This window comes from Pholcus phalangioides, unplaced genomic scaffold (genome assembly GCF_987345545.1).
Source record: "Pholcus phalangioides strain wild (caught in Gottingen) unplaced genomic scaffold, Ppha-v1.0 ptg000008l_1, whole genome shotgun sequence".
Classification (NCBI taxonomy): domain Eukaryota; kingdom Metazoa; phylum Arthropoda; class Arachnida; order Araneae; family Pholcidae; genus Pholcus; species Pholcus phalangioides.
In genome coordinates this window covers 61,802,829-61,924,724 of record NW_028301601.1, presented here as the reverse complement: position 1 = coordinate 61,924,724, position 121,896 = coordinate 61,802,829, and the positions used below count along the sequence as shown (strand labels likewise).

Here is a 121,896-nt window from a genome sequence, read left to right as displayed (position 1 = left end):
CCCCTAAGTTTAAAAAAAATTCCAAATTTATCAGGCTTTCCAACTTTATGTAAAAACATTATTCGTAATCCTGTGTGTAAAAATGTTAAATGCAGTAGTGATACATTTTTAACTTTGAAACAGTGCCGTCTTAACGCATGGGACCACCCGGGGGCCTCAAGAGAAGAGGGGCCTCACAAAAATGAGATCCGGTTGAAATTTTCTAGGCTTTACCAGATAGGGCCTCCGAAAAACCACTTGGCCCGGGGGCCCATGATGTTCTTAAGACGGCCCTGCTTTAAAATATAAAGATAAAGCGATTGCGCCCGAAGCCAAACGTCGTATAAGCATGAAAGTCATATAAACGTGGTTCCACTGTATATCGTACCTGCCCATTAGCGGACAAAATTTTTTTGTCCCATGGGTGTCCGTTATCGAGAGGTTCGACTGTAATTTCAGACCTGAATTTTATCATTTTGGTTTGATTTATTTTTAAATGATTTTCATCACTTCGGTCCCGGAAAATTTATTTCATTTATTATTCTAATAAATTAAGGAAATAAAGTTCAGACCTGATGAAATTTGGGAATAAACGGAAAGAAATACTTCCATACAGTTATACAATTTGGAAATTCCAAAAGAATCATCATTACCGTAAGTGCGGTGCCCTCAGAAACGCGGAACCCGTGCAACTGCACCTACTACTTCACCAAACACCAACTCTAGCCAGTATCGCTATATTGCAATTTACTGCCATTAGTGAGATGGGTTGGAAGTGAAGGCGCTGTCTATCGGTGGTCGCCTCGAATTCGTTAGGGAAAATATCTTATCGATATCCTCCCTTGGGTTCGAACCCGGGACCCTGACAACAACCTTCACGATGGCAGACGAGCATCTTACCACCATGCCACTCGGGCACTGCAACCGCACCTGTCGCCGACCCCTAAGGGCGGCTGTGATTCACTACAATTTGCAGTAGTGCTTCATTTCCCGCTATTGGTGATTTTTTCAGTGAATTTAGCACCAGTTGGTAACTTTGCTCCCTTCTGGCATAGTTTTTGGAGATGATCCAAATATTCCGCATTTTTCTCGACAAAATATGGTCAGACAAAAAATCACTTACTGGTCTAGTAAAATATTGGTCATATGTAGGCTGACCATATTTCCTCGAGAGAAATACGGGACATTGGGATTCCAAATACGGGAAAATACGGGACATCGCCAATTATCGCCAAAAATGACGCCAAATCCAAAAAAAGTTGCCAAATATTGTTGAAATTACGGAAAATCAAAATGGTGGGAAATGAACCATTACTGCAAATTGAAGTGAATTAAAATGAATTCCACGAAGAAAAACGTTCACCAAGACGAATGTGGGAGATTAATATTCTCTTTTATAGTTGTAATTATCATAAAATAACTTATGAGTTGAAAAATAATGTGAATCTTTGACTTCAATAAAAAGTAAATATTCAAGTAGGCTTCGTGTAAAATACGGGAAAAACCGGGACACTTTTGCCAAAAAGTCGGGACGACCATAAAAACAGAAAATACCGGGACTGTCCCGGGAAATACGGGACGTATGGTCACCCTAGTCATATGGTCAATCACAAAAGCAGATGATAACATTGAAGTCAAAACCGTTCAAATCAATTTATTTACATCATGGATAACGCAATTTTGCCATTGTTTATCATTTTTTAGTTTCGGCATATTTGGCGAAATAAATTAGCAGCCAAAACATGTTTCACAAGCGACTCGCTGCTTCGTTTTACCGTTCGCTGATAAAGCCAAGGCATAATAATGGCAGGTCTTCGTTTCCTAGAAATGCAGCCACATTGGTACATATATCAATTTGAAAATTTAGTTTATTTTGCTGTGGCATTCCTTTATTTAAGCTGCACTCCTGATTATTATTAAACCGCCAAATATCGCCAAGATTGATTGCCAGTTGCATTAATTCCTTATTTAATTTATACTGTAACTGAAACAAATGTCAATCATGTTATTGGTAATGTCCTGAATGTTAAAAAATAGGTGTCATGTCCAGCCTGACAAATCGCCAAATTTGGCTCTAGTCTAAGTATGAATTGGGTTAAAATGAAGTTTAACTATCCTTATAGACGCCAAATTTGTGCTAAGACCTCGGGTTGCAACCCCAGTGCACCCCGAGGCCCATATCCCCAAGCAGGGCTCCTAGGCTGGGATCTTTTGTGCAGCCCCCCGACCAGACTTTTACGGGCCCCTTTGTGAGGAATTTATTTCGTGAAAAAGCAAAAAAAAATTTGAAAGTCATCCCGGGCCCCAGGGCTATTTCACCAAACACCAACTCTGGCCATATCACTATATTACAATTTACTGCCATTAGTGAGATGGGTTGGAAGTGAAGGCGCTGTCTATCGGTGGTCGCCTCGAGTTCGTTAGGGAAAATATCTTATCTATATCCTCCCTTGGGTTTGAACCGGGACCCTGACAGCAACCTTCACGATGGTAGACGAGCATCTTACCACCATGCCACTCGGGCACGGGCCCCAGGGCTGGAGCCTTGTCAGCCCACTCTTTGTGGGGGCCATGCCCGAGGTATAACCTACGGAAATAAAAAAAGTTTTTTCATTTACCGCTCACCTGGTTTTTTTAGTTCCTCCACGGCAGTTTGATATCCAAGTTAAAAATCGGAATAGTCTTTGCTCCATACACTACACGCATGTAATAATCCACTTGATAAAGCAAAATCTGCATATGCATCAATGGAATTGAATGGACTTGTAGTACACTGGTACTACCAAATTTTTAAAAAATCATGTGAAAATACGAAATTAAAATTTACTGAAAAAATAAATTTCTCTGGGTTTGAAGTTGCTGGACCTCAGCCCAAAATAAGCAGTTAAACGCTGTCAACAATGGGGGGAAAATCTGTGCTGAAACGTGACTGTGAGCAGAAAATACAGCAACATGCAATGAAGGTGAAATGACACAAAATTCAACAATATAACAGTGCAGAAAACATTTCGTCAAATTGCTAACATATGTGCATGTGAATATGCAAATAAGACATAAGAGGGAGCGTAGTAAAATTGCCATAGCTATAGCCATGGATGTGATTCCTTGCACCCTAAGTACAAATAAGAAAAAATGCTACGGCTTTTTTACCGCAATGCAAATATATTGAAATATTTGTGAATCAGTAAAGACTCAATTACATTGGGCGAGTTTACTAGCTACTCGCTTGCGGTTTTACTCGCTGCTACTAAACTTGCTCTGTGTAATAACGTTAGCAAGTAAAATCGCCGCTCGCTTTGCTAGTGCGAGAAAAGTTGAAGGGTGGGCTACTTTTCTCGCTACTATATTTTTGTTATCTCTCGGGTCCAATATGGGCGTGGCTACATTTTTTCCTTTTGCTTTGGCTCGCAACAAAAGAGAAAGACGACAATACGCAAAAAGGAAGGGAAAGAAAAAGAGTTGCTCGCTCATCTAGTGAGAGATTTTACTAGTCCCGTGTAATTGAAATTCGCTGTGCTAGTTGAAACCGGTTCGCTCGCCAGCTACTTTACTTGCCGGAAAATAGCTAGTAAACTCACTAAATGTAATTAAGCCTTAAATGATAGCAGGGCCCAGCTTTGCAAGCTGTTATTATTGTCAACTTGATGCACCTGAACTGCACTTGATCGAATCAGAAAGAAAATGTATTTTTTTTTATAGCACCCCAGTACTAATATTATTTCACTAAGCAGGTTTAAAACCCTAATAGACAAACGAGACAGTAAAATGGTGACATGCTTTGGCGTAGTCGGAAACTTGATGAAGAAGGAATGATATACCTTGTATTGGGAACTCAACTATCTGGAAAGAGGGGACATCTATACTGTGGTTCCCATAATGTTCTGAAGATTGCAATCAGTCTATCATTCATTCATCAATTTTTAAAGTCTCTCTAGTTTTCATTTCCGATTTTAAATTATGTTTCCACTTTTCCTTTCATTTTAGCATAGAAATCGTCATCAGTTGATGAAGAATCTGCAAGTTACCGTCCACAGGTGTTATGGACAATCTACACACCAACAGGAGTCTGTGAAGTTGATGTCCGATGATAGCTTGGGGAGCCATGATGAGTGTGTTATCGCCAAATCTGTACCCCACGCAACTTTGATTTCTGCTCTTCAAGAATGCAATTCGGTAATAGAAGCTCTTATTTCATTATGTAGGCCTATACCTATGTTACTTTTAACGTCTGATGTACTGGCCTACCAGTTCCTGTCCACTTTGCAAACTGGCCTACGTGATCATGATCTCAACCGTTTAATCATTACAGGTTGAAGAACAGATGATGAGGTTGTGTTCCACATTACGCCTGTCACCTGAGGATATTAAAGAACGGTCAGCCATATGCGATATGGTGGCAGATATGATAAGGCCTTTCTTCACAAACTTCAGAATTGTGTTGTTCGGATCATCTGTCAATAGTTTCGGTTTCAAGGGCTGTGATATCGATATGAATTTCGACACTGACGTGAAATATGCTGATAAAGTTAGTACTGAGATGAATTTTGTTAAAAATGTCAATGTTTTTTTTGTTTTCCAACTAGTACTTACCCGGGGACTTGTTTATCAATAGAAAAACGGATCGGAACTATTCCTAGAAAGACGGCAAAGGTCTGTGTGACCCCAGAACTTTTTACAGCAGTCATTTTTACACTCAATATTTTAAAAAGTGCACTATAATATTTTTTGGGACATAATAGAGTCATAATACAATTGATCTATTAATGTATTTTTATTATTGTTAAGTTCCTGAAGCATTCTGCGATAATGACCTCTCTTGATGTGCGTCAGTGTGAAGAGAAATTGGAACCAGAGGGTTTTATTTTCTTCCTGATTGGATTCCCATAGTACATCTCTTCTAGGTTTTGAATAGGATCAACTTTTGCTTTATTTTTTCGCATTTGCAAACACCTGACGATGATCTTTCCAAAGAATCAGGCTGCTCGATTTTGATTTTAAAGAAAATTCACACATAATTCCAGTTATGTGAAATCGGCCCAGCATCTACCAACCCACATGGGTGAAGGGCTTACATCCTGGAAGGAACGGAGCCCGGGGTTGTGTCTGGTTCGACAGTTATGTGACATCAGTATCTGTAAGCAATTATTTTTCTTGTGGAACATTTTTGGTGTCGCTCGCGTTTCCTCATCTATAGTAGTTTCTTCGCAACCCTTTCATCTGCATAATTAAATGTTTTTTGAAAGTTCGTAACTCAAAATTTCTCTTGAAGAAACTCTTTGTGCCCAAAAAGTTTGACCCTGTGTATGCCCTAACAGGCACAACCCGTTAGCCTGGTGATCAAACCCATGGTCCGCGGAATTCTAGAGATAAATGATGAGTTATACTTCCAAAATTATCTTAAGAAGTCCCGAGATATTGGGTCTGGGCATCTCATTTTGATCATTTTCGTCGCACCACGGTCATTTTTCTGCACACGAGGGCTAATTAGACCGGGACCTACAATTTATTGCCAATTCCGAACGGCAGGCTTGTTTTTTATAACTGGGCATCTCATCAAAAATGTTTCTGGGATTTTTAAGTTTAAATGCCTGTATAGTTATATACAGGTCTATAAATGTATCAGTAGTCATAAGCCGATACAGGCAGCAGGTGGGGGGAGGGCATGAATCACAAAGGGTGCTTTTTTTCAAACTGAGCACAACTCAGGTCTATCGCCATGAGCAGTTTGATACCAAGTAAGCTAGCTGTGTTGGAAGTGTGAATACCTGACAGTCTGAGCTGAGTGCGAATCTAGTCTGGTTTTTTTTAGTACTGCCATCTATATTTCAGAAGTGAAGTGCGATGATTGAATTACTTTTGTACTGTTTGTAGGTCTGTTGCTCTCTCTGGCGAGACTTTTGTGGGGGAGATCGGCTCGCATTTGTGCCTCGAAGTTGAGAACTACAGGAAACCAACTTTAGCCAACCACTAATGTGGCGCTGGTGAGGTCTTCGCAACCCGATAGACAGAATAGCATTGAGATCTTGGATACTTATCAAAATAAATTGATGTTTGGGTGTAGGTCTAGGGATAATTTCATTGGTGGATTCAATGTGTGGTTTGCGTTCATCATTTCTAATAGCATTTCATTTTGCATCAGCTGAAGCACCCTTGGAGGTATAATTCTGATTCACACATATATCATCAATGTTATTGCTTATTCAGAGCTGCCAACGTTCCGAATTTAACCTGGCAATGCTGGGTTTCATGATGTTCTCAGGGCTTCCAGATTTTGAATTCACGTTGCCGGTTTCATAAATTACAGTAAAACTTTGATTAACCATCAGTTTCTGTTACCCGTCATAGTCTAAAAAAATAGGAAGAAAAGTGCCCAGATTTTAAGGTCCAAAAATATCGGATCACTGCTATGGTAAATGCCACTGGCAATCATAGACTACCCCTGCTTGTAATTGGCAAATCCAGAAAACCCTGTGATTTCAAAAACTTAAATTTGAATGCATTGCCTGTGAACTGTTATGCCCAAAAAAATTTTTATTTTATTTTCATTTTCTTCCCAAGCCCACAGTGAAATCACGTTACTGTACATGTGCATTAAGAGATTTCCATTATCTTTCTGTTCGGTTATCCATCACTGCCCTGGTCCGGACGGTGATGGTTAATCGAAGTTTCGCTGTATTGCCTTCAACTTAAAAATAAAAACTTGGAAAAAAAAGAAGAAAAGAAATATCGAGTTTGCAGTTATTTTTTTTTAGAAAGTGACCCCCTTTCCCCCATTACACGACAATCTCTTGCGATATCACAACTTCGAGACTCCAGGGGGTCAAAGCCATCCAAATCCATGAATGTAAACAAGCATGGTGGGCCGGTTGACATTGAAAGTGTTTGTTTTTTTACATGCATGTTTATTTGTAAAATGGCGGATAAAGATTCGATCACCATATTTTCTCTATGTATCACTATGCTGGCCATATTTTATTTAGGAAATTACAAAAAATCGAGAAATAGGGGAAAGTTGTGGGCAGTTCTTATGGCTGAAAATTGATTGTCGAATGTTGGTAAATTCAAAGCTTCTACGAATCTCAGTCAACTATAATGATTTTATGGGGGAAAAACATTTAGCATAACGAAAATGTTCAGTAAATTATCGGAAATTCATTATTGAAATAATTGGGCATTTCTTCAGAATGGTGATTGGACACCAAATGATAATGAAAAATATGACTGTATTTCATAAATTTTAGATTATATAGTCAGTGGCTATTAGTCATAAGGTGACCATTACCACTAATAAACCACACATGCATCCCGTCTACATTCCTCTGCAGAACTTCTAACGAATTGGTACATGTAGGAATATGTGTGTGCATGTGTGAACCTAATGTAAAGTTTGTTTCTGTGTAATGCTTGTTATTAGTAGCACTGCCATCTATTATCGGTCACCTTATGCATTACTTCTTATTCTGATTCTTATTATTGCCCATAAAAAATTGTAAACGTTCAGAGGTACGTTTGCTGGATTTTTGTAAGAAAGTTACAGGATTGTTTTCTTCTGAAGGTTGGCAGTTTACTTCACGAAAGTTTTCTGTGGGTTAGTTTCATTTTCCTCTGAATTTTCATCGTCACCACCACTGCCTTCTGGGCTTCTCTCACACAATCTTTGTCAACTTCTGAACATTCCTTCTTTTATGAATCTGTGTCTTGTTGCCATTTCTACAGCAACCACAATCTCGTGGATATTTCTACTTTGCAGAACAAACAAGTTGTTGGACAAAATGACGAAAATATTTTTGACAACAAAAGCCAAGACACTTGCTGATCAACATCTGCGGATACGAATGAAGGTAGAGAAAGTCTCACGATTGGGGATTATACTGTATTGGATATATGGACTATCAGAAGAGTTTAGACCTTATAAAATCAACTGTGACAATGTTGGCAGTATTATATGACAAATGCATTCCAAAATATATGGGAGGGTCAGTGTGACCCCCTTCCGTCTTTCTAGGTACATCGGTTCATATCGCCCTTGCAACAAGCTCTCACTAACTTGTTACAAAATGGGTCGAACTATTAATTAACATTTAAAATTCACTTTAACCACTTAATTTTAATAGAAGCCTTTTACAATATTTTTTTTTGTATTTTTGATGCCGGACTGTCTTGGAAATAAGGCCTTCCATTTAGAAATGAGCAAATTCTTAGTTAATAGGTGAGGCACCTATGTGCAGGTTATTTTGAACACCTTATGTAGGTTCTCAGAATTGACCCTGCCCCATCAGGTAGTGGTATCTGAGAAGGCATGTCAGGCAGATTTGCTCATAAAATTGTATGCATTGGGATAGCAGCAAGATGTCATTAAGAAATTCTGGAATGGGACCCAAAGGAGGGAGGTGTGATGTTTTGGAATCCAGAGCGAGGGAAGAGGGAACGAAGGGTTGGTTTTAAGTGGACCGAGAGGGACAAGAAAGGACGGGAGTGAGCGGTAACTGGGTTTTGGAGGGGAGTGGTGGTTTTTGGAGGACTGGACTTGTGGAGACCTTAAGATGGCCGAGGTAAAGGGGTAAGTCTTGCATTATTGCCCTCACTCACTCACAGATTAATACCATCAACGTGCATGTATTAGTTTTTTATGTATGTATTTTTTAATATATAGGTTCTCGTATATATATTCGTTATAATATATTCGTTACCCATGTAAATATCTGTTAACTTAAGCTGAGTAATTTATGATTAATCAATTGATATTCATGTGTATATATGATCAGGAGCCAGTTCCAGATGCTGAGAGCAGCTCTGGGACGCCGTTGTTAAGAAAGATTATGAGGAAAAGCTTTGGTGTACGATAAGAACAGGATAATATCAGAAAAAGGCATGGACTTTTTAAGCTTTAGGTTCATTCTTACTTGAGATATGGGAGCAGAAAGAGTGGGCAAGGTCACACAGACTTCCATCCGTCCTTCTAGTGTCAAGTGTGCCAAATGAACTGTGGACCCTGTGTGGCTATTGACTGTCATGTGAGTAGCCAGGGGAGTATATTTTTCTGATTGCACAGAATTTTTTTTTTTGCCCTATATCGCAAATTTACAAAAAGCCATTCAACCGGGTGCCATGCTCATCGTCTATTCCCAATATAGCACTTCAAGGGTTAATAAGTTTTGATTTTACTGCCATATCGAGACATTTCCCTTGATCGTGAAGATTTACCTTATAAAATAGATTTGTATTGTGACGATACATTAAGCAGTATTTGTTCTGCATAATTTTCCAATCAGGTTTCATTTGTTTATCTAATTGTTCCATTTTTAACTGTTGGTTTTATTTTTCTTCTACGCATCTAGATGGCGGTAGCTACAGATGACAGTTATATTCCTAGCATTCAAGACATACTTCGTGGGAATTTCAGTCCCGAATACATGAGCAAATTATCATCTAAAGACCAACTCATCTTCATGCACACGGTTTTTCTTGATTACTACAAAGAATCAACTACCGCTCCGCTATTTATAAGTGCTTATGTACCAATCATAAGGTTTCTGCACGACAGATATGAACTAAAGTGTGATCTTTCTGCCAGTAACTGGTGAGTATTCCCTTTTGACTATTGTCACTTGTTGGACATGCTTTGTGATTCTAGGTGGTAAATTTCAATCTCTGTAATGGAGATGCAAGTCATCGAATGACATGTTTTGGATTGGTTGGAAAGTAGTTTGTCGATTATGAAGATGGAAATGTGTAGGGGGTCAACAAGGTCCAAAAACTTGGTGACCAATGTGCTAGCATTAGAAAAACATGATTTCTTATGCAAATTGTTGGGACACAAGCATGATGATATGAGGAAATGGTATTTGACGATGAGATATTTGCAGAAACTGCGCAAAAGAGTGAACCTTGTGGTGCATGCTTTACATCTTTGATGAAATTAATCATGTACATGTTGTAAGATATGGAACATCTTGCACACAACTACAACACTGATTCTGATTCCTCGTGAATTTCAGTGTAGGAATCTCATAAATGCTGTTCATAAGTTCAACAAAGAATTAGTGATACACAAGTTTTTAACCTTAATAGGAAAGCACCGTGCACCATCCAAAAGGGGGAGGGATTACCCATCTTAAGAGCCAAGTAATATGGGAAACGTTAGTCCGTCCCAGAAGATATTGGATGCAATGACTATTCAACAAACCTACACAATAAGTACTCATAAGTGCTCAGTAATACTTGAAGTACTTGTAACATGAACTGAAACACGTCAGCACAGTAGCGAATGTAATTATTTATTTACTTACAGTAAGAACGTGAAACACATCTGCATGGATGGCATGTGTTAAAGAACATCAATAGCTGAAGATATCTGACCCAAAATGAAAGAAAAGCTTTTTCCTTTTTTTATTGTTCATCAGCCAGCACCCATGCTGCCATCAGACTCTGCAGTACTCCCCCCACCAGTGACTTCAGTCGTGATTGATATCAATCGGGGAATCAAGCTTTCCTCCCACTAAACTCATAGTGGGATGAAAGCTTGTAGTGTGTAGTCATCGTCACTGGTTGAGGGTTTTCTGGTACCAGCACATTTTATTGCAGCAAAAATGCTGGATTTAGTTGATCTATGGACATAGTTTTATATATACCTTTTATTAGGACGACAAAGTATTTGGGTGTCCCCTGCAACAAGCCATCATAGGTGCACTGGAGCAGAGGCTTCACGGCACCTATAAACACATGAGCCTATGTCTGTAGTACAGGATGAATCAAGATCTTCAGTTTTTCGTGGTATACATTACGAGGAGTCCTTCATGTTAGAGGGCTCCATAAGGAATATTAACATGGGTATCTGTCTGGTATTTCAAGTTTTTTTTGTTTTTTTTTTGTGGTTAGCAGTAGGAACAGGCGCAATATTATGCATTGTGTTCATTAGTTGTGCTGTTAATGTTAGTGGATCTGCTGGTGGCTCGATACCTGAAACCAAGAACTCCACAGGCAACCGGAGTGTGATACAGTAGAGCAATTCTGCGCATGTGGTCTTGAGTTTGGGTCAATTGAATGGAGGCCAAGAAGAACCATTGGCAGGTGTGACTTGGCACTTCATAGCTGTCTCTAGTGGCTGATGGAAGTTTTTGACTATTGAGGATGAAATGTTGTTTGTAGTTTTTGTATCTTAACACAATGACTTTTAAGAATAAGTTTGGTGATTGTAGGCAGTCGCTTCGATCTAGATAGATGTCCAGAACATAATTTTATTCGAAGGCTCCATGGACCACCATTGGTGTGGGTGGAGACTGCTCAAGTTGCCTGAAACTCTTAGAAACTCATAGACATACTTGAAAACAGTGCCATACTGGATTTTTGATGATTAGAATCTGTTTTCGAACACTTGTTCTATCTAAGATTTAGAAATAATTACTAATGTATTTTTAGGCAAAAGAAAGAACATGAGAAATCAACACAAATGCCCAGCGTCCTTTTATAGGGCAGCAAATATATATTCCTTGTTTTCCACCACATAATAATTGGAATTTATAATAAATTTGATTCAGCAATACTTTTTGATAAATAAAATAATAGAATATGCCATAATTAAAAAAGTTCATGGCAATTTGCGGTCTCAGGAGCCAAAAATCCAGAGTGTTTACCAAACACTGAAAAATGTCCGAGTTCTCTGTCCAACACACAGGCTATAAAAATTCATACAAGTGGTCGAAAACAGAATGGAGACAGTGTAAGGAATATTGAGACAAAAATGCAAGAAAAAAACAACAATCATACACGTTTTCTAAATAAATATGGTCGTAAAAATCTTGCTGTCCTATGTGTAGGATACTGGCATTAACGGGTTAACAGAAAACGAAAACTGTACAGCTTCTATACATTCTATGAAGTCTGCAGATAGTGAATACGTAATTGTAAACATCCGATCAGATCCTTAAACAGGGATTTTGTCATCTCTTAAGTCTCATTGATATTCAATATACTATTCTCTAAATATGTTTCGATTCAAACATTTGGTATTGATCTCAGCTATTATTATTATTATATACTTGTACCACTGCTTTATGAGAGTATAGCCATCCTCAATCATAATTTTTCTTTCTCACACAGGAGTGCCCTAGTTAATTCCAAGCTTTTGTATGCATTCAACGAGTTGGATGAGAGGGTGGCTCCTCTCGTGATGGCCATTCGATACTGGGGAAAACATAGTGGCCTCATAGGTGGGGGACTGATGTTCAACACTTATTGCATCACTCTCATTATGATATATTTCTTGCAGACACGTTCACCTCCTGTACTTCCTACGGTTGATTATCTTCTTTCTCAAGCAGGTGCGTTGAGATTCTTTATGTTTTAATTTTTTAAGTTCTTGTAACTTTGACTTGGGTCATTCACCAAAAATTCACATATTAGTATACATAATGTCTTCACATCGCCAGGGCTGCAACCACGCCAGGGCAATGAGTGAGCTAATTGCATGTAGAAACATTAATGCTTGGGCATCAGCTTATTTTTGCTGGACCAATGATACAGTGCTACTTGTGATGAGCATGAAATTACTGTACTTATATGAATCTGTTGATTTATTTTCGTGGACTTGAAGTTTGTGGTTTTTGGCTTAACTAATTGAGAAAATTTCTATAGGTGCTTGCCTCTCTTCTAAGGGGCGAAACCATTTTTGAGGGGAGGGGGAATTCTCCAAAACAATCTTTCTTTACAACTTTTATCTTTTGTTATTCTAGTGGACGCAGGGTGTCACTGTGCAGTCATCATATATGCAGTTCTGTGACCATCGTGTCGGCCTCTCATCACTAGGGTCCAGGTTCGAACCCCCATTGACTGCACATTGTTTTGTCAGCTGAAGTGGGTTTACCAACTCTGAGGAGCAAATGCGAGCCGGTATCTCATTTGGAAAAGTCTTTCTGAGGAAAGACTTTTCCAAATGAGATGAGGAAAGACTTTTTTGGAAAAGTCTTTTAGAGCTGGCAGACCCTTAACACTATACTTACAGAACATGAACATTCAGCCATTTATACTTCAAAATATGGAAGAGAGATGACAGTACCAGTATAACAAGAAATAATCATAACACCAATAATGTAAACACATCAAGGCCATGTACACACAAAAACTATGTTATAGTGAATGTGATAAATCCAGGTATCTACATAATAACCAGCTATTATGCCTAATCACTGGGCATTTTGGTGATTTTGATAAATTTCTTTAAATGTATCACTTTTACTAGCGATTATGCATAGTACCCAATTGTTGGTGAATTTGATAAATTCCTCTAAATTAATCACTTACTGGTGATTGTGCATAATACCCAAGCATCTCATCATTGGTAAACATGATAAATTGTACTATATGGTATATATACTATAAATGATAATTAATACATGTATCATTATATTGGGGTACAATCGTAAAATTTGTTATCATTATATCGGGGTCTGACTATATTCATCACACATACTAGGCTCATTTTGAATACTTTTCATTTTTATCAAGTTCACCAATTGCACTTGGGTATTATGCATAATCATGGATATAGGTGATTTCAAGTATTTGTCAAATTTATCAATAACGCTTGGGTACTATGCATAGTCACCAGTAAAAGTGATAAGTTCATCAAACCAAGGCGATTGGTGAGGTATGTGTAATAACCGATTTATCACATCTACCATAACATATACATATTCCTACATGTACCAATTCATTAGAAGTTGTAAGAATGTATACGAGGTGCATCTGCACAATTGAGTAGAAGTAGATATAGTGACATGAATTTGGAAAGGTTAGTGTTTTGGCATGGAATTTCAATTCAATCATCACACATAGAAAATTTTTGATGCCAGCGATTTCACACCCTGTTTTCGAAATACATAATTTGTGTACTTTTGTTTAAAACTAAGCATATTTGGCATAAAATTGTTACTTCGCTATAACCGAGGAATATCCTTTGTAATGTTTCAGAAAGTTTGAAATCAAATTCAATTTTGGACGAAGATACCATTGCCCAAGTACGAAAAATACCACGATCGAAGAACACTCAAACAGTGGGTCAGTAGGGTAATTTTTTTCCTTAAAGTTATAGTGTATTCTTAAGTGTTGCTTGTATATTACTCATAGTTTACTGAAATTATATGAGGGATTACCACACACAGGTTGTAAATATTCATGTTAAACTGGTCTTAAAAATTATCTGTACTTTTCATATTTTTTCCCAATGTTCACAGTGAATCCAAGGACTCCTCGCGGGTCCTTAGAGAGATTTCAAGGAGCAGCTTGGATGAGAAAACTTATTGTTTTTGCGTTATGTTGACTGTGTAAGAGGAATGTTATTTTGTAAAGGAGTCTGTGTACTTCATCTTATTGGCACAAAAGGTTAAGAACCCCTGATAAAAAAAACAACTAAACATGGTTTAAAATTTTCATGCACATTTACCTTTGACACTGATGTCAACGAGCATGATCTCTGGCTTTATCCCGAGCATAATAACACACATTTCTTTCACATGGAATAACAGATTTTTATGCACAAGGAAATCGATTTGATGCTTCTTTTATTTTTTCTCGCATCCTTGCTATGATGACTACATCTATTATGCATGTTCAGGAAATATATGAATCTCTCTCTCTCTCAAGGAAATAAAAAAGAAGTGACGCGTGATTAGTCTGTAAACAACTTGCATATTTTAGAATCGGTCATTAATGTTAAGGCTGTGATGAGAATCAAGCATAACTTTTTCAGGGACCCCCAACTAAATCAGCTGTTTTAACAAAGCCCTAGATTAAAATCCTACCAATTATATTAATGTCCTGACAGTATTCAGACGAGGCAGCAGGTGTTTGGTTTAAAAAAGAAGAAAGTGGAACTTGAATAACTTGAACCCCTTTCGAGTAGAGTTGAGCAGGAGGTGGGCACATAAAATATATCTGACTGTATGCGGAGCGAGAGAGATCGTAAATACTAGAGTTGTGTAGTACTAAGGCCTTATTGACAAAAACCATGCACAAAGTTTCCCCTAAGCTTAGCTGTTCTCAACATATCATGCTTCAAGTACTCCTCTCGAAATATGTAGAAGGGAATATCAATGTGGTGAATAGTTTTTAAGTTAACTAGTTTAAAAATTATGTGTACTTTTTCCAATGTTCACATCAAGGGTTCTTTACCAGCAGTTCATGGAGAGCTTTCAGTGGAGCACAAGTTTGGATAAGAAAACAATTACACATTATTTTACGTTACTATATACTGAATAATATTTTGTAAATTATTTTGGTCCTTAACATTCATTTTATTGGCATGGGGAGGTCTGCAGACTTCATGTTATTGGTGTAACAGGTCTGTGGAACATTAAACCTTTAGAACCCCTGGTTTAGACAAAATGGTAATTGTTTTTTCAGTATTTTTTCTATGTGCAGATTACATATATCAGCATAACAGAAGCCTCTCATTTGCATATTATGTGCATTTCATTTGAATTGGTGCTAAAAACTGCATTAGAACCAAGATAAAGATGTTAATCATATTGCACTTTCAATGTATCACTTTTTCCGTTGACTATCAACATTGTTGATATGAACTAAGAGTATCTGTAAGCTCTTTCAATGCCTTGTTACCATTTGATACTTGAATGGTTTTGAATTTTACACTTCGATAACACTTTTTTTTTTCTCCTTTCACAGAGGAGCTATTCCGAGAATTCTTCTTCTTCTACTTATATTTTGATTTCTCTCAAGTTATATGTACAAAAACCGCCACAACTGTGCCTAGAGACAATTTTGCTGGTGATAAAAGGTTCAGGGTAGGTTGTACAAGATGTTCTTAAAATCAGTTTTATAATTATAAAGCAAGTACATACATATCTTAATCATTTCGTTTTATGAGCAGGTGATGTTTTATGTCTTCAACTCACAAATTTTATGGTCAAGAAAACTGTAAAATAGGGGAAGGAAGTCTATTTCAAGCACTTTCTTTCCCTGGGGAGAAAGTGAAGTTGTTGCAGAGGATGTGACTGTATAGACAGATTCTTATACTTGGAATGTACTACAAGCTTTGAGAAAGTAGGCAATACAATACCTTTAGGAATAATTGTCAGCGGGGAAACAAGATATTTTCTCCTTCACATGCTAGAAGCACAAATGTGCAATGTCTTTGTGGGTAGAATGTGGGAAATGGCATTTGAATTTTTATTCTACCTATAGAAGCTATTTTCCTAAAATGTGTTTTGTAACACCTGTTTCAATAGGGTTCACGTTTCAAGCAATATTTAGATAAAATCAGGTATCCAACCAGCTGATAAAAAAGGGAAAATTTGCACATTCTGGCATGAGGGCCAATATGTTTCTTTCATAAAGTAATAATTAAAAACATTTTTTCACAACTTTAATTTTTCCCCTCCATGTTTTTTTTTTTTACTATAAATATTATATATTTTTTTCATAGCTTGTAATGAACGCTTGTGTTCATTCAAGGTAGTGGTTTCTTTCAGAAAGTTTCTGGTACAGCAGCAATATTTTATAAAGATATTACTCCAGAATATTTAAATTGAATAAATTAATTGGTGCATAGTCATTAATGTCAGTTGCATGCATGATTATGCACCTTTTGATTCCTTTTTTATCAAGTATAAATTTCAATACTCTTGAACGTGTGCTTAGATGCCATTGGTATGCTGAATGGGATTGTTATTCATTCATTATGCTACAAGATTTTTTAAAGGCAAGCTAATTAAAGCTCAATATTGTATGTAAGTCAAAGAGCGAGAATTATAAGTGTTATAAAAACTATTTAACATCCCTAGTAAGTTAACATTTCGGACTCATAATTTAAAAAAATTAAATATTGAATTTAAATTTAAAAAATCTGATTTGAACCAAAAAATTGATTTGATTTTTTGTATCAACCCTGCTGTCACAATGGAAAAGAACATGTATTGAAATAAGTTTGACAAAAGTTGCCTTCCTGAGTTGCTACAACAGCAAAAATTTTCGATATCTTACATATATAGCAGAAATTAATTTATTGTCGCACACAATATAGGGAAATGAAAAATTATGTAAAGTTTGTAGTCTACGCAATATTAGTCTTTAAAAGTGGAGAAATAAAACCCAACAGGAACAACTTTCAAAGAAATACAATCTATACAAAATTTGAGTGCATGTTCATAACAGTAAATAACAGTTATGTATCTTCTTAGAATGGAAGTGATCACATGAGAATAGCTTCCTTTGTCGATCAAGATTTTATTTTTTGCTTTAAACTGCGTTCTAAAAATTTATACTATTATAAAAGAACTTTCACAATCTTCAAAGGTTTCTAAAATCTTCATTACAAAAACTTAGATGAACCAACTGAAACCTCTCACCACGATCAAGAGAATATTCTTGAACTGAAAGTTGTCATCAGGAGGTGGTTGTGCGAAAAATTGTTTTGTCTTAAATGTTTCAGGCAATAAAAACTGAATTATATTTCACAGTATAAACACAAAAAAACACTAATTAAGAGAAAGATCATCCTTGATCATTCTCCAGTTTTTATGTGCAGGAGAATGCTATCGTTCTCCGAGAATATTCTCACCTCGCATCTCTACCTCTTCTGAAGTAAAAATGGAAAAAGTTATTCAAGCTGATTTTTTTTTTTTAGTGTAATGACACAGGTAACTGTTTTTTTACTGTTTACTTTATTTTGATTGGTTCACTTTTCCTCGTAGAAGCCAAGTACAATTTCAATATTAGCTATCTCATTGTCAGGTGTTGACTTTTGTCTGATAAAGGGACAGGTTTGATATAATAAAAACTGTCAACATAATGCAATTTCATAATGTTACTTATATAAATGTGTGTTATCTAGAGATTAAATGCTACATTTAAAAAATGATGGCTAACTATCAATTTTTCCCTCTAGTTGAACACGATATGCGTTCAGGATCCAATCAAACTGACTCACAATGTGTCTAATTTGGTAGATTACAGAAACTGCAGGAAATTCGCCAAAGAAATGCTATACGCATCAAAACTCTTTCAAGATAAGACTGTCTGGACTCCAAAATCTTCACCCTGGGGTCTTGTTGCTTTGTTCGACAAGCCATTCAACTTGAACTCTATGATCGAAGATAAGGATTCGTGGACATTCAATATACCAGTCAAATCAGCTAGTCATGCAACTTCAGAAAAGTTTCTCAGCGCTGCAGAAACCGTGGTCAAGGTTTTGGAACAGGGCCTTCTGTTCAAATGTAAAGTTATTCGCTTGGAGGACAGGCCTGGAGATGCACAACCGAGTGAAAAATATGGCAAGTTCCTGTTGAGAGCATTGTGCTTAGGAGAATATAATACATGGTTAGGGAGGAACAGTGTAGATCTCAAAGATCTTCCATTGGATTCTGTCGATGACCTTTTAGCAATCGAACGTTTCGTGTCTATGAAACTCGCAAAAAGAACAAAGGAGGAGAAAAAAACAGTTTTCAGGTTTGTTTGTAGCTTTTATGCTTCAGAAATTGGAAACGAGCCTTATTTATTTGTTAGTTTGTCGTCTGATAACACACAAAACTTAAACCCAATTTTAGGCATATTTTTAAAAGAGTATTTATTAGAAACTGTGATGAAGTTACTTTGATTTTTTTCCCACAATGAATCAATTGTTCGTTGTTTGCATTCGTGTACATATGTTTGTTCACATAAAAAGAAATTCAAATATTTGTTCCATCACATCATTTCTTGTTTGAATTCACGGTTTTTGTCATTCATACTTATTAGAGTTGTTCTTTGAGGCATGGCAATCATTTCTTGTATATGAGCTTTATATCACAGCAGCGTTATGTGGCGTGGAGTCTCATGATGTGTATCAGATGATATGCTTTACATCGCACAGTCAGGTGTTATACGAAACGTATGTCCCATTTATACCATTCACCGATTTTTTATCTTTTTTTTCTTCATTCTCTTCTGTATCAGAGGTGCCCCAACTTTGGGGTTTAAGGTCCCCGAAAATCACAAAAATCAGCGTACTGAGACACGTTATTGCAATCGTTGTGTAAAATACATTTTTCCATTTCTCAAAGGATTTCTGGAAAGAAGAGAAATTGAACTTGAATAAGACATGCATGTAAATCACATGATGTCATGCAAACATTGTTGTTCTAAAAGGTGAAAAACATTATACACAGTAGTAATAGTAGTAATTGCCAGTAGAATGTAACATCATAGGGCTGTATAATATGTGGAAGGATTGGTGATATAGTGTCCTGCCAATATATCATAGCAGGGAGACATGTGGTGCTTAGATCAGAACAAAACAAAAGACAAAACGACAAATACAATGCCACAACAGGCAAAATGCCAACGAGGTGGCTGATAACAGCACATCAAACTTTATGTAGGTATTCAGAGTTCTAGTTTATAATTCATTTATAAATACAGATACAATGTCACAATTTTCCCTGCAAAATTCCCTGCGACACCATAACCTAGAATTGTCTCTTACCAATCAATATTTTTTACTTCTAAACCGTACACCACCCAGGCTCTGTTGACATCCCTTGTGAAAGCAGTCGATTGACGGTTTACAAATAATTCATGGTCCATCCTATCCATTCCGTTGAAAATTTTGAGCACTTTGATCATATCTCCCCGACACCTGCGTTCATTCAATTTAAACATATTCAAAAAATGAAGTCTCTGTGCATAAGTCAAGCCCCGTGTGCCAATAAGGACATGCTTAGCTCTTCTCTGCACCCCTTCAACCAAGTCTATGTCCCTCTGTAGGTATGGTCTCCAAAACCTTACAGCATATTCCAGTCCAGGACGAACCAGGCCTCGGAAAAATTACTTTTGGAGAACGTGAAGAGACCTTTTCAAAAATGAAACCAAGCATTCTATTCACTTTTTTGACCACCGCTGAACAATGTTCAGAAAACCTAAGCCGCTCGTCAATGAGCATTCTCAAATCAGTGACCCTAGTTGCATCCGGGATAGTGACACCATTCAACTCTTAAGAGAAACGTGGGTTGTTCGAACCAAAATGAGCGACCCTGCACTTGTCAACATTAAACTTCATGCTCGATTCATTTGCCCATGCTGCAATCCTGTTTGAGTTGGTCTGGAGCAACTTCCTATCACGTTTATTCCCAACTACCCCCCATTAGCTCCACGTCATCTGCAAATTTGCTAACAATTCCATCGATACCCTGAATTGATTTAAAAATTGACAGATAACCATTTTTAAGGAAAAACAAAAGTTGTTATAATATTACCTCATAATTAGTCAACCATCCAACTAAAGATGGTACAATGAAAAATGGGAAGACTCCTACGATATTGATTATCCCGCTTACAGTACCTAATAGAAAAAAGGAAAATTTTTGAATTTAGCAAAATCAAGCTCTAAAATATGTTTACTAGCATAGGCGTGTAAAATATTAATACGTACCCGTAATAAATGGAAATAAATATGAAATAGAACAGGGGTAGTCAAGCATGCCATGGTATCAGGAGTGGCACGCGAACCCTTTTCAAAAATTAAAAAGAAATTCCATTTTTCAATCAAAAATAAATTCTCTCCAACTCTTTTAAACAATCCTTTTTCTTGTGAATGATGATCTGATAGGTTGATAGACCTGTATATTCAGTATGTGGAAGGTACTCCAAAAAATAATTATATGATGACTTGCTATTCGATAGGTTTCGGTTTTTCATCTTTGGGCATAGTTGCCGGGCGATCCCCGTATGAAATTCGGGATCGTCAGCATGGGGGACATGCATAATGCAATTTTCATTCAATATTCTTCTGGGGTGTGTGTGTGTGAGAGGGGGAAACTAAGCCCTCTTATAAAGTTTATTTGCGGGGAGGGGGTCCCCACAGCACGTCTTCTAGTTCCGGCATCTATGCCCAACATGGTGCAGGTGAGAGGCATTTCTATCGACATGCGTACGCACATATATGCAATCTGCTTTGCGATAATCAAATCCATGACTCAAAAGAGTGACAAATGGAACGTTTTTATGGTAATAAGAGGACAGCCGAACATTTTATAGGAATGGAGTCAATGCTCATATCCCTTAAAAACGGGACGTTTGGTCTGTGTATTGAAATTTGTATAGTGTCACGGCTTGGAAAAAGATTGGCCACCCCTGGGACAGAACTTTGATGTTTGAATACAGCCCGAAATTCTGACATTGGCAGGATCAATTAGCCGATTTTGTTCTTTTGTTGTAACATGTATAATGTTATATGTTTATGAAATTCTTACCTGAAAGATTTGGCGCTATATCGATGCAGGCCATACAAACGCCAAATGTAACAAACTCTCCGAAAATCCCTCCTGCAATAAATAACAGCGTAGTTGCCAGCGTGTCCTTACCGACGAGGGTGATGCCCAAGAAAGCTGCACAAGAGACTACGGTATCTGTGAGGAAACAAGATGGCAAGAAAAAATTATTCATATAGTTTTGGAATAGAAAATCATTGTTGAAAAAGGAATGTTAACCCTTTCGGAGGCTTTTATAATTTCACTGATCCGTATTGTAACTGGCGCAGTGGAAATCAGAGGCGTCCTTGGGGCTGTGCGACACGTGCGGTCACACCGGCCCTGCATTTTGAAGGGCCTCGGTAATGATAATTTCTTTCATAAATTCTGGATTTTCTCATCCGTTCTGGAATCACTTTTCATTTATTCTGAGTTTTCACCAATTCCAGAAGTATTTCACTTTCCATGAGTGCCGCAATCACCTCCGTCAACTATTTTTTCTTATTTTCGATTCACGAATTATGAATTTTCATTAGTTCTCAGACAATTTCGCTCATTAAGTCCTAATTTCAATTTTTTTCGGAATTATTTCTCTCATCAATTCAAAAATTTTATTAATTTTTATCGTTAATTTACATTGAATTGTATCTATATTTTTTTGCATAAATATTTTTCAGCATTCCTACATATGTTCTAATAATGAATGTACACTCATTGTCATAAAAATTTGCGCACCCAGAACAAGGCATCAAAATGAAACAAAATTTTACACATGTAAGTACTACGTTGATTAGAAAATCCAAGAAAAAGGATCATTTATTGCAGAAAAAAGTACAGATGAACAGAAGTTTTAGTACTCTGTTGGACCCCCTCTAGCGCGAATGCACGATACGATACGAGCGGGCATTGAGGCATACAAGTTCCGTATGATGTCCTGAGACATCTCGTTCCACAGTTGCTGTAAATGCGCCTCTAGTTCGACCAACCTCGTAGGGTGTCCAACTTGCCGTCCCAAATGATCCCAGATATGCTCGATTGGTGACAAATCTGGGGATAGAGCAGGCCAGGGAAGGGTGGTAATGTGGCGGAGGCAGTCTTGTGACATCCTTGCTGTGTGCAGCCTAGCATTGTCTTGTTGAAAAATGGCTCCTGGGAGCCCTGCCATGAGTGGCAACACATGTGGCTGAAGGATGTTATGGACGTACCGCTGGGCTGTCATTGTGCCATGGATCAATATTAGGGGTGACCGTGTATCGTAAGCAATGGCACCCCATACCATGACACCAGCTGTGGGAGCGGTGTGTCGCTGTAAAGCGAAGGCAGGATTGAAGCGTTCGCCACGGGGCCTCCACACACGAGCACGATTGTCATCACTGCTCAAGTTGAATCTCGATTCGTCGCTGAAGACGACCTGGTTCCATTCCGTTGCAGTCCAATCCCGTCGTGCTCGACACCACTCCAAACGGAGGCGTTGGTGGGTGGGTGTCATTGGCAGCACACGTAATGGGCGCCGCGATACCAGATGTCCTTCAGCCAGGCGCCTTGCGATGGTTCGGGAAGACACAGGGGCCCGTAGTGAAGCTGCTGCCTGTGTCTGGATAGCGGCCAATGAGGCAGTTGGCTATACGCGTGCGTTTCGGATGATGTGACGGTCTTCTCGACGACTGGTCTGGCGAGGGCGTCCTGAACCTGATCGCCGTGTAAATGACGTCTCTTCTGTCCACTGGTCCCAACACCTCCTCACAGTAAAATCAGAACGGCCTAGTTGACGAGCTACTCGCCGAGATGACCACCCAGCTTCCATCATCCCGATGATTCTTCCCCTATCGAACTCTGACAACTGCTCATATGATCTTCGACGGCGGCGTAACGGCATGTCTACCTCAGCATTTCCTTTGCAAACGATTAAATACACTCCAGCAAGCTCTGCTTACCTGTTTTATACTCCAAGGAGAACGAAGTTCAACGCCCTCTAGTGGCAATGCGCAATCACGCTGCATTTCTAATCATTTGCATATCTGCCCGACATGTACCTTCAGGCCACCTTTCGTTTCGATCCCACAATTATTTCTTGGTACGCAAATTTTTATGGCAATGAGTGTATTTTTGAATGCTAAAATTATTAAGATGTCTCTGGCCCCGCTATTATTTTAACACGGGGCCTGCATCTGGTAAATGCGGCCCTGATGTGAATCACTGAAGCCTCTGTAAAATTCCACACTTTTTGTGAAGAAGAATATTCCCTATTTGCGCAGGTGACAGTACTAACGGCAGGGGTATGACAGAAATGGCGACATGGCCACAGAGACAGATTGCTACCGTAGAGAATGCCATATCGAAGGGTTAGCGCACCCACCTGTCGGTCAATTTAAAAAAAAAAGGCAGCCGTTCGATAGCCCTCGAGTACAGAAAATGATCGGGATGCGACGAAAATGATCAGTTGATCAAACCGAAATGCAAAGAATCAAGTTCAGAGATATCTCGCAATTGCCAAAATGCAAAGCATCAAGTTCAGAGATATCTCGTAAATGCGATTGAAAGGGTTAACTCAAATAATGAAGGTGGATTTTTGCGCCAACTCCACTGAAACTGATTCGTTTCGGTCTGCAGCAGAACTGCGATATAACCATGCGAATATACTGTACACTGATGAATTGAACAAAAGTGGAACATTAATTACTGATGACGGTGGCCATTTTTCTGACGAACGCCACGCTGACCTTTTTCTTCTGCAGCAAGAGATCCACAGGGTAGCTCGCAAGGCAGGTGGTTATCGCTCGCAATAGATGAGGTAGACATGATAGCTCCCCGTTCTGGAAAAAAGGAGGATAAAAATGAATTATCCAAATTATATTATTGTTGTTTTAAAGTACGGGGTGTCCGATAAATACGTGAATAGTTTTAAAAATTCGTAAAAATTAAGAAAGTGGTACAGCGGTTGGCGAAAAAGTTATTCACTCGAAGGAGGCGGGCACTGTAGCTCAGGTCGATGAAGTACTCGCCTAATGTCCAAAAGGATGTTTAGAGGTGTCGCGAGTTCGATATCCGCTTCGTCCTTGTGAGAAACTTTCCTGGTGCGGGGTACCACAGAAACGGAGACATGACCACAGAAAAAGTTTACTACCGCAGGGAGTCCCACATCGAGGGGGTTAGCGCATCAACCTCTTGATAAGCATTAAAAAAAGGCTGCCGTTCGGAATCGGCAATAAATTGTAGATCCCGGTCTAATTAGCCCTCGTGTGCAGAAAATGACCGTGGTGCGACAAAAATAATCAAATGAAGGATTTTTTTTTTTTTTTTTTTGGTACAGGAAAAGAAATTAGTAAAAAGTTCTGTCGATGGAGGGTATTGTGCACTGTAGCAAATCACAGAACTTTGGACTTGAACCTTACTTCAATCTCTGGTATGTCTGAAACGTTCGTAAAGCTTCAGCCGGTGATTCGTGGCTGAGGTTGAACAACTTCACTGACAGCGCTTTATCCATCAGTACCAACATCAAAATGAAAACTTTATGAAAGCACCAGTGACAGAAGACTCAGAAATTAGATGTTGGGGTGGATTCACATCTTCAGACGCTCGCCATGTCATATCAAACACGGCAAACATTCTTTAACGTAAAACCAATGAGCATATTTACCGTATCGGGGCGGCGCATTCGCAGACTGGCATTTTTATGTTAAAGATCGTATGCCGTGTCTGACGTGACACGACGAGTGTCTAGATGTGAATCCACCCTTAATCGTCACCCTGTGTTTGCTTACCAATGATTGCGCGCCCTATGATTCGCACATTTCTAGTTATTTGCTTCCGCGCAACGTCCTCTATCGACAAAAATTTAAACTAATTTTTTTTTCAGTACCAAAAAAAAAATCCTTCGTGAGAATATTTTTTTTTTTTCCACAAACGGCATTATATACCGACTCCTATAATTTTAGTTTCTGCCCTGCGTAAGTCTATAGTATTGCGGCGGCTCACCAAAGACTGTGGCCAACGGTCGCCAAGTGCGGGGACTGCGCGAGAGAATTTTTGTGACCAGACAGACCTGAAGATAACGCTGATTCAACATGTTATGTTCTCGATGATACAATAAAAGTAGACAGTAACAGTATCCATATACCACTCGTTCATGGCGAGTGAGCAGTAATTAGGCGCCGTTCATGTATTACGTCTTCATCGATGGGGGAGGGGGGTTTCCGATTTGATGACAAGGGGGGAAGGAGGGGTTTGGATGCTTACGCCATCAATCACCCTTTATGAAAATATGATTTAGGATTCAGAGGGGCAGAGCTGATGATGAAATTTTGCTGACAAGGGGGGGGGGGGTGTCAGCGTTCTGCTGACTTCTGCTGACAGGGGGGGGGTCAAAATGGCTAAAAATTTGCTTACGTAATACTTGAATGGCCCCTTATACATCTAAATACGGCCTTGAAGCTACCTTGAACCTTGACTCGTATATCGGGGTGCCGTAGATGAGACTTTAGCCAGCTAGAGATGGAAGGCCTCTGCACTGTTTGCCATAAACGTCAGACTACCTAGCAAGTGTGCTACATTTGGAAACACACCGTCCTATTTCGTTTCTTCTTATTTTGGCGTAGAATCTTCCTGATTGGCTCACAAATACCGCATAGTGATTGAATGTGGGGCATAGAAATCGCCAATTCTGAGCCCGAGACCATTTCATTTCCTCACAACGATGAGACTGGCACGAGCAGGGAATTTTTTTTCCCCTGAATATTCTGAGGGAAAATGGACTACTTACTGACGTCACAAGTAGACTCCGGAGGATTTCTATCTCTAGGAGATGCTGGGCCAATTCGTGATTCAAGGGACAGTCCCGGTTTTCTCTGTTTTTTCTAGCCCATAGTGCGTCCGTATTTCAGATTCTGGGAACCCGCATTTCAACTTTTTTATAATTTGAAATTCAATTTTTTTAACTAATCGGAGACGACGCTGGTTTCCAGAATCTGAAACACGGACGCACTATGTAACCATCCCGACTTTTTATGCAAAAATGTCCCTTTTTTTTGTGCGTGGAGTTTCCTTGAATTGGAACAATGCCATTTGACATGAGTTGACATTATTTTTAGAGATACAGTATGTATTTGTATTTTCTCTGTATATTACATGCATTGAAACACTTCGAGTGTCTTACTACTAACGCACCAGACAGATTTTATTCGACAGAGCGTATATTAATTTCGAAATTTCCACTGATTTGCTTCTGTGCAGAGCCCTCTGTCAGCAAAAATTTGAACCAACTTCTTTTTTCTCTTCAAAGGAAACCCCGTCCTTTGTAGCAAAATAACTTTTTCGATAAATCCCACATACAAATTTCCTCATTCCTTGAATTTTTACGAATTTTTAAAGTATTTACGAATTTATTTGACACCTTATACAACAAGGAGATAGACCAGGGTTGAAATTCACCCTCTCCCTCTCATATTTAATAGGAAATGTCATCAACTTACCTGAGTGATGGGAAGTTCCAGGACGGTCCCCATGTAAATAGCGTGCGCAGTCGAAAAAAAACCCAGTAGCCAGAATTGCCCGAAGAATCCGAAAGCAAGGGCCCATAAGGGGACCGAGAGAGCCATCTTCTTCCAGGGTATGTTCTCGATCTGGAATATTAAATATGTTAAATCGGTTATTATGCATAACCACCAAATGTTCTCGGCAAGTGAGATGAATTTAATACTTTTACCGGCGATTACGCGTAATACCGAAGTCTCGTTGGTAAATTATATAAATACTAAAAACATTATCACTTTTACCGGCGATTATGCATAACAGCCAAGTGTCGTTGGTTTAATTTGATAAATGCTAAAAAAATTATACATAACGATGATTTGATAAAATGATACGTAATATCAGGGGAGTGCCGTCTTACCGCATAGGCAAGGCCCGGGGGCCTCAAGAGAAGAGGGGAAAAAAATTAGATCTGCTTGTAATTTCCTAGGATTGACCAGGTGGGGCATCAAAAAAATCACTTGGCCCGGGGGTCCCATGATGCTCTAAGGACGGCCCTGTATCGGGGTACGATCGTGAAATTTGTTATATAGGAGTTAGCTATCGAGGTCCGATTGTAGAATTCGTTAAATGGGAGTTTGTTATAATGGAGGTCTGGTTGCATACGCACAAATACACGTAAAAATTCGTTAAATCAAAGAATTTTTTGTGAATGACAGTTGGTTATATCGGGGTACTATCGTGAAATTTGATGGGGGGGGGGGGGGGGTCCATCAGGGTGCGGAAATTGTGAAATGGGAATTCATTATACCGGGGTAAATCTTAAAATCTGTTAAATAGGAGTTCGTTACATCGGGGTCAGATTTCAGAATTTGTCGAATAGGAATTATTTCGGGGTGTTGGAGAAAACACGCTACACCAGAGTTCATTATATCCGGTTCAGACTCTGGCTCACAAGTACGGCCATCTAAATAACAAATCTTATCACGGCAATAGGACAGATTTATCATATTCATCAATGCAAAATGGCGATTATGCACAATAACCAGCAAATGTGATTCGATTGGGTATAATGCATAATCACCAATAAAAGCGTGTGCGTAGTGTGTGATAATTTTTTTCGTATTTATTAAATTTGTTTACGCTTGGGTATTATGCATCTTTCCAGCATAGTTCGGATCTTTGACAACTTGCTTCGTTGAGGCAGAGCTGCGGGCCATGTCATGTTCCGATTAGCAGGTATTATTCATAATCGCCGGTAAAAGTGATATTTAAGGAAATTTATCAAACTTACCAAAATGGTTGGTGGTAACGCATAATTACCGGATTTATCACATTTACCGTTACATTTATACTGTTCAATCATCATCAAATAACTGATCATACACTGCAATCCTAGATGAGCATATAGTGCAAAATTAACAATGTAAAAGCGATACCTTCGTCTTGTTCCTCTCCAAACCATTATCTATGTATAAAAGTTCAGCATGACTGATACGTGGATCATGTTCGGGAGATTCAAACATTAAGAAGAATGCCAAAATGCACCAGACCGCCCCGCAGACACCTGCCGTAAAGAAGCATCGTATATCAAATTTTTAAAGGAACTTATAGCATAACTGCCAACTTCGGGGAATGAGAATTAGGACTGGATTACACTCTATAAAAGTTTGATAAAAGTTCTTTTATAGAACTTGAGAAAAATGCAACCAATAATCGTACCGGTTACATTCGCGCAAATGCAACCAATAGTCTTATTGTGGCTGCATTTCTTAAGTTTTGTAAAAGTCCTTTTATAAAATTTGAAAAATTCTACCAATAATATCATCGGTTGCATTTTCTAGAATGTAACCAATAATCTTATTGGTGGCATTTTTCAAGTTTTATAAAAGCACTTTCATCAAACTTTTATAGTGTAATCCCGGCCTTAGGCAGATTTTCATGTGGATTCAAATTCCGTACAAAAATAATTGTGAGGGATTTTTAAAAAGCAATATGGGATTTTTCATTGTTTAAAGTAAAATTGTAAGGATTTTTCCCTTCGCAAATTGTGCGACCCATCTCCGATTAATGCCAAGTCGCCAATTATCACCAACCAGTTGGTCAAAATTACTCAACTCCTATATCAAACCTCGCCAACCAAAAAATCGCCATCGGGCCTGAAACGGGACATGCAGACTTAACGGAACATATGGCCAAAGCAGATACGAGTCATCTCTCCAATTCTGGTTGTCGAAAGGCCAAACTGACGTTGGCTGTTTGGCGAGTTTTGTCTTTTTGCCCCCGAAAATTAAATATTGTTTTGTAATTTGGCGCAATGACGACAATCTGCATCATGTGTGCGACGTCATTTTGGGGAATTCAAAACGAAAGTCTTTTTTTGTTTTCCGAGTAAATTGTTTAAGTAATAATTTTTTTCGCCTAAAAGAGAGTTGAAATTCTGGAGGTACGAGACCATCTTCCGGGAGAGGGAGTAGAAATTCGGGAACACTTGGCAGCTATGCTATAGAGAAGTAAAGCAAAAGGCGAGAAAAGAATATCTCTGGCCCAGAAAATGAATATGGCTAATTATATACAGGGTGTTTCAAAAACGGATAACTAAATTTGAAATGGCGGCAGAGGGCGGGTTATTTTTGTCAAATAATGCGACTGAAATGGCAAGATTCACGTTTTTCGATGTCCGCTATCTCTGTGAATGGAATGGATGCATTTCTTCGTCATGTAAAATCCTCGATGAGATAACTTGACTTAGATTCAGGTTACGCCCTGTTAGCGCTATTGCTTGCGACAGGATTCAACTTAATACACGTATGACCAGAGTGTCCGTTTCTCATTATTTCTGGGCCAGTTTATATGAGAGGTGGTTCAGAACTCCATCGATAGAAACTTCTAGGAGTGAAAGTAAACGTCAAGGCAAATAATTTTTGCAATGGAACCTTGTTGGATCCAAACACGATTATTTAGTCGGAAACGGGGTGAAAACCGGGAAGCAAGCAGCAACATATCCAGGGTGGTGGACCTGTGGCATGACCTGTACGATCCGCAGACTACTTCTTCTGGGCCACCTGAAATCATCAGTCGACGAGCGACGACACACCAGTGAACTCAGCGGGAGAACTTGTTGCCGAGATGTGCTTGTTGCTGCTGACAAGATTAGCCTTTGGCCTGTCGTAGACGGAATAAGGCGGTTGACGACAAATAATTCCTTCTACGATTCAAAGATATAATTAAACACAAATAAACAGTACCTACAGGAACGAGTGTACCGCGTGACTGTCTCGTTTGAGCGGCAAAAACCAAGTCAAGTTCCACCATCGCACAGGCACGCTCTTTTCCCTATTAAGCGGACAGCACCATCCAGTGGTGGACGCTGTCGCCACAGACCTTTGAAGACCGGACACGCCCCGCTTCCCATCTCATAGATATATTGAAGCGTTCCCGGAGGGTGGGTATATCCGGAAAGTTTTACCACCTTTGTAAGTAATCCGGAAGATTAGCCACTTCCCGTACAAGTTGTTTGGCAAAAATTTTTTATTTTTTTCTCTATTTGACGAATTGGCGATAAATCTGGTAGCCTTATCCTAACCTAATTGCACGTTAAAAAAAAGAAGGGGGAAGGAAAAATACATAAAAGGAAAAATCATAATACACATAAGGTAGGTTAAGTTTCTCTTTTCAGTGTCTGTGTTTTCTTCCGCTCTTATGTACATGCACTGTATATATTGGAAAGATACTTTATATGTAGGGGAAAAAAATCACTAACAGGTATATAGAAAAAAAGGGGAGGAAAAAAACTACTTGATTCATAGGATTACAACGAAGCTTCGCAACTAAATTGAATTTATTCCACTGGTGTTCGGACACCACATGTATCGTAAAGCGGATTAAAAGACGTATTCTAAGACAAAAATGTTAATTTAAGGGCCACCTTTTGCCAGTCTATAAAATTCTGCCATTCATTTTCGAAATACCCTATGCATAAATATATTACCTCCAGTGTAAAAGACGGAAGGCCATCCTCCAAAGACGTCTGATCCGCATAATGCTCCGGATATTATGACTGCTAAGAATGATCCGACTCCGTAGCCAGAGATGATGATGGAGGCGTGCAAACTTCTTTCTGCGAATGGTATCCATTGAGACAACATGAAGAAGATGATCGGTATGATTGGACCCTGGGGGCGAAACATACTCATGTTATGTTGGGTTTTCATTTCGATTATCATTTTGATGCAATTTGTTTAAATCAATTTTATCATTTCGATGAGATTTATTTATTTCGATTACTATTTCGATCCTAAATATTTTTTCCGATTGTCATTTCGATGCGACTAATTTATTTCAATTATCATTTCGTTACGAATTGTTTACTTCGATTATATCATTTCGATGCGATTTATTTCGATTATTTTTTCGATGCGATTTATTTCGATTATTTCTTCGATGCGATTTATTTCGATTATTTCTTCGATGCGATTTATTTCGATTATTTCTTCGATGCGATTTGTTTATTTCGATAATTTTTTCGATGCAATTATTTCTGATAGGGTCTACAGTAGATGCGATGTATTTATTTCGATTATCATTTAGGTGCGATTTGTTCATTTAGATTGTCATTTCGATGCGATTTAATTTTTCCGATTACTATTTCGATGCGACTTAATTATTTCGATTTATCCTCAAATTTATTTTCATCTCCAAATATTGACAATACAGTTTTGAAAAAGTTGTCGAAACTAGAAAAGTGTCACCTTAATAATATACAGAATATATTACGAAGAGATCAGTACAATGATTCACAGATTATACAATGAGTTCGGAAGGGGGCCCTAAGAGCACCCTTAGACAATATGCATTAAAATACGAGATACTAACGGTCCGGGTCTCTACACGCCCCTTCCAATTCCAACCTGAAAAATTCACAAAAATTCCAAACGAAAATTCATAGCCTCGTAAAGCTGCACACATGTCTAACATATCTAAATACGGCCCTGCCACAGAGTGCCGAGACGTCCCGGTTCTGGTCGATATTCGAGTTCTACGGGGAAAATGTAACTTAATTTGGTTAAAAAATTAATATGAGAATTTCGAGCGATGGAAATGAAACTTCTAGATTTGACACATGACTAGATTCACATCAATTAAAATTCAATTTTAATTATATAAAATTGAACTTCGAAATATTAAATTTAATTTAAAATTTCTTGTTTTTATTTAATTTTAAATAATATTGATCTTGTTGACCCCCTTAACTTTCTTAAACTTGAGCCACTTGATCTAATTAATTCCTTAAACCCCAAGACACCATCCGCCCCGTATAATTTTAACGAATTTGGCGTCATATGGAATCATAATTGAACCCGCCGTAAATCTCATGTATATTCATAATCTGTGTTCCCATATTCGGGAGATTCGCTGTAATCCCATATTTATTCTCAAAAAATTCTGGCGATTGGGGGTCTTTAGTGTAGGAGTGGAGAGTAAGGAGAAAAAGAAAAAAGTAAAGCGCTCTGGATGCATTCTGCATTATGACAGCGCAGTCAATTAGGAGCTGGCAATGTGACGTCACAAAACTTGCGTTCACGTGTGAAATATACTCTCCTTTAACCCGGGGTGCGATGTCACGAGGGAGTAGGGGAAGGTAGCAAACTGTCTTTGTCCGACACAACCCGTCCAAACCACTCCCCCCCCCCCCCCACAACTTCATTTTCTTACCCGGCCGAATGTCCATTGACACGACCACCACAACCCATCTGCTTCTTGGAACTTTATCACATAACTGGTTATTTTACGGGAAGAGTTTTGAGGAAAAAGAAAGCGTTTCACTTTTTTGTGATGAATTTCCTTTCCCCCCCCTCACAAAAATTCACTTCCCCCTGGATAATTTTTCCTTTCCCTTTCCTAAACTTCAAAAGTAGGGAAATATTTCGCAAGAAATTAGCTATATTTGGCGAGGATTGGATAGAATGTTGCTGCTCCAATTGCACATCTAGTTGAATGGCCCTTTGTTGATTTTGAACTTGCTACTAACCTTCCCTCTAATTTTTTTTTCACCTGCGCGGAGCTGTTTTTTCTGGGCGCGGCAAGGCAAGTTTTCATATACACCAATATTGCAATTTTGGATAAATTTTGCACCAATATTGCAGGATTTTGCGTGAGTAGCCACATACTCAGCTTAGAGGGAACAATGCTTGCGATGAACCCCCCCACCTTCCCGGGGCCGTCTTAAGAGTTTCATGGGCCCTACCCAAAATTTCGAACAAGTCTCATTTTTGTGAGGCTCCCCGTTCTATTGAGGGGCCCCGGAACGTGCCACACCAAATAGCAATTTTTTTAACTGGAAGATATGACTTACGGTTCCCAATCCGACTATGAACCTGGCAGCGGCGAAAGCGTAAACACCAATGTAGGCCGCAACGGGCGACACGGCAGTGAATAACGTAGATAGCGTCATGAAAATGATGAGCATCCTCTTCCCGCCGTACAGTTCAGCCATCCGACCACCGGGTATTAGTGAAAGCAGCTGACCGTAATACACGGCTGCGACGGCTATACTCTGCTCTTGAGCTGTCCAGTTGAACTGCACTGCCTGCAAATAGGAAAAAAAAAAATGATTATGGTAAATATTTCATAAATATTTTACACTCCGAATATCGTATCAACCATGTCAAGTGATTGTGTAACATCCCTCAAGTATGAGGTCAATACTTCAATATGGGCTATAGATCAGGGATGTTCCCCGCGGCCCACGAAAGCTATTTCTGTAGAAAAGTATAAATGTACCCAATGCGATGAATAGCTAGGCTGACCATATTTCCTTAATTAAAAAACGGAATATTGTCAATAAAACAGTCAAATTCAAGTTGCCAATTAGTCATACAAAAATTGTCGAAGGCGAGTAAAGCTGCCCAGTTAGAGTAAAAAAAGTAAAAAAAAAACTATCAAAAGCTAGTAAAGTTGTCAATTACAGCCATAAAATTTGTCAAAGAGAAATAAATATTTGTGTAATTTACAGCTGAAAAAATTGTCAAAACGAGCGAAGTTGTCGATCGCCGCCGAAAAATGTCAAACGCAAGTAAAGTAACCATTTACAGCCATAAAAAATTGCTAAAGGCAATTGAAATGGGATCCGGAACTTTCGCCCCCGACATTTCGTCCCCGACATCTCGCCCCTGGAACGTTTCGTCCCCGTTACATTTGGCCCCCGGAAATTTCGCCCCTGACATTTCGCCCCGGTACATTTTGCCCCTGGTGCGTTTGGCCCCCGAAAAATTCACACCTGACATTTCACCTGCCCTGAACGTGTGATTGACCGTATGAGTGACCCTATGAGTGATTGACTGTATGAGTGATTGACTGTATGAGTGACAGTATGAGGGATCGAGTGACAGTATGAGTGATTGACTGTATGAGTGACCGTGTGAATGATCGAGTGACCGTATGAGTGACCGTGTGAATGATCGAGTGACCGTATGAGTGACCAAGTGAGTGTGAAATGAACTGTAGGAGTGCGTTAGTGACCGTACAAATGACTGAGCGAGTGGCAGAATGACTCATCACGTGAGTGACCGTATCAACTAGTGTGCAATTGACTTTATGAGTGAATGACCACATGAGTGACCACGTGACTGACCGAATGGCCGTATGAGTGAGCAAATGAATGACCGCATGAGCGACAAAGTGATTAACTGTATGAGTGATCAAGTGAGTGATAGTGGGATTGACCGTGTCAGTGACAAAGGGAGGAATTGAGCGATGGAACGTTTGAGTGAATAAGTGACTGACCGAATGAGTGACCAAGTGAGTGGCTAATTAAATACTGGTGTAAGTTTCCTAGTGAATGATTGAGCGTATGAGTGACCGAGTGGCTGACGGAATGAAAGACAGAGTGAATGCTTGAATAAATTTGCGAGTGACTGAGTGATTGAGCATATGAGTGATCAAGGGAGAGACTGAGTGATTAACCGTATGAGTGACCGAGTGACTGACCGCATGAGTGACCGAGTGGTTAACTGCATGAGTGACTAAGTGAGTGACTGTATATGTGACCAGGTGAGTGACGGTACGAGTGTTCAAGTGAGTGATCAAGGGACTGGCCGTGTGAGTGACCAAGGGAGTTACTGAGTGATGGAACGCATGAGTGAATGTGTGACCAAGTGAGTGACTGCATGAGTGACCGAAAGATTGATAAAGTGAATGACTGCATGAGTGACCGAAAGATTGATAAAGTGAATGACCGTATGATTGACCCAGTGAGCGACTGAGTGATTGACAAAGTGAACGATTGAGTGACAGAGTGAGCAAGTGAGTGATTGGCAAAGGGTGGAGTTGTCTGCAAAGATGATCCTCCTCATCCCCTCCCTTTTTATAGGTGGTTACGTAGCACTGAGTGACCAAGTGACTCACAACTTGATACTCACAACAAATGAATTCTAAGAATTTAGAATTTTCAGTTTAAGCATAAAATATTTTTCCCAAATTTACGACTCACACCGGTGTGGTCACTCACACTATCATTCATATATTCACTCATACGGTCACGCGTACGGTCAAGGTAGGCAAAATGACAGGGGATCAATTTCCGATTCACTTGATTACTCACTGAGTCACTCATATGGTCAGGGCAGGTGAAATGTCCGGGGATAAATTTTCAATTCACTCGATCACTCATGTATTCATTCACTTGGTCACTCATGCGATCAGGGGAAGCAAAATGTCACGAGTAAATGTCCAACTCACTTGATCACTCATGTGGTCACTCACTTGGTCACTTGTACCATCATTCATATGTTCACTCATAGAGCCACGCGTACGATAAGGGCTGGCGAAATATCAGATAAATTTCCGATTTACTTGATTACTTACTGAGTCACTCATATGGTCACTCACTGGGTCACTGATATGGTCAGGGCAGGCGAAAGGTCAGGGCGAAATTCCCGGTGTGAAATGTCCGGGGCGAAATTTCCAGGGACCAAATGTACTGGGGACGAAACGTGCCAGGGGCGAGATGTCGGAGGCGAAATATCGGGGGCAAAGGTTCCGTGAACCATTGAAATTGCCTTTAAAAATATTTTTGCTTTAAATAGCGAGTAAAGCTGCCCAATTACCGCCAAAAAAAACCTGTCAGAAGCGAATAAAGTTGTCGATTACAGCCAGAAAATTTGTCAAAGAGAAATAAGTGAACATGTAATTTACAGCTGAAAAAATTGTCGAATGCGAGTAAAATTGCCAATTACAGCAAAAAAAATTATCACAGGTGAGCAAAGTTGTCAATTGCAGTCAAAAAATTTCGAATGCACGTAAATATTTGTCAACTATCACTAAAATTGCTGAAAAAGATCACCAATCGTGGAAAATTATGCAAGTCAAAGTTGCATACTGACAAAGCACGAACTGGCCGATTTCGGGCTTTGTCAGTAACATATTCATCCAGCCATAGTCCGGCGGGATTTAATCATCCCCGTGATGATCACTCAGAATCATAGTTATCGATATATAGGGGTCGGCGAAAGCCTGAAATTCGGACATTAGTCTAGTTAACTGGGCCGAGCAGTTCGCTAACTGGACGATTCCGGGCTTTGCCAGTTACAAATATGACTATAATTATGAATCATAATTTATAAGACATGAAAAGTAATCTGAGTTTCTTTATTTTTTAAAAGTCACTTAAGCCTTCTTAAAAATGGTGGAAAAAAACGGGACATTTTATAAGAAAAAGGGTTGGGTCGGCCAAAATTACGAGAATCTCCAGAAAAATGCAGGTCGTGCATGGCCACTCTTTGCGTAAAAGTTTCTGGTCGCAGGTGGCGAAAATACCGCATATCTAGCCCGAGGGCGGAAAAAAATTGTACGCCCTCTGCGCTAGATATTCTCTTTCGTCGACGTAGAAAACTAAACCGAGAAAAATAATGCAATAGCTTATATATTATTTCTCCGATAAAATAACTTATTAAAAAGAAGTGGCGACCATGTTACGTAACTCGATAGCGAGCGAAAGAACAGGTAACTCCATAACTAGGTTCGGTGACAGAGAGTTTGTCACTCGACAGCAAAGAGGATACGGTCAAAGAAAACTCGAGATGACCTATCGGATGGCACTGAACACGACCTGCAAACAAAATACATATTACATGAATACTGTAGGCTTTTTTGAACTAATAAATAATTTGATAATATCGGTACAAAAATTTGCAATTTTGGTTGCAGTTTTGTGTTGAAATTTTCGGAAAAGAGATTGTGCGAATCAATCGCGGGGCCGGCGGGCCGCATGTAGCCCTCGGATAATTTTTTTTTTCAGTGGCCCCACGAATGAATGAACGAACGCCAGAACTTTGCCGCTGGACTTATCCCGTTGCCGAGATAGTGGCCCAACGACAGAGAAGCTTTAGGGAATTTATAGAAATGCTCTGAAAAAACAAACCTCGATGAAGTGAGAAATTATTTCAAAATCACTGAGAGAAAGAAGCCATTTCAGAACCAATAAAGAATAATTTCAGAATACAATTGAAAGAATTATTGAATTGTAAGAATTACGGAGAAAATTAATTAAGAATGGCAAATAATTTGAGAATGGATAAGAAATTATTTCAGAATTATTGAAAGAAGTCATTTTAGAGTAATTGAAAGAAATCATTTTAGAATTAGTGCGAAAAATAATTTCAAAATTAATGAGAAAGATAACTTCAGAATAAATGAGTAATAATTTCAGAATGGATAAGAAATAATTTCAGAATTACTGAAAGAAGTCATTTTTTAGAGTAATTGAAAGAAGTCATTTTTTAGAGTAATTGAAAGAAGTCATTTTTTAGAGTAATTGAGAGAAGTCATTTTTTAGAGTAATTGAAAGAAGTCATTTTTTAGAGTAATTGAGAGAAGTCATTTTTTAGAGTAATTGAGAGAAGTCATTTTTTAGAGTAATTGAGAGAAGTCATTTTTTAGAGTAATTGAAAGAAGTCATTTTTTAGAGTAATTGAAAGAAGTCATTTTTTAGAGTAATTGAAAGAAGTCATTTTTTAGAGTAATTGAAAGAAGTCATTTTTTAGAGTAATTGAAAGAAGTCATTTTTTAGAGTAATTGAAAGAAGTCATTTTTTAGAGTAATTGAAAGAAGTCATTTTTTAGAGTAATTGAAAGAAATCATTTTAGAATTAGTGAGAAAAAATAATTTCAAAATTAATGAGAAAGATAATTTCAAAATTAATGAGAAAGGTAATTTCAAAATTAATGAGAAAGATAATTTCAGAATTAATGAGTAATAATACCAGAATGAATAAGAAAATTTCAGAATGAATAAGAAAATTCCAGAATGAATAAGAAAATTCCAGAATGAATAAGAAATAATTTAAAAATTATTGAAAGAAGTCATTTTAGAATAGATGAGAAACGATTTCAGGATTTTTGGAAGAAGCTTTAGAACTAATTAGAAAAATTATTTGAAGAATTAATGTGTGTGAGAAATAATTGCAGAATAATTGAAAGAAGAAATTTTAGAATAAGTGGGAGAAATAATTTCAAAATTGACAAGATATAATTTCGAATTGGATGACAAATAATTTTAGAATTGATAAGGAAATACAAGAAATACATAAAATTATTGAAAGAAGTTATTTCAGAATTACTGAGAAAAATAATTTCATAATTACTTAAAAAAATGATTTCAAAACTGATAGAATAAATTATTTCACAATTCATGAAAATTCATAAGTTTTTCCAGAATTAAAGAAATATTTCGGAATTAATGAGGATTCAGGTTTACAATGAAAAAGTAGCTTCAGAATTAATGAGAATTCATATCCAATGAAAGCATTTTCAGAATAAGTAAATCTCTCCAATTATATAGAGCCGCCTCCCCCCTCCCCCCGGTTGGCTCGAGCCAGGGACCTCGTAGGACCCCACCCTTCCCATTTAACCCTTTAAGCGCTAATGACGAGATATCTCGCCTCCATAAATGCCTCTTATTTTAGCTTTTTATTCATGCCCCCAGATATTTTCTAAAAATAATTTCTCAATGGAATATTCTTCTCTATACCCCCCCCCCCCTCCTTACAAGAAAACTGAAAGAAAGCCTACTTCTTTGAAAAGATAATATGCCATCTTGAAGGGGGAGGTTTGTGATTTCTGATTGCCGCTCTTAAAGGGTTAAGACTGTACTGTTTGAATCCAGATATCGCCAGAGGCACATTTATAATTTTTTCCGCCTGTGGGTTACACGAATTTAGTCACCCTTCTCTCATGTTGGTCTACTTTTCTTGACAACTCATTCTTCAGATTTGCCATGGGCCATAGCCTGCTTAGCCTAAGCCCTTGTAAATAAAATACGCCTCTGTCTCCGAGTCACTGTCGCTCATATGCTTGCTTACTCTTTCAGTCACTCCGATGCTCGAACACTCTTTAGGTCAATCGTTTGTACCTGGTTTTGGGCAATCGCATTATTCTTTCTACCTGATTTGGCAACTTCACTCGAATGCTCACGCACTCTGTAGGTCACTCGTTTGGCCATTCACGTACTTATTCAATCTTTTGGCACTCCCATGGTCACACACTCTCTAGGTCACGTTTTGGGTCACCCCCCTACTATGCTCCCACACGCTTCAGGTCAGTCTTTTCCCCACTCTCATGCTCTCACTCTCTCTAGGTCACTTTTTTGGTTTTGGTCACTCACTGACCTGGTCCTTCGCATTTTGTTAACTGACTCTTATTTTGTTAACTGTTACCACTATCATGCCTAGGCCACTCACTCACCCGATATCGCTAGGCACGCTTTTGGTCATCCGTGTGCTTCTGCACGCTTGCACGTCACTCTTTTGGTCATCCGTATGCCTCTGCACGCTTGCACGTCACTCTTTTGGTCACTTACGAGGTTGCACACTCTTTTGTCCACTCACATGCTTGCAAATTCTCTAGGTCACTCACTGACCTAGTTCTTCGCTGTATAGGCAAAGGTGGATCTTCTGCGTGCTGTCTCACAACATGGGGTGCTATACAAATTTTGCGACCACTCGTTCCTCAAATTAGCCGCCCCCTCCGAACTTTCCGCCCGGGCTATAGCCCACTAAGTCCCCCCCACGTAAATACGCCACTGGATATCCCAGCATGGCTTGTTGGCCCTCGGGCTTCATGAAATTTTTTTTTAGCCTGAAAGATTGAAGACCCCCCCCCCCCCCCGGTGAAAAAAATGTATAGATGGAATTTTCTTCTTACCTGGGAATCCATCGAGGACTGATTACGAGTTTCGTTCCTGTCGACCATGGATACTATGGCAATGCTGATGTTCATGTTGAACGAGACGGCGAGAGAACCTGCTACGAAGGCCACGAAAGAGAAGACGAATCTCCTAGGGATGCAATTATTAACTGCAGCCAAATAGAAAAATAACCATTAAATTATCGTTGTGAATTTCCATTTCGAAATACGGTAGGAGCCCGATTATCCGGGTGATGTCCCGAGTAAACGTGGACTGGACCTCCTACCTCAGATACAAGTACGGACCCTACATAATTTTGAGATTAAATGAATTAACAAAAGAAGCTCGTGAATGATGAAAAATTACGTTAAAAACAGTTACTGTATAGCTAGAAACTGTACAATACTCGTGGAAAAAAATACTTACTTGTTAAGGTCAAATAGGTACAGGGTGTCCCAAAAACTCACAAATGGTTTAAAAAATTCATAAGAATCGGAGGAATTGGTGTAATTGAATGCGGTTTGCAAAAAAAGGGGATTTTTTTTTTAACAGGAAAAAAAATTACTTTAGATTTTTGTCGATATAGGGCGCTAAGTAAAAGTCATGCTGGAGTGATCGGACCCAGAGCCTTTCTTGAATCTCTTCTGTGTCCGAAACGTTCATAAATCATCGGCTGACGATTCGTGGCTAAGGTAAAACAACTACACCAATAGTGCTTTGTCTGGCCAACAACACAATGAAAACCTTATGCCGGTAACATGAGAATTCAGAAATGGTCTGTTAATCCTACACCCTGCTTTTTATAGGATTCCGATTTGCATATTTCCAGTTATTTGCTCTCGTGCAGTGCCCTCTGTCGACGGAAATTTTAACTATTACTTTTCAGTACCAAACCCCTTTTCTGGGAATAATTTTTTCACAAGACGTATTCAAAAATATACCGATTCCTACAATTCTTTGTTATGAATTCTTAAACTATTTAGGAATTTATGGGATACCGTGTATTTCGAAGCAACAAGTGCGCTTTTGACGGAATGACTACATGCATTTGAACATTTTTAGACATTGTAAAGTGAATTTTTTTTAAGGGGTGTCGCGACTCTTGAAGTCAAATTTTCAAAAACAACTAAAAAAAAAATATATTTCATTCGATTGCAAATAAAATACAGGGTGGGGGAAAAAGTCCGTAGAAACTTTAGAAACCAGAAAAACCGGAAAAATAACCGAAATAAAAAACGGTTTGCAGGGATAGCATCGCTAGGTCACGGGAATTGTTTTGACGGGAAAAAAAAACCTAAAGAAACAGCTGATAGGTGGCGCTGAAGTACACAATTCTAAGGAAAGATACGCAAACAAGGAATAAAATGTCTCCAAATCGTTTATTACAGCAGTTTGTGTTCCACATGACCACCACAGGAGGTAACACATTGCAGGCGAGTCACAAATCCAGCAACGGCAGAGTGCAGCAGGTCCATATACACGGTTTATAACGGTGAACTGGTTGTGGATTAGGAGCGTAAGTTCTTATAACCGTCTCATTTGCATATCTCCACCGAAGTCGCTCGTACCAGCGCCACATATCTGCTGTTTTTTGAGTTATTTTTTTTCCTGTCTTAAAAACATTCTCGTGACCTAGCGATGCTAACCCTGCAAACAGTTTTTTTATTTCAGTTATTTTTCAGGATTTTATTCATTTATAAAAATTTTCTACGGACTTTTTGCGCACCCTGTAGTAAAAATTTCGTGTCAATCGGTTAATTTGTTTTTTCATAATTAAAAAATGAAATACTGAATTATAGTGTAAACGTATACTAGAAAAAAACACTTTCAACGTGATTTTCTCAGATTGCAGTTTCTGAGCTCATCCATAAGGGGCCGTTCAAGTATTACGTCATCATCGATGGGGGGGGGGGGGGTTTGGATAATGCTTACGTCATCAACCACCCTTTATGAAAATACGAGTTAACGAGTTAGGATTCAGAGGGGCAGAGCTGATGACGAAATTTTGCTAACGGGGGGGGGGGGGGGGTCAAAAATGGCTAAAAATTTGCTTGCGTAATACTTGAACGGCCCCTAAGATTTAAAGAAAACTAGTGCCCCAAAAATTCTGAATTTTCAAGAAAGTTGTTGGCAAAATAGACCTCGGACTTTGATATCTGACCATTCTTTAGAATTTCATGAATTTTTAAAGTTTGAAAAAAAATCTGCATAAATTTCAAAAATCTATATAAATTTAACTTTTAAAAAATACTTCCCACCAGTCAATTGCTAAATCCGACGCTTATTTTATTAACACATATCGACTAAACTTTTCTGCGAAAATTCAGAATTTTTGGGGCAATAGTTCTTTAAATCTTACGGATGAGCTCAGAAACTGCAATCTGAGAAAATCGCTTTCAAAGTGTTTTTTCTAGTATAATCCGTTTACACTACAATTCGGTATTTCTTTCTTTAATTATGAAACAACAAATTAACCGATTGACACGAAATGTTTTAGTATTTTATTTGCAATCGAATGAAATATTTTTTGAAGTCATTTCTGAAAATTCGACGTCAAGGGTCGCGACACCCCTTAACACATCACTTCCCAGTGACACCCAGTATGCATAGTCTTTAGCTGTGCTAGTCTTTTTTTTTTTTTTCTATTGAAGACAGCATATCCTTAATAATGAAAGGTACCTGACTCACCTTGCTCTACCTGGCACATGAAACTCTCGCAATCATCGAGCCTGACCCCCCCCCCCCCGGGTGGTCCTGTGCGTAGGGGTTGTTTAAGGTGGAGCACCAACGCTTTGCTTGTGAGCCCATTTCCAGGCGTAGGCGAATCACGAGGTGTAGTATTACCCGAGCAATGTTCCAGTAGGCGCCGAGTTTAGCTAGGGGGTGGGTTGGACCCCTTAGGTGTATTGCTGGAAAGCAGACTTTCATTGGCTAAGCTTTACACTTGAGCCAACTTTAAGAGGCACACCCCAGTATTGCAGTATAAAATTCGCTTACAATCTCTTTAAAAAAAATTTTAAATGCACGTACATTCATTTGACATGCATATGCATTTGATATAATGACTACATAGTCATTCCATCAAAAGCGCATTTGTTGCTTCGAAATACACGGTGTCCCATAAATTCGACTTCAAGGGTCGTGACACTCTTTAATCCAAATTTTATTTATAATAACGTTTAACGAAATTTTTGTGATTAAAATCAATTTTTTTTCAATGAATTTTTAAAAAAATCAAGTTTTACTTTAACGATAAAAATATTATTAAATCAATTATATTAAAAATCGATTGTGAAATAAGGGAACAAAAGAAATGATGATAATGTTGAAAACATAGGCCTATGTTAAAAATAGTTTAAGAAAGTTAAAAATAAAATAATTTAAGAAACTGTTAAAAACGAGTTAAGAAATTCTTAAATGAATTCTAAAAACTTAAGCAAATACATTTAAAAAATAATTTAATTCTAAAAAAAAAATGTAAATAAATTTATCTGAATTTAAATTATAAATTATCATAAATTTATCTGAATTTAAATTATAAATTATCATAAATTTATCTGAATTTAAATTATAAATTATCATAAATTTATCTGAATTTAAATTATAAATTATCATAAATTTATCTGAATTTAAATTATAAATTATCATAAATTTATCCGAATTTAAATTATAAATTATCATAAATTTATCCGAATTTAAATTATAAATTATCATAAATTTATCCGAATTTAAATTATAAATTATCATAAATTTATCCGAATTTAAATTATAAATTATCATAAATTTATCCGAATTTAAATTATAAATTATCATAAATTTATCTGAATTATCAATTATCATAAATTTATCTGAATTATCAATTATCATAAATTTATCTAAATTATCAATTATCATAAATTATCTATTTTTATATTTTTATTAATTATAAATTATCTGAATATTTAAATAAATTTGAATCGTTGATTAAAAATGAAAACCTTAAGAAAAAAATTGCTATAAATTTTTGAATTTTTTTCAATATCAAAATAATTTAAATTTAATTATTTTAGGTGGATTATTTTGAAAATTTCGAAATGTTTTTTTTTAAATAAATTGTCAAATTTTTAGGAGAAAAAAAAAACTTCAAAAGTTCTGCGAGATGTTGCAATTTTAAAAAAATCCTAAATCTATTTAAAAATCGAATTTTTAGTAAAATTTTGGAAAAATTCAATTACTTGATAAATTTTGCTTTTTTTTCCAACGGTAAAATTTCTCAAACGGATAAAAACAAAAAAGTCTTTAGATAATTTTGGTACTTCCCTGGGCTTCGTACAATAGCGCGAAATTTTTTAATTGTTTTTACAGAAACAAGTTATAAAAAAAGCCTCAATAAATTGTAAAATTATGACAAAATATTTCAATACATTTCTGAAAATGAAAAATATTAAGTTTTTTGTTATTTCTGCAAATTTGTGTGTAAAAAAAATCTAAACAGTATTTTGACTGAACCATAAACCGAAACATTTTCTTATCATAGTACATAGATGGCATAATATAAAAACAGGACCTCGGTATAACGTCTACCCGCTTATAGCAAGTGTTTTTGATGGTCCTTGCCATCATAATTAGCCAAATGACACGAATTCATTCTCAATTCAATACACAAGAGTGACGTTATATCGAGGTCTGACCGTATAATAATAATAATTAATATAGAAACAAATTTGTAAATTCTCTCACCATATTTATTGAGCAGCACTAAATTTTCACGGCTCTGGGTAGAATACGAGAAAACGCGCATCCTCCTCTCGTTCGTAGATGAATTCTCAGCACCTATAGACATGGCGGCAAATTCATGCACAAATTGAGGAATTTTGCTTGCAAAAAAATTCTCCGTTTTTTCTCTTATAAATAAATCAAAATACTTTTATCCATGGTACATACGTGAAAAACGTTTACATATATGTGTGTGTCATTCACCTTAGGTTTCAGAAATGAAATCATGTTGCAAATCGTTATGTCCGCTCTCGCGAAAACGAGAGGTAAATAATCCCGCGAAATTTGAGATTTTCAAGGGCGGGCTTACGATTTACATATTCTCTGGTACATTTGCTCTCACTCACGATATCGTCTTACGGTTCAACGTTATCTGGTCACACGACAGGTGGATACAAGTCGTCACGCCTTTCTCTAGTTATCCACATAAACGCTTCTAAATGTGGATTTTATCCGGAAACATAGGCTCTCATGTACAGTGACCGTATTTTCGGTTGACATGTCAATAAACACTGTTCAAAATAATGGAACTATGATCGTTAATATTCTCACACACGTTTCTTAATTCACTTGCGGATAGCTTTGCAATGGGCAAAATTTGCCTAAGCTTTTCCCAATTGGGACACCAAAGATATGATGATGATGCGGATATAGCTTTCCTGTGTTTACATTCACTCACTGGTAATCGGGGAAAAAATAACAGATGGCAGCACCTACTAACACTTATCTTTACGCTTTTAAATGCCGATTACATTCCGGCACAACTCACCCGTTCGAGATGAAACGGTGCTAAGCCGCTCTGGGACGACAGACCGCGGTTGTGCAGGGTCCATACACATGCCCATATATACAGTTTTCGGCTGAAGTGATCCGAACTGTCCAAGGTTATAGAATATATATACGAAGGATTATTATTATTATTACTTCAATTATGTTTTGACGTCATTGATACGTATCATTATTTCTAAATCGGTGCCGATGTCCCTCCTCGATGAGGAGTTGGCTATTCATCATGTAAAACGTATCAGAGACGACTATTGCTGGCTCATTGCAAGCTGTCATTATCAAACACTTTTTGCATGTTCATTGACACAAAAGACCATTTATAGCCTGTTTCGCTCTAAATACACGTACTTTCGAAATGTATTTTCGCTGAATCATTTCGGTTTGGCAAATATCAATGGATTATTAATATTTCACCACTTGAATATAACATAGTACTCCATGAATCAACCTTGTTTCAATTGCAACGCCTTGAACAAACGACTACGATGAAATACCTCGGTATTCAGGTCGACCAGAATTTAAAATGATTTTCCATATCAATCAATTACACCAGCCATCTTCAGCCTGTTGCTCGCGAGCACCGTGACACTCAGAGCTGGACCAACACCACCTACAGAACCAGGCCTCCGCACGAAGCTTGTGACGTCAATGAAGGCGGCCATTTCTTCTATTGCCATTGGATATACTGCAAAAAAAGGTAAAGATATAGCCATGGCCCCCACAAGGGGTGGGCTGACAAGGCTCCAGCCCTGGGGCCCGGGAGGATTTTTTTTTTGTTTTTTCACGCTATAAATTCATCATAAAGGGCGCCCAGTGAAAGTCTGGTCGGGGGGCCCGTAAAAAATCCCAGCCTGGGGGCCATGGATATAGCATGCGTCGGCCTGCTATATCCAATAGCAATAGGAGAAATGATCTCCTTCAGTGGCGTCACGAGCTTCGTGCGGAGGCCTTGTTCTATAGGTGGTGTTGGCAGATGTGAAGGGTGCAGCCGCACCGGGCAGCTAGAGTTCAGGGAGCTATGGAAGTTTGAAGACCAGACACACCCCGCTTCTCATCTCGAAGAGATATCGAGCTGCAAAACAGGATAAAAATACTTTGATCAGATTCTTACTTTAGCGTTCTTAGCGTTAGACTTAACGTTAACAAAGCAGATAGCTTAAAATTCTATCCAAGACCCATGGCCCTCACAAGGGTGGGGCTGCAGCCCGGGACTATTTTTATCAATTTCCGTTTTATTCATTATATAAATTCACTACGGTGGGGTACACATAAAATCCTAGTCTAGAGGCCTACTGCACGATGTGAAGGCCATGCCAAGACCTCTAAAATGCAGGCATTGAACCCTGTGGCCTAGGGTTTTTCACAGAACCCCGCCCCTCCCCCCACAACCCAGGAGAAGAACGCATTTGGATCTAGTAATACGAGCGCTGCACTCGAGGGGTGCTAAATTGCCCTTTTAGAATTATTCAAAATTACACGGAGTCATAATGTATGCTTGCCCTCCTTAAGTGCCCGGGGGCAGACACACTTGCAATTTTTTTTAGCCGAGCAGCGGGCACTTATCGTCCAAAAATTTATCGTCGATTTTTTTTTTTCTTCTTATGACCATGAAATGCATACGGTAGTAGTTTGATATTCATTCTCGGGTGCCACAATATGTGAACCTGGCGTGCACCAGGGTGTTCGTAGACACTGGGGTAATTAAAAAAATCCGTTTTAGAGGACCGCAAAATACTTAAGCCCGTCCCCTGATGGCGCTCCACGGAGCACCGAGAGTGCTCATTTCTCGTGTCTGATTTCGTGCTCGCGAGCCGCTTGATCAAAGCTTCAATCAAACATCCTATAAAAATTACATTCAAGGGTAACAATTAAAATGCAGATTTTTCAGGTACAAGTATGTCAATGTTGTCGTAAGGGGGTGCATATTGATAATGGGTGCTCGTGACTAGAGAAAGGGTGAAGACGCGTGCGTTACATTGATTTATGGCTCCCCTGAACTTCCCAGGGAAGGGTTAGAATGCCGATATATATTGGAATGGGCGCAATTAAATTATTTTTCATTTCAAAAATGTATATGTTGGAAATAACTTAATGAAAAAATAACAAGTTTCAAAAAAATGCATGTACAGTAAAGTGCATAAATACAGTCGAATCCCGTTATAACGAACTCCTAGAGATCGGTGAAATCACTTCGTAATAACGAAATTTCGTTATAAAGTAATTTCTGGTTTTCGCGTTGTTCCTATCAGACTGATTAGAAAAGTGTTCGTTAAAACGAGATTTTCGCTATAACGATATTCGTTAAAACGGGATTTGACTTAATATTAAAAATGAAGAATTATAATAAATACAATAAAAATGAAATAAAAAGTTTTAAAAATAAACCAAAATAGTACATAAACAGTATTATACGTTACTGGCAAAGCTCGAAAACGGCCAATTCGCGATGGGACCGGCCAGTTCAGTGACCCGTGATCCCGGCCAAAGTCTGATAAAAAAAAAGACATGGTGCGGGATCATCGTCATGTCTGCGTATTTTTTAGTGATAAATATGTTTATTTTAGCTATGGCAACCCATCAAACCGCAGTCACGATGCGGTAATCATTTTTTTTCTCCAAAATTTGGCAGGAAAACTTTTATATAATTATTTTTATAGTTTTTCACTGAAATTTGACTTTTTTTTACTCTCGTCACCCAGAGCTAATCCAATATAGCGGCTATATATTGACACGTATCACACATTGGCGATTAAATCAAATGGATTTGGCTCCTACCTAGCTGTCTTACATCAGCACTTCGGGATTCGCGGCGGTAACATTATATGTATATTGCAAAAAAAATTATAATGTTTTTTAAATTTTAATTTAAAATATAATAAAGTCAAATCCCCCGTTACAACGAACTCCAAGAGACCAGAGAAATCACTTAGTTATAACGAAATTTCTTTATAAAGTAATTCCAGGTTTTTGCATTTTCTTCTTACGTAAACTTATCTAAGGGATTAGAAACGTGTTCGTTAAAACGAGATTTTCGCTATAACGGTATTCGTTGAAACGGGATTCGACTGTGTATATATATATATATGTGTTACTGCCAAAGTCCGAAGTGCGGACAATCCTCAACGGGGCCGGCTATTCCTCGAAGTGGCCGGAGGTCCCTGGCCAAAGCTCGATGTGCTGATGTAAGATGGCCAGGTAGGAGCCAAATCCATTTTATTTAATTGCCAACGTGTGATGCGTGTCTATATGTATAGCAACTATATTGTAGTAACTCCATGTGACGAGAAGAAAAAAAGTGAAATGCGAGAGAAAAAACGACTAATGAGTTAAACTAACTAATAATTGTTTAAACAAACACTTTTCTTGCTAAATTTTGGAGAGAAAAAATAATTACCGCATCGTGACTGCGGTTTCGTAGGTTTCCATAGCTAACGTGGATGTAATTATCACGAAAAAAATACTACTACTCCAGACATGCACCTCGTCCATATTCCTCTGACGAATTGGTACATCTTGGAATGTGGATGTAGGTATGTATAGTGAACCTTCCGTGAAGAAGTCTGTTTCGGTGTAATGCTTGTTATGTGTAGTGTTGCCATCTACAATCAATTTTTTAAACTATGAGTTTTTTCCCTTCAACTCATAGAGCGTGAAGTGAATGTAAAGTAAATGAAGTGAGCGTAATGAATGAATAATTATAACGTTGTATAGAGAGAGGCCGGTTGCTCTCTGCGGCGAGACTTTTTAACGGGGAGATCGGCTCGCATTTGCGCCTCGAAGTTGGGAACCGCAGGAAACCAACTTCAGCCGATCACCACTGTAGCGACGGTGGGGTTTGAACCCGGAAATCACGAAAAAAAATACGCCAACTTGACGCGACGATGATCCCGAATCATATCTTTTGTCGTCCGACTTTGGCGAGGGATCACTGACCGCTTCGCGAACTGGCCGGCCCCCGTCGCGAATTAGCCGATTTCGGGTTTGGCAGTAACATTATGTATACATAGATACACACATACACACATCGTAACACACATACACACATCGTATGTACGTACGCACATAGACACATACACACATCGTATGTACGTACGCACATAGACACATACACACATCGTATGTACACACATACATACATACATCGTAACACACATCGTATGTACGTACGTGCATGCACACATCGTACGTACGTACGTACGTGCATACACACACATAGTATTTACGTGCATACATACACACATCGTACTTACGTACACACATACACACATCGTATTTACGTACATACACACATCGTATATACATACATACACACATACATCGTATGTACACACACACACATACATACATACACACATACATCGTATGTACACACACACACATACATACATACATCGTATGTACGCGCACACACACAGCAAATAGTGGGTATGGCGTTTTACTAAGGAACCGTTGATCCTAGAGGTATGCTTCCAATTTAAAAAAGCTTCCAAAAATAACGTGTAGTACTCAGATATATCTTTCATGTTGCAATGGGTTATATAGGTATTAAAATTTTAAAAATTAACTTTTTATACAGTCCCCGTGGGCTCCAAAACCAGATTAGAAAGTTGTCCCCGTCTCTCCTGATGCCGACAAAAAAAAGTCCACGTTTCTAATTGCAATATTTCAAATTTCCTTTATTTAAGATTTTTAAACACAGTTACAAAACATTTAGGGGCTAAGCAAGCTTGTGAGCCCACAAAACAATATCCAATACATATCTGCCGGCATAAATAATAACTTGAGAAAAAAAAACACACACATATATAAATACACCAAAAAATAAGTGGCAACAGGAATGGAATTGATAAACAAAAAAAATTTGGCATTTAGCGGCGTATGCAAGATAAAAGAAGATTACATTACAATATCAAACAGATAATTTAAATCTTCTTGAGTTAACAACCAAGAGAGATTTTAAATTGATAAAAAAAAATTTTTTTTTGAGGTTCATTTATTCATTAAGATATTACGAAAAATGAAGGAAATTTGGGGGGAAACCAGCGTTAAATGCGGATAAAACGGTTTTTCCGCACACAATTGGAGCTTTTTTTCCTAACCCTCCTCCGTTTTTTCGAATATCTCAGTGAATATTGCAATTAGAAACATGGACTTTTTTTTGTTCCTGTTGTATGTATCCGGGGCCTACTCCACCACTGCGAATGAAGTCTTATATGTCGCCACAGGGAATCCGTTGCTGAGCAGTTATATTGAATATGAAGCCCGCAAGACCAACATTCTTCATTTGGATGAAGACGTTGTCATTAGTACTCAATCACTGCAAGCGCAGGCTTTTGAAAAGCAACACAAGCTATGGCTCATGCATCCCAGCGTGGACATTGACGCAAATCAGGTCGTGCTGTCTGGTGCTGAATGCATTAAGCTGGCTCCTGGAACAGTAAAGATCTATACAGACGGCTCGAAGTCTTCTGACGGTACAGGGTGCGCTTATGTAGTTATAAAAGAAGATGGATCCATCGAGGAACAATGGAGCAGGCGGCTTGCAAAAGAAAACAGTGTTTTTCAAGCTGAAATATATGCGATTCTGAATGCCGTTTCAAGGGCACACGCCTTATCGAAACCAGTGCCGATCCTCTCAGACAGCGCTTCGGGCCTGTTATCAATCAAAAACCCACGTTCTGTGCATCATAATGTACGGGAGATTCGCCGAATTTTATGCGCCAACACGAGAATCCGATTGGCCTGGGTTAAAGCCCACGCAGGCATCTTTGGCAATGAAATAGCCGACAAACTTGCCAAGGAGGCCACAAACCTTCCATCTCAAGACGACCACCTTTGGCCAAGGAGTTTGGTCCATCGGGTGCTTAAAGAGGACGTGTTGCAGGAGTGGCAGACCAATTGGAATACGTGCGCAGCAAAGGATGCATACAAGATACAACGACGAGTTCATTGGCGTTTGAACGTATGGCCTAGAGAGAAAACAATCGCTATCACTGAGATTGGCCCTTTTCCTGTGTATCTTCTGCGTTTTAAACGTTCTAGTAACAGCGTATGCATCTGCGGTTCAAATGGTTCCCTATGGCACTATATAACCACGTGTCCCCAGACGAGAGATTTCCACTTTGGCCAACTGCCAGAGTCCAGAATGCTTGCTTGGAAGATGAGAATTCTAGACAGCCCTCTGAACTTTCAACGTTTGCAGAGGTTGATTCGATTCCTGGACCGCAACCTACATCTACTCCACAATAAGAGACGAGCTGCGGGATCAAGGGGACGGCATTCGCACTCGGAGGACCCGTCTTACGAGCCAACAAGAGAGGTAACACGGTTACCTATTAAAAAGTATAATTTACGGCCAAGAAGACATGCATCGGTTGTTTCACCGACATCTAATAATCGATACAATTTACGCCCAAGAAGACAAGTGTCAACTGTTTCATCCTTTTCCGGCGGGTGTGAATGAAATGGAGATGCCGGATATATAGACGTCAATTTATATCTTATTACAGCTTGATTGCTGAGATTGGTATATTCTATAAGGTAGATTGGATAAACTCACTTCCAGATTCTATCACATACAAGACAAAAATTATTCTTTGATTATTTATATAAGGACTATTACGATTACTGACTGATTATCTGTGGATGATGCTATATGATCACAATTTGTACGATTATTTATTCCAGATTATTTATTGTATATATGTATATCATTGTTATTTTCACATAAATTAATAAATTTCCGGATACACCCATCCCCCGGGAAAGCTTCGATATCTCTCTGAGATGGGAAGCGGGGTGTGTCCGGTCCTTCAATGTTCAATGGTGACACGGGAAGAAACAACTTTCTAAGTGGATTTTAGGGCACACGCGGGGACTGTATATAAAAATTAAATTGCATTAATTTTTTTTTTTAATTTTTAATAACTATACAAAACCCCCTTGCAGCATCAATGACATTTATATCTGAGTTCTACACGTTATTTCGTTATTTTTTCTAATTAGTATAACTCTAGGATCAAAGGTTCGCCACCATACGCGAGCGCTAATTAGACCGGGATGTACAATTTATTGCCGATTCCGCGAACGGCAGCTTTTTTTAATACTCACCAGCCCCGTTTACATTGGAAATAGGAAAAAGCGGGTTCAAAACCCGTTGCAAGAATTTTCACACACATCACACACACGTCCAGCTGGTGCTAGAACTCCCAATGCTACCGCATATAAAGTGCATCGTGCTCCCCCCCCCCCCTCATACTATCAAAAATTAATTTTTTTATATAATGCAAAAAATATTTTTAGAAAAATTCAAATTTTTCTTAAGAAAATATCTATATATGCTATTGTAATCAATTTCTGTTAATTTCAATGCTATTTGAAGGGTAAGAACTCAAAATTTATCTTTGAGAAATTCATTGCGACCTACTCTTTAAGCCATACAATGGTAAACCTTTATTAGGCCGCGGACAAATTGTGGCCCTCGGGATTATCTGATCAGACCTTCTCCCTCAAACATAATTTTGTAAAAATGAAATAAGCGGAACATTTTTTACAGGTCGCTTAGGTGAACCGTGGCACAATTCCAGAGCATTTAAGCGGCCTGTGGCACATTTTCATATCACTCAAGTAGGCCCGTGGCACATTCACTCGAACGACCCGCAACACAGTTCCAGAACACTTAAGCGATCCGTGGCACATTTAGAGATCCCGCTGAGTGACATGTGGTGCAGTTTTAGAGCACTTAAGTGGCCCTTACCAACAGAAAGTGGGAAGTGCGGCTTATACGGTGAAAATTACATTTTCAAAATTTATTTAATCCCAATTTATCATCTAGGTGTGCTCCCCCCAACACCCTTCGCTGCGAGAAATGGAAATCCTGACAGGAAGCGGGAGGTGCGGCTTATACGGTGAAAATTAAATAGTAATTTAATTGAAATATGAATTAATTAAATATTTCAGGTTCATTATGGAGATACTGTGTGATACTTGAGTGAGATGTAGAAAGCCGCGGACACATTGCCCACATTACTTAGTGATCCGCAGCATAATTATGGATCACTTGAGTGATGCGTGGCACAGTTCCAGAACACTTAAACGCCCCGGACACATTTCCAGATCACTTGGATCCGCGGAACCTTTATATATATATATATATATATATATATATATATATATATATATATATATATATATATATAGAGAGAGAGAGAGAGAGAGAGAGAGAGAGATCACTGAAAATACTCTGTGGAGAACACACATCAATAGGGAGAATGTTAGTTCAGGTGTGTGCCCACAAACAATCGAAAGGTTTTCCTCGATTTTGGCGCACCGAATTTTTTTTTTTTTTTTTTTTTTTGCAATTTCGAAAATTGTGTCTCGGAATTTTAATAGCTTTGAAATTGTTTTTGGATTTTTAACAATTTTGAAATATATTATATATTGCTCGATTTTTAAAATCATTTTGAATTTTTTTTCTGAATTTACATTGATTGAAATTACAGCCAATTGATAGCGAACAAAAATTTCATAAGTATGGCCAACCCCTGATGCAGTGAGTTCTTGGAGGGGGGGGGGGGTTCTATGCAGCGCCAATGGCCCTCAAAATCCTGCAGCAGGGAGCCCCCAAGCACGAAACATTTCTCGTACCATTATATCGAGAATTTACTGAGAAAAAACAGAAAATTATATGAAACATCGTGGACACCCAGACTAGAACACTCTGACAAATCAAGGTATTGCATCTCATCATATAGACCAGGAGCCATCAATCTATTGCCCGCGGGTCAAATGTGGCTCTCCGAGCTTTTCGCTGTGTCCCGCTGACCATTTTTAGAAAATGGCAAAATTTACAAGAAATGTTAAAAAGCACATTAATGAAAGAAATAGTTTTAGAGCTATTTTGAAAAATAATAATTTCAGAATTAATGAAAATCTACAATTAATAAAAAATAATTTCAGAATTACTGATAGAAATAATTTCGGAATTGTTACAAATAATAAATAACTCATGAAAAAATAAGAATTTTTGAAAAAAAAAATGATTTCATAATTAATGAAAATTTTAAATTAGTGAAAAAATAATTCCAGAATTACCCCCGGGACGAATTTCAGATTTAATAATAGAAATAATCAAAAAGAGTAAATTAACCAAGTTATTTAAAAATGAATCAAAATTCAAATTTAATGAAAGAAATAAATTCGGAGTGAGAATAAAAGAGTGCTCAATGAATTCGGAGAACCATGTTTAATAACCGAAAATACTACCGCGGTATGACTTGGTGGCCCGCGGGATTCGTTGGAAGTTTAATTTAGCCCGCAATGTGTGTCTGAAAAGTTGAAGACCCTGGATGTAGAACTTTCCTAGTAACATCAGGTGAAGGTCCATGCCTGGATGTGTTATACGCAGAGCCATTTTAGCTGCATTAGCGGCTTCCTACCTGGCTGGGAGTATCTGATACCAATTTACATAGGTGTAAGTATGTAAATTGGTATGAGGTACTCTCTCTTCCAGCGAGGTATTAAATCATATTTTCGACAACGTAGTATCAGATCTAATCATCGTGAGACCCTCGTAAGCACTCAGGGCACCCGGGCTGCGTCCGGGTCGGCTCACGCATCAAAACGGTTCTGCTTAATTCTGAAAGAACTGCCACACACTTTTTTCTACACCATATTTAACTTGAAAGTTTCATTTCTTTGCATCTGAATTTTTTTCCGCTGTTTGTAGCCCCCCTTAGCCAGCCTATCATGTCTACCCCTCAATTTGATTTTAACCTATGGTCTCCTTAAACGATTTTAATATCTTAGGACTACAAGGAGGGCCACGTGCATCCCCCCCCCCTCCTCATCCAGGTTAAGAAACGCCATTTAAGACGATGCGGCAATTTTTAAGTTATAGAAATTACGAACTCAAAATACAAAAAAAACAAGTGAAACGGAAATATTAAATGCAAATTACCGGAGACTTTTAGAGCCGATACAGCGTTTCCTCGACAAAAACGTGAAGAGGTACCTTTTTTTATGAGCGATTGCGTCCCCGTCAGGATGGCGATCCCACAAAAGTTGTAACTGATTATTTTGAAACGCCGCTTCTATTTTCAAGGTTGCGATCATAAATTTTATTCTGATGGTCACATAAAAACAATTTTTTACCCCTACCAGACGCCCAATACCGATCCTTAAAAAATACGTTCTTTAACATTGAGACTTCTAATTTGTATTCACATGAAAATTTTGGCCGGTAATAAAATGTGAGCACGTTTTCTTCCGTCATTCGGAACGTAAGGAAATTGCCTTAATTAAAAAAAATCTTTAATTGATAAGCGAAGTGAAAAGCGTCACCTTTTTGCGTTGGGTGGAACGAGAGAGTCCTTGCTGAGTGTAGGCTCATCTGATAGAATCTTTATCATATCTACGCCGATTCTCGAAAACATTAGCGCGCTTAGCAAGTGACTTTTTTAATAGTTTATAATAGAAAATACTTTAAATTTTCTGGCGCCCTTTTTGGGCTAGAAAAACACAATGGATCCAGCAAAATCAAGTTGGACGGTGAGTGAGGACCATGCTCCCTACCAGATATAATATTATCATCGATCTTGCTCAAGATAAGAGGTGTGAAGATTATGATTATCAAGGTGAATAATATTGAAAATATTGTGAAAATAAGGTATCGATTAGAAAAAAAACAAATATATATACACACACATACTAAAATATTATCATGATGAATATTCCACATGCGAAACACTTTATCATCCTTTATTATTGGTATTATGGTGTTATTGTGAACAATATCAAATGAATATATGAATTATTTACACATTATAATCCTTTCTGAGCAAATCTGAGTCTTTGTATACAGGGATATGGAGCGATTTCCCTTAAATTTTGAATCTCTGATTCATCCCATGATTGGTAAAAATTTCCAGCAAGTTTTTTGGCGCTTATATCTCTTCGTTGAGACAGAGCAGCACCTCCTAGAGATAGAAGGCCTCCGCACGCTGCTCGTGACGTCAGCAAGTGGTCCATTTTCCCCGAGAATATTCAGGGAAAAATTTTTTCCTACGGATTTTATATTAGCGGACAGTAAAATCTCTCAGGCAAACTCTTTTTTTTTTCTTCCAGACTCTGCGAATTTTTGTATCGGGAATTCATCATACTCAACGGTGATTATGTATAATCCCACGCTCGTATTGGTAAATATGATAATCCGTCGATTAACTACCTGATTAACTGAACATAACTATGGTCCAGGATGCTGATTCCGAATGGTAATGTTGGTTTTGTTCAAAATATGCGTAGTGTGCGTATCGTGTGCGTTTAAAAATAATTGGTTTAATGAAGAGAAAAAGAAAGGTAAAATTTTTACTATATTTTTGTCAAATTTTCCAACTTTATTTGGGAATTATGCGTGATCGCCGATAAAAGTGATGAATGTAGTGAAATTTAATCAAACGTTCTTTATCGATACGATTGATGCATAGGCACCGTTGCATCACTTTTCACACAGCAACATATAGCAACCAATTGCGACCGAGGCCGAATGTCGTATAAATGTGAAAGTCGTATAAACGAGGTTCTACTGTACATCATACCTCCCCAATAGCGGACACTCCCCGTTAGCGGTCAAAAGTTTTGTTTCCATGGGTGTCCGTTATCGGAATGTTTTACCGTATATGCAAAATTTTACTGAAATCGGTACACACAGACACACAATACACCAATTTTATACATATGTAGATGGCGTACACTCGAATTCAAATCATTGAGATATTTAATTTAGGTATCGATCAATAGGTATTAAATATTTCGCAAGAGCTTTCTGGTGCTTCGATGAGCACAGCGGTGCTCGCTGGCAACAAGTTGAAAATGCCTGCTTCTCATGTCAGTAAAAAAAAATTCCATATGGCTTCACCAAAAATAGGTCAAAATATAAACATATCAATTTATAATACGAACACCAATAATGAAAGAGTTTTTTGATGAAGGCGCTTTGGCGTGTGTGAGCTCGGTATCTTAACCAGCGGTCACCGAACTTTCGAACCCCACGGACCACTGAAATCACGTGTGTGTGTGAACCATTAAAGCCACAATTTCAAATCCGTGAACCATTGAAGTCACAATTTCAAATCCCATGAACCACCAAAGTCACAGTTCTGGAACGCACGAGCAACTATAGTCCTAATTTTGAATGCTGTTCACCACTAAAGTAACAATTTCATATCAAAGTCACAATTCTGGAACGCGCAAACCACTGGTCACTATTATGAAACGCGCGAGCCACTAAAGTCTTAATTTTGAATCCTGTGGATCACTAAGGTTCCACTAAACCACACATGCACCTCATCCATATTCCTCTGCGGAACTTTACCACTAGGTCCTGCAACCTGTCGACAACAGACACTCATGGGACCGAAAAATTTGTCCGCTAACGAAGTGTCCGTTTTATTGGGTAGTAAAATAGAAACCGGTTGCCATTTTTCGTAAAAAAGTATCCGTCAACACGGTACCGCCTCAAGGCATGAGCCCCAAGAGAAGAAGAGGTGAGGGCCTCTCACGAAAGTGAGATTTCGTTAAAATTTTAGAGAATTTGCCTAGTAGGGCCTCAGAAAAAATCCACTTGACCCGGGAGCCTCTGATGCTCTTAAGACGGCCCTGAGTCAACAGAAGGCGTCCGCTAATGTAACAAGAATTTTTGCCGCCCCCACAACTTTAAAACTAAACAATTTTGTAACGGTGCTCTTTGTTCCCAACAAAAACTTCCTGCCCGTAAATTTGGCAGCCCGGGGCAGTTGTCCCCCCGTCCCCAGTTTCTACCGTGCCCACTAACGTTATGGGAGGTTCCACCTTCTACTGTAATAATTCCGTGGACCACCAATTTCACGATTTCTAATATCACGGACCACGACCTGATTTTTTGTGTACCAATACCTATTGAATTACAAAAAAATGACACTTGCTCTATTCCATCCTGTGTTGCAAACACCAAAACGAATATGATAAAAGAGTACTATGAACATAAAAATTGCAAATAATACCCAAATTTCTCAACGAATACCCAAGGCAGGGCCAACGTACTGCATGGGCACCACCTAGGCACAGTCCAGTCCGGGAGCCTGATTCATTGAGGGAAGAATTCAAAACAGCAAGATATGGCACTATGTACTAAAGTAATGCAAATTGGTACGTGGTACCGTAGGCGTACGTAGATTTTCTCGGGGTGGGTTCAATTATTTTTTCCTTCGGAGGAGGGGTTACGTTTTTTCCCTGCAAAATAACACCATAATTTCTGCTTGGGGTGGGGGGGGGGGAAGGGTTGGAACCCCAAAACCCATCCTTTGCAGCTTTCTTTGCGTACGCCAATGGATGGTACTTTCAGTCAGGTAGGTGGAAGGGACCATACTTTGCCTGGTGCCCATGATGCTGTAATGACAGCCCCTTTGACCATCACAATTTTTTTATGGGCCGTCGAATCAATATGAGAGAGACTTTCATCATTAGTCATCATTAGTTTTACTTAGTGTATATCAGTTTTTTTGCGATAATTGCTCTTATTGTTGGTTTCTGTGTTTTTTGTTGCTTTCGCGACATCCATATTTTTTATGGAAATATTTTTTTTTCAGAGATCTCGTTGGGCATTTTGCCTACCCTTTGTGTTTTATTCATTGCAACCGCTGCTATGTACAACGGTTATAACGCAATGAGACAAATTTACGGGAGGGTCGAGGGGGGGGGGGGTTGGATATTTCCTAAAGTGGCAAATTTTGTTAATCGGTGGTCAAGAACATTAAGTTGGATCTGAAGAAAGGAGGAAAATTTTGATTAATTATTATTTATTTATTTTTAGAAAATACGCAAATGCACATGAAATTGAGCGCGCGCGCACACAATAGTGACATCTATGTGGCTCCAAGCGACAATTGTCCTTCCAGGAAGCCTATAAGATTGATATCTTCTCTGTTTACACAAGCAAGAAAGAGAGAGAAAATAAAATAATAATAATAATAATATAAAAAGTGATACATATATATATATATATATATACATATTTTTTTCCTTTCTTTTGAATATTTCTATTTTTTCTTAGCCACCAATTTGAACCAAAGTACATTACAATGTTATAAGGTTTTCTATTTACATAAAGACATAAGGTAATGGGATAAAATTGATCAGAAAAAATATATTAACAGGCGATTGTAATTTTAAAATTGTGAATGCTTTGCAAAAAGTTCAAAAATTGCAGGTGATTCAGTTTGCAAGATATAATTTATATCATAGTGTCTAGGTACACTGGTTGCATGCAATAAAGTTGTTATGGTTCAAGAAGCTAATTAGTTGCCCATTCATATGTTTTTCAATGACTTTTGAAAATATTGGAAAAACTGAGGTTGGTCTGTAGTAAGCCACATTGTTAGGATCTCCCCTTTTTTGTACTGGATTGGATGTACGAGGAAAAACTTGAGTTCATCGTAATAATGACTTTTACTTATTACCATTGAATTTAAAACACAGACATTGTCATCTTCATACTTGTGTACATTATCTTCTCTATCCAGGTTTCTTGTTACAAAGTCTATATATGTTGAATTCATTAGCTAACATTTTTGAATCTTGGTGATTTGGAAGAATTTTATTGGCATTATTTTTGTCGAGTACAAAGCTGTTTATATATTTCCATTGTTTTCTTTCGTCTTTATGGCAATCAAAAAATTTGTTTCTTTGATATTCACATTTTAATTTGGTTTTTCAGTGTCTTTTCATAGTTTTTGTATTCCATTTCATACGTAAGTATACCTGGATACTTTCTTGTATTTTTATATAATTTTTCTTTGATGTTTATGTTTTTTTATGAGCTCTTTTGTTATTCATTTATTTTTACCTGTTGATTTGTTTGCCTTTTTTCCAGTCCACAGGTTTGAGTTAAGTGTTATTATACCTAGAAAACGTTTATATTTTTGATGGATTACCTTCTCATCACAAACGTTTTCAAAAGAAGTACAGTAGAGCTCCGTTTATCCGAACATCAATTTTTCGAACTACTCGGTTAACCGTACACCTTTCAAACCTAAGTCATTTTCAGTTTTCCATAGTCAATGATGCTCAACAGTTGGTATTTTCTTGGAACTTGAATCCTCTTTTCTCCCGACTCGATAGCTATTGTACAATAATTCACTTCCAAACAATTATACATACCGTACCTGTGAGCTGTAGATGTAAGTAGGGCAGATCCGTGTAGAGTGTATGCAATTATAAATGACCGGCAAGCAAAAAAAAACCGTATGAATAGGAGTAGATTTAGATTGCTGTCGTCATTTTACTTTTCGTCTGACGAATCCATCTTGAATTCAATTTATTCCTTTGCGTTGTCGAATTAGTTTCGAAATCGATTTTCCGAACTTTTCACTTTTCCGAACACCCTTCGGTTCCAATTTGTTCGGATAATGGAGGCCTTGCTGTATTTGATATATATAGATATTTGTTTTCCAATTTATTATAATCAATTAAGCTATTAGTACATTCAATATCATTTTTTACTTTTTTATATATGTTGAAAATCAATATATCCTAGTATTGGATAATTGTCTGTTAGTTGAGTTTTAAACACATTAAATTTTTGTGTAGTATTTTTACTCGTTTTATAAAAAACATGATCAATTTGAGTAGCCCACAGGCGGCAAATTTATATTCCACGTCTGTACTTACGTCATTTGATAAGCGTTCATGTGAAAACAACTACAAAAATATTATTTTATGGGTTTTTTTATGACTTTTTTACTGAAATGAAAAAGAGGAAAAAGGTCACTTTTTCCAAAACATCATGAAAACCATGCCTCCAGGCGCATATTACATAACAAGCAGCTGACCTTGGACGTGTGTCTGTTGGGTGACTTCAAGTTTCGATAATACTATTTGTTTACGAGAGAGATTTCCTAGTAAATTTTTTTTAAATAGTCACTGTAATACCATTATTTTGGAATCAATTGACAACTTTCCTGATTGGTTTTTAATTTTTTTTTTCTGCACAAGAAAAAATGTCACGTTTTTGTTTATTTTTAAATATTTTTCATTCTATTCATATTGCTATGACCAGGAATAACACAATAACAGAAAATTATAGAAAATCGCATCAATCAATTTTCTAATTTAAAAATACCAAATTTTGATTCACTTATTAACTTTTTTTTTTGAAAAATTAATTTTTTTCCAAAAAGCTCTCATTTAAATTTTTTGGCATGGAATTTTAATGATCTTGTTCTTACTCAGATTATGTGTAACTGAACTAGACAATATATCTGTGTTATCAGTATTATGTAACCATCATTATGACTGCTGCCTTCTTCTTACTAAATTTATATTACGTTACCGGCTCACAGGACTGAAAAAATGCCGACCAATAGGCTTCCAAAACAATGCCAAGAAACATCGTGATAGATACGAAAAGAGTAAAAGCGAAAAGGTTAATTAGCTTGCAAATTTTTTTTAAATAATTGATAACAGTGGTTATTGTTTTTTGAAGAACTCAGGAGACCCGGCTACCATCCAATATTATATTCCCGTCATTCTAAACTCAACTAACATCCAAAACATTCCAACTGCAACTTGAAAGAAATTTTGGCCTTGAAAGCTACCTCACTGACTACAATGTTCCGCTTAAATTTAAAAGAACTCTCATGTAAATTCGTTTTGGTGCAAACAGGTTGTTCATAAACGGGAGAATCCTTGATATTTTGAAAAGTTGATTCCTCAACAGAAACTTTTCCCTATATCCCCCCCCCCCACTCCAGTTTACACTTGCTGAAAATCGGAAGAACTCTTATTTCATTTAAAAAATATATGGCATTTTGAAACGAGGGTATAGTGATTTCTAATTTCCGCTTAAAGGGTTAATATTAGGGTGTTTAATGTGTTCGTCAGGGGGTTTCAACTAAACACTCCGATCGGTAAAGATCTGACTCCACGCAAGCTGTTTCTAAATGCTAACGTTAAGTTTAATGTTTTTAACAAAAAAAAAATTGATAAAAATTTTAAACTCCTCGAAAAAAAAATCATCTTGTGTGAATTCAGATCTTTACCGATCGGGGGGTGTTTAGTTCAAACTCCCATAAAATGATGACTAGGACTTGATGGAAAGGGGACTATTGAATTTAACTTTAAAAATATATAAGAAAGGAAATTGTGTAATTTTTCTCTTTAAAATCAGTTTTTTTACACTCTCTTTGAACAAATATTCCAGTGTTTAGTATTTTTTTTTCCACCAATAATCGTCGAAAATTTGGAATATCACATCCAAGAGAGAGGAAGCGCGCAACTGAGGAGGAACCGGATATTTTTTCGGTGTTAGGTACGTGTCTCTCATCAGCTTCCTTCATGCAAATGTGGTGAGCGACGTCAGAGGTTGGAGCGGTGCCATGTATTCATATTTTTACGCAGATATTCTTCAGCATTTTCCTGTGCATTTTGTAATGATATTATACCCTTTTGAATGTCTTTTCCCCCACAACTACTATGTATAAAATCATTGCTCGTGGACGGTCCCAAAAATATCTGGGTCCTATCTCAAGCCGCGGAAATCGTTAAGACGCCACTGATCCCAGTGAAGCAACAAATGAGTTTATAGCCGGATTGTAAATGGATAAGCGCGGCTCATCTTAGGAGCCCTCTGCTACTCAAGTTTGGGTCGCGACCCATAGGTTAAGAACCCCTACATTAAGGGGATCTAGTGTTTTCGGAATTCATCAAAAAAATATATCTTGTAACAATTGTATAATGAAATTTAAAAATCGGAATTTAATGTAACGAAAATGTAATAGCGGAAACACAAAAAAAAAAGTGTCTTACCGGATTTGAGTGATTCGATGATGTAACTCGTCACCCCAAAATTGTGAACCGAGCCCGAAGCTATAAATTTCAGATCGGAATGATGTAATGTCATCACGTATTTATGATAAAAAATAAGGCTAATTGGTCATAAAGTTGTTATCATCGGTGGTCTTGTTTATGTAATAAGGCATATTTTTGCGTTCATCTAGCTTTTTTCTCAACTTGACCTCGAAATAAATGGTTATTTTCCCCTTGATACCAGCATCCTTTAAAACGCGTATCTTGTATCAATTTCTTTGAATATCGTTTATCTTTGAAACGCGAGAAACCGCCTTTGAATTTTGAACCCTTTCTCCTATTGATCCCGTTTCACTGTTATGAATTGAATTCAAACAGAACCTGCCGAGGCTCATGTTTCCCCTCATCGCAATAGAGTAGAAAACAACATAAATGTATATGTATGAGGAGAAAGTCACATACACATGTGTGGTTTTTGCGCATAATCTTCGGTTGGTGATGGTTTAGAATGGGTGAAAAGTGACAAAATGTTGATAATATTCACAAGCGGCATAAATCCACCTTTGCCTAGATCGCGACTGACTGGGTCTGAAAGTGACCAAGAGAGTTTGTATGCATGTCAGTGATCGCAATAAAGTGTTTGTATGCATGTGAGTGATCGCAATAAAGTGTTTGTATGCATGTGAGTGATCGCAATAAAGTGTTTGTATGCATGTGAGTGATCGCAATAAAGTGTTTGTATGCATGTGAGTAATCAAAAAGGGTGACTTAGAAAGCAAAGCACCAGGTCAGTGAGTAACCAAAAACGTTTCCTGGAGTGTTTGCAGGCATGTGATTGACCTAGTGAGTTTGCAAACATGATGGTGACCAAAAGAGTGAGATGAGAGTGAGCCACCGGACAGTTCGGCGATTCGGAACCGACAGTTTCGGAGACCTAGAGCGTGTGCAAGCATGTGAATGATCTAAAGACTACAGCAGTGGTTCTCAACATTTGAAAGCCCGCGGCTAGGTTGGTTCTTCTTTTGTGAGTGGAATACCCGGTCATACACAAGACTAATGAGAAATGAATAGGTAAAAATGAAACGGTGAACTAGTCACGGTTCGGTACAGGACCGCGGCCTGGCGGTTGAGAAACACTGACTGAGAGACAGGGGTGGAGGCAAAGTGGGCTATAACTCAGGGCGACAAATTCGAGGAATGAGAGATACAATAAATTATGCTAGAATGAGGGAAGGGCGGCCTAATTTATGTAGCGCACAAACGACGCAACCATAAATACACCTCTGGTCTAAGACGCTGCTTAATATGTACTCTCCTGAAGAAAAACGAATTTTATTCTGGTTACAAACGTCAGGCCGGGGTTTCACTACAAAATTTTTATAAAAGCTCTTTTATAAATCTTGAAAAATGCAACGAATAAGCACATCTGTTACATCCGTTAGTGAATTTAAACAATGAGGTTGTTGGTTGTTTTTTATTTCAAGATTTGTAAAAGAACTTTTATCAAACTTTTATAGCGCAATCCAAGCCTTTAGGCCGTTTTCTTCAACAGATCAGAAAAGAATAGCAATAATACAAGAGATGAAACAAAAAAAAAATCTATTCAGAGAAAATTGCGAATGTTTTAGAGCTCTCTTGTGTGTGTGTGTGTACTAATAGAAACGTTCATGATAGAGAGATGATTAGGACGTTGCATACCGTGTGTTCGAAAAAATACTTCCCCAACCACCCTTTACGATCGCACACAGTGATGACATTGGAGTTCCCTAAAATGTATTTCATTTCAAAGCCGAGAAACGTCTGAAATTTTAAATAGCCGTTATATGAGTTATAATGTGAGGAAATTGTTAAGCGGTGTCTTAGACATATTAATATTCTATGCAGTGAATATATAAACTCTTTAGGTGACTCTTTTAATCGCTCACCGACCTGGTGCCTCGCTCTGTATGCCTCTTTTATGGCCACTGACATGCTCACAAACTCTCTAGGTCGCTCAGTGACGTGGGTCCTTGCTCTCTCAGTCACTCTTTTGGTTCCCCCTCATGCTTGCAAACTCTTTAGGTCAATCACATGCCTGGCAAACACTCCAGGAAACGCTTTTGGTTACTCACTGACCTGGTCCTTTGCTTTCTAAGTCACTCTTTCGATCACTCGCATTCATAGAAACACTTTTGGTCACTCACATGCATTCAAACTCTCTAGGTCACTCTTTCGGTCACTCACAGACCCAGTCAGTCACTCTCTTGGCGAAGACGGATTTATGCTGTCTGGTGGCTGTCACCATTTTGCCACCTTTCACCCATTCCATTTTAATTGTTTTTGACCCCCATTTCCTCAAATTCATCGCCCCCCCCCCAATTTGACAACTTGTGCTATAGCCAAGCCCCCCCCCCCAAATACGCTAGACATATTAGTACAGTTAGACCTCGTTAGTGCGTCACCCGGTTTACACGCCACTCCGCTTAACGGGTCACTTTTTGGAAGTCCCAATTATCCTCAGGCAGGAATTGGCACAGCTATGGCTTACTCCGTTTAACGAGTCACTCCGCTTACTAAGTCATATTTTTGTTCTCCCAAGAGTGACTCATTAACGAAGTTTGACTGTATTCTATCGAATTCTCGAGAAATTAATTCACTTTTTAAAACGAAGATCTTGCCTTTTTTTGTAAAGATAACACACACATTTTGCCTCGTCCCATTTCTATAAAGTGAGCTTCGCGGAAAATAACCATGTTATACATATGTGAGAGTGATTATGTTAATAACCAATTTATGTGAGAGGCTCACATAAATGATAAGACCCCCCCCCCCCCCAGTGCCGTCTTAACACATGGGCCCATGCCCGAGTGCCTCAAGGGAAGAGGGGCCCCGGAGAAATTAGAACCGATTGAAATTTTCGAAAATTTGTCTGGTAGGGCCTCAAAAAAATCACTTGGCCCGGGGATCATGATGCCCCCCCCCCACACCCGTCCTCTCGCTACGGCCTTGCTTGGTAGCAAGGATTCGATCCGAAGTAATTGCGATCAGGTGGAAATTTCTGGAGCTTTAACACTGAGATTAATACAGTGGAAACTTCCTTAACGGACCCTCCCCGTAAGCGGACACCTCCCGTTAATGGAGACTTTTTGAATTACCTAGACGCGGGATTCAATGTGTACCTACCATTGACGGATAGTCCCCGTTAGCGAACAAAATCATCGGTACCTGAGATGTTGTCCGTTATCGGGTGGTTTTACGGAAAATAAAATTAATGAGACTAGACATTGGTTCAGCTCTGCTCTGGTATAGTATAGTATACATGCCCCAGAGTTGGGGGCGATGAGAGGAAAACATTTCTGATGAAGAGGGCGATGGTACAAAACGTTTGGGGGACTGTGTTATAGAGGGATTTATCGTAGTAGAGGACATGGCATCACATTGTACCGAGAGAGGTTTAACCCTTGACTTTTGTCAATTCTAAACAAGATTTGAAAAAAAATATCATAGATGGATTTAGCGTTATATCGAGTATCGTTATAGCGAGGTATAAGTTTTTCGTGTCCCTTTAATTTTAATTGAATTGCTTATCCATGTGTTTTTTTTTACACTCACAACAACGAATACTGATTTCTACAAAGTACGCTTATTTTAAGTTTTCAACTGGTTTTAAAACACAAATTTTCAGGAATTGATTTTTTTTTGTAATCTTATCTGTAGATCTTCTTATCGATGAATTTACCTTTCGACAATGTGAAGGTACAACTGATAACAACCCTTTTCTTTACTTCGAAGATTTTCTAGGAGGAGCGTTTTTGAGCGCTTGTATAATCCTCTCATTTTCTCCATTAAATACTATGATGCTTGCAAAAAACCTTATTAGGAAAAAAGATAAGGTTATTCAATTCCAAGAATGTTAGGTACCGTTTCGTCCTTTTCCCGATTCATTTGAGTCAAATTATATTGTCCCGTTTCATCCTATCTTTTCTTTCCCCTCCCATCCTCTATGTCTATAAGGGGGATAACTGTCAATCAAGATAAAGCAACCGGTGGTAGAACACTGAACTGAGTGACGAGTGATTGACGTAACAACAGAGATATAATATAATCTTATGTCTTATGCGTAACAAGAACTTATCGCAGATAGTACCGGGGCCTTCGCCTTCGTGATGTTCGTTTTTTCCCCTCGTTTTATGGTAAGAAGGTAAAAAATCACGAAAGCCCCGATAGAACAAACACCATCTAGAGCCAAATGTTTGATCTAGAGCAGATCTGCTCTAAAAGGTGTTGATAGAACTCTTGGAAATACTCTCGCACAATGCGCAAAGCTGCATTATGCCCTTTGCGTACAGGTATCTCGATCATTAAAGGGTTTTGTGCAAAGCTGCATTGCGTTCTGATTAAGAGATTACCTTTCAAGCGGCTTTGTGCGACACACACAACTCGTTTTTTTCTAATCTCAAAATTATTTTTCTGTTTCTAGTAGTGAAAAAAAAAAAAAAACCACTAACGCCACCATTTAGATTTTAGAATATAAAACATTTTTTTATAAAACTAACGCTCTTTCTCTCCATAACCTATTGATAAGTCTTCTACAGAGCCACTTTGATGTCCTCTAAGTGTTTCACGAATCCTTCAAGTGCTCAGGAAATGTGTCGCGGGACACTGAAGTGCTCAGGAAATGTGTCGCGGGACACTGAAGTGCTCCGAAACTGTGCCGCACGTCACTCAAGTGATCCGTAATTATGTCGCCGATCACTTAAGTGATCTGGGAATGTTCCGCGGGTAACTTGAGTGATATAGAACTGCACTGGGGGGGCTGCTAAAGTGCTGTTAAACTGTGCCACATGTAACTTAGGTGATCTCTAAATGATACAATTGAACGACCGACGTGTAGTTGAACCCAAAATGGCAAAAGAACCACGGCTATACGCGTTTCGGAACTATATGAAGTTCCTCCTTCATATTGAAACGCGTATAGCCGTGGTTCTTTTGCCATTTTGGGTTCAACTACGTCGGTCGTTCTATTGCATTATCTAACCCAAAAAAGTTCGATCTCTGAATGTACCACCGACCGCTGTGTGTTTGAACTGCGTCGCGGTTCACTTAAGTCATCTGTGAATGTGCCACGGGCCTACTCGAATGACCTGAAAATATGTCACGGGCAGCTTAAATGCTCTGGAATTGCACCACGGGTCACTTAAACGATATGTGAATGTGTCGCTTATTTCATTTTTACCTTATTGGTGGCGAGCCACCTCAGATAACCCCGAGGGCTATATTTGGTCCGCGGACCCATGGGTTTAGTTATATATGGCTTTATAGTGTGTGTCGCAATTAAATTTGAATTCTTAGCCTTCAAATAGTACTGAAAGTAACAGAAATTGGTTATAACAACATATAAAGGAATTTTCTTTCGAAATTTTAATTTTTTGTAAAATATTTTTTGCATCAAAAAATAGATTTTTGATCGTCTGGAGGGAGGGGGGGGGAAGCAGTCCCCTATGCTCCCCCCCCCCCCGGCGTACGTCTGTGATCCCCATGTGTTAGGAGGAAGGGGGCAGAGCTGACACAATTTTGGTGGGGGGGACAACGGTGTCAAAAATGGCTGAAACATCTGCTGACGTAATACTTGAACTGCCCCTAATTTAAAAATTACGAACATTAAAAAAAAAAACTGTTTCAGACAAAAATTGTAAGATATAAAAATATCTCATGGGTGTTGAACTCGTTTACATGAGAAAAAAACAGTCTTTTCTTTTTCTTTCTTTTAAAAAAAAATACAACATTTATTTATTTTTATTTTTTGGTAAAAAATGGCTGCAAAATAAGTTGCAAACGTACTTCGACATGAATTGCGTTACACAATTACCGTATTTTAACGTATACAAGGAAGCCCTTTTCGCCGAAAATTTGGTCCCAAAAATAAGAGGTGTTTCTATATATGGATAGTATTAAATACATATCTTTCCAATTTTTTTTTCAATTTTTAAACCCAAAATGTCAGGGGGGTTCTATACACGTTATACAAATACAACACTACAACAGGCAAAATGCCAGCGAGGTGGCTACAGTAAATAACATTTTTTTTTTTTTTCTAATTCACTTAAAGAAAGTTATAGCACACACACGGCTTTAAAATTGTTCTTCGATTCAAACTTAAATTTTTCTAGCTCATAAAAATTTATCAATGAAACCTAATAATTATTAAGTATATTATTATAACTATATAGCCTACCAGGGGCGTAGTCAGAAATTTCGTTCGGGGGGGGGGGGGTGGACCACTTTCATTTCGAGGGGGGACCAGTGATACAACAATAGATTTGGCTATCTTTTTCACTTTCGTATCGGCCATTTTCTCACATTTCGGAGGAGGGGGGTCCCCACACCCCCAAGTCCCCCCACTACGCCCTTGCAGCCTACAATATTAAATCTACCCTACGTCACATCTGTTCAGGCCAGTGCTTCTCAACCTTTCTGAAAACAAGGACTAGTAAAATGTCTGAAACAATTTGGCGGAAAAATTGTGTCGTGTATTACGGGACGTTCCAGTAACTTTCGTTGTCCCGATTATTTATACATTTTTCCAATTTTTTCCAATGGTACTTATTGGAATTTGTAATATTTTACTAAAGTCGTAAACACACAGAGTTTTCATAATATAAATAAAATTCTGATTATTATGGGAAAAATTATAAATAATCATCTCACATTTTCGTAAAATTTAACGTTTTTTTAATTACGATTAGTGATTGTTCCTACCTCTGACAATGTTTTTGATGACAATTGTTGATACGCAGTATTTTACGGACAATAATTTAACACATCCCTGTTTACCGCATTTTATCTGAATGAAATATTTTATTCTTTCGTCAAATATATTTTTGCGATTTGTAGGAGCCTTTTATTTCCTCATCCTTCAACAAATTTTAGCACTAATTAGCAAATTGCATTTAAAACAATAAACTGCAATTTTTGGCAAAATTTAGTGATATCCCTTATTTATGATGGCAATTTTCTCATTCACCTCGATGATATATGGTGAACCTAAGTATGAAGGTACAATTTTATTTGAACCCACATGGATATTACTAATATCAGTTCCAACAGGTGAATAATTTTATCAAATCTGTCCGTGGACCACCTATACCATCGCCGCGGACCATAGGTTGAGGAAACACTGGTTTAGGCTATATGGTGATGCCATATATACATAGGACTACATACCGTAAAAGTAATAAATATGGTGAATTATGCAAAATCACCGACTATTTTGGTAAGGTTGATACATTTTTGTGCATATATGTACTATATTATACGAATTTATCACATTTTCCCGTTAATTTCGTAAGTCGTAATTAAATGAATCAAAATTTACTGGCTAATCATCCATTCAGAATTATTTCATCTCATAATAATAATCATATAATCAGAATAATCAATTCTTTTTTGATAAAATCTACGTCATTCATAGTTTCAAAATGGGGGAGGGGGAGGGACTTATTTCCGAGTTATGAACGATTTGCGCTTATCGCTTTTAAATTCACTTAAGTAATTTATTTATTTTTTCACTAGGGTTAGGTAGCCAACGAGTATAGTACAATAGGTACAATGAGTAATGGGTACTTAGCATGTTATCGGAAGTGGAGGCAACTGGGAGGCACTTTACAGAAGAAATAAGATAGATAATTATTTCTTCTCTAAGGGAGGCACCTTCTCATTATCAGCTGAGGACGGACAAAGCCGCTTGAAACTCTTAATGCAGCTTTGGCTGGGGATTAAACAGCAGTGTATTGCTGAAAGGTTGAAACAGGAAAAGGCGAATCAGGACATCACCGCGTAGAATACTCTTTACCTCACTTTTTTCTTTTCTTCTTTTCTCTGCATCCAATTATGCTTGCCAAAAAACCTTATTAGGGGGAAAATAGATAAGGTTGTTTATCCGAAAATCCTCTTAAACTCTTAATGCAGCTTTGTTTATCCCCAAGAATTTAACCTTCAAAACACCTCGAATGGACATTTCTCAATCTTTATCTAGAATCGGACGTCGGTATAGCGCTATCGAGTGTGAGGGAATTTTGAAAAATATCAAGCGCAAAACGCTATCCACTATCCATTGCTTCAAGAATTGAAATGCATTTGGTTACATACAGTTAGTAATACGTATATTTGCTAAAAACTTGACATTAAACTTCAAGAAATGCACTATGAACTACGATCAATCCAATTGTAAAATGTGGGATATGAGCTTGTTGGCCACATTGACGACCCATTTCGGTCCGGTCGCATTTTGGTGCTGCTCGAGAAGGGTGCTAAATCTGAGCTGAATGGGTAAAAAAAGTTACTTTGGCCGGAAAAAATCTCAAAGATATGTTTTCTGTCTGTTTTCTGGAGGGACGCAAAATCCGAGATGAAAGAGCGAATTTTTTTTTTTGTTAGGACTCGTTTGGATAAGTTGTGAGGGAAGGGAATGACTTGCAAGGGCAGGGCTGACAGGGCTCCATCTTGGGGGCCCGGGACTAAATCCTTATAATTTTCCTATTTCTTCCACACTGTAAATTAAGTGTAGAAGGGGCCTCATAGAAAATCTGGTTTGGGTCCCGCGAAAGATTCCAGCCCAGGGTTCCTGACGTAGGATGTAGGGCTATGGGGGTGAGCTCGCTTAGGCAGCCCCTGATTCGGGATTCTTAGAAGTTTGCTATCCAGGGCGGCCGGGCTTGGGAATTTCGCGGCCCGGTGCAGAAAAATTTTTATGGAGTCGCTCCCCAACTTTTCGAGTTACGAACATAAATCGTACAGCGGAAAGAGTTGTTTAAAAAAAATTAATTACACTTATTTTTTCATTATTTCATTAACGCGTTGATAGTTGAGATCTCAATTAATAGAGCCCAGCAGTTTAGGCACTAAAAATGGTCGAAATAGGCACTAAAAAAAGACATTTACTATTTATGGAAAGAAGGGGAAATAACTAAAAACTTAGGTATTAAGGGTCCAAAAACTAGCTTAAAAATTGATTGTACTCAATCCGTCTATTGTTTTAATTAGAGTTTATAATAACTGCATTATATTATCTGAGTGAAATTGATTGCAGGCCCATAATACAGGGCCGTAACTGGGGGGGGGGGGCAACTGCCCCGGGCGGAAAAATTTAGGGGGGCGGCAATTTTAAGTGGAACAAAGAACACCGTTATAAAATTATCAAATTTCAAAGTTGTGGGAGTGGCAAAAATCCTAGTTATGGCCTTGCATAATAAAGTATTTGATGTCTCTCAGGTCAATTTCAGGGCCATCATTAACAGGCGCAGAGTTCGAAAAGAAAATGGTTTGTGGGGCTTCTTCGAGTTGCGAATAATTCTCGTTTGTTTGTTGTATTATTTGGAATATTTACTATCGTTTCTACAGTAGAAACGTAGGTTCCTTGTTCTATTGTTGTAAAAAATTTAAATTTTTTTTTACATTCTCACATATGCGGGATTCCTACAAGCACGGGGGTCCTGTGTGAAACATCTATCGCACACCTCTGAGGGCTACTCTGGTTAATTTAATCGAATACCAAAAAATATGCAAAATAAATAGCCATGGTTGTTTGCAGTGCATGTGTGGTGCACAACATGGGCCCCACAGTTCTGTCTTCTCCTAGATCGCCTTGGGTGAGTCATGACGTCAACTGATGACCTCTTGGAACGATCATCTGTAGCTCAATGCAGTCCAATGCCTTAGTGGAACATCTAATGTACAACATGCGGAGAAGAAAAAACTTCTAATTTTCCTCTGCTTTTGTAGCATAGGGCTGCGTTCAATTTAAACACCACGTCTAACACCCATTGCACCCACAAGAGTGGGGCTGACAGGGCTCCAGCTGGGAAGCCGAGACGATTCTTGCCACTTTTTTGTTTTTTTACGCAATAAATTCACTACTTTGGGGTCTGTGAAACATCTGACAAGGAAGCCCGCCAAATATCCCAGCCTGGGGACGCTGCTGCAGGATGTGGGGGTCATATGCTAACACCATCCGGTCAAAGTAAAGTTAACTCATGCAACACCAAGTTCCCTATCTCTCAGATCGCTTTGACTGCAGTTATAGTGGAGCGAATAGGTTAAGCGGTACGGGAGTTGCGACTAGGAAGAAAAAATGCATAGGGGTGGAGGATGAGACCCGCGCACATAGTAGCAGACGACGATATAGAAAATGGCTGGGGGGGGGGGGGAATACACGAAATGTAATGGTGTGATGATGGTGACCCCTAAGCAGAAGAGGGAAGGAAAAAAAGAACGGACCAGTCAGCAGATAGTAAAAATCAGCGGATCGAGGTGATAAACAAACATATTTGTTTGACTCCCGCACCTCGTTGAGTAGTCTCTTTGTATTCTTTGTCTCCCTCCTCGAGTATGTGCGGTGTACAACAGTTTTCGTGGCTAGTCGCTATTATGACACTCCAGTACCTCGTGGTCGCCTCACTATGTGTTTGTTCCTCCATCGCGTTTAAATGGAGCTGAAACGGGGGTGTTTCAGAATACTTTCTGATGAAAGTTAATACCAAGAATTGTAAAAAATTAAAAAAAACCCATTTCGTTTGTCCTCAATGCTCAAAATGTCCAAGCTTTACATATTATGGCCTCTGAAATGCACCAATAAACTTAAAACTATGGTAAAATAGGCATTTATGGCAGAAAAAAAAATCCAAAAAGGCATTTTTTATAGGAAAGCTTGAAAATAGGCAAAAAACGCATTTGAGGCATTTTTGAACATCCGGGCTCTAGTAATCGAGCACAACCCATTGAGAGGAAATTGCATTTCAATTAATTTTGCAACATTTATAAATGATTAATAATAATTAGTGTGGTCCACCTGCTGAGGTTTGAATCATATTGAATAGGTATACATTTCTGACGTACTGTTAAAGCGTTCCATCATATTTATCAAATAAATGTTGCGATTCGATACAAAGCCGTAGCGGAAAGTGGGAAGGGGACCTAGACCCCCCCCCCCCCGGAATGTGAGAAAATGACCGAAAAAATGGAAAAGGATGGCCAAATATATTGTTCTATCACTAACGAAATTTCCAGCTACGGGCCTGATTCGATAACTTTGATCATTTTTCGAATCTTTTATTGTTGTTTTTGTTTAATTAATGTAAATTAACAGAAGTAAAGAGATCAAGTACTGGAATTCATACAAATAAAGAAAAACATTTTTAAACACATTAGAACTGGATTTGAAAATGTAGGTTAATTACTACAGTATATTCTGTTTATAACGTACCCACTGCGAAAATTTTCTCGCTTAGTACGATTTATTTTCGTAATCCTAACTTTTATTAACACTTATCGAAATTTCCCATTCAAAGCCTTTTCTCTTCTGCAACGTTTTTCATGATGATTTTTTGGAAAACGCTGTAAGTGGGATTCACTGTATATGAGCTCTTCAATGTTATTACTTGTTTAAAAACAAGAGTTTCTTGCCACAAATAAAATTAAAGATTGCAATCTCAATATTTGAATATTCAAATTCTAAATTAAAAAAGACGCTCTGGTATAGGCTGTCGAATATTAACAACACTAGTTACGAACAGCCTAAACTCATGGGTGGTGATACGGGGAGGGGGGACATGGCAGGGTAATGCTCTCCCCCCCCCCCCCCCAGTGCCAATGACGGAGCCGACTGATCTAATGTACACTGCTGGCCACCGTAAATGCAACACCCTGAAGGAAGCATGCAAATAATATGAAATTTACAACATGCATTAGCGGAGGTGAGATATGCAAATGATTAGAATTTCAGCGCAGACGCACATCACGCGCGCCTGTGGCGCCACTTCAAAGCGCTATTTAAGGCTTGGAGATTTCTACGATTTGAAGTACGGCAATTGTGTTTTTCTTGTGGTTTTTTCAAAAAAACGATCAATTATGCCTCGTAGAAAACAGCGATCATCTTTTGATCAAGTATCCGAGTTCGACAGAGGAAGGATAGTGGCCTACCGAGATTGTGGATTATCTTTCAGGGAAATCGGTAGTCGTGTCGGACGAAACCAAACAACTGTAATGCGGATATGTGATCGTTGGATGCAGGAGGGTACGACGGACCGACGTGTTCGATCGCATCCACCTCAGTGCACCACTTCACGTGATGACAGGAGTATTGTGCGTATGGCAGTGACGGATCGCTCAGCCACATCACGAACCATAGCACAGCACATTCAGTCTGTGCCGCATCATCCAGTGTCTGCGCGTACCATTCGACGCCGTTTACAGCAGAGTGGTCTATCCGCAAGGCGTCCATTGCTTCGTCCAGCCTGGACGCAGAACCACAGACGTCTCCGCCGCCAATGGTGCGATGAAAGAAGGATGTGGACTGCACAATGGAATGAAATTGTCTTTACTGACGAGTCACGCTTCTGTCTGCAACACCACGATGGTCGGATTCGAGTCTGGAGACACCGTGGAGAGAGGATGCTGAACAGCTGCGTTATGCACCGCCACACTGGTCCTGCACCGGGTATTATGGTATGGGGCGGTATTGGATATCACTCTCGCACTCCTCTAGTACGCATTGCCGGTACTTTAAAAAGCCAGCGCTACATCTCCGAGGTGTTGGAGCCAGTTGTTCTTCCTTACCTTCAGGGCTTGCCCACAGCCATATTTCAACAAGATAATGAGCGACCACTCGTGGCACGCATTGTCCAAAGGTTCTTCGTCAATCGCCAGATTGAATTGCTTCCCTGGCCAGCTCGCTCTCCGGATCTTTCGCCGATAGGAAACATGTGGTCCATGGTTGCTCAACGATTGACCCAGATTACATCCCCAGCTGCCACACCAGATCAACTTTGGCAACGCGTGGAAGCTGCTTGGTCTGCTGTACCCCAAGAACACATCCAAAGTCTCTTTGAATCAATGCCGAGGCGTGTGGCAGCGGTGATCTCCAACAATGGCGGCTACTCTGGCTACTGATGTTGGCAGGAACCACACTTCACAGAAGTCTATAAATTTAATCATTTGATGCTTGTTCAACATGTTGTCTACAAAATAAATATTGTTGCGATATCTCTTGTCTTTCTTGGTGTTGCAATTTGGGTGGCCAGCAGTGTATATATATAAATTGGTGTCATCATCATGCCCTACCCTAGCCGTTCATGTCTATTTCCGCCTATGCCTAAACCTCAGATAAAATTTATTCAACAGTAGGCAAACACATTGTCTTATCAGAAAATGAACTACCGGGACTGTGAGCAACGTAGCCTACATCCTAAATTTTCAGACCTTTTGTGCTCTTAAATGTTTCTATGCATGGACTCTCTATTCATGAAACAAAATATCTCTTTTGTTGGTACTGTACTAGGTGAATAATTAGAGTGAGAGAAAAAATTAGAGAAAAATCTTACTTTATTTCAGTAGTAAAAATTAACAAAATATAGAATTTATATATTGTATATCCATCTTTCGGAATAATTTAGATGGGAAGCTTATGGCTGGAAACTGTTGAAAAGTTCTCAAGCCTCCTTAGGGAGACATCGTGACAAGACAGTTTATAGGTTCGGAGGAAGGCATGAAATTAACACTCCGGAGGAGTGTCGAATTGCCTCGCTAAGGGGCAGTCATCATCTAGAGCTGTTCGTGCTACAGACCAGATGGTAACTCCAACGAGAGGGGAGGTTTTCTAGGGGAAAAATTACTAGATTTCTTTTGTGGTGCCCCTTTTCGTTTGATGCCCTAAGCATGTTTTTTTTTCTTTGTTTGTAATATAGCCCTGTTATTATTTAATGGCAAAAACAAAGGTCATACTTTTTTCAGGGGTAAAGAATGCGACCCCCCATCTGCATACTCTTTTCCCCCTTTAAAATAAGTTAACGCCATATCTAATAACACTAAAATTATATTATAAGGTCTTTAAACTGAAAGCGTCCTTTCACAATGAATAGTAGTTTAATGGGGAAAAAATTAAATTTTAATCAAAAATTTCCAAAACATCTGCTGAAAACAAAGGGTTTCGTTTGGAAAAATTGCGGCCCTTGAAATTTCCGGCCCTGTTGCTATCCATTATTTTGGGGAACAAAGGAATTGATTCATAGTGCTGCCATCTATATCTCAGAAGTGAAGTGAGTGAAGAGTTACAATCACATTATTTTTCATAATATAATTTATAAAATGTTGAGATGATAATGTTAATCTTTCATTTTAGAAAAGAATAGAAGCTTCTATTGGCTTCGTTAAAATTCAAGAAAAGATGTGACATTTGTATACGTGGCCAAAATTATGGTAAAATACTGGAATGTACCAAGAAATATGGTCACGGCGTAATTATGTTCCATCGTTTTTCTCGACAAAATATGGTCTCATCTGGAAACATCAAATATTTGACTTTATGAAATAACTATATTTTCGTTGAGCAGCAGATTTTTCCACAAAGTCTGTAACAGACGACAGTGTTATTTAGAACGTCTGCTGTTAAACATAAAATAAATGATCCTGATCTTTCATCGGAAAGCCACAGCAGGAAAAGAACGAAAATGGCCGCCACCCAGACAGTACCATTGCCATACGACACTCCTCCCACCTCGACGACCACGAAGCAAACAACTCCACCGTCGCCCTTTCCGCGAGAGGGGTTCCTTTGTTGTTTCGTTGGCGGTGGCAACAGTGACTTCGTTGTGGTGCAAAAAAATTTTTTTCTTCCTCGGGTGAAGTACTTTTTTTTTAAATTTAATTTTGCATAGAAATATATACTAATTAGGATATTGTAATTAATTGCGATAGTTTAATCGAGCGGTAAAAGAGGATTATGTATGTGTCTTAGCGAGAGCGTAAGGAAGTGCTCAATGGAGAATGCGTCCGCCAACAACCATTGGTACTTCACGAGAGAGCAGCTAGAGAACACGCCATCCAGGAAATGTGGCATCGAGGCGAGCAAGGAGCTCTCCTACAGGCAACAGGCGGCCAATTTCATACAAGACATGGGACAGAGACTCCAAGTGTATCCTTTGAATTTTCGATTCCGCCCGTTTAATAATTCAACATGTCCGATCGCCACAATGGGATCGCGCCGTGCCCTTGAAACGGTTAAGCCTAACGGATCGCACAATCGTCTCGACGGGGGTTGAGGAACGATCAGCCCCCCGTTTATTGTCGTTAATAACCGTTCCTTTATATATTTCGATTAATTTCCGCGCTTATCCGTAACTTATTTAATCGCGTTAATTTGAAAATATATGAATTAATAAATGGCTATGTGGCCGTTGGACAACGTCATGGTAGTTGCATCACCCTCATGGTCATGAGATGATCGGATGATTGCGCGTTTCGTTGGAAACCTATGGATTTCGGGGTTTATTTTATTTGCAGTTTTCATCGTAATTTATTAATTATATGTATTTTTTCGTTGAGTTGATTGGCTATAAACGAGTAGAAATGAATTGCCAATGGAAAAGATCAGTATGACCATGAGATCATTGAAGTGTTATAGCCCGTCAAATATCCCATATTTTTGAAAAAAGTGTACAGAAATTAAGTTCGAGTGTCCCGTGTTGTACTTCTACGTGACCGGAACTCTGGTTTTTCCGATAACAGGTGGGTGAAAGTGCAATGACTTTACTGTATAGGTCAGGCGCTTCAAAATCTGTAATCACTCTTAAATCTTATGGAATCAGTAAGGAATTCCCTGCCCCCAGGTTCTTATATATTGATTAATATTTTAAAAATATATTGATAAATGGCTATATGTGGCAGTTGTGGTTGCATCACCCTCATGGTCATGAGATTAGATGATTGCACATCCTGTTGGAAACCTATAAATTTCAGTATTTTTATCGAAATTTATTAATTTAATGTATTTTTTTATTGAGTTGTGGTTGTCTATAAGCCAGTAGAAATGAGGTACCATTAAAAAAAAATCAGTATGACCATGAAGTCACTGAAGCGCTGTAGCATGTCAAATGCCCCATATTTTCAAAAAGTGTGTACAGAAATTCAGTTCAAGTGTCACGTGGTATGTGTCTACAAGACAGGAATCTGTTTTTTCAATATCCTGTGTGTGTCAAGGACCAAGGGGTGAAAATGTAATGATTTCACTGTATGGGCAGGGTTTTTGAAATCTGTGGCGGTGTTTGAATCTTGAACTTATAACAAGGGTTATATTTTGATTCGTTAATTGCTAGAAATTAACATAAGTGGCTGAAATTTTTACTTTGCTGATGATGTCAATCTATTGTAACTGTTGTGGGTTCATTGGACTAGGGTTCTTAAATAATCTGGGTATTCTGAGTGGAGTATATTGGGGAGTTGACGTTTATGTGACTTTTCCAGAAACCCACTTACAAAACATAATACCAGTTTCTTATACATTTCAATTACGTAATTATATTTTATTAATTATCTTAATTATCTTTTATTATTTAAATTGTGTCATTTTAAATGGCTATGCGGTCTGTGGTTGCATCACCCTAATGGTCTTGAGATAAGATGATTGCACATTTCATTTTGGAGCTGTAAATTTTGGTGTTTTGTTCGATAAAAATTTATTAATTTGGTGTATTTCTCAGGTTTTGGTTATCTGTATGCTGATGGAAATGAGGTACCCCGATGAAAAAATGCCAGTATGGCTGTGAAATCAATGAATCCCTTGGATACCTATAGCCAGTCAAATATTTTATTAAATATGTAAAAAAAATTAATTCACATGTCGCAGGGTTATTCATTTGCTAGAGAGGGACCTGGATTTTTCCAGTAGTGTGGGTACCAAGGACCCAGGAGAGTTAAAATACTTTCATCTGTACGGGACTTGACATATTCTAGGCTGCTGCAGTGACTGAAAGATTGATATTGGTGCTAAAATTCACTATGTGGTTAATAGTTTAGCAGGGTGTAAACTATGGTCACATTTTTTTAATGAAATTTGAAAGAAAATCTTAGGATGTGAAAGAAGTAGTAGCCACTTTTGCAAAAATGCGTACTGGAGGTACGCAGAAGACATCCAATGATAAATCATTAGCATTGTAGCATTTTGCCAAAGCTTTTCCCCCATTTTCGTTTTTTTGTTAAAGGAATTTTTTATCTAGCTTAAACCCTGTAGCGTAGGTGAATGAAATGCGTGTTTGGCTCTTGAAATATTTGGTTGGTGCTTAGTTTTTCCTCAATTTATCTTTGTCAAGTCCTGCTGTACAATCAAGGATTTTATCATTGTGATAGGTTGTGAATCTTGATGAACTTACAATGAAGGATTGATCATCTTTTGACTAATCAATTGCTAGTAATGAATGTAGATGGCTGTAATTTTTAATTTGTTGACGTTAATGTCACTCCATTGCAGGGCTTGACAGATGGGAGAAAATCTAGACACCAACCAAATATTTTAGAAACCAATATCTATTTTCTAGTTGCAATGACGATCTGATGCCTGTGATTTGCCAACTCTGAAGTTATTTAAAAATAAAATGGTTTCCTGTGGGATCTGACAGGTTTTTATAACGCTGTGAGTACTGCACTGGATGTATATTCAGTACATGACAGAATAGGAAGTGACGTCACTTCTGGGTGTTCATTTATAGAGTGCATGCACATGAGTGACAATTGGATGTTCAAAAATTGATCAAATAAGTTCAGACTCTGGATAGCATCTGTTGCTAAGCCAGTTGGTTGGGCGATGTGACTGGCAATCCGAAGGTTCAAGGTTTGAATCCCATTCATTATGTTAATTTTTCCCCCTACTCTCTTACTTTCAACTTCAATTTTTTTGGATGATTGCCAATTTATTTTTCTTTGTTTTTCAATTGTATTCAATGCTGATATTAAGCATCCAGTCATCCCTAGTGGGTTGCCTCAGTGCGAGTCATCATGACAATTGATTCTCTTTCATTTATATTTAGTGTAGACGAGTTATGGGCCCTGCAAAAGCCATCGTGAGGAAAAGGTGAAGTTGCATTGTGTTCATGATGTGTTTTCAAAACAGGAATTCAGTGTTGTGACTTAATCAAATCTGTTGTGTATTGAATAAACGAGTGGTGTCATGCGTCTCTAAACACTGGCAAAGGAGTGATGTCACTTCTGGCGAGTTCTCTGCCATACACCAAATAAACTTCCGGCGCCGTATACATATCCTCTGCCTTTGTATAAAGTGATGTTATTGAATTGTGATATCCACAATTTGGTGATTTCTTCAACCTACATCATTGTTGTCCCCAAAACAATAACGAGAAAACTGCTATGTGTGTCAAAGAACAATCTGGTGTAGAATTATATGAAAGTTCCTGCCGCTAGGAAGGAGTCCTATGCTGTTTTTTCTTCACAAATCTTCATTTTATTCCAATTTCTTAGTTATGTACTCATACTTCTCAAGTGCATCAATATATAATTTTAAGACACAACGTAAGTCAAGATAGATATTTCTTCTGCTATATCTTTTAAACAATGAGGCAATTAAGTATTTTGCAAAATGTAATGACTGTAATCTATTGTTTTTAAGAATGTCATCAATTCTCAGCTAAACTTTCCAAAAACAAAAACTTTCCAAATGCAGCGAAATTGCAGATTATGGCTGAAATTGTAGGGAAAAAGATCTGTTAGGAAACTGCAGTGAATTAATACGTATATAACGAAAAGAAAAATGAACACAACAAATCTGATGTTTTTATAGTCATAATTGTGGAATGTAATTTATAAGCAAAAGAATTTTGTATTAATTAAAATGTTGTTAGGCAGGGTTTAAGCTAGATAAAAAAATTCCTTTTACAAAAATGAGAAAAGCTTTAGCAAAATGTTACAATGCTAATGATTGATGGTTGGATGTCTATTCCTTTCGTACCTCCTGTACGCATTTATGTTAAAGTGGCTACTACTTTCTTTCGAATTTTGCAAAAAATTTGACCGTAGCTTAAACCCTGGTGTTGGGTAAAACATATTATGCCATAAAAGTTAAATTAAAACAAGTGTTATATGGATAAAAATATTCAAATTATTAGCAGCCTTGTACCCCGAAGCAGATTATGCTAATATCTGCAACGTATGTCATAGAACAATCAGTGCTATTACAGAACAATCTGGAAGATTTTTAAGAAAGGTTTTTGCTAACAGCTGTTGTGGGATTTTTTACCATAGAACATTTCCAGTCAGCCGAACGCATGTTGCAGACCAAAGCGAAACATTCTGCTTTGGGGGGATCTTATAGTGTTAGCTTTTCTCGCATTTACCAACGTTTTTAAACATGGTCCACATCACTGATCCAATCCGTCATCCTAGACTGAAGTTTAAGTAAAATATCCAGTAAATTTAAGTAATTCATTGATTTATCAACATATTAGCTCGCATGCTCAGGATTATACATAATCGCCAGTAAATGTGATGAATTCTCAATGCGTATCAAACTTACGAAAATGATTGATAATTGTGCATAACAGACAATTATGCAATCACTTGTATCACATTTTGATGTATATATTTATTTAGTAACCATTTTATCTAACTGAAGGTGGTTCGAGAGCAAATAGCTCAAGTGGGGTGTTTTTCCAATATGCTTGTGTTATGCTGATATTTTATTTGTCAGTTTGGTTTTCTAGCTGATGATTGACTTTCTAGTATGATGTACGTTGATAGATATATGATATACAACATCTATGAATTACTTCAAAGTATTTTCCTTGATGGGTACACGTTGCTCTTTCTTTTTCTTAGGTATCCTAATTAATGGGATTTCGGTTCTCTCGTTTAAAAAAATTCAAAACCGTGATGCGAAACTGATTTTTATTTTCAACTGCGAGAATATTTTTGACTATTTTTCGTATGGGACTTTTTCCATTTGATTAATGGGAAATATGGCTTGGCAAAATATCGATTGCTGTACCGAAAAATAAAATGTACAGAATAGATTTATTAAACCTCTTGTTGAATAAACTTTGCTTGTTTTTTATTATTTGTGAATTTGGTGTGGAAATTTTGTCATTGAGCGAATTATTCTTGGTTAAATGAAGTTGAAAATAAAATAATCAAACAGAGCGAAATGTTTAGTTGGCACAGGGAGGGTTTTTGTCATAATTAGGTTGCACATTATGTTGTTGCTATCGATTTGTGAAATAGCAATATATAAAGAAATGCAATATTAATGAAGTAGTGTTAGATTCAGTGGAGATTCATATTTAATTTTACGTTATTGGGTCTTCGATGTTGAATTTGTATTATTGCTGATGGTAGGATTATAAGAATCTATGATGCAAATATTTATTTCATCAATAGAAACTGTGATGGATTGTTTTTGAATGTGTATTTTCTACAGTTATGTTTGAAGTTTTATATCTGCGAGTCTAATTATTTAGAAAAATTTTGTTAGCAAGGTCTAAAAGTTATGTGTTTACGTTAAAAACGTGAGGTAAATAGGGTGGGGGGAATAAAGAAAAAAAATCATTGGATTCAGCAATGTTTAATTTAACAATCTTTCCATATACAGTCAACACTCAATTTTACAAACCTCTGATTTACAAACTAATCTCCTTGATTTCTTGGTCCAAACAATATAATATTCTTTTAAACGGCTTTCCTATTTGCAAGCTATTTTTCTTGCCTGCGTGGATTTGTAAACTGTACTGTACAGCTGTCAACTAGTACAAACCTGAACTGCATCTTTCGCTTGTGTTAATTTATTAAATTAAACCAGTCTGAAAGCCATGGCTATTTGCTATGGAATAAGAAACACTGCACACATTTTGAAAAGTTTATACGTTCTCATTTCTTTGGAATTGTAAAGTTAAATTATATAAGTTGATGATAAAATCAACTTTAACATAACTCAAATGTGGTTGGGTCATTATTCAATTGTGCTTTATCACATTCCTATAAATTGTATGAAGAAAGCTGATTTAATTAGATTAAAAGATTTGAGTTCTGGGATTGATCATATTGGTATTATAAATGAGGTAAATCTGCCTGTGTTTTATATATGTTGCCTATTTTTTTCACGCATTCCTTGACTCAAAAATACAGAACTCAGCTATGCATCAACACAGCAATAGTCTATATGCATCGCTTCTATATGTTTCACTCCTTTTCGAAAGTACATAGAAATGTAAGTACTTTTTTTTTCATGAAATATTGTTACTTATCCTCTTCAGTCACCTGTGGGAGACACTAAACAGCACATCGAAAAAGCTTAATCCACTTATCTAAATGTCAAAGCTGGATATTAGTTCTAAACATTGTAAACATTTGATAGTTACTTATTTATACTTGTCAGTCGGCAGAAAATAATTGTAGACCATTCGAAAGTTAAAATATATTTTAAAAAACGTAAAATTCAAAATGATCTTAAGGACTGAGGAGATTATGAGAGAAAGACTAAGATATCACAGGATGGGTTTCAGTTGCTGGTGCAAATCAATATGGTAAATTTTGAGAATCTGAGTGGCTTATAATCGATTGCTTAAGAATGGAAAAAAAAGAATAGAAAATTTGATGACCCACTTAGAATTTGTGTAGAAATGGCCACACCTATTCGTTAATAAACAAAGCTTTGATCCGAGTGCTGGTGAATGTGTATTCCATTTATTTTGCGTGGTTAACAAATAGTACTTCTATCAGACTGCTTGTGCGCTTTATAAACATTCTTCTGTGGAATTTCTAGAGACGTGCCTGCTAGAAAGTGTTGCTCCAGCATATAGTGCTGCCATCTAGCTTTCAAAATAGAAGTGGCATGTATATGAAGTACAATATATCCTAATCTGGTGGAACCTAAATGAAAGTGCTATTGATCTTTAAGCTATTTACTGAGCTTGATAAATCAAAAATTATTTAGGAGCCAGCCATAACGGTTTTTGTTCTATTTTTTGGAGACTTGTTGATCTTTTTCCATGTTGGTTACATGTCATAATTTTCAAAAATTTTGTTCTCTGCCTCCCTTTACTAATCACGCTTGCACGATATTTTAGTCATTGTGGTGTCCTGGTGCTTATTAAACCTTGCAAAATTAAATGTAAACAAAGGCAATGCATTCAAAATGGTAGTTCCCAACCATTTCAAGTCATGTTCCCACAAAGACCATAACTACGACTCTTGTCAAAGGGGTAAACCACCCCCCCCCCCCCGAGAGGAAGGGAGGTAATAGAACACAACTAGACAAGCACAAATCATCATACAGCCCATTCTTGTAGCTCAAGTGGTTAAGTGCTAGAGGGTGTCATGAAATGATGAGAAACAAAGACAATGAAAGGACACCGATGAATTGAAGGAAAATGTTCTAACCTCAAACTTCTAGTAACAGACATCACAGCAACTACTAAATATTTCGGCCACCAAAAGTTTCACACTATCAATTAATTTGACAGCAGAACATTGATGTGAACAGCAAGCATGTCTCGTGAATTTTCAGGGGATGATTGAATTAGTCTTGTCTGTGATTAATGGCACAAGATGACCACGCTGCTTTAAGCATCACATTTATTGCATTTGCTGGGAAGTGCCCTCTGATGCTTTACCACTTCTGCGCATAGGTTGTATAACAGTTTATGAATGTGTGGTTGTGTTCTATCACGCCTTAATGTGTATGCCATGAGTTTTGAAACAACCTGTATACAGAATAATACTTTGTAAAGAGGGTCTGTGTGGACTTCATGTTACTGGCACAAATAGTCCATGGAACATGGAAAGTTGAGAACCCCAGGTCATGCACAAACCACTGAAATTGTTCGAAAAGCATAAATTTGAAGTGATTTTAGGTGGAGTTCTGAAAAGTTCCAAGCCTTAACAACTTGAATTTAATAGCAAAACTCATTCTGAAATCGTCCCCCCTCCTTATAAATTAAACTGCCCCCACATTGGGAATCACCAGTTTAACATCATAATCAAGTAGAGTAATTCGTTCATCAGTCCTGTCAATTATATTTCATGAATTAGTTTATAACTATCTAATATCTGCATTTCAGATTGATACACAGTGTCACTTATGAATCGTTCAGGTGTCACAAAACATTATCCAATGCCCTATGCATAATGTGTTTGTTATTGATTAAAATATTTTTTTTTTTAAAAAGTGTCAATAGCCTTCCCGACTAATTTCATTGTAGTCAATTCTCCCTCTTCCCAAAACTATTTTACAGGCTTGCAAGAAAGGCTGGTCCTTCCACGTGAGTTTATCAAAAAATTAAATTTTAATGATCTTGTATTCATTGTGATGATGCAGTTTTACAAATGAGTTTTCAAAACCATAATTATGTCCGTTTAATTTTGAAATTATATGAGAAGGTTCACAGTATTACAAGAACAATTTCAAATACTTAATTCAACTAGGAATCAAATTCTCCCTCATAAAAATCAGTAAGTAAACAATTGGGCAAACTTGCATTATTTTGAAAGAAGTGTGTTCTCAGTATAAATTGATCATCTAGCAGAATATAATAGGCAAACTCTCCTAACTACAACTCAGTTTTATGCGTATATCATGTTAGGTACAGAAATTCCCCCCCCCCCCCATCTCTCCCTATACCCAGATTAATGTCGAGAACATTATTCAATGCAGGGCTTGACAAATCTGAACTGCTGATTGAAACTGCCACTTAAAAATTTTCTATGCTTGATTTGTAAATTGGGCCTGACGACGTCAGGAAAAAATTTCTATGTCAACATGTCTACAAATATATAAAGGGTTTACTCAGTCTGATTATTTTCAACCATTTTTCCTGAAAAAATATATATATACTACATTCTCTTACATGAATCGGCATGCTGGGAAACAGTGAAGGAGGATAACATGCTGGAAAATTTCAGATTCGGGAAAGTTCTTGAATATTTTTTATTCTTAAAATTTCATTGAATTTCATAAATGTCTTGTGATTCTTTTCAAACCTCACTTTTCACGGCATGCCAGCTGATTGTGGGGAATATGATAGTTGGCTCCTAAGAAATTTTGGCTGGTGTCCAAATTTTTTTTTTTTTTTTTTGATTTATCAAGCCCTGATTTGATGTTTGTTACGGTCCTCTCAGTTTTAGCCATTCTTTTAAGTAGTCAGCCAGACTACAAGCACTGGGGTCCAGTTGCTGGCCATGTGAAAACAGAACTGCAACTAAAAATGCCAATTTGATTTTTTTTCCGGGACCAGTATCAATTTAGTTTTTTTCCCCCATAATTTTAAACAGAAAAAGAGTAAGGTCCTGTTCCAGCACCTGAAAAAAATAAAGTGAGAAAATGCTTAAAAAATGTAGCTTGTTAAATGCCGAATCTATTGTAGACTGAAATCTATGATCGTCAAATTTCTTGTTCCATTGTGAATTATTGTCAATATGTGTATGTTTCCCGATTCGAGTATTTATGTTGTGGCTAAAATATCTCTTTTCCCATTCATGATATTAGCAAGTAGCAGTAACAGCTCTTTTCCTGGCTGCGAAGGTTGAAGAACAGCCTAGAAAATTGGAGCATGTAGTTAGAGTAAGCCATAAGTGCCTGCATAGAAGTGACGATATGGACCCAAAAAGTGACGTAAGTGACACCTTCAAATTCATTAGATAGGCTAACTAAGTGATCGAGAATGTTCCAAAGGATGCATGAAAAAATTATTTTGGCACGGGTCTTTTTTTCTTTCACTGATTTAGGAAAATTGGATGTACAGTGGAACCTGCATGAACTGGAATGTCGAGAGACTAATATTTCTGTTTTATAAAGGTGCACATCGAAGCACCAATTAGCAAACAGATTATCTTTTGATTCCGTTCAAGACAGGTTTCGCTATTCAATTTTCTGGTTAAATGTATCAAAGCATAAACTGTTCACATGGGGGTTCCTGTAATTCTGAATGCTTTAAGATTATTTAATTATGAATTTAGAGCATTAGAACTCGTCTGAAGGAAAAAAAAATACAATTACGATCTTACTTATTAAGTTAAGATCATGGCTTATTTGAGCAGTTTTAAAATCGATTTTGGTTTTAGTGTTTGCTATTTATTAGGCTACAAATTTTTTTTGATTGAAATTCACCCTTTGAATATATTTGCGCATTAAAGGACAACTGATGAGAAGCAAAGGTTTTTTTTTTTTTTCATGTATATAGCATTTTCCGTTATTTTTAAGGGAAATTAGTTTATTAAAACCCATGCTTAAAAAGTTTTTTGCAATACAATTCTTACATGAAAAGCTCCCATAATTGATACTATTAATATTATTGACTTCAATAGTAATAATAGAAATATGGAAGAAAATAAATAGTGGAAACTACATCAGCATTGTTGTTTCAATGATTGATAATTAAATAACATCCTAACAATATTTTTCTAATTTTTTTCCCCCATTTTTATCAATTTCTGCGGCAAAAACCGAATTTTGCTTTCTGTGAACATCCAAATAAGAAATTCTGCTAACAGCCATTTGTATTCTTCCTCTAAATTTGTTAACTTTCCCCATATCACCAGAGACTTATCATATCACTAGACCCCATATCACTAGAGGGGGGGGGGTGCAGGGGATCATTTCTCCACCCCCCCCCCCCCCCCCAAAAAAATCAATTTTAAGTTTTTAAAGTTTTTAGGTAAGAAAATATCAAGTTTATATGCTATCCTAATCAATTTCTGTTGACTTAAAATTATTTCCGTAACATATTGTGATAATCTGCATGTGGCAATATTATTCATGATTCCAATAAGCAGCATCTACTGTAATAATTCTTTTTCCATCAGTATTGTGAACAACTGTGAATGCAGCAGATATTTTTTTTCATTTTTCGTATCAACAGAGTTTGACCGACATTAGAAAACTGAGACCTTAAAATTCTTCAACTTCGTCAGTGATAGTTGCATGTCGTTGTAATAGTATTGGTCTTTTGTCCAAATGTTGATAATTAATGATTTTATGTGTAATTTTGCCGATGACTTTTCTTTCTGAGCTCACTTCGGCATGATATCTAGAAAAGGTCTATTTCCTTTTGTTTACATTTTTTCTTTTTACTACTTTTCAGAATTTTTTGCAAAAATGTGGGGAGCTAGTTTTTAGTGAAAATATTATGCTTCAAACTTTAGGTAAGTATTTATATTCCAAGATGTGTTATATGATGTATGTTATGATATTCCATTTTGGTTCCAGGACCATTCACATCTAAAGTATCCAATAATCTAATGTATATTTTACAGTGGGTATTTTTCTTTAATCCCCCCCTTCCGTATGATTTTTGTAGCTGCAAATTCCAACCCTTCTAAATTATTTTAACTTTATCCCCCAAAGTCTTAATTTTTTCAAATCCCCGAAAATGTTCACTGTAATTTCACAAAATTGTTACTCTTCCTTATTTTTAAAAAAAATAATACCCATAAAATAAAGCTTATGACACATTCCAAGTTCAATTCTGTCACCCAGGATCAGCAAAATACCACTAACATAATTTCATTTTTAGCAATGATGAAAGTTCCAACTCTGAATTATACCTTTTTGTTTCAAAAGTAATTTGTTAGTCATTCCAAATTATTTTCTTCAAAATGAAATAAGAGGTAGCTTAAAAATCAGAGGTATGTGGGTTTCCCAGAGGCGCTTAATTTTTGACTTTTCTCGTGTTCACTGGTTCAGACATAGGATGTTCAGTGTTTTCATTATGCTTTTACTTCATAGATGAGTCTGCTATTGACCACACATGATTTTGAATTTGTTCTTGTGAAGGAGTAAAAGGTAGTTATTGTTAAAACTTTAATTGACATTCATTGAATTATCGAGAAATTTTTTGAAGGGCAAATGAGACCCTGAATGTTATTACATGGCGAAAAATATATATTTATATTTTGTCGGTATTAAAAAAAAACCATTTCGAGAAACCCACCATGTTTGTATGATTTACATAGATTTGCACAGTTAAAAAATGTCATTTATTCAGACCTGCCAATTCTCTGGATTTAGGCTCAAGGCTGGGTTTTTTGTCTTTCCTCCGGCTCTCCAGATTTTAGCAGAAAATTAGATTTGGAAGAATTTTTTTTAATTCCTTTTGGACCAAAATTTGTTGAGATTTTCCCTGAGATTTCACGATGTGATATTAATGCTTATGGTTGCTATTGGGGAAAACACTAACATGTAATAGAGAGCAAGCAGCCATAGATCGCGAAACCTACCCACTTGGTTGAAGGCGTTGCTTCCGCCAAGTAGCCATTAAAAAATGTCTTGGTGATTGCATTTAAGCAAACTGGTAATGAGGTGACTTTGCAGATAATGACTTTGCAGCGCATAATTGTATCTGAACCTTGAGTTACGTGCAGAACTGCAACAAGAAAATTGTTTGTGGTGAAATAAATTAATTCGGATATATATAATGAAAATTCTGAGAGATCAGGATGGTGCCTAAATATTTTTCTCTAAATTTTTCTAACTCAGATAAAATGTATTCAAAAGTGTTCTGATCCATCAAAAATAAAACCTTTAGCTATGTAACCAGAACCATAAAGTTTTTTTTAAATCAAACCCAAACTTTCAGGAGTTAAAGTCATGTGCTTCTCTTTTTCTTCAATTCCTCACTGGTGATGAATATTCCTGCTTCATTAAATTAAATTCTGAAATATTTTTAAAAGCAATAATAATTGAAAAATGATCTGGTTAAGAGGAGAAGATAGCAGTCATTCTGAGGATTCATTACTGTGGACGTGTTTTCCACTTGTCCAAATTAGCTATTTTTGGGAACTTAAAACTGCAGAATAACTTTGAATTATCATTAAATACAAATGTCAATAACATTATTGTATATTAATATCACTTTATACAAGACAACCTGTCATGTATAGCAACAGACCTACAGAATGCCTTCATCTGGCTGAAGATTTTAACAGGCCAATTTTCGGGGTCAGGCTTATATTAGGAGCATCTTGAAAAATCAAGCTGTCTTATTTTCTGGTTAGGTCTTATTTTCTGAGAACTACTTTTTTTCTGTTTCACTTGATGGTGTTCATTACCAATGTTCAAGAATCCCACAAAGCTAACTTCTTTTCATTATGAGCTAATGTTATTTTTGTCTCTTGATATTTCAGTTATGAAAGTCTGATGTACCTGTATAAAACGTATAAAAAAAGTAATGCAAACATGTAAATATTTTTTGAATGAAAATTCAGTTTACATACATTGGTTTAATTCTTCACAGAGGCTTCAATTTATTTATCCGAGGATTTGTGTGAGTGTGAAAAATTATTGTGTATTATAAATAAGCAATAATTTCTTTGGATATATTTATCACATACTATGTATAATGCATATATTACATATCTAAGTTCATGGTTATATTTTGTGTTTGCGATTTCTTGTAACATTTTAATATGTGAATCTTGTACCTTATGCTTACATAAAAAAGGTAGCCAGAAGAATTATATATATAGTATGAAAAACTATTTTTGTGATTCCAAGATGTTATCACATTTTTGCTCCCAAAAAAATCTTTTGAAAAATACTTCAAAATAACTGCACTATGTAATTTTTGGAATAAATAAAGTAACCTTAAAATAACATTTTATATCTGAAAGCAACACATTTTCTTTGAAAATATATAATTTTCTCCAAAAAAACCTTGGTTTTTTACCCGGAGAGCAAAGTTGACTGGGGGGGGGGGGCACTTTTTCTCTTAATTGGTTAAAAAACTCTTTTCAAACAAGAAAATTATCTACAATTTTTTGATCAGGTCCGTGCTCTCTCCCCCCCCCCCCCCACACACACACACACACACACGCACGCACAGAATCTGTGGATATGTGGATTCCAAAAGTTGGCATATCTGTTTATTACTTGCCAACTTAATTTTTTTATCATTGTTCAAGAATGTGCAGCAATATGTCTTCTCCACACCTGACATTTCCCTCTAAAATGCAAGGGTCAAAAATTGTTCTTGCTTTGCTTGTCAAGACATAAAAAGTATGCATGCCTTTCAGCCATTCTGCTGGTAATTATAGAAACTTTATGAACATTAGCTTGCAAGTGAAAATTAATGTTTAGGAGTTGCTTAGAAGCATGAATGCAGAAACGAGCGCAAAATATAAAATGCCTTTACTTGTAAAATGTAGAAAAACCATGTTGCTTGAGAGCAACATGGCCAATTAAAGAGTTAACCATTTACCTCAGTTTGAGTGAAAGGTCAGCTGAAGATGGCTTTGCTTTTTCTAAAAAAGTTGAAGGCTTCATTTTTTATTAATATGAAAGTTTCTCTATTGTCTATTTAAAAAATGATACCAATGAATTTTGATGCGGTTTTGACATGTAGTGCTTAAGTCTAATGAAATTTTTTATTTCTCTAGGATTTGAAATAGGTATAGATCATCCACATACATATGTTGTGAAATTATTGCAATTGGTTAAAGGTGAGTCTTTATCACAGGTGCAGTCTGTATTTGTTTAATCTTTTCTTTTATGAGTATATATACAGGTATTTTTATCTGGGTGGAAGAGAGGAAGGCGGAAAAAAAATTGATTGACACAAAAAACTATATTCTAAACTCGCTTGAGCTTTTTTACGAACTGAAAAAGGAAAAAAATTCTTCTTGGATTGTAAAATTGTGTTGCTTTCATCTAAACTGTAATGGAAATATGGAAAATAAAGGATTTTTCGTTTTGGCGTCTGTTGGCAAAATTTGTTCAAAATTTTTATTTTATGTGCAAAATTTGGTTAATGGCCTTTCTTATGTAAATTTTCCTTAGAAACATAGATGCAAAACCACACATTTTATAATTATGTAGTACACGAGTTTATCATTAAAGAGTTACTATATGGGATCATCAAATATATATACATTTGGTCATTTTCGTTCATTCAGCATTGTTTGCACAAACATAGAATTTTTGAAACACTCGGATTATATTAAGTTTGATGAAAATATCATTTGCCTTTACTGGAGCTGTTGAAGGTCATGGAGTCCAGTTATTTGAATCTTTGAATAAACAGTTATTAACAGTTATTGCTGGGACATTAATGGCCCCATCATCAGTTACTGTTAAATATCTAGCGTAGCCTACTCTTTCTTATTGTCTGGTTTTCTCTGTTAAAAAAAGTCATGGTCATGTGTGGCTGTAGAAATCTTGTTTCTAATGTCAGATTAGTTATTAACGTGTTAGTGTAAAATCAAAATTTAAAGACCTTGGTTTTAATCATTATGTGCTTATGATGATTGTGGTATATGATTAAGTTGATTCGTTGTTTGTGTGTGGCAACCAAAGATCAGGGTTACAATCGCAGCTAGGACTTGGAACCCTTTAAGTAGCCATTCGGAATGCCCTTTAAGTTTTAGGTGTTTATTTCAATTGATCTTGACACATACAATTCTTTCAATTAATGAAATGAAACTAACCTGAACAACTTTTGTATGTAGATCAGTTTTTTTTAACAGCTTAACACTGGGGGGGAAAAATAAGTTTAATATACACACAGCATAAGTTTAAAAAAATTGTTTGGATTGCATTGTTATATTAGTAGTCTTTTTGGAACACAGACAGGTGCAACTGATTTCAGAAATTGGGTTTATTACATAAAATTTTCAGATGTTTTTGGCTACGTTTGTAACAAATTTTTTTTATAGATTTTATGTTCAATCAATTTTGTGTTTTTGTTGTTTTGGTATTTAGCATTCTTTGTATGAAAAAAAGTGTTTTGCATTTCTTAAAATAAGTATAGCATCATTCTGAAATAAGATTTAAATTGTATGTAGTGTTTACACTAAAAATATATTTATTAGAAATTATTTGCTGAATGCTCAAGATCAATTCTGAATGGGTGGAATGCTATTTGATTAGCTGGTATTTGAAAACAATATTTGGCAGTATCTTTAGACTTGCTTTTGTTTATATAGTACTTTTTTTTCTATTGCTTTAAAATTTTGTTTTTCAAAACGGAAAATAATGTGTTTTTTTAAATTAAAATAAGTTCCATTTTTGGGACTAAAATATTTTTCAAAAAACTACAATAGTGCTTATTCTGGGAAATGCAATACAAAAATAAAATTATATAAATGGAGCACTGATTAAATTAGGTGGGAAAATTGTTAAATTTTATGTTGTGATCGTTTTTTTTTTGTATAAAACACTTCCACCATGTTGGGCGTGAATCAGAATTATATGTTTTAGATCAGATGAACCGCCCCACACACACACAAATATTGTTATCTGAATATGTTGAAGTTGTTTCTTAAGTGAAACATATATATATATTCTTTATTGATATCATCCCATACCCAACCAATTTCCACCTTTAGTATTAGAAAGCACATTTAATACGTAAAATTTTAAGAATTGGTTGCAGTAAATTGCCTGTCTCTTTAATCAGGGAATGGGGTTTATATAATTGAAGAAAGGGGAAAAAAAATTCCTAGTTTTCTGTGAAGATTGGTTCGCTCTGTGTTCATAAGCATGTGATTTTTGAAAAGTGATTTATGCTGACACGAGCAACCTACATGACAAAAAAAAATGAAATAAAATACTGCTACTGTTGACAATATGGAGCAGTTTATGACATTTATCTTCATTTTGGCACAAGGGTAAAAAAATGTTCTTTGCTGGCTGATGTAGCGTTAATATGCTACACTTGAATGTGATGTTTGAGTTCTGTACTGAACTTTGGAATGATTTTCCAGCTAGCAAGGATCTTGCCCAGACATCCTACTTCATGGCTACCAATAGGTAAAGTAGCTGCTCTTTTTATTTTGAATGCTGTTTGTATGAAATATGTATATTGTTTTAGTTGCATAACAAGATATGTAACCAGTTCTTTAAGGTATCAACTAATCTAATGTGTCTGGTGTTTACTCTTTGTCCCATTCAAACAATGCTGTATGTAGTGGTGAAGTTCTTGTGTGTCTTGTTGAACTGTTTGTATTTATTAATCTTGTGTGTATGTGTGAGTATGTTACTTAATTTTTAAAGAGTCTTAAACCTGGGATGAGTGCAAGTTGGGCAATAGTTTAGTATTCAGATTTGTGCCTATTAGAAGTTGCTAACGTGTGACGATGTAAAAATAAAAAAAACCCTAATGGAAATGTTAGTCAATGTTCTAAGTCTAGAGTCTTTACAAAGTGGTCGGCACACTTTGCCCAAACTTGATACACTGAAAACTTTTCCAAGTGATTTTCCAGTTGCTAGCCATTTTGTAAAAATAATAGATTTTGAACATAGACCATAACATACCATAAACTTGGGCCACGTTGTAACAGTTTTTGTAAAGTTTCTAGGTGAAAATATTAATATATTTTTTTTAATGTTATTGGTCATGATCATTACTCATCTTTTATTTATGAATGAGCCTTTCAGTTAATTATTTGGACATAATATTTCACTCATAAAGTTAGCCCCTGCTTACAATTTTTTGACAAATTTTCCACTATTATAGTCTGTTTTGACATGTCAGTTTTACTTTCAAATTGTTACTTTAGGGTTCAGAAGGAAAAATTCTATAATTTTGGTGGACTTTTGGCAGAATTATTCATGAATTTACATTAGTTTTAAACAAACATACGAAAACACAACTCAAAGTAAATACAAGAAAATAATGCATAAAAACCAAAGATTCAAGATGCATGCTTTTAATAATTATTAGAGCCCGGAAGTTCAGGCAAAATGCTATAAATGGCTTTTTTTTGCCTATTTTCAGGTATTTTTTTTGTAAAAATGTCTTTTTTTGAACTTTTCCTGCCATATATGCCCATTTTAACATGGTTTCAAGTTTATTAGTGAATTTATGAGACCATAATCTGCAAAACTTAGAATTCTGAGCATTGAGAACAAAAGAGAGAGAATAACTGCTCTTTTTAAAAATTTTCAACTCGGAGTGTGTTGCCCTGCGTTAACTTTGCTTTGACTGGATGGTGTATTAGACGTGATTGATTTTAATTCACATAAACGCAGCCCATGTTAGAAAAGCAGAGGAAAATTAGAAATTTGTTTCCCCAGACATGCTTCACATATCATCGCTCAGATATTGGACTGCATTGTATATGTATAGCTGACCTATGACTCCCAAGTGGTCATCAGTTGAAGTCATGCCTCACGCAAGGCGGGGTAGGAGCAGACATTGTTCTGAAGGCTCATGTTGTTTTGATTTTATTTTTTACACCACAAATGCATTGCAAGCAACCATGGTTGCTTATTTTACATGCATATTTAGCATTTGATTAAATTGAGAGAGGTGTCCCAGGTTTGAATCTCGTATATGTGGTGATTTAGAAAAAAAAAGTGTGAATTTAAATTTTTTTTGGCGACAAAAGAACAAAGTAGCTATGTTTCAACTTATAATAATGATTATTCCAAATAATACAACAAATAAATGAATTATTCGCAACTCGAAGGAGCCCCGCAGATTGTTTTGTCTACGGGCTCTGAGTCTGGTAATGATGACCCTGAAATTGACTTGAGGGTCCACTAACATTTTATTTTGTGCTTGAAATCAATATAACTTGGATAATAATGTAGTTATAAACTACAATTAAAACAGACTGAGTAAGCGCAACTAATTTTTCAGCTGGTTTTTTACCCTTAATATCTAGCATTTTTATTTACATTTTCTTTCTTTTTTAAATGTCTTTTTTAGTGTCTATTTTATGTATTTTTAGTGCATTTTTGCCTGCCTATTTCGACCATTTTTAATGCCTAAATTTCCGGGCTCTAATAATTATACTTCTGCTGGCAACCCATTTATTTCAGGAACATCAGAAATATCTCACTTCCCTCCTTTTGGAGTTTTTATCCCTTTCACTATTTCTTTGTCTTGGCACCAGATTTTGTTCTCATTAGGTCATCTCCAGTGTTTGCCTGATTTATCCATCACTTTCAGTAAAATACCTTGTTTATCAACTATGGTAATCATTCCTGGATAATATTTAGCCATATAAATCCCCCCACCACCACTTTTTCATCATCTTACCCAGTTGCAGGAATAACATTGGCTTCTGATCCAGAGTCTGTTTCATACCAACTGTTATCTGGTGCTATCTACACAACAACCTTTGCATAACTTTCACATAAAGAATCAGATGTTTGAATAGTCTAACGAGAGTTATTTTTGGCACTTTTGTGTTAGATGCAGAAGATGCTGGGACATTTGCACCTGATAAACTCCGTAAATCGGACACAAAGATGTACTTCTCAGGAGTCACATAGATTCTTGTTTTTCAGTCGTTGATTGGGACTCTAATAAACTGTTCACTTACATTTTTCCTTTTACAGATGTCTTTCCTCTCTTGAATGTCCACACAATCAATTTAGAACTTCTCTATTCAGTGGGTGTATTCCAGCTTTCTTAAATCTGGAAGTTGGGTTTTTCCCTGGATTTTCTTTAACTTTCTTTTGTCATAAAGTTGTACCAAACTTCTGTAAGTCACACATATTTTGTACCAAAATACTCTGTACCAAATTATGATAAATTATGTATACAAATAAACTCACTTTCACATTTGCATCTACTCTTTCATATACCAGCACAAAGTTTCAACACTTTTCTGAAAATCACTTAATGTGCATTGTTTAAAATAGCTTTAATGGACTGTTCCAGTGCATGTCAACAGTCTGAGAGTCACCAATAAATGAAAGAAGCTTCTGGGCATACTGCTGAAATGTTTTCTCCCTCAACCTCTTTAAAAAGCCAGGCAAATTCGAAAGACTGTTGACGGGGCTTGTGCCACTAAGTTGTCTCTGTTTACAGTATATACACTAAATGTACACTCGTGTGCAAAATTAAGAGAATTAGCACATTATGCCAAATTTCTGAAATTTGGTATGAACACAGTTATATATAACAGAGAAAGATGTACCATACAAAAGTCATAGTACACACTCATGATTGTCAGTAAAGCTCGTCTTTGCAGGAATGTCCAAAATCCATGTTGCATGATCAAACTGAAAATGAGTTTAATATGGGGTATGGTCCCCTCTCACAGTCAGGTAGGGCACACAGCGCAATGGCATGCTGGACACGAGGAAGTTAAGGAGTCACTGTGGCAATCTGTGCCACTCCTGCAGCAACACAGTTTTCAGTTTCGGGATGGTTCTCGGAGGGGGATAGCAAGATGCAATTGTCCTCCCAAGAGAGTCCCAGACATGTTCTATAAGGTTTAGGTCAGGAGATCTGGCTGGCCAAACCATATGCTGAATATCCTCACTTTCCAGATAATCATTGACCAGGTGAGCCTGATGTGAGGAGCGTTCTCGTCCATGAACAGGGACCAAAGGTCAACTGCGCCCATGAAAAGTCGAACATAGGGCTCTAAGATCTCCTCTCTACACCACCTAGCAGTCACATACTTGCGTGACCCTCTGCCAAACACATGGAAGGATGTATGGCCGTCCAATATGATGCCTACCCAGACCATGACACCTCCACCACCATAGTGGTCCATTTCCCTGATGTGGTATCGGGTACCAGGCTCTCTCCAGATGAGTGTACGTCGAGAATCAGTATTCAGACTGAATCTCAACTCGTCTGTGAAGAGCATGGTGCTCCACTAAAGTCTGGTCCAAGGCTGATGTTGTCTGTACCATGGGGGGGGGGGATGTTAGTGGTATGCAAACAGCTGGTCTTCTGGCATAAAGCCCTCGGCCAACAGTAAACCAAGAAAGTGCCAAATAACGGTCCTCGTGGCTCTTCGACGACCTTGTCCAGGTTTTCTCGATATGGATCCAGTGTCCTGAAACTGTTTCCACAAATTGCAGACAACACTGGGCGTAACATCGAGCTCTGTAGCCACCTACACTTCTGATTGCCCTGACTCCAATCTGCCGACGATTCTCCATCTCATTCTGTCATCCATACATTTGTGGCTACTCATTTTACCTGATAGCTTATAAAATTTACCAAACTCTTGCGAGAAACACAGCAAATGTCTGCAAGGAGTACGAGGACACGAATTGTGGAAAACGCCACTGCCCTTATCATCCCCTCCGTGGTCACAGCTCCACCCACACGCACGTGTACATTCAAGTATTTGACACTGAATATTTACATACATCTTCAGTGGTTCAGTACTTTTTGTGGAAATAGACACAATGTGCAAATTCTCCAAATTTTGCAGTATGAAGTTATACTCAATCAAAATGAAAGTTTTCATTAACTTTCTCCTTCATATTGTATGATGATGTAGTTAGTATGACTACTTTGCATGTTGTTGGGTCAAAGTTTGATTCCAGAAACGTCACAATTTACCAGTGTTTTAAATATAGATGACATAGAACACAAAATACATACTGTTTAAACATCTGTGAGAGTTGCTGTTGAAAATTATCCCTTTCATGGATTATTTAGTCATTTAGATTTTTACAGAGGTGAATAAGACTGAGACAGCACATCAGATTATCCTTAAATATGATAGAACAAATATCTTTAGTGTTTTTTTTACTTCCTCGTTTAGAAAATACCTCATTACATAAAAATTAGTTGAGTGGGACTACCAGGTCAAGTTTTTAGTTAGTCTTCAGGTGAGAACTTTCGAGAAGGACTTACATAAATTTTATTGTAAAAATATATAGTTAAGAGTTAAAATATAAGGGTGCACCTTTTCAGACCAGAACATCAGCCTCCCACTTATGAAGAAGCAATCAGTTACATATTGCACATTAAGGCCATTGAAAGCTTTTCATATTTGATAAAATTCTTGTTATAAGTTGCGATGTAAACTAGGTGATTACAAGTTATGTAAATTGGAAGAATATGCATGTTTTTTCTGCATAGCTTACCGGTTTTTACGTGTGGTTCTATCTCCATGTGAAAGCTATATTTATTTTGATGAAGAAATACTTTTGTTAGTTAATCTGAGGAAATTGGTTAAGTATATTTTATTTGTGATTAATTAAATTTATCAGAGTTGAGATAAGAACCTTCTCTCTCTGCTCGTCAACATTCATGTCAAGTTCATATTAAATCTTTTACATTTTGTCTTTCGCACCACACAATTCTGTAAAATACAGTGATACCTCGGCTAATGAAGATGATTCTTGTTCCAAAATCATGTTCATTAGCCAAAACATGATTTCTTATAGGTTTCCATGGAAAATTGTTTGATTTGTTTCATCTTCTGCTGAAAATTTAAAGATAAGTTTTTAAAAACACCAAGGGGAATGTTATAAAAAAAGACAAACTGATTCAAGGCTGAAATGAATAACTTCAAAGTTGGATAAATGAGAATTTACAGAAAGATGCTCATTTATTTTCCAGTATGTACCAGGGGGTGTTTGTAATAAAACTTTCCGGATAAACACCCATCCTCCGGGAATGTTTCGATATCTCTCTGACATGGGAAGCAGGGTGTGTCCGGTCTTTAAAGGTCAAAGTATATACCAGGGCTGAACAAATCTAAAAATATTTACTTGCCCGAAAAACGTTGCTTAGTTTTCTTACTATACTTACGTACTTCATTGCAAAAAAAATTTTTCTTTGTCAAGAAAAAGAAAAATAGTTATCCTGTAACTATGATGTAACATTTATTTGCACATTCAGGAACATAAATCATTTCTACCTATCCAGTGATGGTAATCACTCTCAGCAAAATTTTCCTCGATGTTTCTTTTTGAGTAAATTTTTCACACATTCAAAATTAATGTGCTGCTATCGATAAAAATATGCAGATAGTATGGAAAATTAAGGGCATTGAACTACATCAATTTTATTTGTAGTTATTCCTTTGTTTAATGAAATTTCAGAATTTTCTACAACAATAAGAAATCCCCCCTCCCTTCCCAGAGTGGAGCAGTGATAGCCTCCTACTCTAAGGCTGATATTACACTAACCTTGACAAATGTAACCCACGTGAGCATATAACTTTTATATATAAAGTAACCTAATGAAATTTCCTCTTTTCATAATATTTTTCCCTCGCATTCAAAAGAAATGTTATCTGTTGATGAAAATATTTAGAAAAATTTAATGAGAAATTTTTTGCATTTTTCATTTGTTTGAACTCTCAAAATTTCCCGTAAACCTTGAACAATTTCCCTAATTTTTTTTGCATGTGTTGGACAAAAATACATTTTCGAATGGAATTTTTAAATGGCTTGGTCATGTTGGAGATTTGTTTATCCCTGGTATGTACACAACCAGCACCAGCTTAAGTCTGTTTAAGCTCATGTTGACACAACCAAATCAAGTTTGTAGGTTTTCCCATCTATTTGTGATTTTGTCAGCTCTTTTCAGTGTCTGATACATTGCAGATGGAGAAGATAATCTAGAATGTCCAGACTGTTCAGCTTGATGCTAAGAGTTTTGCACTGAAAGAATACGTGCTCGGAAAACATAGGCTCCCTTTTTTTTTCAAAGCATTTTCTATTGGCTGAATCTTTCATTTTACGTGAAATGGTTCAAAAAAATTCAGAAATTTTATATTATTGCTTATGCATTCACATCAGTGAGAATGTTCGTAAGCCGAGGCATCACTGTATTTTAAAAATTTGCAGCATTTATATCTCTTTCAGTTTAAGAGTGGTTTCAATTCAGCTATTTTCCAATGATACACTAGCTATTTGTGCCTATTTCTCTCTACATTGATCTATGCTGCTTTTTATTTTGTGCAGATTTTTCTGACCGATTTTTGGTCATCATGACTTACCTCATCTAGCTTCCATTTATGTTTGTTGCTGATTTATGTATTGATAGCAAGTGAACTATTCTGTTAATTCTTGTCAGTTCCCCTCCTCAAATCATTACAAATTTCTCCTTATATATAATGAATTTTGCAAAACCTTTATTTTATATCAGTGTTATAATATCCCTCCCCCAAAGGAAATTTTTTTTATTTTTTTTTTGGAAATATCACAAAATTTATTCATATTAAATAATTTCATATATCCATATAAACATCCCATCATATAGCATAATCCCAATGATGTTGAACATGTGTATTCAATATCTTCTGAAATGTATGGATAACAACAGCACAAAAGCTTATTTTCATTGTGATTATAGTAACTTGTGCATAGTCTTCTTTATCTCTTTATCAAAATTTATGGTCTTGTTTATTCCAACAGCTTTTTTTAACCCCTATCCCTTGTGATGATAAAATGTAGAACTTTGTGTATTTGCTTGTGAAACAGATTTAGATCACAGATCCCATATTTGAGATGCTGCAGGAGAGCTGTAGGTATTAGGATTCATCATCAGATGGTAAAGTAACAACACTCTAAAAATTCCTTGCACTGGAATGGTACATGGTGGTGTTTCTTTGTAAAAGTACAAATGATTTGCTATTTGCATCGAGCAGCAGAATTCTACAGGTGTGTCTACATGAGTGTCCTATGAGTGGTTTGCTAAAATTTTCTGTCGGTGTATACAACTGTCTTTTGACATTTCATTGTGAGACGAACAATGTTCACATGACAAATGCCAAACTTTGGATGACACACAGACTATAGATGCATCAAAAGGGGGCTTGTGTTGTGTCTTTTCCATTTTGTGTGACAAAGGCTTGGGCACCGGGTAGAGTGACTGGGTTGCCTACGGAGAAGGGACAGAATAAGAGAAAGGCAAAATTTCTGCATATTTATTTATGTGACAGTTAAAGTGAGTAATCAAATTTAGACGTATCTCAATAGTATTCAAGATTCTTTTAGATAGGTATCTGTAAATTGATTGTTAATACCAGGAGTTGACTAACATGATCTGGATATTGGCCATATTAGAAAAAATTTTGTTTATAACAATGCTAATATATCCTTCCACTTACGAAATAACCCAGCAATTTGTACTATCAGCCATTGTATGAGGTGCTGACTTTATGGCTCGTGACAATCAGCTTTGTTTTATGTTAGCCAATACAGATCAGATCTGACATTCATTCTGTTTCTGTAACATGATTTTCTTCATGTTATAGTGTGAATTCTATTGTATTTATATCATCTATACAAAAATAAATAATGAAGCTTCATGTATTAAGCCGAGTTTTATTTTCAAAAATTGGGGGAAGACTGTGTCAGCCGCAAGTTCTTACATGAATACATTCACATGAAATTATCATTATCAGATTTGTCTTTGGAATAGTCAACAAACAATACTAATGTCGTCTATTTTCTTTGTGAGCTGCTCAAGATATAATGAAAAACAATTTTGCTACGAATCAAGGCAGTGGGCCTGGTGCCCAGATAGGAAGAGACATTGAAACCGAAGTGATATCATTAGATTCACTTTTGCTATGTGCATCTGTCGATAACATTGCTTTTGACATGCATTGCATACTTTTTGAGATATAGCGGGAAAAAATCTGTTGCGAATTAGGGCTGCGGGCCTGGGTGCCCAGGTGGGAAGAGATATAGAAACTGGAGTTGTCATTTGGTGCACTTTTACCATCTGCATCTGATGATACCATTACTATTTACGTGTGTTACATACTTTTTGAGATATGAGCGTTTAAAAAATAATTTGCAACATTTTGCAAATGCTCCCAGTCTTCAGATGATTTAAAAGATGTATTCATGTCAAAAATTGTGCTTATGTATAACTTTCTTTTACTGGTATGTATTATCAGCTGAATACCTGTTTATGTGTCAGAGAGAAGAAGAAAAAAAGTCTAATAATTAACATTTTCATTTTGTAGCTTGCATCTCACAACGATGTGCCTACAATACAAACCAACTGTGGTTGCCTGTGTGTGTATTCACCTTGCTTGCAAATGGTCTAATTGGAAGGTGAGAAATTAAAAATTTTGTTTCTAATGTCAAAGGCTAGGTACTAAAAATTTAGTAACGAGTGAAGCCATATATTTTTCGTTGTTTGTATTGGGAAATCTGTTCATCAGCATTAGTAGTTGAATCTCTCTTACAACCGATTTTGATGATGAAAACAAAAAAAAATTGCTTGGTAACGCTGGTTGGATCAGATATTTGCCTATAAAGTACTAGGGGTATCACAAATTTTAATTTCAGATTCATTTTTGTCAGAATACTTTGGCGCTCTGGGTACAATGGAGATGGTGACAACATGACTACACAGAAAAAGATTGATACCACAGGGATTAGGGTGGCAATGTTTCAGTGAGATATATGTGTGGGTGGAGCAAAACATTGATTGCTGCCATTTAGAACCGGCAATAGGGTGCACATGATTTCCTCAAAGGAGGGTTCAGCTTTTTTCTATTGAGGTGGGGGTCAGTGGCATCTTAACGTATGGGCCCACCCGGGCATGGCTCGGGGAGGGGGGGTGCTGGCTCAAGATCAAGAGATTAGGGTGTCTCCGAAAAATGAGAAGTAATGGAATTTTTCGAAAATTCGCCATGTAGGGCCCCAAAAAAATCATTTGATTTGGCCCATGATGCTCTTAAGACGGCCCTGGCAGGGGTATGTTTTTTTATTGCAAGAATTAACCATATCTTGGCATAGTTAACCCCCCCCCCCCCCATTTATATGCCAATGGGTTGTGGTCTAATTAGCCCTTGAGTGCAGAAAATGTCATGGTGCAACAAAAATGATCAAGTAAAGAAAAAACATTTCATTGAATTCTGTCTTCCAAGGTTGACACCTAGCCTGATCTCACGTTCATTTGTTAGATGACATTTTAAAGTATGAGGTTGCATCTAAGGTATTTGTTACAGTTAGCTCATTGTGAATAATTGGAATCTGTTTAATAGATGCATCTGTTAAGTAGAATCTTGGAAATTTCATGTGGCTATATTGACTGGTACCCCCCCCCCCCCCCCCAATGAATATATTACTAATATATAATTCATAATAGCTTACTCTAAGGTGTACAATGGTTAAGAATAAAACTAGTTAATGTCATATTCAATTTCTTGTACATTAATGAAGGGTTTGAAGCATCATGCAACCAAACCTTTACTTTCCTCCAATGGGAACATCACACATTGTGTAGTTTCATTTCAATGATGAAAAAATTGTTATGTTAATATTATGTCCATATGATAAGTTTAATTTGAAAAGAAAAAAAGCTAATCAGCTTTTTTTATGTGTGTATCAGATTGAACCATGCAGTGAAGGTAAAGAATGGTATTACTATGTGGACAAGTCTGTCACTCCAGAATTGCTTGAAGGTTTGTTATTTTAAATAGTAACAGGTTTGAATTTAATCATGCAGTTACATACATGCATATGATTGTGTCATTCATCCCTTTTTAACTTTTTACTTTAATGATTGCCTGTCATGGCCCTTGTAGTTGTAACAAATTGCCCAATTGACGTGGCTGAAAAAATTTACCCATAAAAAATAAGGATGCCAAAATACCCAACATAAAAGCATATATCACCAAAAAAATTTAATAATGGATTTGGGGTATGTGATAATTGTTGTGTATGGTAAGTTATATAAACTGTGGCTTTTTTGCTTTGAGAAATTATTGTACATTCTCATCGGTCTTGTATATAAATCACTGATAACCATGTATGTATTTGTGGTTCCCAAATTTTTCGAAAATTAACCCTCTTTTGATAATTTCATCTGTGGTCCCCCTCCTTTCCCAATCCTCTATCTGCCATAATCAAATGAATCAGTTAATACAAAGCCATCAGGGCACAGGGCCCAATGATATACAAATGCAGACCTGCTAACTTTGCAGATTTAGCCCGGGAATACCAGATTTTGTAATGTTTTCGGGGCTTGCAGATTATGAATTCATATTGTCAGGTTTCAATTATTGCCATCGACATGAAAAGAATAAAAACTTTAAAAAATGAAAAGAAACATTGAGTTTGCTGTTTATTCGCTGCCAGTGTTTTTTTCTTTTCTTTAGGAAGTGACCCTCATTCATATGAAAAATCTCTTGTGGCATTACATCAGCTAAACTCTGGGTGCAGTACCCTGTATGAACAGTAGCCAAAGCCACCTATCTATGACCATAAACATGCCAGCCTGTTGAAGTTTTTTTTTTTAATGTGTTTCATCGTTAAAAAGCTGGTAGATAATTCAATAGATATTAGCCATATTTCTCGTAGTGAAATTTACATAAAATCTGGATCTGCCGGAAAATATTGGACATCCCCAGTTATGGGCAAAATTCCCTAATTTATTGCTGAAAATTTCTAATGAGAGGGAAATTAGTAGGGGGGGGGGGGCTTCTATAAATCTTGGTTAATTTAAATGATTTCACAAAACAAAATTTTTAACATAATGATAAATTTATAGCATAAATATTGAGTAAACAAAAATTCAAAAAAGCATCTTTGAAAAAAAATGAGAATTTGCCTTAGAATAGTTGGACAGAAAATGATAACAAAAAATACAGAAATGTCCCATAAAATATGTGTAATATGGTCACCTTATGTATTACTTATGTTTATTTTTATTATGGCCACGAAAAAATTTGGCGAAAGTATATAGCTATATACTATATAGCTATAAGTATAACGCTATAGTATATAGATTTATATTTTGCAATTTAATTTTTAAAATGTCAACAACATTTCTCAATTACTTTGCATTTTTGAAATCATTTTCAAATCGACCAGATTAGCACATGAGGCCAGCCACAGTTTGTTCACCTGTGGTGCAGCCTTCCAGAATTAGTTCTAAACAGTACGCGCTGGTTCGAGTTTATCTGAGTGAATGAAGTGACAGTTGGTGCTGTAAAATGAAATAAAAATTACCGCTTAGTCTGTGGCCTATCAGTTTTCATAGCAGAGAAGTCAAATCCATCAAATATGGCATACCATTTTTTTCTCAATTTTAAATGAAAAATGTGTTGTGTGCGTGTAGAAACTTGTAGGGAAAGAAATCATACCAGCAAACAAAGTACAATCGAGTCTCAGGGTGAAGTTGCTTCATTCTACCAAAACAAAAAAATTAAAAATATAGTTTTAATGAGAATTCTTAAAAAGTATGAGTATTGTATTGAAAAGCTTATTGTGAAACTCTACAATACTTGGTTATCTTTTACTACTAAGTTTTCATATTGATGTGTTGGCTTTCTTGCTCACAACTATCATTCTCTATCCCAGAGCTGACCAAAGACTTCCTAGCTGTCTTGGAAAAAAGTCCTAATCGTCTCAAGCGAAGAATTGGGCCTGAAAATAATAAGGTAGGATGTTAATTTTTTTTCTTCCCCCTGGTTGTACGTTACTTTCAGAGGTTTACTCCTGATTGATATTCTTGTGGTGTTATCCATGATAACAAATAAGTTATTCAATTTTTACCCTGATCTATCATTTTTAATTTAGGTGTGACAGTTCTGTCATTCTATATAGCATGCATTCAGATTAGAATGAATTTACTAATTTGTAAAATCCAATTTTTTTTTTAAAATTCATATGATATTTATAATTTTTCATATTTAAGTCATTTGAATATATTTTCCAGGATGGCCAGTCATCAGTCTCCTCCATAGCAAAGTCTTGTGAGGAAAGCATTGGCCGCTTTGATGCAATTTCTTTTGAGAATAGTATGGATATGAAGAAACACTCTTCCCCAGGACCATCTACTTCTTCAATAGGTGCTTTCCTAAAGGATATGGAAAGGCCAGCTCCACCAGATGGCACAGCAGTAGAGCCAGTTCCACATAATTCTCCTATCAAGAGAGTCAAGATTGAAACTCCCCATTCAATATCATTGGCTGCATACAGAGAACGTGAGAAGCGTGAGAAAGACCGCCCTTCTGAGCAGAGGTCTGGGGTTTCAGCTCATCCAGAGTTGTCTTCAACTGCAACTCCTGCAAAACTTGCCCCAGCTGTTGCTGACAAGCACCATCATCATCCTGTGACTCAAGACAAGCGACCTGTGAAACCCAACATTGCGTCCAATGAACTTGTGCCTCATAAGACATCTGAAAAAATTAGTGTGAAACATGGGATAGTAACCTCGCAGCATGCTGAAACTACCTCACGCGATAAGAACAATCACCAGATAATGAAGTCATCCACAGCCTCTGCGACAGCGAGGAGTGCTGTTCCTCCAAAAACTGATGTTCCAGCTAAAGTAGTAGCCCACACAAAAACTGATCCTTTTGTTCTATTGACTCGTGTTGATCAAGCTCCCCCGGGGAAGAAAACTTTAAATGACGCCAAACCGAGCGTAGAGCCAGGGACCATAAGTAATTTGTTGAAGTCTGTACCCATACCTGTACTGGATGACAGGCAGGCTATAGAATCCCGTCTTAAAATGGAGCATGCTCCTTCGTTGAATGCATCTGAACTGAAGAATGCACCACCACCAGAGGTTCATCTTAATGATGCTCATAGAATGGTGGTGCCCACCAGACCCCCAAAATACCCAAAACATAAGTCTACAACTATACATAATAGTCATAGTGATTTTCCAATTTTACCTCAGGTCAACCATGAGAAAGCTGGCCTTCCCTGGGACAGTGCAAAGTCGAATGGTTCCAGTGTGATCGAGCCATCTTTGCCAGAAACTAAGCCACACTTTCCAGTCGAGGACTTCAAACCCGTAGAAAGGGCAGAAACTCACAGTAAGCATGAAAAACGTGAAAAGCATGAAAAACATAAACATAGGCACTCTGGCAAAGACAGGTCAACGAGTAATCATGTTCCTGCGGCACCCTCTGCTGGTGATGTGCATGTTCCTGTGGGGGGCCTTAAAATAACCATTCCGAAAGAAAAACTTGGTCTAAGTGGTGTGCATCAAGACAACAATCAAAAACTCAGTGCTTCAGCAACGAAAGAAGAAAGTCTGAGAACCTCTCTGAAGATTAAAATCTCTAAAGGCAAGCCAACTCCAGAGAATTCACCATCTGTTGGTGCAAAAATGAATTCCTCTGGTATCCCCAAGGTAGTTATCATCAAAGACAAGAATGCCGGTTTCTATAGCGCTTCACACAAGGCGGAAAAAGCCTCACGTAAGCGACAAAGGAGTCCTAGCTCCACCAAGGAACACAATTCTAGTTCTAGCAAATCAAAGATTCATGTTTCCGAACATGGACATAGATCCCAGACAATTGGATATGCAGCCGCTTCTGTGAAATCAGACGGCCAAAACTGTATTCCAATTAATCCAGCTCACCGCAGTGCTAGTGGTGGCGAAACGATTGCTCAAACGAATGCTGCCAGTGTGAAACAGTCTAACATGGATATGTTTCCTCATCAGAACAACATTTCGTCTCAACAGTACATGATGATGCAGCAGTTCAATGCACCGCAGTACTACCAGCAGTACTTCTATCCAATGCCTGGGTCGAACATGCCTAATATGCAATATCCTCCTATGCAGCCTCCGCCAATGCCTCCCCAGATGGGGAAAGGACCACCACCTCTTCCTATGGAGCCCCCTCCACCTTTACCGCCACAGCCGCCTTTACCATCAGAATAATTTAGGATTAGTTTTTTTTTTAATTGTATGTAAATATATATAATTTGCAAATATATCTGTGAATAACGAATAAATCAATGTTATTGCTGAGGTACACAGTGAAATGTAACAAAATATATTTATAAATATATTTCTTCCCCTCTCCCCACTTTGTTTTTATCGTTTTTAAATGCCACTAATGTGTTGATTTACTTAATTTTGTTTGTCAGATTTTTCTGTTATGCACTGTTCATATGATTATTTTTTCCTCTCACTCTTTGTTGAAGTGCATATCAAACTAGTTTAGTCAAGTGTAGTTCCGTCTGCCAGGACTTCTAATGAAATGAAAGATTTGTTTGTGAAATTTAATGGCCCATTTATTTATCGATAGGATTGTCCACTCGCTGTTGGTGATATTTAGGGTGTTTTATTTTAAATGGTATATAAAGCATGTGTGCATATATATGTTCACATTCAAACATATATATATTAATTTTTTTTAAAGCAATAATTAGCAAAAAAATTCCTTTTTTTAATTGTTTTCATTATATTTCTTTTGTAAATGTGCTTGAACTGTCGAAGGCTCCACATCATTGAATATCTGAATATTCTAGTTATGGTGAATGGTTGATCAGATTAACGGTATGAACATAGTGCATGTTTATTTTTGAATCTGTGAGTTGGTGCCATTACGGATTGGTTAAAAAACCTGAAATTTGAGTTTTTAACCAATCGGCTGCAGCGCCGACTTACAGAATCAGAAACAAGCATGCACTATGTTTGTACCATAAAACTTCAGATTAGCATATGAAAATTCCTTTCAGTATAATAGTGAATTTCTAAAGTTTGCTGATTGATATTTTTTTTCAGTAGGTGTATAAAAAATTTAATATATCCTTCTCGAAATATTTGTGCTGCTGTTTGAACATGGCTATTTTGCTGTGTATCATTATCTGAGTTAATAGTTGCTGTAGCACTTTTTATATTTTTTTATTTCGGGATCTGAAGTTTGTACATACCATGCATATAGATATTCAAACAAATTGTATTTAACCTGTTTATTGGTATCTTCATTGAAATGTTCCTGTTTGAATCAAATCATTAGCATACCAGTTTGAAATATATATATATTGAAAATCCTATGCAATGATCTCTGTGTTGATGCACTTTTCACATTGTTAATATATTCCCATCAAAAACAATTTTTCTCTGGTCCCTTGAGTATCGTTATATAGGCATTAACGTGTTATTTTACTGTATATCGTGAGCACTACATAGTATTGGCATGGAGATTAATGTGAATAGTTCAGAATTGCCAATTGCTACAGGTTTTCCGTAGTTACTATGGATGGCTGCAGCTATGGGAGGTACTCTCAATACTACGTAAATTGGTTGTGAAAAATTTGGGTCTTTTAATTTCTTGCAGTATTTTACTTATTTTTATTCATCTTTTTAAATCTTATCTATCTTTACCATAACGATGAATTAGTATATGCATGTGAGAGAGTTTGAGAGGAGACACAAACTCAGAGTTGATTGCTTTTGTCTGTGAAGACAATCTGCAAAGCCGGACTCAAACTGTCGCTCTACTTGATTCCTGAACATGCAAAAACCTGTTTTTTGTCAGCATCTCCTCTCTCCCTGAGCTAAAAACGTATTCTTGAATGGTTCAGTGCTGCGGTAGATCTGGACCCGGCTTTATGTGCTCATGAAACTTTTGTCTGAAAAAATTTTCACGGGAGAATCTCTGATACAAAGAAAATGAGGGTGGGGTTTAGAATTGCGAAACATCTATATATATTACTCACAAGGGAGTATGCAGGTTGGAATTGCATTTAATTGCAAACATTCAGCACTACTGACAAGCTCCAAGCCAATGTCTGAGGGTTTTGCCACCGAAACACGTTAGTTTCATTGTATTTTTTGATTGATGTATAATGTAATATAACATTACTAATGAATGCAGAGGAAAAAATGGATTATATCAATGTAATTAATGGTACTGAGCTTGAAAAAAAAACCAGGTTGTGCCATGGCCACTAAAAAATCTGCATTGAAAATTTGCCGGAAATGTTCTATGTGCGATAAACTAAATTGGAAGCCAATGACAACAAGAAATTTTCTGTATAACCTTTTCTACTGAAATGGGAAAAAATCACTTTGACTATTCTCAGACAAAAGAAATGCTTTTCTTAATTTTGCTGGTTCTTCATTTTTTTTACCCAATTTACCAAGCGCTGTAATAGTACATAATGGCACTTCTTTTTTGTCTTCTGCTGATTCAAAGCAGATTATGTCCTAACCAATGCTAATCTGAATTTCTTGTAGATGTGTGATGTTGAGCAATGTATCACTTAATGTAGTACACATTTTGAATTTTTATGAATTTTGCATGCGTTAATTTGATGCAATGCAGAAAAAAATTGTTTCAAAAATCATCTTGTTTCACTGCAAGAGGGAGATAGATGTTTTTGATAATTGATTGAAAAATCAATCTTCCAAAATGATATTGCTGTGTTTCATATTTGCCACAATTTAACTTTGAAAACCGAACCCAACGTACTTATGTCACTGAAAAGTTATGTTGGCCCTAGAAAGTTGGGTTTGGATCTTATGTGTACATAGCTGTCAATTCTTTCCCGAATTTCTACTCTATTCATTACATTTCAGGGGAAAATAGTTCCCAAAGAATTTACCTTCATATAAAGACCATTGCTGTTGATTTTTTTCACCCGAAATCACATCACAAGGGTAATGTAAGTTGTCATTTTGTCGAATCGCTAAGAAATTTTTTATTGTAGCATGAAAAAGTCAAAATTCGCCAAGCAGATAGCATCGGTTTGGCCTCTAGACAGTCAAATTGGCAGAATAGATTGTACTTTGAATGACCATGCATCCCTTTTAAGTCTGTATGTCCAGTTTTTATGGCCCTGCATATGTTTTTTGGTGGGATTTCAGTTTAGTAATGAGGTAATTAAACCTTCTGTTTAATGATAGAACAGTTTTTTCCAACAGGGAAAAGAACTCCCTCTTATATCTGTCTTGGTACAGAATTATGGTTCTTCAAAATTGACAGCTATGTTATTTTCTCAAAAAATTCACAACTTCAATTATCTTGGCCGTTGTCAATCAAAGGAGTGTTTCTCAGGCCAAAGGGTGTTGAAGTTATGAGTAACTACACAGAGACGATGCCCTTTTCCCCAGAAACTATCCTTTGATTAATATAATTTGAATGATTATCAAATGTTATTTAAATTTGCACGTGTAGAGCCTTCTCGAATTCAAGCATATTTACCAAACTTTTTTTATTCCCTCTCCTTCCATTGTTCGAATTAGGTCTTGTACTCTTGGTTGTTATCATACATATATATTGGTAGGCAAAACAAATTTTCAAGTGATTTACCGAATGTACATATATAAATATATATTAGCTAATAAAAAGAAAAGGACTTGCACTATTTAATTTATTCAACTATGAAAAAAGAAATAAGGAAAAAGTGTGATAAAATGAAAACAATTGTGATAGTCATTTTTTAGTCTGAATTGTTGAGGTTGGTTATTACATTTTTTATGTAACTTCTGTGCGTCTGCTTTTTCTTCTCTTTCCTTCTTTTGTGTTATAATTGGATTCTTTTTTCGAAGAACAAGTGGCACGGATTTTGTTCCATTCTAGAGAGAGTTGTGAACGACTGCAGCAATAATACTTGGATTCATATCAAGCTTCAAGATGATTTCTTATCTTCACCATTACGCTCTCTGTTGGATATTATAGATTCATCATACCTGAAAACACATGCACAATTTAATTAAAAATTAAGATGAATATCTAAATGTGAAATCTCAACTTACAAATGTCTTCTATAAATGAATGGAAGACTTTTTTGTGTTTAGTCGAACCTTGAGATACTTTGTGTTATTTTGTCGAATATGGATGTAGGCCTATTTTGATTATAATAAATTATATGGTTAAGCTACGAAATTTAGGATTCTAAGTGAGCATTTTTTGATTTACTCTTCGATTGAAAGAGATAATAGACAGAACTTTATTATTGATGTCAATTTTTCATTATATGTTTTAATCATTTGTTGAGCAGGTTTTATACTTGAAGCTCTTTCGCTCTGTTATTCCCCTTCGCTCATAGCTACCAAGTGTCGGATTTCTACTGCATCTGCCAGACTCTCGAATTTTGACAGTGATTGTAAAAAATCCCTACTTTTAAGAGAATAATTATTCCCAAAGAGTTTTTACTTGGACAAAAAGAGTGCTGCTTTTGTTTTTAATCCCTAAAATTTACTTTGAGAAATATAAATTATCATTGCATCAAATCACAAAGAAATAATTTTTGGGAGGAAAGACAAAATTTTCCAAACAGGCAGCATCAGTTCGGCCTTTCGATGTCTAAAAAAATGTCCCATTTCAGGTGTGATGGCAATTTTTTTTTTTTTTTGCTGTGATTTTATTAGGGAGTAATAATGTAATTCCACCTACTGGTTGGACACTTATCTCTAATCAGTGATAGCTGGCACGATTCATGTTTTTGTGAAGGGGAAAATCCTTACAATTTAACTTTTATTATGAAAAATTCCTACATTGTTTTATATTTATTTTTGTGTAGGTTTCAAAGTTAAAACCTCCATAATTCTCATTCTCCAAAGTTGGCAGCTATGCTTTGCTTGATGCATATATCATGACAGTCCTTGTCCATACAGTTTCTTTCCATGATTTGGTTATCGTTGTACAAACTGTTAGATGAAAAAGTTGTGTAAAGAAAATTGATGTATAAATGGTGCCGATGTGAACAATTAAAAGTCACGGAATTCACAGTAGGTTTATGCTAGTCGGAAGAAGCGAGGGAGAGCAATGAACTCATTTCTGTATAGTTAGTTGGAGCACCTTCTCCTATCTGTTTTTTTCTTGTTTCAATTTTTAATCAATTAAAATCTATGCAATATAACTTTGGTTATTAGAATTCAATGATCCTCAGGACTGTAATTTTTTGTTTTTCTCAATCAAATTCCACAAATATTCTTTGTTGCATCTCTAATAAGCTCTTATCAATCAATCACTATCAAGTACTTTTTGTTATTATAAGTGTTGTATTTAATAATATTTCTTGACTCCCCAAACTGATCTCGAGAATATTTCTGCATTGATTTGATTGGCATAACTAATTTTGCCATAAAACTGTTTTTTTTTTAATCTAATGAAACAGGACCAGGCAAGCCCCAGGTCATTATGTCAACTATAAAATTGCCATAGGTGCATAATTTTTTAATGTATGATTAAATGAATTGAAGTCTAAGAACAGCACAAACTTGTCAGAAATTATGCCAGGATTACACTGTATAAGTTTTAGAAAGTTCTTTTATAAAACTTGAAAAATGTAACTGATATGCTTATTGGTTTGATTTTTTTGTTTTATAAAAGAGCTTTTTTATCAAGCTTTTATAGTGTAATCTTGGCCTCAGAATGTCTATTAGCATGGAAAGGTCCAAATACCAGAAAAATTTTATGTACACCAGCGCTTGACAAGTCAAAGTATTTTTGGACGTCTGTCAAGTTTTTTGGAGACAAGCATGTTCTTTTTTGTCTGTGTAGAAAAACTACTCTAGATAATGGTGTTTCGGGGACCTTACCATGTTAAAAACGTACTGAAATCAGAAAACGTCTCAGTTTTCTCATTAAGTAAGGAAAGATTATAATATCTCTATCCTTATTATCCAACTTAGCAATCACATTTAGAAAATTTTAGGTGTCAGTCTCCCGGACTCCTGAAAAATTCTTACATCAGCCAAATTTTGACAGTGATTGTAAGAATTGACTACTTTTAGGGGAGAAAAATTATTCTCAAAGAATTTTCCTGGGAAAAGAAACTGTTGCTTTCGTTTTTTTTATGTCTGAAATGATGTTATAAGCATAATGTAAATTGTTGATATTTTGTCAGATCACAAAAAAACATTTTAAGGGGGGGGAGGGCACAAAATTTGTCAAACAGCTAGCATCAATTTGTCCTTTTGACATCCAAAATTAGCGAGATGACTTGTATCTGCTTTGACTATATGTCCTGTTGAGTGTATGTCCCGTTTCAGGCCCGACTGCAATTTGTTTGTTGGCAATATTTGATTTGGGAGTAGTAATAACAGGTAATTTAACCTACTGGTTGAGGAAGATCAACGACTTGGCACTCATTAGTGATAGCTTTCACAATGGCATGTGTCTGTGAGAGGTGGAAAATCCCTATAGTTTTGCATTTATTAATGAATAATCCCTATATTGATGAAAATTGTTTTTTTCGGCTTCAAAGACCGTCGTCCGTTTAAGTTAGAACTAACTCAAACGGACAACGATCTTCGAACCCGAAAAACAATTTTCATCAAATGATGGGCGCGAAAACATTATCAACCAATCCCTACATTGTTTTCAAAAATATCTTTCACATTTATTTTTGTACAGAATTTGAATCAGTGTAGAAAACCTCCTAAATTCTCATTCTCCGAAGTTAGCAGCTATGCAATACCAATTTGCTAGTTGCCGTGGTGACCTGAGCTTCGTCAAGCCCTGTATTGAAATACATATAATGCAACGTTAGCATGATGGAATTCAATGAATTTTAAGGCAGTAGTTTGTGGTTTTTCTCAGTCAATTTCACAAATATTCTTTTACATAGCTTTGTATTGATCAATTAGTATCGGGTATTTTTCGTTATTGTTTGTGTTTATATATGGAATCAGAGCATTTGTACACTACACCCCCCGCCCCCCCCCCCCAAACTACTCTCTCCAGAACTGTTTTATACTCGTCAATTTATTTGATTGGAGGCAGAACTTTTCAATTGATATCAATTTTGAAATAGAGCTGGTTTTGGTTGGCGGGTGCTGGAAACAGGGTGTAATAGATGAGTGGTTAGTTGTTTATAATTTAATTCATGGTTTTTCTTTTCCACTTGGCTGTTTTCCCCCGCAACTCATTCTGTTCCTTCACCAGTTATTCGTTGATGATTATTTATTGTTACCATTGTCGATTGTATGTTGGAACACAGGCAGCAGCGTTCAGTTTGCTGCTGCTCGTAAGAGTTTTTGGTTCGTGCAGAAAAATTGTTGTGCATGGTTCGGTTGGCTTTTATCAGTGAGACATCAGAAATATCACTTTGTAATCATGCTTTATATTTAACGTTCATTGTAATCTTATGTATGCTGTGGGAACACATAATTATGTATGAATCGGTTATTTATGGATATATTCACTGCTTTTTTTTCGCTAGCTTGCAACTAATATTGTTTGTTTGTATTTCCGTTGCTTTGCTATTTCGAATGTGACCTTTAATTGGTTGAATGGCGTTTATGAAGTATATATCTGTATCTAGTGCTTCAGTTAATGTTTTTGTTGTTTAAACTTGGATCTAAAAAAATTAAATCTTTTTTTTCCCCCCCAGTTCAAATAAATCAAATATCCATCAACATATAATTTTTTTATGATTGGTTTAAGTGCTGTACATCAATATGCAGGATTTGATTCAATCGTTTCTGAAACAGCATTAGATGAATTACAATTGCTCTGTAATTTTCTCATACTTGAGTATAGTACACAGTTTATAAATATATATACTTTTTTTTAACAAGGTTATGTGAATTTTGTTCTTCTCACGGCCCTTTTTTTTCTCTTTTCGTGTAACAAATGATTTAAGTGTAAATATCTTGAGCATTGCGTACTATGCATAATGGAAATGTTATTCGATATTGATATATATATAAATATAATGTAAATTTATTGATTGTGATCAATGTCAATCTCCGCACTGTTGTTCTCTGCCTCTGCTGTTAAAAAGAAGGTTATTAATGCAGACTCCCCGCTGATCTGAGAAGAAAGGATCAAAAGAAGTAGTAAATCTTTGTACAGCGTCTCTCGTTTTTATTATTTGAAGAAAAATTCCGATTTGCGTGTAGGTTTTAACATTGAGAGCAGGGAACTTCAGTGCTCGACGCTATATGTGTGTGTGTGTATATATATATAGCTGTATTATAAGAATTTAAAAAAAAAAAAAGGAAAAATAATTTATTCTGATACATGCAATTACGAAACAAATGTTTTTTGTATGTTAGCAAAAGTTTGCTGAATGTGTAAATTATGGGCACGTGTTCATATGCGCGTTTGCCTCGTGTCGTGTATAGAGTAAGAAATTGTTTGTTTTTTTTCTTTTGTAAATATTTAAATTTTTGTTTTTTGAAAAGTCCCCTTTTTTTTTATTTTATAGCCTGTGTGTAAAGTAATGCATAGGCAGTCTTTTTTTCCCCAAGGTTTCATTATTTAAAAATATTAAAAAATAAAAAAGGTTTGAAATTGCCTTTCAAGTAGCATTTGATTATTTCTATAAATATGTTCCAATATGTTCCCATCTTTCGGGAACGCTTTGATATCTCCTTGAGATGGGAAGCGGGGTGTGTCCGGTCCTTCAATATTTCTATAAATATGGGGTGTTTTTTTTGCCCTCATTATACAGGGTGTTTGTAAACCGAAGCTTGACAAATCACATGTGACTAAAGAAGGAATTGATGCCTAAAATATTTTGTGTAATTAAATTGGAGCGAGAAAGCAACACAGAATTCTTGGAATTAATGTCAGTGTTTCCACTAATAGGGAAAAACTTCTTTTGGATCATATTTCCCGGGGGAGGGGGATGCTTGTCTCCTAAAACCTGACTGACACTTAATTTTTTTTCCTGATTTGTCAAGCCTTGTTAACCGTTTAGAAAAAAGGGATGAGAGATAGTACCCATCAAGACGAACAATATTTACCATGGAAACTACAGTTATGATCCACTCAGTGTCAAAAAAAACTGAACTTGGAAACACTTTGAACGAGCACATGTTTTTATTTCCAACATCATTTCTGCTTTGCTGGGGAAACAGCACTTCTCGAGAACATGGTTTTTGCATGAACCTTAACACACTTTAGCACTGCTGCTCGACATGTCCTGAATGCCAGGTATCCTAAGTTCCTGAGTCTGGGTTACACATGTCAAACCTGTGGCATGCATCCCCCCCCCCTTCCCCACCAGACGTATATATAATGATTCACTACACTAGTTCTACCTACTAGACTTAATCCACTGGACTTCTTGTGGGGAAGGCGGGGGGGTATATAAAAGCAATTGGTTTGAGACACCTGTAGAAGATTTCATTGCAACAGACAAGATCAATACAAACCCGAGGATGCACCAGTCTCTCTTGTGCTGATGTAACGACACCCTTGGTTGTTACTTTAAGCATTTTCTCATGATTCTGAAACTTCTGATTTCGTTGTTTTTTTCTTTTCTTTTTTTTCTTCCGCTGTTGAAGCTTAAAAACAAAGTGTAAACACTTTATACTTTTTTGAACACAGTGAATTGCAACCATAGGTTCCATTGTAAATTGTAAATATTTCTACTTGATGGGTACTATCGCCCCTCCAATTTTTTTTAAAGGTTTGCAAACACACTGTAGAGAAATTAGAAAGTTAAAACATGTTACGAGAGCATTGGAGAAATATTGTTGCTGAAAGTTTGTAAAAATGAGTAAGATTTAATTTGAATATTCACAATTCAATAGAAATCGAATATAAAACATTTTTGTAATGAAACACATTCACCTGGAAATTATTGCATTTGACTAGAGCAGTGATTTCCAAACTTTTTTGAAGTACAACTGCCTCCCCTCTACACCAACCTCCTTTTCAACTTCAATTAAAATTTAATCTGTATGACACTGCACCAATACTATTCATATGTGCCTAATCAACTCTGCGTTTTTCGAATTTTTAAAAAAACTTATTCTTTGATCGAGATATGTCAATGCTTGTATGTGTATATGCAGCTGATATATCAACCTTTGTTTGACAAAACCAGTGAAGGTTGAATGATTGTAGGACTTCCCTATTATCAAAATCTGCAACTACATGATTTCGTCAAACCTGTACTGTCAGGACGTCACAAAATTACAAGGAAATTGCCAATTATGACACAAAACTACTTAAAACACAGCAGATTGTAGACTATTCGGCCTAAGTTACTACTATAGGCTGAAGTTCTACATATGCTCACTTCCTACTCCTCTCATATCATTAAAAAAACACTATATTTCAAAACCCACTCATTCATATATTCTAACTGACCTCTAAGTACAGGCCAGTACTTAATAAATGTGTATTGCCAACACCTAAAGCTCTAGAAGGTATTGGTACTGCACTGTACATTTTGAAAATTTGGGAAAAAGAAGTCCACAAAAAAAATATTCTACACTTTTCAATATAAATTTTGTCCAACTTAATTGCTTGAAACAAAATCATGTACTATGGACAGTATGAATAAACTCACTTTTAATATAAAATACAGCGAAACCTCCCTACAAAGATGCTTGATATAACAATAAACCCCCTCTACAATGGTATTTTTTCAAATCTTGTTTCGAATTGCCTATAGCTTAATTCGAAACTCTCAATACAATCATATCCTTCACTACGCAACCTCTATAACGGTTTGTTTTTTTCCATATTTTGTTCGAAATATCCTTCGATATATTTTTCAAAATGTCACATATTTTAGTTCTATGTGTCGGGGATAAAGGGCACCATGTCCATTTTTTTTTTTCAAAATTGGGATAATGTTATTAATTTGCTGTACTTTCATTACACTGCACATAAGTATGGGACACTAAGTCCTATTACGATAAGTTCCAGAGATATTCACTTTATAAAAAGCATGTCACATTCTGTTTAAAGGCAAAGGACACCAAGTGAACTGCAGCCATATACCTATGTATACTTGTGAAGGCTACAGCACCATCTGGACAAATCGTCTTTCAAGGTTTGTAGATGTAATAATGCAGAAATTATTCAGCAGCAACTGAACATTTTTCAAATTTTATCCCCTTTTTACATTGTCATATGGCCCACGATCCTAAAAGTTTGTACATCTATGTCAGGGCCCTACTTAGACAAAAGGAGGGGATCCGAGTCAAAGATGCTTAGTTAATCTGTGAATACAGATTTAGTTTTGTGGCTCCAGAAAACAAAATTTGTGTGTGTAGATTCTGGCAATGCAGGAAATATAAGTTTTTTTTACAATATACAATCAAGTGTCCGTACTTGGAAAATTTTGAACTTTGCACTGAAAATTCAACGTACCTAGGCTCCTTGTACTTCCCAAAGCAGAATATGCTGAAATCTGGAAGAATTTTAAGAAAATTGTAGAAAACACTATTTTTGGGAATTTTCCCGCAGAACATTTCCGATCAGCCGAGGGCTCGTTGCAAAACATTGCTTTGGGGCTTGTACTGATATTTTATGAATTTTAGGTGTGCATTTACATAAAAAAAGATTTTCATTTAAGAAGAGTGTTTGTTCCATGTATGAACACTTGACTGTACGTTGGGTATTTGAAATGAAGTGGTTGTCACGAAAGACAAAACAAGGTCTGGCACCTCCTGGAATCATAGAAAATGTCAAGAGCTATGTTATCGTTCCCTAGCTATGAGAGCCATTACACAAGAAAGAGAAAACCACTAAAAGTACTTGGGTCAGAATTAAATATCCCAAAGAGATGTAAAAAATCTTTACACTTCAAAGAAGAAAGACTTAATAAATAACTTCACATTGGTATGAAAATAATGTTGATCCACAACTTATTGCTGAAAAATAGTTGTACTTTTATGTGTTAAACGAAAGGTTAAAGTTTTTGTTAAAATTCCCCCAGAAATAGACAATTGTGATTCGTTTAGTGCTATGCTAAAAATGAACTAAATTCGGTAAAAAGGGACTAAAAGCCGACAAATACCTTTCAGATTCCAAGAGAAGGTATGATTTTAAAAGTTCAAATCATACCTTCATCTAAAGAGAATCAGGCACATAAAGTTTTGACTTGTGACTTAAGCTGGTATTACACTATAGAAGTTTGATAAAAATTATTTTATAAAACTAAAAAAATTCAACCAATAAAGGTCATAGGTTACATTCGAGCAAATGCAACCGATAATCTTATTGGTTGAATTTTTCAAGTTTTATAAAAGGACTTTTAGAAAAATTTTATAGTGTAATACCGGTTTAACAGAAGCGCTTACCTACAACATTCATCACAAACTGTTATTAGCTTTTATAAAAAGACCCAGTGCAAGCGCGGATCTATGCCCCCCCCCCCCCATCATGTGAATATGATAATATTGAATTCAATAAATCCGTTGAAAATTACTTGTATCAACGTTTTTGATTAAATAACAAATTCAAGAATACTTTGACCAAAAACCGGGGCATTTTTTTTCAGAAAAAAAGTCTGGGCGGAGAAAACCCGGACAAAATGCTGGACGTATGGTCACTCTATCCAAAGCAACGTCAAAAATCCCCCCTCCCAAACTGACCCAGCTTTACTACAGTATTTATGATTCCTTCAACTCATCAGCACATTGCATGATATAGGATGAAAGTGAAGGGGCTCGTGTCTGTCAAAATGGGCAAATAGTGTAATGACTGGTTCCGTCCATCGCATTGGTGATACAAAACTTTTTGAAGGATCGGATGGTAATTTCGGTGGAAGCAGAAT

The 121,896-nt window shown here is 36.9% G+C and overlaps 3 protein-coding genes across 6 annotated transcripts; 2 read left to right on the top strand and 1 right to left on the bottom strand.

The window, feature by feature from the left end:
• Positions 1–1,615: 1,615 nt before the first annotated feature.
• On the top strand, positions 1,616–18,589 carry LOC149084717 (poly(A) RNA polymerase, mitochondrial-like). Its single transcript, XM_089235143.1, has 8 exons — positions 1,616–1,820; positions 3,964–4,152; positions 4,289–4,504; positions 9,318–9,559; positions 12,079–12,299; positions 13,948–14,034; positions 15,661–15,779; positions 17,882–18,589. Exons 1-8 carry the CDS (start codon positions 1,722–1,724, stop codon positions 18,587–18,589), a joined length of 1,881 nt encoding a protein of 626 aa, XP_089091269.1. The 5' UTR covers positions 1,616–1,721.
• A 128-nt stretch (positions 18,590–18,717) lies between these two features.
• On the bottom strand, positions 18,718–63,322 carry LOC149084716 (sialin-like). Of its 3 annotated transcripts, none has more exons than XM_089235146.1 (11): positions 63,246–63,322; positions 44,586–44,678; positions 39,884–40,016; positions 33,040–33,273; positions 30,676–30,859; positions 28,124–28,251; positions 26,687–26,836; positions 23,899–24,031; positions 21,222–21,377; positions 20,226–20,311; positions 18,718–19,039 (listed from the first exon to the last, which is right to left on the bottom strand). In XM_089235146.1, exons 3-11 carry the CDS (start codon positions 39,956–39,958, stop codon positions 18,845–18,847), a joined length of 1,341 nt encoding a protein of 446 aa, XP_089091272.1. In that variant the 5' UTR covers positions 39,959–40,016; positions 44,586–44,678; positions 63,246–63,322; the 3' UTR covers positions 18,718–18,844. The 3 variants fall into 3 exon arrangements, with proteins under 3 accessions (XP_089091272.1, XP_089091271.1, XP_089091270.1); XM_089235145.1 differs by lacking the exon at positions 63,246–63,322 and adding an exon at positions 55,749–55,986 and having other exon boundaries at positions 39,884–40,035; XM_089235144.1 differs by lacking the exon at positions 63,246–63,322 and adding an exon at positions 45,391–45,487 and having other exon boundaries at positions 39,884–40,035.
• A 14,495-nt stretch (positions 63,323–77,817) lies between these two features.
• On the top strand, positions 77,818–117,673 carry CycT (Cyclin T). 2 transcript variants are annotated; one of them, XM_089235141.1, is made up of 11 exons: positions 77,841–78,189; positions 84,180–84,261; positions 86,288–86,314; positions 87,538–87,663; positions 89,132–89,192; positions 92,424–92,486; positions 94,749–94,794; positions 103,680–103,770; positions 105,056–105,128; positions 107,029–107,108; positions 107,387–117,673. In XM_089235141.1, the coding sequence occupies exons 1-11, from the start codon at positions 78,002–78,004 to the stop codon at positions 109,349–109,351; spliced, it is 2,802 nt and encodes a 933-aa protein (XP_089091267.1). In that variant the 5' UTR covers positions 77,841–78,001; the 3' UTR covers positions 109,352–117,673. The 2 variants fall into 2 exon arrangements, with proteins under 2 accessions (XP_089091268.1, XP_089091267.1); XM_089235142.1 differs by lacking the exon at positions 86,288–86,314 and having other exon boundaries at positions 77,818–78,189.
• Positions 117,674–121,896: the final 4,223 nt, after the last annotated feature.

Bases quoted from the DNA above. Each gene is read 5' to 3' on its own strand.
- LOC149084717 (XM_089235143.1), top strand. From the start codon at position 1,722: ATGTTTCACAAGCGACTCGCTGCTTCGTTTTACCGTTCGCTGATAAAG. The intron at 4,505-9,317 runs GTTAGTACTGAG...CTACGCATCTAG, and splicing joins ACGTGAAATATGCTGATAAA to ATGGCGGTAGCTACAGATGA. The intron at 9,560-12,078 runs GTGAGTATTCCC...TTTCTCACACAG, and splicing joins GATCTTTCTGCCAGTAACTG to GAGTGCCCTAGTTAATTCCA.
- LOC149084716 (XM_089235144.1), bottom strand. From the start codon at position 45,466: ATGGGCATGTGTATGGACCCTGCACAACCGCGGTCTGTCGTCCCAGAG. The intron at 33,274-39,883 runs GTAAGAAGAAAA...TCCTATTTGCAG, and splicing joins AGTCCTCGATGGATTCCCAG to GCAGTGCAGTTCAACTGGAC. The intron at 26,837-28,123 runs GTATCGCTTTTA...TTAATATTCCAG, and splicing joins TGGAGAGGAACAAGACGAAG to ATCGAGAACATACCCTGGAA.
- CycT (XM_089235141.1), top strand. From the start codon at position 78,002: ATGTGTCTTAGCGAGAGCGTAAGGAAGTGCTCAATGGAGAATGCGTCC. The intron at 87,664-89,131 runs GTAAGTGACACC...ACTACTTTTCAG, and splicing joins ATATGGACCCAAAAAGTGAC to AATTTTTTGCAAAAATGTGG. The intron at 94,795-103,679 runs GTAAAGTAGCTG...TTCATTTTGTAG, and splicing joins TACTTCATGGCTACCAATAG to CTTGCATCTCACAACGATGT.